General features: G+C 38.1%; 1 protein-coding gene across 1 annotated transcript; it reads right to left on the reverse strand.

Moving 5' to 3' along the window:
• Positions 1 to 2,096: 2,096 nt before the first annotated feature.
• LOC133062919 (solute carrier organic anion transporter family member 6A1-like) lies at positions 2,097 to 119,521 on the reverse strand. The gene is given in 20 exon segments (XM_061152256.1): positions 2,097 to 2,137; positions 2,140 to 2,562; positions 2,565 to 2,792; positions 2,795 to 3,149; positions 3,151 to 3,190; positions 3,192 to 3,324; positions 3,327 to 3,473; positions 5,223 to 5,360; positions 7,648 to 7,712; positions 24,611 to 24,798; positions 32,181 to 32,334; positions 49,661 to 49,856; positions 56,874 to 57,018; positions 65,849 to 65,970; positions 70,673 to 70,794; positions 82,068 to 82,173; positions 83,779 to 83,964; positions 90,068 to 90,328; positions 104,224 to 104,787; positions 119,389 to 119,521. Coding segments are annotated over 20 exon segments (3,747 nt in total).
• Between the last annotated feature and the right edge of the window lie 24,658 nt (positions 119,522 to 144,179).

A 144,179-nucleotide genomic window follows, 5' to 3' on the forward strand; every position in this document is an offset into this window, starting at 1 on the left:
AAAAATATTTACCAAAGAAAAGGTGAACATATTTCATCTCTAAAGTTACCAATTTTCCAATTGTAGAATGTAAGTAATGTCATAAACTTCTATCAAGTTACTTAAAGGAAAAATTTTTTTTTAATGTTTGTAAAACCTTTTAGATTTCTTAAATTTATAGCCCAAGAAAAATGCAAAGCGTATTACTATTTCACAGCATGTATTAACTCTAAAACATAAAAATACATTTCTACTTTCAAAACTACTTTCAAAACTAATTATCAGTGGAAACTGGAACCTTTTAAAGTCACTTCAAGCAGCTTTACTCTTTTTGAAATATATATAATTTTCTAAATACCAACAGAAACATTTTAGAAAAACTAATTGACTATGTTTAAGTTTTTAAATTCCTTTTCATTTTTCAAGTTTCAGAAAATTACAGGCATTATATAAAAGTACTTGAAATTTGGATGCAAATAATCCTGTTAAAGTAAAAAATATTTTACAGCAACAATATCAATTATAATGGTTTCAAAGATAAAATAGGAAACATTAATGAGTCTGTATCATTTGTAATGATACATTTCAAACATTTATTTATAACAGCCAAACATGGCAAACAGCCCAAATATCCATTAATAAGAGCATGAATAAACTATAGCATATTAAAAAATGAAATGGTATTCAGAAATTTTTAAAAAGCACAAACTACTGCATAGAGTACCATGGATGAATCTCCCAAAAGTGTAAAATTAAGCAAGACAGGTGAAATCTGCCCCGCCTCCAGCATATATTCTATTCTATTTGCATAATTTCTAGAACAGGCTAAACCGACATATTGTAATAGAAATATGAAAAGGGTTTATCTGTGCAGAAGGAAAATTGACTAGAAAAAGGGCATAGTATAAATTTCCATAGTTTGTTTTGGAGGCAGCTTGCACAGGTGCACCCAATTATCAAAAGCCATCACACGGAACACCCAAGACATTACCATAGGAACACCTATGTTAATTGTAGGCTAACTGCATCTTATTTTTTAAAAAAGAATACCACCTGATACATTTTTCACAAACTAAATAGTGTGACCAGCATCTGGATGAAGAAAATTAAGCACTGCCAACACACCAGAAACCTTTCTCATATTTCCTTAAAGTCACTGATGACAAAAGTTTAATTTTATTTGCTTTTGAAGAATATTTATAGCAGTTTAAAATTCTGTAAGTGGAGTCATACAATGCGTATTCATTTGTGTCCAGTTTCTTTCTTGCAACATTATGTTTATGTGATTCATGTTTTATGAAGTTGTGTGCTTTTAAATTTCACTGTTTCATAATATTCCATTGTTGATGTTATCACAATTTATCCATTCCATTGTTTTATGACTATATATATATTTTTTAGCTTCCAGCATCTGTTTAAGCCTCACATTTTAGATTAACTACTTAATAATATTATAAATGTAAATGCACAGCCTGATAACTGGGAAACTAAATGACATAGATTTACTCATTATTTATGTAACCATACAAAATTTTATATGCAACAGGAGCTTTTATACTACAGAATCTGACCTTACAAACTAGCTTACATATAAAAGTTACTCTTTACTCATCTGTCCTAACCTAGAAAGTGTTGCACCAATGCTTTTTAAGATATTCTTAAAACAGATGAGTTCTCAAAACAAGCTTAACAAACCTGAAGAACCACCCTAGAAATACAAACCCATGAATAGAAAAACTGTTTCACCAGAAACAGTTTATGAACAACTGTTACCAAAGTAGTACTACAGGGAGTCACGGTGTTGATTGACCCAAAGAAGACACAGGTTTCTCACTAAGCTTTTTTTAATTGGGTCTCAAATTCTGTGACAGATTTTTGGTCAAGTTGTTTTCATTAAAAAGTACTGATTTTAAGAACTCATAACTTAAACTGTCACACACAAAACATATGGTCCACAAAATATTCTCCTTTCCTTCTGAAGGTTTTACGATGCACTATTATCATTAACCAGTCTTTTGCTATTAAACTTAAATGGCCCATTGAGACAAACAGTTCTGAGGCCGTTCTTCCACCACTGATTAAGGCTTGGGGTGGCAGGTATTGGGGATAATATTCATTCAGCCTTCCTTCTGAGCTTTCTGGGCAGACTTGGTGACCCAGCTGCCTTCTTGCCCACAGTTTTGATGACACCCACAGCGACCGTCCGTCTCATGTCACGCACTGCAAAACGGCCCAAGGGAGGACAGTCAGAGACACTCTCGACACACGTGGGCTCACCAGGAGCCATGTCAACAATGGCAGCATCGCCAGATTTCAAGGATGTAGGGCCATCTTCCAGCTTTTCCCCAGAATGACGATCAATCTTCTCCTTCAGCTCAGCAAACTTGCAAGCAATGTGAGCTGTGTGACAATCCAGCACAGGTGCATATCCAGCGCTGATCTGGCCTGGATGGTTCAAAACAATCAGCTGAGCCCTGAAGCCAGCGCCTTCCATTGGTGGGTCGTTTTTGCTGTCACCCGCCACGTTGCCATGACAAACACCTTTGACAGACACGTTCTTGCCATGGAAGCCCGCGTTGTCCCAGGAAGGGCTTCACTCAGGGCTTCACGGTGCATTTCTGCAGACTTCACTCCAGTTGTTACATTGACTGGAGCGAAGGTGACCACCATGCCAAGTTTGAGAGCACCAGTCTCCACGCGACCCACAGGGACAGTACCGATACCACCAACTTTATAGACACCCTGGAGGGGCAAGCACAAGTGTCTGTCTGTTGGGCGAGTTGGTGGCAGGATGTAATCCGGAGCTTCAGCCAGGTGGTTCCATGGGTACTGCCATCCTTACGGGGGACTTTCCACCCCTTGAACCATGATGGCCTGTTAGCACTTGGCTCCAGGATGTTGTCACTGTTCCAGCCAGAAACTAGTGCAAATGCTACCATGTCGGGGTTGTAGCCAATTTCCTCAATGTGGGCGCTGACTTCCTTAACAGTTTCCTCGTATCTCTTCTGGCTGTAGGGTGACTGCGTGGAATCCACTTTAACTCCAGCAATGAGTTGTTTCACACCCAGAGTGCAAGCCAGAAGGACACGCTCACGGGTCTGCCCGCTCTCGGGGATGCCAGCTTCAAATTCCCCGGCACCAGCAGCGACAGTCAGGACAGCACAGTCAGCCTTGGGAGGCGCCTGGAATCACGTGTTTGATGAAGTCTCTGTCCGGGGGCATCAACGATGGTAACACAGCGCTTGCTGGCCTCAGATTTCCGCAGGGAGATAGCGAGGGTGATACCACGCTCACGAGCAGCTTTCAGTTTGTGCAAGACCCAGGCATACCTGGGAGCCCTTCCCTCTCGGCAGCCTCCTTCTCCAACTTTTCCATTGTTCTCTTGTCGGTCCCGCCGCACTTGTAGACCAGATGGCCAGTCGTGGTAGACCTCCCTGAACCTATGTGCCTGATGACGACAATGCTGACGCGGGTCTTTTCCTTTCCCGTTTTTGCTTAGGTTTAGCGGTGGTTTTCAAGACACTTGTGTCCCGGCAGCAGACCCGTGGCAAAAAAGTGTTTTATGACTCTTTGGTTATTCACTTTTCTGAAGAGTTCTTTCCAGTGTTTTGTTCACTTTTCTATTGTTATATATCCTTTATTTATTGTTGTTCTGTGGGAGTTTTTTAAAAATATATCTTGGTTATTAGTTCTTTTCCACCTTTTTACTTTTTCCACTGTCTTCTAACATTGGGGTTTTCTCTTCTGTCTCTCAGTTGTGTCTTTGGGTGATCAAATTTTATTAATTTTAATTAATTTTAGAGCTTTTGTATCCTCCTTTATGCAGTCTTTTCCTACTTCAAGGTTGTGAATATATTCTACTGTTAATCCCTCACACTTAGATCTTCAGTGCATCTAGAAATGATTTTTGTGTATAACGTAAGGTAGGGATCAAGATACATTTTTTCAGATATGGAGATATAATCTATTACCCTTTATTTAAAAGACCACCTCCCCACCTCCCCCCGTAGTGTCTCCTTTGTCGTTATCAGATGAGTGTGCAAGTATGGGTTTGTTTCTGGATTCTCTACTCTGTTCTATTGGTTAATGGGCTGACACTCGCACTAATACCCTTTTGTATTGATTATTACAAGTTGATAGTAGGTTTTGATATCTGGTGGCATGTACCTGTCAATTTTATTTCTTCTTTAAGATTCTTTGGATAAATCTTAGCACTTTGGCTTCCCATATGAATTTCAATTCCCTGTCAATTAAAAAAATTCCTTCTGGGATTCTGTGACCACACCAAGGCTATAAATTAATTTAGGAGAGGTGGCATTTTTAAATCTTCCTATCTGTAATTGTGATGCATTTTTTTTCATTTATTTAGGTTTTGATTTCCCACAAATAAATTTTATATTTGTCCATGTAGAGGCTTTATACAACTTTCAACAAATTTTTTTCTGGGTACTTGATTCTTTAATATTACTGTATTTATCACCTTATTTCTGTATTTGGTTGTGCACATGATTTCTGTGTATTGATTGTATATTAAGCAACTTTACTAAATTCATGTATTAATTCTAATATACTGTTTCTTAATTTGAGTGCTATTAATACATATGCTCACTTTATAAATATGTGTTCAGCTATACATTTATAATATGTGCTCTTTCTTTATATTTTCTATAAAAAATTTACCAAAAAACTCAAACTTGACGAAGTTGCTTGATGAATTTCCTTGCTACCAAAGAGAATCAACAGACTGATAAAATACATTTTTCCTAACTTTTTTGAGTGACAAAACTTTTGAGGATCTGATGAATGCCACAGTCTTCCTCTATAGCAGATTTCCCACTGTACAAACAGAATTTTAGGATTTCAAAAATACACAAAGTTTAATGTGGGCTCCCAGGGTTCCTGGATTCCTTTTGAATAAGTTTTGCCCTCAATAGTGGTGTGCATAGAACTTTCTGTGACAATGGCAGTGTTCTACATCTGCACTGTCCTACAGAGGGACTGGATGTTTAATTGCATTAGATTAACAGAAAACAACTTTAAATGTGATGAAGCCTTTCAAATACTTACATAAATTTCATAGTAATTTAGTGTCTAAAATATTTTGTATATAATAACATAAGGTTTCTTTAATAATTAAAGTATCCACTTGGTCTTAGTTTATTATGACTACACCTTACTCCAAACAGCCATAAGTTTTAAAAAACAATTTAACTTCTTGACATTCTTCAATAGATATCACTTACATACTCCTACCAATAGGTAGGCCATTTTTGTCTTGTAATAGATCCAACAATTTCCAGTGCTTCCACAGCGCTCAGTATCCCGAAAGATGCAAGAAGTTTCTCTTATTATTTTAAAAATTATTGGTCCAGGTATAGTCCCTATCAAAAATGCAATGATGATAAATTCTCCATGAAAACACTGTAGGCTGGAATCAGAATGATTTTTATCCCAAACTTAAACTTACATACTTAGTCATCATCACTCTAAACATACCATTTTAAGTTATCTAAGAATTTATTTTTAATAGGATTGTTAAAAACTGGAAACACAGTTGTGTGTTTTTGAAAATCCTTATTCTTATAGATATTTAAAAAAAAACTAGCAGATTTTCTTCTTCTTAGAATGGTATGCATGCTCTTATTGAGTTCAGTGGTCCTCAACCTTTTTGTCATCAGGGACCAGTTTCCTGGAAGACAGTCCTCCCACAGATGGCGGCAGGGGATGGGGGTATGACTCAAGCACATTACATTTATTATGCCACCACTGATCTCACAGGAGGTAGAGGTCAGGTGGTCATGCGAGCAATGGGGTATGACTGCAAATACAAAAGAAACTTCGCTTGCTCGGCCCAGTTCCTAACAGGCCACCAAACAGTACTGGTCCGTGACCTAAGAGTTGAGGACCCCTGATCTAGTTGACATCTCAACATTTTTGTTAATTTCTGAATTAAAAGTTAAGGAGAAAGTATTTAAAACAGAGATTCTAAATACTGATTTTGTGAATCCAATGTATCTCCCAAAGATTTAAAATTCTGAAATTTTCAATGACTGAAAAATTAGTTTTGAAATGCAACATGTTATCTGTTATGTATCAAGATAGTGAGAGAAATAACTGAAAAAGTAAATGCTTCGGTATGTTTGTAGCAGCCCTAGCTACAGAAGACCCCAAATCTAGAGGCATACTTGTGTGCTGCCTGAGAGAAATCTCTGTATATCCACAAAGAAAACATCTTCCCAGCAACAGTATCACTTTCAGATAAAAGTGAATGAAGTCTTTTAAAAAATGAATAAGTAAGTAAATAAATACCACTCCAAAGACATTAGAGCTAGGTTCTCAGAACTAACATATCTAGGTTCTCAGAACTAATGTATCTAATGACTGACCTTCTTCCTTAAGAAACTGTGAGTTCTCATGCATCGTGACTGTTTTGATGCCTGTCAAAGAAAGCTACCCATCACCAGATTTCCCAATCCCAGGGAGTGCTGGCACTCTGTCTACAATTGCTCAAAGTGAAATGAGGCCTATTAACCCTTTTTTTTTTTTTTTAATTTCCCACCATGTTTTTTCCAATCCATGATAAATCTTTATGACACTAACTCCAAGTATATCTTGGATAAGTTGATTTCTCTTTTTCATTACAACCCCCAGAATCCAATTTAATATAACTCAGACTAAGACTTCAGCAAACACATTTATCTTTTATAAATACTTCTCTCCAGCAGCAAAGTTATCTTTTCAATGTAAATCAGGTAACATCTACCATCTGCTTAAATTTTCTGATAGCTAGAGACAGTCATATCTAAAAGATCATCACCTTGTTCCACCCTCTCTCATTAAAAAATGCACCAGGCTCACTGGCTTCGTTTCTGAGGTAGAAAACTATGCACTTGCTCTTTCTCATGCTTCATCTATGATTCAGAATCTATCTTTATCCACTGGATTTTTCTCAATTAAAATAGCTATTTTGAACCCTGAATACTGATCTAAGAATTTCTCTGATTCCCCATTAGAGCCACACTTAAATTTTTCTACATTCTTGATTCTAATTACTATTGTCTCTGTCCTAAACCCAGTCTAATCATGTTTCCTTACCCCACCAATATTTTAAGTCAACTTCTTGAATCAGAGCTCCTAATATAGTCTTAATATGGACTTGAGAGTTAGTTTTTGCACTTTAAGAAAGCCTGAAGTACAGAGTGCATCACCATCAGAAAAATCAATTTGTTCTTTGTATGTAAATCTTTTAAAACATCAGATACAGTATCTTTGGCAATGAAAAAAATCTAAAGCACTAATCTAGGTTAATGACTTCTCAAACACCCAAGAATGTAGAATATAGTTTCTGTGCTTATATGTGCTTTGTTTCAGCTTACCAAACCATTTGTATAAGCTTGAAAAACATATTTCTGATCAAAAAGATTTTCTTCTAGTTGAGTAAAAAATTAATACACATTTTATATGACAAGATGAATTTACATTAAGTATTATCTTTTTATACTGTCTCCTAAATTCTGTAAAGCATCTCCCCTATTCACTTGTTTTGTGTCAGTTTATCACTGTTATCATTATTATTTGTTTGAAATTCTATATATACATGTTGACACATATAAATCAAAAGAGAAACAATTCAATTCAATTCAATAATAGATTGCCAAAAATCCATACCACATATTCTCAAAATCACAAAGGTCATACCCATGGCCAGATGACGCTGTTTGTCAGACACAATCCTGCAAGCAGATAGCAATGATATCATCAAAACAGCATCATTATTAGCTGTAGAGAATGCTTGCTAGGTTCAGGGCTAATTTTTTTTCCCCCTGTGCATCCATTAGACCAAGAATCTTTAGCCAGTTGACAGATTTCAATCTGGTTGAATTAATTACCATTTCCCCATATTCTGCCCTTTGCCAACCAACTTTAAAACTTTCTGCACTTCTCAAGGAGGAAGCATTTATGGCCCAAACTCTCTGCTCCAGTCTTTGCTGGAAAAAATGTAGCACTGCCTTTCCTACCTTCTCATTTTTCACTCTGTGGGGCAGTTGTCTCAGATGTCTTCGTTTTGTCCCCATGAGATTCGTCCTCTACCTTTCTCTCCCTTGCTCTCTGCCTTGGGAAGCTGACTCGAATGGACTACATCAGGAAGTTCTCTCACCCCTGGCTACCGATTGGGTTCTGCCAATGCCGTGCTCCAGAGTGAGAAAGGAAAGAGGCGTGAAGGTCTTCAGACCCAGGTTTCCTCCCTGAAGAGTCTCCCACATTGACTGGGTCCCACGGCAAAGCAGTCCCCTCTACAGGTCTCTCCTCTTCCTGCCCTTGTTTCCCTTGGGTGTGGGGCAGTAAGAGACCCGAAGCTCTATACTGTGGGATGCCTTATACCCTGCCCACATTTTAAATAGCCACTTTATTCAACCTTACTTGTTCTAGTTGGAGAGTGCCATCTCTTTTCTGTTGGAAATCTAAATTTTACCCTCACTATTCAAAAGTTGAAATAAATGAAAAAATTACTTTCTAAAAAAATATATAAAGAATGAAGGTCTCTGTACTTTGTTTGGGTCAAACCAAGTATTTGTTTTAAAAAGAAATCGTAATGCATAATGTCATATAGTAGTAGTTTGGAAAATAAACTAAACTAAAATAAAAATAATTAACCTCTGAACATTTTCGAAAGTAAAAAAATCAAAGCTACATTTAAATGGATATTTGTAACAAATCCTATGCTTATCCTTTATTTCCTTGTTCTGGAACTTGAATAATAAACAAACATGACCACTATTGTCACCTAGAAATGACTCAGTGTATTAAAATGCAGCATTTGTACAGTATTTTATGACTCTTTTGTAAAAAGTCGGATAACTCCACCTGTATCAACCTGGTAAAAATACATACTCTTCTCTCAAATGTTTACTACTAGGAAAATGAAAACAAATTTACCAATTCTTAAAGGATAATGATGTTTTTAAATAAAAAATAATTCAACTGTTATTATGAGCAGATTCATTAAAAACATATAAAGGAAGTAAAGTGAATTTTTTTGGTATTTTGTCTAAGGTGTAAGGCTGTGATAAGATGGTTTAAGAATTTCATGGAATAAACAAAACATTTATTACTAATCTTCCAAAATGGAACAGGCAGTTTCCAATATCTCAGATGACTTCTAAATTTATATTTTCAGCCCATATCTTTCTTAAGTTCTAGACTTCAGTTCCTATCTTACACAAAAGTTGCACCCCCCTGGTGTCCCCTATCCCAAGAAGTAGAATCATCATCCATGCAGCTTTCAAGCCCAAAATCTAGAATGAGGCATGCTTGAAAGAGTATCCTTTCCCTCATTCATCAAATCAATAATAAAATACTGTGATTTTTAAAAATAACTTTTTTGATAACTTTATCTGACCTTCTTAATCTCTAATTCCACTGATCTATTCCAAGCATGTATTTTTTTTGCCTGAAGAAAATGAAACAATTTCCTAACTTATCTTCCCAAATGATTTTTAATCCCTTCAGCCCACTCTCTACATAGAGCCACAGTGATTTTTTTAAGGTAAAATTTTGATTATTTAATTGCCCCACTAGGATCCTTCAATGGCTCATCAGTCTCATTGCACACCACCTCACAACTTTTGCCTTTGTCATCCTCTTTAAACATTCTATCACACGACACTCTTATAAAGCTGTTTCTTGCATTCAGCTCAGAGTCTTTGCATATACTGTTCCCACTGTGTGAAATTCTCATCTCCCACCTTGTAGGACTTAGTTAAAATGTGATTTCTTTAAGGATACCCTCTCTGAATCCCCAGACTAATTAAGATTGTCCTGTAATTTTCTCTTGGCATTCTTCTACAATCAGAGAAGCAGGGACCTGGTCACTTCTATTCCTCTTTCAGTTCACCTTTTTCCCTGAAAGTGCTCATCCACCTTCTAGCTTAAATCCATGGTACCTATCACAGGTAAGGAGAATACCTAGACATGTTAAAATAATGAGGAATGGAAGGGAAAGACATGATGAACTAACTTTTCTTCATGAGCACCCTGATGGAGAGAGAACTGACAAATCATACTTCTCTGTTTAGACTGAAGCCTCACAGCTTCAGACGGGTCAAATTTGTCCGGAGGAAAAGGAATGTTGTCCTTCTTTGTTGCTGTTCTGTCACCAAGTTGTGTCCAACCCTTTTGCAACCCCTTGGGCTGTAGCCCACCAGGCTCCTCTTTCCACAGGATTCTCCAGGCAAGAATACTGGAGTGGGTTACCATTTCCTTCTCCAAGGGATCTTCCTGACCTAGAGATCGAACCTGCATCTCCTGCATTGGCAGGCAGATTCTTTACCGCTGAGCCACCAGAGAAATGCTACCCCTCATCAAGAACTGGTAAGAACATCAGGGTCAGTTCTAGATCCCTATTACATCTCTAAAAGCCCTGCTCTCTCTGGAATTTTAATCCCTCTAGTCCTCTGCCACCTTATGCCCTTAATATATTTAATTCAGCTTTTCTAGTGATTTTCTGAAAGAGCACTGGCCTGCTGCAAAGTATTTCATCTTACATCACTTCCATGACATGAATTATTACTTGATCATGACTTCACAATTTAGGTATTTGACTCTATTATTGTATTTTAAAAAATAAATTTTGTGGAATTTGTATTATAACTATATGCTTTGGAAAGCTATAAAAAGAGCACATACTGGAGAGACATGCTTGTTTATACCCCTGCTCTCATCTACTCCCTTGATGCACTTAATTAGGATTTTACTTTTGTTGTATTAAATTCCTACAGGGGTTGAGATCTATTTCTAAACCTAATGTCATTCTATTCATGAATCAACACTACACTGTGTCAGTGTCGAGTCTTTAAAATGTTGCATTTAGCTTATGAGGATAAGCCTGTTATTTGTGCCTCTTTGTTTCAGATTCCCAAACCACTCTTGTTTATTATTTTTCCAAAAAAACTTTAAAATCAGGTTTTACACTTCAATAATTCTATTGGTATTTTCAGTATCACACTAAAATTACACATTAACTTAAAGAGAATTGATATATTGGTGGTGGTAGGTCTTCCTACTCAATAATTGGAGATATACCCTTCCAAATTGTTCAAGTCAGTTTTTGTGACACTCAAGTGTGTTTTGTTTTATTTTGAAATTATTATTTATCTTTGAATAACTTGAAAGTCACAGGTGGTTGTAAAAATATTAATAGTACAAAGCATCCTGTGTACCCTCACCTAGCATCAGTAGATGGTGGAATCTTATATAACTGTAATTATAATATTAAAGATAGGAAACTGACATTGACTCATTGCTGTTAACCAGACTATAGACCTTAATTTATTTTCATTTTTCAGTTAATAAAGGTTAAATTTTTTAACTGAATTCGTGTGTGTGTGTGTGTGTGTGTGTGTGTGTGTGTGTACCTCAATGTATCTGTTATTTTTTATATTCTGTTACCTTACTAAATACTTAGTTAAATGTACTGGCTATTATTTCTAATACAGTGTAAAAAAAAAACTGGTAATATTGCTCTTAGAAGTTCTATTGTGGCTGGGTAGATAAGTACTGGAGTTCAAATCTCACCAAAAGTGAAGGATCCTATATTTAACATACTTTTCTTTCAATTAAATCCTCCTTAAAGACTATACCCTAGTATCAATCTTAAAATTGATAAGGTCTTTAAAAAACTTACGGGGAGAAGGGAATGGCAACACACCGCAGCATTCTTGCCTAGAGAATCCCATGGACAGAGGAGACTGGTGGGCTACAGGCCATGGGGTCACAAAGAGTCAGACATGACTGAGCAACTGATACTACTACTTAAAAAACTTAACCCTATCGTCAGCTCAGCTAAGTTTTTCCTTGGCTTACAGGAAACTGTTCCTATCTAACCTTTCTTTAAAAAGCTATTGTAAAATAGTTTTGGAGTTATTAACATTCAGAGTCTCTATTAATTTTGGTGCACAAAATCTCACATATGATTAAAAATAAGTACAGGAGTTTTAAGAGACAGAGTCAAGAGAAAAACTGAAATTTAATAATTCTACAGAATATTCAGATACTAGATACCTGACAGATATTTTAAATTTAGGGGACTAATAAGTCCAAGGAAACAGACGACAAGGTAGAGAATATTATCAGAGAACTAGTCTATTAAAAAGAAATAAAATTCTATAACATAAAAGTACACTAATTATAATGAACTCATGGATGAATTTAAAAGCTAATTAGATACAGAGACAGCTAGAATTAGTAACCTAGGGTACGTAACTGAAAAAGCAGGTGGAAATATGATTAATACATTGGAGATCAGTGAAAAAACTTAGGCTGAAGCACAGAGCATAAAAACAATTGAAACAGAAAGTAAAAGTGAGAAGATGCATGGATATGGTGAAAGGTTTACAATTTGTGTAACTGATATCCAAAAGGTAAGCAGACTAAAAATGGAGCAGAAGCAGTATGTGAAGAGGTAATAGTTAGGTATTTTCCAAAACCAGTGAAAGATGCTGTGGTAGATAATTACTTGAGATGGCTATCATTGATTCATTTTTCCCCTAAGACATGCACGTTGCTCCTGACCTCAAGAAGTGGAATCTATTCACCCTCCTTTTGAAACATGACTTTTTGGACAAACAATGCAGAAGAGCGCATTCTTGGACTTTCAACCTGGATCAAATGAAGCCTTGCAGTTTATGCTTGTAGCTTATGCCTGCGTCTCTTAGAACGCTAAAACTTGGGATGTTCCCTTTCGGAATGCTTGCACTTTAGCAGACGTTTAAGTTACAGAGCAAAGCCACTTGGCAACAGCCCCACCTATGCTCCTAGCAAAATTCAGCCTAAATTATAAGCCATCTGGGAAATCTAGCCCAGTCATGCTATCAGACAACTCAAATGTTAGGTGTCATCTGACCCCAAACTCAAGAGAAACCTCAAGCAAGAACCATTCTGTTGAGACCAGTCAACTCACAGAACCATGAAACATGAAGAAAAAATGTTAAGTGATTAAATTTGGGATGGTTTGTTACTGCTCTGGACTGACTTCCCTTCAAAATTTATATGCTGAAATTCTACCCTAGTACTTTAGAATGTAGTCAAATTAGAGACAGGGTTTTACAGAGACAGTTAAGTTAAAATGAGGTCAGTTGGGTAGGCCCTAATCCAATAGAACGGGCATTCTTATAAGAAGAGGGAATCTGGACACAGACATTCACAGAGTGAAGATAATATGAAGACTCAGGGAAAGACAGCATTGAAAGGCATACTTAAAAGTATGAGAAAAAATATATATATCAAGACTTCTGGGATACATCTAAATTTATACTTGGGTAGAAAAGGCGTACATACCAATACACAGAAGACATAGGGTGAATAAGCAGAAGCAAAATGATAGAAATTATAAAGATAAAAGAAGAACGATTCATTAGCCACATACACACACATTCAAATTTTAATTTAAGATATTCTCACAAATAAATTCTAGGCCCAGGTACATCACAAATAATTTCTTCCAAAGATTTGATTAAAACATAATATTTACCATACATGCATAAAAATAGTCCAGATATTTAGAGGAAATACTTCTCAAATTATTTTATGAAACCAGATTCAGATTAATAATGATGCCCAAACCTAACAATCACATTGATAAGAAGGAAAATTCTAAGACAAATTTTAAAAAAAAGACAACCTTATTCTTGAAAATGGGGCTTCGCAGGTGGTGCAGTGATAAAGAATCCACCTGACTGAAGGAGACATAAAAGACGTGGGTTCGATCCCTAGGTCAGGAAAATCCCCTGGAGGAGGAAATGGCAACCCACTCCAGTATTCTTGGGGCTTCCCTTGTGGCTCAGCTGGTAAGTATCCGTTTGCATTGCAGGAGATCCGGGTTGATCGCTGGGTTGGGAAGATCCCTAGAGAAGGGAAAGGCTACCCACTCCAGTATTCTGGTCTGGAGAATTCCATGGACTGTATAGTTCATGGGGTCACAAAAAGTCAGACAGGACTGAACGACTTTCACTTTCCAAGGACTCTACAAAAAAACCTGCAACCTGTCACAGTAATGAACTTTTATCTCCCTCTAGTGATAGCCTTTAGCAATCAATCATGTAAAGATAAAAATAGCTTCAGCTTGCCAGCAGGGAGCATAATTCTTTTGAAGCAACTTTGCAGCCTTGTGGGTTTTGCCTTTACAAACACCTGCATTTTATCTCCTTCTTGGATCACATTTCAACTCTTGCTCAAAGCAATGTCTTCAGAACTGGAATTCTCAGACCCCAAATAAAGCCTTTATTTCTTCCCAGTTCTACTGTGGTGAATTTTCTTCTACATTGTATACAAAATCTGAAGTAATCTACCAACTAACTATTAGAAATTAACATGAATGCAGTCACAGGATACAAGATAAAAGCACAAGAAAAAATTCATTTTCCTTCAAACCAGTAATAAACAAGTATATTATACTATACTATGCTATACTAAATATGAAAAACAGTTACCTCGGAATGAATCTATTGAAGGAGGTTTAAGACCTCCACTTTGGAAAAGAAAATTATGAAGCATTATTGGAGAAATACATGAAAATTTAAACAAATGAAGGAATCATACTTCACTGATTTATCAAGCCACTCAGTGTGGTAAGTAGAGCAATGCTCCCAAATTGAATCAAAGGTATTCCAAACCAAATCTCAGCATTTTTTTTTTAATGGACATTGAATAGGTGATTTTAATCACCTAGAAATACAAAGTAATGTGCAAAATTCTCCAAGCCAGGCTTCAACAGTACATGACCTGTGAACTTCCAGATGTTCAAGCTGAATATGGAAAAGGCAGAGGAACCAGAGATCAAATTGCCAACATTTGCTGGATCATAGAAAAAGCAAAGCATTACAGAAAAATATCTACTTCTGCTTTATTGACTATGCCAAAGCTTTTGACTGTGTGGATCATTAAAAACTGTTGAAAATTCTGAAAGAGATGGGAACACCAGACCACTTGACCTGCCTCTTGAGAAACCTGTATGCAGATCAAGAATCAACAGTTAGAACTGGACATGGAACAACAGACTGGTTCCAAATAGAGAAAGGAGTACGTCAAGGCCGTATATTGTCACCCTGCTTATTTAACTTATATGCAGAGTACATCATGAGAAATGCTGGGCTGGAGGAAGCACAAGCTGGAATCAAGATTGCCGAGAGAAATATCAATAACCTCAGATATGCAGATGATACCACCCTTATGGCAGAAAGCGAAGAAGAACTAAAGAGCCTCTTGATGAACGTGAAAGAGGAGAGAGAAAAAGTTGGCTTAAAGCTCAACATTCAGAAAACTAAGATCCATAGCATCCAATCCCATCACTTCACGGCAAATAGATGGGGAAACTATGGAAACAGTGACAGACTTTATTTTTGGGGCTCCAAAATCAGCAGATGGTGACTGCAGTCATGAAATAAAAGATGACTGCTCCTTGGAAGAAAAGTTATGACCAATCTAAACAGCATAGTAAAGAGCAGAGACATTACTTTGCCAACAAAGGTCCGTCTAGTCAAGGCTGTGGTTTTTCCAGTGGTCATGTATGGGTGTGAGAGTTGGACTGTGAAGAAAGTTGAGTGCCGAAGAATTGATGCTTTTGAACTGTGGTGTTGGAGAAGACACTTGAGTCCCGTGGACTGCAAGGAGATCCAACCAGTCCATCCTGAAGGAGATCAGTCCTGGGTGTTCATTGGAAGGACTGATGCTGAAGTTGAAACTCCAATACTTTGGCCACCTGATGAGAAGAACTGACTCATTGGAAAAACCTTGATGCTGGGAGGGATTGGGGGCAGGAGGAGAAGGGGATGACAGAGGATGAGATGGTTGGATGGCATCACCCACTTAATGGACATGAGTTTGGGTGGACTCCCGGAGTTGGTGATGGACAGGGAAGCCTGGCGTGCTGCAGTCCATGGGGTCACAAAGAGTCGGACACGACTGAATGACTGAACTGAACTGAATCTCACAGATGGGCTTATGATGAATACTGATATAAATATTCACAAAAAATATAGAAGAATTAAGACAGCGTAATGTTGATACAAGGATGCTCAAATAAACCAATGGAACAGAACACAGTGTAAAAATAGATCACATATATAAAGTCTGCTGGTGTGTGGCTGTGGGGAAAAGACAGCCTTTAAATCAATGCTGTTGAGTCAATTAGTATCCATACAAAAAAAGATGAACTTGGATCCCAACTGTATACAAAAAGTATCTTCCCAGTTGAATTGTTGAGTTTATAATCTTTTATTAAAATAACACAAGAAATACCCTCATGACTTTGATTAGGCAAAGATTTCTTTAAAAGAACATTAAAAATTTATTTCACTCAAAGGATGCCATTATCAGAGTCAAAAGGAAAGTTATAGAGTTGAAGATACTTGTCATGACCAATGGCTTCCCACATTTGGAGTATATAAAGAATATATAAAAAGCTCCTTCAAGTCAACAATAAAAAAGATAGACAACCTAGTGTAAAAACAGATAAAAGAACTGAAAACAGATTTGACAAAATTGCAAAGTCATGCAAGAATACACAGAAGAACTGTACAAAAAAGATCTTCATGAAGATTATCTTCAGATAATCATGATGGTGTGATCACTCACCTAGAGCCAGACATCCTGGAATGTGAAGTCAAGTGGGCCTTAGAAAGCATCACTACGAACAAAGCTAGTGGAGACGATGGAATTCCAGTTAAGCTATTTCAAATCCTGAAAGATGATGCTGTGAAAGTGCTGCATTCAATATGTCAGCAAATTTGGAAAACTCAGCAGTGGCCACAGGACTGGAAAAGGTCAGTTTTCATTCCAATCCCAAAGAAAGGCAATGCCAAAGAATGTTCACACTGCCGCACAACTGCACTCATCTCACATGCTAGTAAAGTAATGCTCAAAATTCTCCAAGCCAGGCTTCAGCAATACGTGAACCATGAACTTCCAGATGTTCAAGCTGGTTTTAGAAAAGGCAGAGGAACCAGAGATCAAATTGCCAGCATCTGCTGGATCATTGAAAAAGCAAGAAAGTTCCAGAAAAACATCTATTTCTGCATTATTGACTATGCCAAAGCCTTTGACAGTGTGGATCACAATAAACTGTGGAAAATTCTTAAAGAGACGGGAATACCAGACCACCTGACCTGCCTCTGGAGTGCTGCAGTCCGTGGGGTCGCAAAGAGTCGGACTCAAATGAGTGACTGAACTGAACTGAACTGAATGGCTAATGAATAAACGAAAATGTGTTCAACAATATTAGTCATATGAATAAGGAAATTAAGATTATGCAGGTCAGGAAGCAACAGTTAGAACTGGACATGGAACAACAAACTGGTTCCAAATAGGGAAAGGAGTACATCAGGGCTGTATATTGTCACCCTGCTTATTTAACTTATATGCAGAGTACATCATGAGAAATGCTGGGCTGGAGGAAGCATAAGCTGGAATCAAGATTTCCAGGAGAAATATCAATAACCTCAAATATGCAGATGACACCACCCTTATGGCAGAAAGTGAAGAGGAACTAAAAAGCCTCTTGATGAACGTGAAAGAGAAGAGTGAAAAAGTTGGCTTAAAGCTCAACATTCAGAAAATTAAGATCATGGCATCTGGTCTCATCACTTCATGGGAAATAGATGGGGAAACAGTGGAAACAGTGTCAGGCTTTATTTTGGGGGGCTCCAAAATCACTGCAGATGGTGATTGCAGCCATGAAATTAAAAGACGCTTACTCCTTGGTAGGAAAGTTATGACCAACCTAGATAGCATATTAAAAAGCAGAGATATTACTTTGCCAACAAAGTTCTGTCTAGTCAAGGCTATGGTTTTTCCAGTGGTCATTATGGATATGAGAGTTGGACTGTGAAGAAAGCTGAGCGCCGAAAAATTGATGCTTTTGAACTGTGGTGTTGGAGAAGACTCTTGAGAGTCCCTTGGACAGCAACAAGATCCAACCAGTCCATCCTAAAGGCGATCAGTCCTGGGTGTTCATTGGAAGGACTGATGCTGAAGTTGAAACTCCAATACTTTGGCCACTTCATGTGAAGAGTTGACTCATTGGAAAAGACCCTGATGCTGGGAGGGATTGGGGCAGGAGGAGAAGAGAATGAGATGGTTGAATGCCATCACCGACTCGATGGACATGGGTTTGAGTAAGCTCCGGGAGTTGGTGATGGACAGGGAGGCCTGGAGTGCTGCAGTCCGTGGGGTCGCAAAGAGTCGGACTCAAATGAGTGACTGAACTGAACTGAACTGAATGGCTAATGAATAAACGAAAATGTGTTCAACAATATTAGTCATATGAATAAGGAAATTAAGATTACAATGAAATATCAACAGTTACACAACAGTAGACTGCTAGAAGAACTTATGCACTTCTGTAAATACTTTAAAAATTTATTAGAATGCTTAACATACTATGATTCATCATTTCTCTTTATACATGTACTCTACAGAAATGTATTCATTTTTTCCAAAAGACAGGTAAAAGCGTGTTCATAGAAATAGTAATCATATTAGCCTAAAGTGGAAACAACATTAACTATAGAAAGAATAAATTTTAGTATATTCACACAATGGACTACTATATAACCATACTGTACAATATAGTAATTATTACCCACACGTGCCTAGTTAAATTTAAGTCAGTTAAAACTAAGTAAATTTAGAGCTCAGTGCTTCATTCACACTGACTGCATTTCAAATGCACAATAGCACATGTGGCCAGAGGCTATAGTGGACATCAGAGATACAGAACATTTCCATCATTTTAGAAAATCAGATTGGATAGCACTGCAATAGAGCAAGAAAAGTGAGTTTCTGCTATATGCAAACTATATGAATGACTCGTAAGCACGTCGTTGAGTAACGAAATGCAGACACAAATAACTATGTGCTGTATCTTCCTGTTTCTGCATAACGTTCAAAAACAGGACAAATGAACCTATTCATTGCAGAAGTCAAGAGAGTGGTAATCTTAGGGATTAAGGATTTAGATAAGAAAGGAGGCAGAGGCAAAGTTTTTGAAATAGTTGAATTATCTGTTTCTTGAGCTGGACTCTGGTTACATAGATGTCTTCACTTTGTAAAAATCTATCAATCTATACTGGCAATTTAGCACAGTCTTCTGAAAATGTATTATGCGTCAATAAAATGTCTGTACAAATAATAGCAATATTTCCTGCATATATCCATATACAAATTGTTTATAACTGTAGGATAGTTTTTTGATGATGAAATAATGAGCTCATGTTTTCTTTCCTTGAGGATCTTTTGTTTGCCTAGTTTTCAGGAGATGAAAGCTACCAATGAGAAATTTGATTCAAAACATTTTTGAGTTCTCTTTTTTAGATGACAAAAGGACTTTTTCTTCATTTTTTTTTCCTTTATTTTTATTAGTTGGAGGCAATTACTTCACAACATTGCAGTGGGTTTTGTCATACATTGACATGAATCAGCCATGGAGTTACTTTTCTTCATTTTTAAATCCAATAATTTTACCACAGTATATCTCAATGTTGAGATATTAGATACTCCTTAAGAACTGACAGCAAGGCAAATTATAACCAGCCAAGATATAACTGGATAAATTTTGATAAAAGATCTCGTTACTACCATCAAGTACCTTAAACTTCTTATGTTAAACTACTTAAATTTAAAGTAATTAGCCTCCAACTAATAAAAATAAATGGAAAAAAAAAAAGAAACTACTTAGATTAAACCACATATATTAGCTGGTATACTTAATTAACTAATTTATACTAGACCTAAGACTAATACTGAGCTGAGCATAAGGGTGGAGAAACAAAATGAAATAATAATATCGCTTGTCTCCCCATCTATTAGCTATTGGGCAGCCATCAGGTTTTCCTTCTTTTGATCTTTACCCTGTTTACTTCTCCAATTTCTGTTAGTTGTATGTGTACACTGGATCTCCTTTTCCTATCTTCTAAATCTGTCTCTTTTCACTAATACATTTCTTACTCTTATTTTATATTCTCCATCCTTCCCCTTCTATGCCACATTTTTATTGTTGTTCAGTAGCTAAGTTGTGTCCAACTCTCTGCAACCCTATGGACTACAGCACGCCAGGCCCTATCCTTCACCGTCTCCTGGAGCTTGCACAAACTCATGTCCATTGAGATGGTGATGCCATCCAACCATCTCATCCTCTGTTGTCCCCTTCTCCTCCCGCCTTCAATGTTTCCCAGCATCAGGGTCTTTTCCAACGAGTCAGTTCTTTCCATCAGGTGGTCAAAGTATTGGAGCTTCAGCATCAGTCCTTCCAGTGAATAGTCAGGATTGATTTCTTTTGACTGGTTTGATCTCCTTGCTGTCCAAGGGACTCAAGAGTCTTCTTCAACCACAGTTCAAAAGCATCAATTCTTTGGCGCTCAGCTTTCTTTATAGTCCAACTCTCACATCCATACATGATTACTGGAAAAACCATAGCTCTGACTAAACAGACCTTTGTCAGCAAAGTGATGTCTCTGCTTTTTAATACACTGTCTAGGTTGGTCATAGTTTTTCTTCCAAAGGGCAAACATCTTTTAATTTCATAGCTGTGGTCACTGTCCACAGTGATTTTGGAGCCCAAGAAAATAAAATCTATCACTGCCTCCATATTTCCCCCTTCTGTTTGCCATGAAGTGATGGACTGGGTAATGTGATTTTAGTTTTTTGAATTTAAGCCAGCTTTTGCACTCTCCTCTTTTACCCTCATCAAGAGGCTTTTTAGTTCCTCTTCACTTTCTGTCCTTAGAGTGGTATCATGTGCATATCTGAGACTGTTGATATTTTTCCCGATAATCCTGATTCCAGCTTGTGAGTCATACAGCCAAGCATGTCACACAATGTACTCTGCAAGGAAGTTAAATTAGCAGGGTAACAGTATACAGCCTTGACATACTCCTTTCCCAATTTTGAACTGATCCATTGTTCCACATCCCATTCTAACTGTTGCTTCTTGTCCTGCATACAGGTTTCTCAGGAGACACGTAAGGTGGTATGGCATTCCCATCTTTCTAAGAATTTTCCACAGTTTGTGGTGATCCACACAGTCAAAGGCTTTAGCACAGTAAATGGAGCAGATTTTTTTTTTAATTCCCCTGCTTTTTCTATGATCCAAAGGATATTGGTAATTAGATTTCTGGTTCCTCAGTTCAGTTCAGACACTCAGTCATGTATGACTCTTTGCAACCCCATGGACTGCAGCACACTAGGCCTCCCTGTCCATCACCAACTCCCAGAGCTAACTCAAACTCCTGTCCATCGAGTCGGTGATGCCATCCAACCATCTCATCCTCTGTCGTCCCCTTCTCCTCCTGGCTTCAATCTTTCCCAGTATCAGGGTCTTTTCCAGTGAGTCAGCTCTCGGCATCCTCTGCCTTTTCTAAATCCAGCTTGTATATCTGGAAGTTCTTGGTTCATGTACTATTGAAATCTAGTTTGAAGGATTTTGAGAATTGCCTTGCTTCATGAGCACAACTGTATCATAGCTGGACTGTTTTTTGGCATTGCTTTTCTTTTGGGATTGGAATGAAAACTGACCTTTTCCAGTCCTGTGACCACTGCTCAGTTTTCCAAATTTGTTGATATATTGACTGCAGAACTTCTACAGCATCATCTTTTAAGATTTGAAATAGCTGGAATTCTATCACCTCCACTAGCTTTGTTTGCAGTAATGCTTCCTAAGGCCCACTTGACTTCACATTCCAAGATGTCTGGCTCTGGGTGAGTGGCCACACCATCGTGGTTATTTGGGTCATTAAGAACTTTTTTTTTTTTTTTTTTACTGTTCTTCTGTGTATTCTTGCCACCTCTTCTTAATATCTTTTGCTTCTAATAGGTCCATATTGTTTCTGTCCTTTATTGTGCCCATCTTTGCATGAAATGTTCCCTTGGTATTTCCAATTTTCTTGAAGAGATCTCTAGTCTTTCCCATTCAATTGTTTTCTTCTATTTCTCTGCACTGTTCACGTAAGAAGGCTTTTTTATCTCTCCCTGCTTTTCTCTGGAACTCTGCATTCAGTTAACATATAGTTATGCTTATATTTTTATTGGATTTATGGTAACGCTGTTCTCAAGCATTTTCACTGTCTATAGTAAAGTAATGCTTAATAACTTTCATTTATTTCACTATAATTATTTCGTATGTAGGAAGGAACTCTACCTTTTTTTTCCATTTTTACCTAACTATATTTGAATGAAATGCATTTTCTTAAACTAGAGGCAGATAGTTATGGGAATGGAACATGCAATAGGTTTCCAAGCTTCAAAACTGAAGAGATCTTCTCTGATCTCTTTAATATAGTCCCTATATTTTAATATAGGGTTTTAAAATAGGTTTTAATATAGTCCCTATGTGTGTTTACACCTTCTCCACCCCTGCAAACCTGGCCTGCTTGAAAAGAAATTCTATTGCCAGCTCTGAGTTTCTGAGATCTCTTCATGTTTCTTGCTTTCCAAGGTTATGTATTCATTTATAGAAGGTACATTTTGCTGGCACTTTTTGAGATCTGCTGTCTAGACCTCCTAGCCATTTTGCAAAGCTTTTCTCCCATTCTTTCTGAAAATAATCTGCCCTAACTTATCTACCTAGGTCTTACTCCCAGAACTTTCATCTTAAGGTGGAACTCTCACCTTCTAAGAAAACAGTAATATATACTGGAGATATTTGAGATCTGTCAATTCTGAGACCCTCTCAACATTTGCTATATCTTTTTGTGATATCTTTGTGATAACATTTGTGATTTCTTTGTGAATCTACAATCTGGTTCCTTGTTCTACTTCAATTATGGTAATATTTAAATGCAATTACAGCTCTTTTTTTGGTCTCATAACTGTACTAAAACAACATTATAAGTGTGCTCATGTGTGTCTGTGTGTGCATATTTATGTGCTTTATTCTTCTCATTGCTTTGTATAGTTACCAGGAGAAGTGAGAAGATTCAGAACCAGACTTCGAGAAAATTACAATCATCTTTCTCATCTCACTGCTGAGAATATTTGCTCAGAAGTTTCACATGAACTTTAAATAAGGCATGATCAATACTTTAATCATTATCTTCAACCTGAGCTTTCTCTTCTTGAATTTCTTATCTCAGTTAATAGATTATCATTCACTTAGTTCCCAGACTAGATATCTGGACATAGTACTACATTTTTCCACATTTTATACCAGGAACATCAAATTAATAACCTTGCCCTTTATCCAAACTAAATATTTCTCAATTATGATCTATTCTTTCTCTCTTTAAATAGAGATAAATTCTGAAATGGTTTCCTAAGTTCTTTTCTTTGTTTCCAGTTTTGTCCCATCAGCTCCAGCACCCAGATCTTCAAAGTAATCTATCTAAAACACATATTTGATAACTTTTACTTCTCTAGTCTGCTCTCTCCAATGGCTTTCCGGTGTACACAGAATAACATCATTCATGTTAACATGGCAAAGAAAGCCTTCCATGACCAGGCCCTTATCAAGCTCAAATCTCCCTGTCCAATTCACAATCATGGTACTCTTGTAACAAACTCCTTGCCAATTTGGTTAACACACTTTTACCACGACATTCCCTACTCATTTTTCCTGTTAAGAACTGTCCCCTGTTTGCTTGCATTGTGAGAAATCACTTATCTTTATGACTCAGTTCAAGTGCCACATTGTCTACAAGCATTTCCAAATCATCCTAGATAAAAATGACCATTTTTTCCTCCTTTGTTCCCAGGTCAACCCGTACAAGCTTTAATCAAGGCCTTCTAAGTACTCACTGCACTCCTTTTTATGTGTTTTTCTCCCCCTATTAAACTCTAAGCAATTTGAAGACAGGTCCATACAAGGTCTTTGTAGTTGCAGTACCAGATACAGGTGAATAAACTAAAGCCCACCTCATTGTATAGATATGTTCAAGTTTTGTCACCCATCTAAACTGCAAGTTCATCGAAGACAGAGACCATATATGCCCAATTTAGATTTTTCATTGGTATATATTTATTCATGTTTTCTAGTCTATTTTTCTAGCAGACAACAAATTGCTTCTCATGACCTAAGGATTTATGCTAGCCTTTTGAAAAAAATAATTTGAAAATAATGACCAATTATTCTGTTACTATGATAAAAATATCAAATATACTTCATATATTCAGGAAGAACAAATGAATAACAAATGTTAGTTTAATTTAGAATAATAATCAACATATGTATTAAAACTCCAAAATTCTAGAAGCTATTATTATGTTCCTTTATTGATGACACTGATGATTTCTCATAGTCAAACTGGCTAATATAGAAGTAAATAGCCAATAAATATCTATAACCAATGAATGAACATTGAAATAATGTGTTAAAATTAAGATTTTTCTTATATCTATGAATTTTCCAGGTGTGTTAAATTAACGTTTAGTTTTAAATTAAACTAAATGTGTTTTCTACATACCTTCTGCAAACAAATTAGAGGATTAAGCACATAACAAGAATTTTGAAAATATAACAATTTTCCTCTTGAGCAGTTGCTACCTTGAAACAAAAGCTAAAATTATTTACTGCAATATTCTAAAAGCTTCCTAAAATTGTCTTTCACATGTATTAAATGAATAATGATTATGAATAGCATATACACACCGAAGGATGGTCAGGATGCCTGGTACATCAGCAAAAGCAGAAAATACAATTGTAGAAAAGATAAAAGCAACGAACAAAGGTAATTTATAACACTTTGAATCACATGTCCCACTTGTAGCATCAATAAAATCACCTTGATCATCTGCGGTTGTTAATCCCTCTTTAATGCAAGAACAATTGTAGTATGTCTATGAAAATGAAGATAGGAAACAATATTTAGAAATATAATCATAAGGCAAAAGTTCTTATAGTCATAAAATAAAAATTAAATCATTAACTGTAGGGAGACTAGGCAGTTTTATTAGTAAATATTTTTTGCTATGTTGCTGATATTTGTTGTTTTAGTCACTAACATGTCCAATTCTTTTGTGACCCCATGGTCTTTAGCCTACCAGGCTCTTCTGTCCATGGGATTTCCCAGGCAAGAATACTGGAGTGGCTTGCCATTTCCTTAATAAAGGAATATATTATAATGTATCAAGCCTAGATCATATTTGTCTTTACACCATTGCAGTTGAACATTAAATCAAACTCTCTCTCTCTTTCTCTTTCTTTTGTTTTAAGTGAAGGAAGAGGTTTACAAATGCAAAAGTGCCTAAAGTCAATGTAAATCATAATGTAGTCCCTAACGAGAACCAATACAAACTTCGGGTTGTTATTTTAGTACTGGTAATTCAAGGAAGATGAATAGGTGACATTTTCTAAGAAGAGCTAAACAGAGCCAGAGATACAAAAACTAGTAAGCAATTTGCTAATATATTGAAAAGATTCTAAATTAAATAATCTTGTTGTTCTGTCACTAAGTCACATCCAATTTTTGTGACTCTGTACTGCAGCACACCAGGCTTCCCTGTCCTTCACTGTCTCCCTGAGTTTGCTCATATTAATAGTAATAATTTTTAAAAATTCAGTAGAAATATTAAGCTAAGTTACTAGTGAAAGAATAAGGGGAAATAAAGATGACTTGAACCTCAGTGATTCAGAAAATGATGGTACAAAAGTCATATCAGTTGTTTAGGGAAGCTGCTTAGTGGTTGCTGGATATGTTAAACAAAAATAGAAATATCCAAATAGCAAATCATTCTTTCCACTGAATTTTTTTTATAATGCCCTTGTACCAAACATCATTCTAGGTGTTATGAAAACAGAGTAAACATACAACAGAAATCCCTGCCCTCATGTAGAAAATGTACTTGCATAAGTGATTTTTTTTTAATAAAAAGAACCTTTAATGGAGCACATGGTGATGAGTACTATGGATAAAAAAAATAAAGTAAGGAAAAATCAGAGAGATAATAGGGGTGAGTTTTGTATGGTCAGGTAATGCCACAATGATACAGTGATATTTAAGCAGAGATTTGAAGAAGGTAAGGAAGTGAGTCATTGTAGCTATCTGAAAGAAGTATATTCCAGGTAGGAAAAACAAAATAGAAATTAAAAAGGCTTGAGACTTGAGCTTGCTTGACAAGTTCAAAGAAAAGCAAGGTGAAAGATTTGGTTGAATCAGAGTGGACATAAAGAAAACTAAGAGAAAACAAGATCAGAGTAATGAGGCAAGGATTTATACAGAAACTGGTAGGTAATTAGAAGAGCAATTAAGAACTTTGGTTTATATTCCTATTAGAGGGGTATATGTATAAATGATACATTTTAAAAGACCACTTTAGCAGCTATATTGATACTACTGAATTGTGAAAGCAGAGAAAAGTTAAAAGGCTATTCAAATAAGATGCAAGTCAGTGATGATTGGGGCTCGGGTATCAAAGAAAATGATGAAGATAATCAGATCCAGCGTGTATTTTAAAAGTAGATTTGAAGGGTTCTAGGGTAGGAATGGTTACCGGAAGGAGAAAGTCATATGGAGAAGGTCTCCCTGAAAGAAACTAAGATTTGCAGTCAAGGCAGGTCAGTCCAAGGCACAGAGAGAGAACCGAGAAAATAAACACAATGACTTTACTTTCTCCTACCCCATCTTTCTGATTTTCTACGAGGACTTCTTACTAGCATATAATCCAGTCAGAAGCTAGAGGGCAAAGGAATGCTCATCCTATAGTCTGGTCTTCTGGAACAATGAGTAGGGTAGAGAAGGCAGAAAGTAGATATCTAGCACAACAAATAATTGCAGGCCATAGAACCTAAGCTGACTGACAGGAAAAGTGAAAATATGAAGAAAGTTCAGTGAACAGATGATAGAACTACAAGATATTAGGCTCTGTGGGGTTATATCCAAAGAGATATAACCAAAATGGCAAAAGTTAAATTAAAAATGAAACATTAAGAAATATTCAATCCAAATAATAAAAGAGGAAGACAGATCTAACTCTACAATATCAATGGTTACAATAAATGTCAGTTGTCTAAAAATGCCAATTGAAAGACAGACATTAACAGAAATGAGGGAAAAAGCAAAAGCATATTATCCACGGGCTACAGGAGACACTTTAAACAGAAAGACATAACCATTGGAAAATAAAATGATGGAAGTAAGATGCACCATGAAAGCAGCAAGAAAATCTACAGCGACTGTTTAATATACAAAATATACTTCAAGAAAAAGAGTATTATCAGAGTTGAAAAGGAACATTTTGTAAAGATAAAAGAAACAGTTCATCAAGAAGCTGTGACAATTATTAATGTTATGCACACAATGAGAGAGTTTGAAAATGCATGAAGCCAAAATAAAGAGAGAAATAGATGACTGTGTAATTATGTTGATATATTTTATACATAATGTTTAAGATTTCATATATCATTACAAAATATGCAAAACAACAAGAATAATTGGCTTAAAACTAGAAGAACAAACATAAGTAGACTACTACAAATAGTAGACTTGAAAACAAGAACTTTAAAACAGTAATTATTAATATTTTTCAGAAAATAGAAGGTAAATGGATAAAATATCTCAAAGAATGTACAATTTCCCCAGGGGTTTGGATTCTACAAAAACACAGTGTTAGAACTGAAAAATACAATGAGTAAACTTACCACCTCAGTTAATGGGTTTAACAGCAAAGCAGGCATAGCAGAAAACAGAAATAGCACCTGGAAGACAGGCCAATAGAAAATACCTAAACAGATGAAAGGAGATGGAAAATAGAGAAAAAAGGCAAAACAAAGGATGGGACACAGTAGAAAAGTCTATTTGCAGTCTATTAGGCAGAATTCTAAAATGGCACCTAAGAATCCCACCCCTCTAATTTATAAACCTGCATAACCCCTAGGTTGATAGAAACTGGTGAATTTTAATCCTCTTACTATGTTACACAGCATTGCTAAAAGGTGGTAAATCTCACCCAATCAGGTAGTATATATAAGAAACTGGGCCTTTCCTGAACTCAGAGATTCAGAGCATGTGTCATAAGGGAGATTCCCTTGCTGGCTTTGAAGATGGAAGGAGTCAGGTAGCAAAGAAGGGGGGTGGCCTCTGAGACCTAAAATCGGCCCTTAGCAGACAGCTAACAAGCAAAAGGAGGCTTCATTTTTTACAGTCCAAAGGAACTAAATTTGGCCCATAATCTGAATGAGCTTGGAAGTAGATTTTTTCCCCAGAGCCTCCAGAAAGGAATATATTTCAGCCAATACCCTAATTTCAATCTGTGAGACTCTGAGCAGAGGACTGAGTGATGCCATATCTGGACTTCTGACCTGTCAGCTAACAAATGAGTATTATTTAAACACACTAACACTGTAATAATGGGTTATGCAGCAATATTAAGCTAACATATAGCGCTTCCCCTCCAATAGAAGAGGAGAAAGTGAGGGAGAAACAATTACCAAGAATTTTCCAACTGATAGACATAAATCCAAAAACTAAAGATGCTCTGTGAAACTCTAGCACAATAAATATAATGAAAACCACACCCAGGCACATCAAAGTAAAATTCTTGAAAATCAAAAACAAAGAGAAAATTCTAAAAGCAGCTAAGCAGCCAGAGACATAAGATGATATAATGGCATCTTTCAAATGCAGGGGTGGGGCAGAGAGCGGCGACAGATCATTGCCAATATAGAATTCCATGCCAAATGAAAACAGTTTTTCTTTTCAGAAATGGAAGGTAAAATATGGTTCTTCAGGAAGAAAGAAAACAATCTCATATGAAAACATGAAAATGCAAGGAAATGGGTAAATATAAATGCATATGACTGTACAAAACAACAACAGAAAGGGTGTGGTGTGTGCTGCGTCTGACTCTTTGTGACCCCATGGACTGTAGCACGCCAGGCTCCTCTGTCCATGGGGATTCTCCAGGCAAGAATACTGGAGTGGGTTGCCATTTCCTCCCCCAGGGGATCTTCCCAACCCAGGGATCAAACCCAGGTCTCCTGCATTGCAGGTGGATTCTTAACCATCTGAGTCACCAGGAAAGCCCAGAATTTACATAGTTTATCAAAATTACATACATCTGCAAGAATACTGGAATATGTCACCCAAGAATACTGGAGTGGGTAGCCTATCCCTTCTCCAGGGGATTTTCCTGACCCTTCAAACTGGGGTTTCCTGCATTGCAGGTGAATTCTTCACCAGCTGAGCCACCAGGGAAGCCCAAAAAAAGGATATGTGTCCTTAAAAATATATGGGGAAATAAAATATATATGACAAAAATAACACAAAGGAGGCAAATCAGTAAATGAAATTAAAATATTCTAGGGTTGTTTCAACTGGAAGAGACCCTAAGCCTGGCTTCTTGTAATCCTTAACACTTTGGACAATACTGACTTTCCTTTTCTATAGATAATTAGAACAAGGCTCCTGTTGAACAAAAGCAGTCTCTAGAAGAAGCCCCCTGAAACTCCTATTTTATGATGAAAGCCATATCAGCTGCTGAAAAGAACTAATCTTAGTGAAAAGATCATGAAGAAAACTAGAGATTTCATTCATATCTATGTAAGGATATTTGAAGACTGGTTTTTCCAGTGGTCATGTATGAATGTGAGAATTGGACTGTGAAGAAAGCTGAGTGCCAAAGAATTGATGCTTTTGAACAGTAGTGTTGAAGACTCTTGAGAGTCCCTTGGACTGCAAGGAGATCCAACCAGTCCCTCCTAAAGGCGATCAGTCCTGGGTGTTCATTGGAAGGACTGATGCTGAAGCTGAAACTCCAATACTTTGGCCACCTCATGCGAAGAGTTGACTCATTGGAAAAGACCCTGATGCTGGGAAAGATTGAAGGCAGGAGGAGAAGGGGACAACAGAGGATGAGATGGTTGGATGGCATCACCAACTCGATGGACATGAGTTTGGGTAAACTCCAGGAGTTGTTGATGGACAGGGAGGCCTGGCGTGCTGCGATTCATGGGGTCGCAAAGAGCCAGACACGACTGAGCGACTGAACTGAACTGATAGCATGGATAATAGCAATACATCTGGGTCTCAAAGAGGCAAAACACTTGGAATATTATCAACATGAATAGCAGATATCTGTTTTCAGTTTTGGTAAAGCTGTAATTTTTTATAGAAAATTCTAAATCTGCAGAGGTGTAGTATCTCCTACCACTCCTCTTGTAAATTTTTGCATAAGTCTAACTGAAGACCACTTAATTCTAACACATTTGACCCTGATCATACTTTGAATATGAACATTAAATCAGAATTATTTCAAAGTTGACATATTTTCATTGAAAAAAAATTTTCCAGAAGAAACTCCATTAGCACAATTTAGATACATTAATTTTTTATATATGGTATTTCTCTTATTTAATTTTAATTTTGTTAAAATTATGTTTATTGGTATAAATTCTTTCCCACTTGAAGTTAATGTATATTTTATCCATTAATTGGCTTCATCTGTATCAAATTGTACTAATCATAACTTCTGCTACGGTCAGTTTTCCTTCAGAGACTTTATTGCTTTTCAAAACTAATTGTCTTGGGTAATTTGTAACATCTAATTTTTGGTCAAAAATATTTCATTCTTTTAATTTTTATTCAGCATCAAATGTTATCACAGAGCACCAGGCTGGGCTCCCTGTGTTATGTGGCAGCTTCCCACCAGCTATCTATCTTACAGATGATAGTGTATATATGTCAATACCAATGATATAAAAAAAAAATGTTATCACACAGTTTGAGTCACGATTTTGTGAATTACTTCATTATTCCTCAAGAATTAATTATTCCTTACACAAGTTAAATTATAAAGACTTTTATGAAATAGAAACAAATCCCTCAAAGGGATTCCCCAGAAAAATAAAGAGGGGTTAGAGCATTTCAGTGAGTGGACTTTTTGGCTCTTGAATATCCCATGGGATCAAAACATCAAAGTCAAACAGTTAAGCTTTATACTGTGGTTACAATGTGAACACTTAAAATCATTTATTTAAAATAAGATTTTCCATAAGTTAATAAATTGTTGAAAATGGGTAACATATAGGAGTTCATTATGCTTTTCTACTACATTTAAAGTTTTCCATAGTAACCTATTTTGAATGATTTAAAATATTTTAAATATATTTTAAAATATATAAATCATTTAAAATATGTAACAGTTTTTAGAAAATATAATACATATAAATAACCATCTTAAATTTTAAAAATTTAAAGAATCATTTTAAACATTTAAGAAAAAAAATTTTAAGGGTACATAATCTTTTCAATATAAATATTCAATAAAAACTGAAGATATATTGTTAAATCATAGGCCAGAGAATATACAACAATGAGGAACTAAAGTTGGTCATGTATGTTATTATCTTATAATAAAATTACCTGTTTGTAACAGCAAAAAAGAATATTGTGGTGTAGATACTAATAAATAAAGTACTAATAAAATACTTTATTGCCTACTTGGGAAGATGGCATAATGTCCATTTGCTGCTGTCACTTGGAAGTCCCTCCAGTCGTGTCCGACTCTGTGCGACCCCATAGACGGCAGCCCACCAGGCTCCCTTGTCCCTGGGATTCTCCAGGCAAGAACACTGGAGTGGGTTGCCATTTCCTTCTCCAATGCATGAAAGTGAAAAGTGAAAGTGAAGTTGCTCAGTCCTGTCCGACTCTTAACGACCCCATAGACTGCAGCCCATCAGGCTCCTCCATCCATGGGATTTTCCAGGCAAGAATCCTGGAGTGGGGTGCCATTGCCTTCTCTGATAATGTCCATATATGAGGACAAATGCTCTTTTTCTCTTCCCCTCACAAAGACTAGACAAAAAAAGAGGAGAGAAACACTGGAAAAAAAAATGGATCTCAAAGTCATTCCCAGGCTTCCCTGGTGGCTCAGATGATAAAGAATCTGTCTACAATGCAGGAGACCCAGGTCCCATCCCTGGGTTGGGAAGATCCCCTGGAGAAGGGAATCTTGCGTATTCTTGTCTGGAGAATCCCATGGACAGAGGAGCCTGGCAGGCTACAGTCCATGGTGTCACAGAGTTGGACTCCATTGAGTGACTAACACTTTCACTTCACTTACAGTTCTCCGAAAGTCCTATAAATTGTGACCAATTAATCCACAATTTAAGAAAAGGAAAAATAAGGAGAAAAAAGGATTCTATAGAGAGCAAGAGTAAAATGTAAACATCTATAAGATGCACTTCTTAATGGAGAGAAAGAAGCATAATAGAAGATAATGACCTTGCTAGCCTTGAATGATTTAGACTGTGTACAACCTGCAAAGCAAGGAGAAAAATATGCAATATCATTTCTTCCACATGTAGCAGAATAAAATGCAGATGAGCATTTACAATGAGAATTGCACGGAGCTGTCAGGTTTCCCAACTGCCCTGCTCTGTAAAAAAAAAGAGAGATTGAATGTAATTATAATACTACTGTATTATACACATTAACACATCAAGATACATGAAGATACCAAAGAGATCAATAAAATATGATCATTAATTTTAACAGATTTAGGTATAACTGATATACAATAAACTGTACATATACAAGGTGTACAATTCGCATACACTTGTGAAATCATCACTGCAATCATGTTAACGAACATGATCATCACCCACCATGGTTCCCCATGCTCCTTTGTATTAATGCTTAATTAATTAATTAATGGAGGCACCCCATGGCATCTGCTGATCTACTTTCTGACACTATTCATTAGTTTCAATTTTAAAGCATTTTATGAAGTGGAATCATACAGTATGTGCCCTTTCGTTGTCTGACTTCTCTCCTGAAGTTGGTCTTTACATGGTCTTTGTGTGGTCATATGCTTCCATGTCTTCTGAGTAACATCAAGGAGTAGAATTTTTGGATCATATGGTAGGTGTTCATTTAACTTTTTAAGAAACTGTCAGTTTTCCAAAGTGATTGTGTTCTTTCATATTCTCAGAAACAGTGTATAAGATTTCAACTGTTTCCTATATTTCTTGCCAACACTTGGAGTAGTCTTTTTAATTTTAGACATTCTAACAAAGATATAGTTTGAGAGTCCCTTGGACTGCAAGGAGATCCAACCAGTTCATCCTAAAGGAAATCAGTACTGAATATTCATTTGAAGGACTGATGGTGAAGCTGAAATGCCATACTTTGGCCACCTGATGCGAAGAACTGACTCATTTGAAAAGACCCTGATGCTGGAAAAGATTGAGGGCAGGAGGAGAAGGGAACGACAGAGGATGAGGTGGTTGGATGGCATCACTGACTCAATGGACATGAGTTTGAGTAAACTCTGGGAGTTGGTGATGGACAGGGAGGCCTGGCGTGCTGCGGTTCATGGGGTCGCAAAGAGTCAGACATGAATGAGTAACTGAACTGAACTGAATATGAGTTTCCCTAATGACTGAGGCTAGACATCTTTCCATGCACTTATTTTCCATCTACATTTATTATTTGGTTAAATATCTGTTCAAATCTTCTCCCCATTTTTGTGGTTTTCTTATTATTAAGCATTGAGTGTTGTTAATATTATCAAGAAATCAAGTCCTTTGCTAAACATGATTTTCAAATATCTTCTCATAGTCTATGGTCTGTCTCTGCATTACTTTAATAGACTCTTTCAAAGAGCATTTTTTTATTTTAATTAAGTCCAATTTATCAATATATTTCTTTATGGATCACATATTTGGTGTCATACATAAGAAATCTTTGCTGAACACAGTTCAGTTCAGTTCAGTCGCTCAGTCATGTCCGACTCTTTGCGACCCCATGAACAGCAGCATGCCAGGCCTCCCTGTCCATCACCAACTCCCGGAGTCCACCTAAATACATGTCCACTGAGACGGTGATGCCATCCAGCCATCCCATCCTATGTCGTCCCCTTCTCCTCCTGCCCTCAATCTCTCCCAGCATTGGGGTCTTTTCCAATGAGTCAACTCTTCACATGAGGTGGCCAAAGTATTGGAGTTTCAGCTTCAACATCAGTCCTTCCAATGAACACCCAGGACTGATCTTTAGGATGGACTGGTTGGATCTCCTTGCAGTCCAAGGGACTCTCAAGAGTCTTCTCCAACACCACAGCTCAAAAGCATCAATTTTTTGGCTCTCAGCTTTCTTCACAGTCCAACTCTCACATCCATACATGACTACTGGAAAAACCATAGCCTTGACTAGACGGACCTTTGTTAGCAAAGTAATGTCACTGCTTTTAAATATGCTATCTAGGTTGGTCATAACTTTCCTTCCAAGGAGTAAGCATCTTTTTTTTTTCCATTTATTTTTATTAGTTGGAGGCTAATTACTTTAATTTCATGGCTGCAATCACCATCTGCAGTGATTTTTGGAGCCCCCAAAAATAAAGTCTGACACTGTTTCCCCAACTATTTGCCATGAAGTGATGGGACCAGATGCCATGATCTTAGTTTTCTGAATGTTGACCTTTAAGCCAACTTTTTCACTCTCCTCTTTCACTTTCATCAAGAGGCTTTTTAGTTCCTCTTCACTTTCTGCCATAAGTGTGGTATCATCTGCATATCTGAGGTTATTGATATTTCTCCCAGCAATCTTGCTGAACACGAGTTCACATAAATTTTTTCTCATATCCCTGGAATTTTACATTTTACATCTACCACCCATGTTAAATTAATTATTAGCGTTGTATAATATGTGGGCTTCCCTGATGGCTCAGACAGTAAAGCGTCCCCCTGCAGTGCGGGAGACCCAGGTTCGATCCCTGGGTCAGGAAGATCCCCTGGAGAAGGAAATGGCAACCCACTCCAGTACTCCTGCCTGGAAAATCCCATGGACGGAGGAGCCTAGTGGGCTATGGTCCATGGGGTTGCAAAAAGTCGGACACGACTGAGCAACTTCACTTTCTTTCTTTATTGTATAATATACAGATCAAAGTTCAGTTGTTTAAATATAGATATCTAAGTGTTCCATAAACTGCACATTCACTCTCTCATAAATCAATTATCTATATATGTATTTGTGTACTTTTGGACTTTATTCTGTTCCACTGGCTTATTTGTCTATATTACACCAATACCACTTTCATGATTATTGTGGCTTTATAATAAGTCTTGAAATCAAATAGTGTTATCCCTCCATCTTTGTTCTTTAGAATTGTTTGTTTGTGGTTTTTCTAGGTCCTTTGCATAACTATACGAATTTAAATGTCATTTTTCCAATATGTAAAGAAGGAAGCTCACTAGGATTTTGGTTGTGATTACATCAAATACACACATTAATTTTGTATTAACATCTGAAGATTAACATCTTAAAGATATTGAGTCTTTTAATCCACCAACATTGGATGGATATCTCTTCATTTTAAAATTTAGGTCTTTAATTTCTCTCAGCAAGTTTTACTGTAATCATTATATAGAGTTTTTACATCTTCTATCGTATTTATCTTTAAAATTTTCTTTTTTTTGATACTATTGCTAATGGTATTGTTGTTTAATATCAATTTTAAGTTGTTTGTAGGTAGTATATAAAATGTCAAAGATCTTTTCTTCTACAGAATTTTTTCTTGCTTAATAGTATTGTTAACATTATTTTTGAAGCTTTTCTAGTTTTATTGAAAGATAATTTACACTTTATAAGCTTAAGATGTACAGCATAATTATTAGACTTACATATGTCATGAAATGATTACCACAATAAGTTTAGTGAGCATATATCATCAATATAAAATTAAAAAGAAAAAAATTTCCTTGTAATGAGAACTCCTAGAATTTACTCTAACAACTTTTATCTATAATATGTAGTAGTGTTAATTACATTTGTCTAGTGTCCATTACATCCCTGGTACTTATATATAACTGGTCGTTTGTACATTTCCACTGCCTTCATTCAGTTTTTGCTCCCTTAAGCCCCTGCCTTAGTAACCCACAAATCTGATCTATTTTTCTATGAGTTAGTTAGTTGATTGGTTGGTTGGTTTTTGAAGTATAATTGGTCTACAACACTGTTAGTTCCTGTTACACAGCATGGTGATGTGGTTTTCTATATATTTCAAACTTACCATCACACTAAGTCTAGTTTCAATACATCACCACACAAAGATATTACACAGTTACTGACTATAATGCCCAGACTGCACATTTCATATCCATAACTCACTTATTTTGCAACTAAAAGTTTGTACCTCCTAAACTCCCTCACCTCTTTAATTCCTCCCCTCAACTCCCTTCCTTCTGGCAAGCACTTGTTTGTTCTCTGCATCTATACAACTTTGTTTCTGGTATGTGATGTTTGTTCACTCGTTTTTTAAATAGATTCCACACATAAGTAAAATCACACAGTATTTGTCTTTGACATATTTAACTTATATTTAAAGACCCTCTATTTCCATCTTTGTTGTTACAAATGGCACGATTTCATTATTATTTATGACTAACACTCCACTGCATGTGTATTACATCTTTTTTATACATGCCTCTATTCATGGGCACTCGGGTTGTTTCTATGCCTTTGGCTATCGTAAATAATACTGTAATAATTACAGAGGTGCATATATCTTTTCTAGTTAGTGCTTTTCTTCTCTTCAGCCAAATATTGAGGAGCAGAAAATAAACTTGTATGTATGCTTTGTACATTTTGGATATAAATCCCTTGTTAGATACATCCTTTGCAAATATCTTCTCCCATTCAGTAGGCAGCCTTTATGTTTTGACGCTTTCTTTTACTGAACAAAAGATTTTTAGTTTGATGTAGTCCCATTTGTTTATGTTTTATTTGTTTTCTTTGCCTGAGGAGACATCCAAACCTATCACTAAGACTGAAGTCAAAGAGTGTACTGCCCATTTTCTTCCAGTACTTTCGTGATCTCAGGTCTAATATTTAAGTCTTTAATCCATCTTGAATTTATTTTTGTTTATGGTCTGAGAGACTAGACCAGTTTGATTCTTTTGCATGTAGCTGTCCAGTTTTCCCAATACCATTTGTTGAAGAAGCTGTCTTTTCCCCATTGTATATATCTTCATTGTTGTAGCTTAACTGTCCATGTAAGATTGGTTTTATTTCCACTGATTTATGTGTCTGTGTTTTGCCTCTGCTATACGTTTTGATGACTGTAGCTCTGTAGTATAGTTTGAAATCAGGGGAGCATGATTTCTTCTTTCATGAGATTATTTTGGCTGCTTAGGGTCTTTTGTTTCCTTACAAATTTTAGCATTAGTTTTTCTAGTTCTCTGAAAAATGTCATTGATATTTTTAGGACTTGCACTGAATCTGAAGTTTTCCTTGGGTAGTATGGTCATTTTAACAATATTAATTATTCCACCGATCAACATGGTCTATCTTTCTGTCTGTGAGTGTCATCTTCTATTTCATGCATCATTGTCCATTATAGTCTTCTGAGTACAAGTCCTTTACCTTCTTAGATTTACTTCTAGGTATTCTCTTCTTGTAATGCATTTAAAATGGGACTTTTTTCTTTTCTTTTTAATTTTTAAACATGTATTTGTTTTTGGCTGTGCTGGGTCTTCATTGCTGTGTGCAGGCTTTCTCTAGTTGCAGTGAGTGTGGGTTACTCTTCACGGCAATGTGCTGGCTTCTCATTTCACTGGCTTCTCTGGTTGCAGAGCACGGCCTCTGAGGCACACAGGCTTCAGCAGTTGTGGCGTGTGGACCCTCAGCGCACAGGCTCAGTAGTTGTGGGCACAGCTCAATTGCCTCACAGCATGTGGGATTTTCCCAGACCAGGGATCAAACCACTGTGCCCTGTATTGCAAGGTGGATTCTTAATTACTGGACCACCTGGGAAGCTGGACATTGTTTTCTAAACTTCTCATGGTATGATGTTAGTGTACAGAAATGCAACCGATTTCTGTGTATTAAATTTATATCCTGCAACATTACCGAATTCACTGATAAGCTCTAATAGTTTTTATATCCTGTTTTGAATCCTTTCCTGTCACTCTATATACTTTCATTAGAGTATTTAGAACTTTTACGTTTAGAGAAATTATTAATAGGTATGTACTTACTGTTATTTTGTTCACCTTGGGGGGTTTGTTTCTGTGGGTCTTTTTTGTTCCTTTCTCTTCTTTTGCTCTCGTCCCTTGTGATTTGATGACTATTTCTAGTGTTATGTTTGGATCCCTTTCTTGTGTGTGTGTCTGTGTAACTAACAGATTTTTGATTTGCAGTTACCATTAGGTAGGTACACACACAGAGAGACACACGCATCATTATTTGGTTATTTATCTCAAGTTCAAACACATTTTAATAACCCTGCATTTTTGCTCCACCCATGTTTCCTGTTTTTTACATAGTTTACATCTTTTTGTGTATCCCTTAACTATTTATTGCAGATATAATTTTATTAGTTTTGCCTTTTAGGCTTTCTACCAACTTTACATGTGGTTGATTTACTATCTTCCCTTCATATTGCTGTCGCCAATGAGTTTTTTTCCTTTTGTAATTTTCATGTTTCTAGTAATGGCCTTTTCTTTTTCAGTTAGAGAAGTCCTTTTAATATTTCTTATAAAGCTAGATTGGTGGTGCTGAACTTTTAGCTTTTGCTTATCTAACTTTTTATCTCTCCATCGCATCTGAATAAAAGCCCTGTTTGGTATAGTATTAGGTTTTTTCCCTTTCATCACTTTAAATACATCAAGCCACTCCCTTCTGGCCTACAGAGTTTCTGTTGAAAAGTCAATTGATAGCCTATGGGAGTTAATAATACTATTTTTAATACTGATTTCTACAGTTGTAGGTAGCATATATAAATGACATAGATTCTTATAGGTTGATTTGTATCTTACAAACTTGCTAAGCTCATTTTATTATAGTGTTTTTTTGCATTTTCTACATAGGCAATGGTATCGACAACAGAGTTTTGTTTCTGATGCTTTTTGTTTGTTTTTTTTCTTACATTATTGCAGTGGTTAGAACCTTTATTTGGACTTTTAAATTGTCTTCTACTTGAATTTTTATCATATGGATTACTGGTATAATGGTGTTAATATTCTTCTCTGATAATCTTAACATATACATCAGTTATGGGTCTGTAATTCTGCTCATCATTATGGGTTGTATTTTTCTGCTGATTTGAATTTAATTTTTCAAGGATTATTAGGTCTTGTAAATGTCACCATCTTGGAAACTAGATATTTCTGTACTTGTATAAATAAGCTTTGTTCTGGAATGCAGCTAATTTATAGGTAAATGCTTTGCCTTTTTGAGCTCTTGCTCCCAAGATTTGTTAGAGCCAAAGTAGTGCTCAGTTTAGAGCTAATTATCACCCATTACTGAGGCAAGATCCTTCTGTATACTATATGCTCTGTGATTCTGGAGGCTTCCCAGTCCAACCGGTCAGAACAGGTACTAAGCCCAACAGTGTGTGTGTGTGACGGGCTCTGCTTGCTTTAATTTTTTTTTCCTTTGTAGCCTTGGACCCAGCTACCTTACTCACATGTATGCTAGTCAGCACTCTCCTTCATGCTTCACCCTCTGTAGATACGCTGTGTCTTCTGGTATACTATCCTCTGAACTCTAGCTGCACTGGTTTTTTTCTGGGCTCCCAGATTAATTGCTTCAACTCAGGGAGTTTGATGGAATCTGTATGGTTCTCCCTTCCTGTACCATGACCTCAAAACTCTCTTAAGGCAGTAAGCTGGAGGAATTATAAGGCTCACCTTAAAGGTTTCCTACCTCTCATGTATCACTGTCTTTCACTGACCGATTCCTCTGTCATGTAAACCACTGTCTCAATTTTGTCAAATTTTTGGTTGGCTTTTGTAGTAGGGGAAATGTGTTATTCCATCTTGGCTGAAAGTGGAAATCTAGAACAATTTCTAAATATAAATTTATAAGGAAATCAAAGGATCTTAATTTACATTATTAGTAATTTGAAAAAGTAGCTATATTTAAAAATCATTTTTAAGACTATCACTTTTTATTTATAAACTATGTATTTGAACCAATATAGGCAGCATTAACTAATTCTGGGTAAAGTGCATGAATTTATTGAGAGAATGTCAAAGAGCTCATAGAAATAAATAAGAAGCCTCAAAAAGTAGATTCTAAAAACCATCGAGAACCCAAAAAAGGCAAGCAAAAGAACATTATAGGACTAATCTTCTTAGCGAGATGTCCCCCGTGCCTCCACCCCCGGGATCTGATGCAATGCAGTATTCAGTTTTACACTGGCTGCTGCAGGTAATCTCTGACTAACCATGGGCCTTTTTCTTACTTTCTCAAAAATCAAAATCTTGAGGGAGCAGTCCAATCAGATGAGCCTAACTCATACACCTGCTGATGAGAAGACTAGTATGTATCTCCTTTTGGTTAATTTAGGGGGCTTCCCTGATCATTCAGTTGGTAAAGAATCTGCCCGCAATGCAGGAGACTCCGGTTTGATTCCTGGGTTGGGAAGACCCACTGGACAAGGGACACATGAGGCAAGACCCTGACTGACATGTACACTGAATGAGCCCCAAACAGGAGAAATGATGAATATTAGGCAACAAGAAGGTATAGTTTCTGTATAAATTTGTAATATATATTGTTGCATAAGTTTTTGTTGATGCTATTTCATCTAAGTTTATGAGAGATATTGTTCTGTGTGATTCATTTTTTTTTTTTTTTTTTACTGTCTTTGGCTTTGCTATCAGAATAATACCAGCCTCATCAATCAAGTTAGGAAGTACTCCTTCCATTTATACTTTCTAGAAGATACTGTGTAGAATCACTATTAATTCTTTAAATATTTGGTAGAATTCTTCAGTGAAATCATCTGGGCCAGAATATGTTTTAGGGGTACTTTGTAAATGGTGGATTCAGTTTGTTTAATAGTTCCTTCTATAACTATTCACATTATCTATTTCATTTTGGGTGAGTTCTTTTTCTGTTTTCAAGAATTAGTCCATATTACCTGTCAAATTTATACGTGTGGAGTTACTTTTGGTGGGCCCTTATTATTCTTTAAATATCTATGCAGATAGTTATTGCCTATTTTATTCCTCATAATGGTAAATTGTATGTTTTCTGCTTTTTTCTTTGTTAATCTTGCTAGTGATGTTTCAATTTTATTGATCTTTAAAAGAATAAGGTGTGGTTTTTTTTGTTTGATTGATTTCTACTTGTATTATTATTTGCTTCCTTCTGCTGCTTTTGAGTGTATTTTGCCCTTAAGTTCTTGGGTGGGAGCTTAGATTATTGAGATATTTCCTATTTTCTATTATATGCATTTAGTACTATAAATTTCCCTCTCAGTACTGTTTTAGTTTGGTCCCACAACTGCAATATGTGGTATTTTCATTTTCATTCAGGTAAATGTATTTTCTATTAATTTCTCTTCAGCCTTCTTTTATCTGTGGGTTCTTTAGAAGTGTGTTATGCGGTTTCCAAGTGTTTAGAGATTGTCTCATTATTGTCGTTTGATGATAGTTTGATTCTGCTGTGGTACAATGTGCTGTTTAGTTTCAGTTCTTTTATATTTTAAAGGTCTGTTTTATAGCCCAAAATATGGCCTATTTTGGTATATATTCCATTTGTATTCAAAAAGAATAGGTATTCTGCTGCTGTTGACTGGAGTGTTCCATAAATATAAATTAGTTTAAGCTGACTCACTGTGCTATTAGTACTTTTCTATCTCCCTTGAGAGACTTGCAATAAAGTTTTCAAGTATATTTTTGGATTTATCTTTTTTCTTTCAGTTTTACTAGCTTTTTCCTCTTAGATCTTGAGTATCTGTTGTTAGCTGCACACTTAAGTAGAATTGTTTGCTCTTTGTAGATTGACCATTTTATAATTTTGCGATGTTTCTTTATCCCCCTGATTTTCTTGATTCTGAAGCCTGATATTAATATATTTATTTTAGATTTCTTTTGTTTAGTGTTTGTATGTTATGATTTTTTTCATCTTTTGACTTTCAATATATATGTCATTATTTATTGTAGATTTCATGTAGACTGAGTTTAGCTTAGGTTTGCTTTTTTAAACAATAGGTAGGTTTAGATTAGGGATCAATGAATACATTCAGTAAGGAGCCAGACAGCAAACATTTAGGCTTCACAAGACTTGTGCTGTCTGTTGTATATTCTCAGGTATCTGGGAGCCGACTGTGGTCTTCCTAGAGACTGGGGAAGACATCAGACACCACCTTGACTTCTAGCCCACTACAAATGGCCAGTCCCCCTGGAAGGAGCAAGTACACTTATCTGCCATCCCAGCTTTTCTGACTGCTGCCCAAGGAAGGAACAGGTCCCAGGATCACTTGGCTGTGATAGCCAATGGGCCTTGTATTCACAGTCCCACAGGACTGTAAACAAAAAAGCAGTTATTAATAGGCATAAATAAGAACACCCCTCCTGCAGCAATAAACTCAGCTAAGCACAGGGGGAACAGGCAGAAAAAGCCTATCTCCCAGTTTCTCTCTAAAAGAGACCTAACTACATATTTTCTCCTCCACTGCCTAAGGATCCAGCTTCCCATCTGCCTGCATCTGTGCCAGCTGCCATCCTCTCCCTTGGGCCACTAACACATCTCGGCCATCCTCAACTACTGGGGTGACTACAGATGGAGAAGGATACCTGGGCAATCACAGAGATTTGATGAATGACCAAGAACTAAGGACTGGTTAAGCCATAAGGCTATTTAGTCAGTAGAATTATAGATAAGGTTACTGTTATAGAGCCATGGGCTTCCCTCATAGCTCAGTCAGTAAAGAATCTGCCTGCAGTGCAGGAGACCTGGGTTTGGTTCCTGGGTTGGGAAGATCCCCTGGAGAAGAAAATGGCAATCCACTCCAGTATTCTTGCCTGGAAAATCCCATGGACAGAGGAGCCTGGCAGGCTACAGTCCATGGGGTATCGCAAGAGTCAGATAGTCACTTAGTGACTAAACCACCACTGTTATAGATGAGGCTCATCTAGTTATTACAGTCATTAAAATATAACTACAATAATTTGTTTATAGATATGTAAGGTAAAAGGTACAAATTTTGACATCAAAAGCATACATAAAATGCAGGGGGAAAGTAAAAATGTAGAGTTTTATTATGCATTCAAGGTTAAGTTGTTATCAGCTTAAAAAGGCTGTTATAAATATGCTTTCTATAAGCCTCATGGTAACCACAAAACAAAAACCTATAGAAAATGCACAAAATAAAGAGAGAAAAGAGTCTAAGCACTAAATAAAATCACCAAATTACAAAGGAAGAGCAAGAAACAAGAAGAAACACAGGAACTACAAAACATCCAGAAAACTGCAACAAAATTGCAGTAAGTACATACCTATCAACAAACACTTTAAATGTAAATAGACTAATTCCCCAATTAAAAGACATGGAGTATCTAAATGGATTAAAAAAAACAAGCCCCATCCATATATATGCTACATACAAGAGACTCACCAGATATAAGGACACACACAGACTGAAAGTGAAGTGATGGAAAATTATATTACATACAAATGGAAACCAAAACAAAACTGGGATAGCTATACTTTTATCAGACAAAAAAGGCTTTAAGACAAAGACTGCAAGAAGAGACAAAAAGGTCATTTAACAATAAAAAGGGATCAATCCAACAAGGAAATATAACACTTGCAAATATTTATACACCCAACACAGGAACACCTAAACACATAAAGCAAATATTAATAGACCTAAAGGGAGGAATAGATGGCAATACAATAATACTAGAGGACTTTGAGGTTCCACTTTCAGCAATGGATAAAACATTCAGACAGAAAATCAATAAGGAAACACTGAAATTAAACCACAGGTTTGAGACAACACTCACCAGACATTTACAGGACATTCCATACAACAGTAGCAGAATACATATTTTTCTCAAATGCACATAAAAATTCTCCATATGTTATGCCACAAGTCTTCATAAATTTAAGAAGATTGAGATTATATCAAGCATCTTTTCCAACCACAATAGTATGAAACTAGAAATCATTTACAAGAAGAGGACTGGAAAATTCACAAATATGTGAAGATTAAACAACATACCACTAAACAACCAATTGGTCATAGAATAAATCAAAAGAGAAATTTTAAAATACCCTGAAATAAAATTGAAAGCATACCAAAACCAATGGGACACAGCAAAAGTATGAAGGTTCTTTAAAAAACTAAAAGCAAAACTACCATTAAGATCCAGCAATTACATCCTAACTATACATCCAAAGAAAATGAAAACACTAATTCAAAAAGATATTAATACATACACCCCAATAAATGTTGATAGCATTATTTACAGTTGCCAAGTATGGAACCAACCTAAGTGTCCATCCACAGATGAATGGATAAAGAAGATGTGGTATTTATATACAATGAATATTACTACTCAGTTATAAAAAAGAATGAAGTTCTGCCATTTGCAACAACATGGATGGACCTAGAAGGTATTACGCTTCATGAAATAAGTCAAACAGAGAACAGGTAAATCTATGTTATCACTTATATGTGAACTCTGAAAAATAAAGAAAGCTGAGTGCAGAAGAAATGATGCTTTTGAACTATGGTGTTGGAGAAGACTCTTGAGAGTCCCTTGGACTGCAAGGAGATCCAACCAGTCCATCCTAAAGGAGATCAGTCCTGGGTGTTCATTGGAAGGACTGATGTTGAAGCTGAAACTCCAGTACTTTGGCCACCTGATGCGGAAAGCTGACTCATTTGAAAAGATCCTGATGCTAGGAAAGATTGAGGGCAGGAGGAGAAGGGGATGACAGAGGATGAGATGGTTGGATGGTATCACTGACTCGATGGACATGAGTTTGGGTGAACTCCAGGAGTTGGTGATGGACAGGGAGGCCTGGCGTGCTGCAGTTCATGGGGTCGCAAAGAGTCGGACATGACTGAGCGACTGAACTGAACTGAAAAACTAAAATGAATAAATGTACGTAACAAAACAGAGAGACTCAAAGATACAGAGAACAAACTACTGGTTATCAGCAAGGATAAAGAAGGAGGGAGGGGCCAGATAGGGTATAACATTGAGAGATACAAACTACCATGCATAAAAAAGCAATAAGGATATATTGTACAGCATGGGGAAATAAGCTATTATTTTATAATAACCTTAAAAGGATTATAATCTATAAAAATACTGAATCACTATTTTGTACACCTGAAACTAACATAATATTGCAAATCAACTAGTTTTCAGTAAAAAAAAAAAGCAATTCTAAGAAATTCATATCAATAAAACCTTAGAAGAAGAAAAAAAATGATCTCAAATGAACAATCTAATTTTATAGTTCAAGAAACTAGAAAAAGAATAAATTAATAAGTCCAAAACTAGTACAATAAAGAAAATAAATATCAGAACAGAAATAAATGAAAAAGACCAAAAGAAAAGATTAATAAAACTTAGTTTTTTAAAAAGATAAATAAAATAGAATAACTTTTAGCTAGACTTGCAAGAGAAAAAAAAGGAGTTAAATAGATGTAATTATAAATGAAAGTAGAGACATTACAGCTGATGCATGACAAATATAAAGGTCATAAGAGACTATTGTGAAGAATTATACAACAAAAATTTGTTCTTGTTGGCTTTCCTGTTTTTTTGCTTTCTCTGGTTTTGGGTATGAGATTTCATTTTCTCTCATCTGTTAGCATAGCATTTATACTTGTTTTTTTTTTTTTTTTAATGTTTTAATGGTTTTTCCTAGAATTCCCAATATACATTTACAAGTTATTTAAGTTTACTTTCAAATAACATTATAATACGTCACTGGTATTACAAGTACTTTATAAAAATGTATTCCCAATTCCTCCCTCCCCTTTTATAAGACTACTGCCATTTATTTCACTATCCATAAGTTATAATCACTGAATACCCTAATGCCATGATTATTCTGAAGAATTACCTATCATAACAATTAAAATAGTAAAAATAAAAACATAGTCTACCATCATTTATTCCCCTCTAGTGCTCTTCATTTTATATGGATCTATTAATGGCAACCCACTCCAGTGTTCTTGCCTGGAGAATCCCAGGGATGGGAGCCTGGTGGGCTGCCGTCTACAGGGTCGCACAGAGTCGGACACGACTGAGGTGACTTAGCAGCAGCAGCAGCATTAATACATCTAATAAATCATATCATTTTTTCTGAAGAAATTCTTTAAACATTTCTTACAAAGCAGGTTTACTGGTGACAATTCCCTTATATTTTGTTTAAGAGTATCTGAGAATATTTCTCCTTCACTTTTGAAAGATAGTTTCATTGCATATACCATTCAAGGTTCACTTTTTTTTCAATCCTTTACACTCCATTCTTGCTTACACGGTTATAAGTAAAGTTTTATTTCCTCTGGCTTTTTTTCAAAATTGTTTTTGATTCTGCAGGTTGAATGTGATATGCCTACCTGTAGATTTTTTTGGAATATTAATCAATTTTGGTGTTCCTGAGCTTCCCAAATGTATGGTTTGGTGTCTGTCATTAACTATGGAAAATTCTCAGCCATTATTACTTCACCTATTTCTTTGGTTCTTTTGTCTCCTCTTTCTGGTATTTCCATTATACTTGCACTACATCTTTGTAATTGCTTCATTGTTCTTGGATATTCCGTTTCAGTTTTTTTCATTCTTTTGTCTCTTTGCTTTTCAGTTTGAAAAGTTTCCACAGATGTGTCTTCAAAGTCGTTAATACTTTCTTCAGTTCTGTCCAGTTTACTGATGAATCAATGAAAGGAACTCTTTATTTTATTTTAGAGCTGTTTTGGCTTTCTAGAATTTACTTTTGATATTTTTCTTAGAGTTTCCATCTCTCTGCTTGCATTATCTAGATTTTCTTTCATGTTGTCCACTTTTCCCATTAGAACCCTTAGAATATTAATCATAGTTACTTTATGTTCTCAGTCTGATAATTCCAAAATCTCATTTCTTTTAAAGCCAACAACAAATGTTATTAATTATCCTTAACATGAGACTATCTTTCATCTTCTTTCTTGAAGAATATTTTCACTGGATAATAAAAAATTATGTGTTTAAAGTTCTTTTCTGTCAGGACTCTTAAGACATTGTTCTACTATCTTTTGAACCTGTGGCTTCTGATGAGAAATTCACAGTCATTGTCTCACTGTACCTATAATTTCTATTTTAACATTCTCACTTGATAATGTCAATATCTGGATCCCCTATGGGTCTATTCTACAATCTGTTTTGTCTCATGGCTTTGTGCCTGTCTGGTATTTTCTTTAATGCAAGACCCTTGTCTGCAACACTTTACAGCTTTGTATGATACTATCTTTCTTTCAGAGTGTCAGGTCTTTCTGCTGCTACAGTGCTGGCTGACCGAATTAATCCAATTAGAGAAGAATTAACTCCTGGCTGGTTACAGCACTATAGGGAGGCCCTCACTCTTAGATCTTAAACTTACAGAGGTATCAGTTAAGAACAGGGTGGTTACCATGGCTTCTTCCCAACAGCACATCCTAAAATTGAACTCTTATCTATAGAGCATCACAAGACCAGTGAAAATTTTCTTTGCTTTTTATATTATTTTTACTTTATTTTAGCCTCTTAGCTTCACTGTCTGGTAAATGTGCTAAGTGAAACTCCAAAAGAGTGTTATCTTATTTGTTTCCATCTCTTCTTCCTAATGTCATGTCCCGCTCCATGGCATAATTTTTATCTCTTTAGGCTCCAAGTTCTGTCAAAAATTTGTGCCAGATTTTGGTCATCTTACTATTAGGTTGGTGCAAAAACAATTGTGGTTTAGCATTGTTGAACTTCGCCCTTTGATACTGGAATACATTCCTAACTGCATGTGGTTATGTTATACATCATTTTAATATGCATCTCTTGTTTTACATTTTTGCTAATGAACTACTACTTGCTATTTATTTTATATGTACTTTAGACTGTGGAAATAATGTTAGACAAAAAATAAATTCAAGCAATTTTCTTATTCGAGTTCAAAACGGGTCATAAAGCAGCAGAGACAACTCACAACATCAACAATGCATGTGACCGAGCAGCTGCTAATGAATGTACAGTGCAGTGGTGGTAAAGGAAGTTTTGCAAATGAGGCAAGAGCCTTAAAGATGAGGAGCGCAGTGGCTGGCCATTGGAAGCTGACAATGACCAACCGAGAGGACCATCGAAGCTGATCCTCTTACAACTACATAAGAAGTTGCCGAAGAACCCAACGTCGGTCAGTCTATGGTCGTTTGGCATTTGAAGCAAACTGGAAAGGTAGATAAGCTCAATAAATGGGTGCTCACGAGCAGACAGCATATCAAAAATATCGTCATTCTGAAGTGTCATCTTCTCTTACTTCATGTAACAACAAACCATTTCTCAATCAGATTTGATGTGCAATGGAAAGTGCATTTTATATGACAACCAGAGATGACCAGCTTAGTGGTTGGACCGAGCTAAAGCTCCAAAACACTTCCCAAATCCAAACTTGCACCAAAAAAAAAAAAAAAAAAAAAAGATCATGGTCACTGTCTGGTATCTGCTGCTGGTCTGATCCACTACAGCTTTCTGAATCCCAGCGAAACCGTTACACCTGAGAAGTATGTTCAGCAAATCGATGCGATGCACTGAAAACTGCACCGCCTGCAGATGGTACCGGTCAGCAGAAAGGACCCAGTTCTTCCCCATGACCATGCCTGGCAGTACTTTGCACAACCAGTGCTTCAAATCTGAATGAATTGGGCTATGAAGTTTTGCCTCATCTGCCACATTTCACTTGTCCTCTTGCCAACCGACTACTATTTCTTTAAGCATCTCAACAACTTTTTCATGCTTCCACAACCAGCAGGACTCAGGAAATGCTTTCCAAGAGTTTGTCAAGTCCCAAAGCATGGATTTTTATGTTACAGGGATAAACAGACTTATTCCTTGTTGGCAAAAATGTGTTGACTAATGGTTCCTATTTTGATTAATAAAGACATACTTGAGTCTAGTTATGATGATTTGAAATTTAGGGTCCAAACCGTAATTACTGTTGCACCAACCTAATAGATGCTTTTCACCAAGACCCTTTGCCAGAATTCCCAGTTTCTTGCCAATGTCCAGAAATAGTAAATGTACTCAGGGAAAACAGTAATTGCAGAAGGTTGCTTCTCCTTACAAGGTTTGCCTTTCCCCAGGATTTTGGTGCTTTAGCTGCTACTTGCCTAAGCAACAGTCTGATATCTTTAAACAAATCGTTTACATTAATTCAGCTTTTCTAGGTATACTCAGTGGAAGCACTGGTCTGCCACGTAGTTGAAGTCTAAGTCTAATTTTCTTTACTTATTTTACTTGCTTAGACTTTCAGTCTCTAATTCCAGTTCTGTTTCTCTTCCTTAACATTAGGTAACATTAAAATAATCTGTGCCCAGTTCTTTGAATTTTTGCAGGTTTAACTAAAAGGAGACCTTACTCATGCATACTTTCAGATGCCTTCAGTTCCATTCCTTGACAAGAAGCCTGACATAACAATTCAGACAAAGGTAAGCCTGGCTTCATATAGTTAGTATGGTCTCCTAGTTGCTACTCACTTTAATACAGGTTTCTACTTCTGGGTTCTGATTCATTTCAACATCTTTTTTCTTTATATCAATGCACAAGCAGTTACAGCACAAGCCATCATTATGATATTTCTGCCTTTACAATGAAAGATGAAACTATGCTTTATGTTTCTTTTACATGTTCAATAATGCCAAGAATGTTATGAACCTATTAGGGTTACTGGGTAAATAATTATTGACTAAGAAATATGTGATTGGTTTGGATATAAAAATACAAAATTATACTTACCCACCATAATCTTCAGTGATCCCAGCAAATGGTATTGGATCACAGTATACAAAAACTACAAACGCAAGCAGTACAAGGGATATAGCAGATGTAACTATTACAAATTTCATAAGGCCTTTAGAAGATATGTGTAACTTGGAAATAATGATACCTCCCAGAATCTGGCCAAGTGCACCTCCTGGAAGTAAAACAAGTCCTAAAAGAAAGGAGGAAGAGAAAGCACAGTTAAAAATAGTAGATGTATGGCAGACACCAATACAATATTGTACAGCAATTATCCTCCAACAACAACAACAAAATAGTCAGCTAAAGACAGTACAGAAAATTCACACATCGATGCAATCTTCTCTGCTCTAAACATATAGCAAATACAAATTTAACTAAGAAGCCAAGAGAAAACTTAAAGACACAACAAATAACAAACCTTAACCTTAAGAGAAATACAAATTTGTGCATGGGGCTGATGCTACAGGCCTAAAGGACCTAGAATAAGAGGTCCCACAAAATGTTTTACAGCAGTTGTGAGCAATGCAATAAAATCAATGCCAGAGAAGCAACATCTGAAAGTCTGTAGCCAACTATGATAAATTTAAATAATTAAAGTGATATTAGTCCTGGGAATAAACGTGTACTGTAATTATGGAGAAAATGTAAAAATAAAAAATATTAAATCATATAAAGTAATAAGGTAAGAAAACTTTATATCATCAGGACTAAAATGAAAACTGTAAAAGCTGCCAGAGAGTCTGGTACTTGCCAAAGAATTATAATTATAGTTTATTTTTTAAAAAGACAAAATAAAAAAAAATTAAAAGATAAAATTAATAACCTAGACCAAACACACAGACATGCACACAATCCTGAGGAGTGGAGTTGGTGAACTGCAAGTGAGCAGCTAAACTTTCCTAAAACAACTGATGGGGATAAAATGAATAAAACACGAATCCATTGAAAGAAGACAGAATAATGGGGGGAGGGGTAAGAAGCAAAAGAGAAGTGCAAAAAAAACAAAATATATAATTAAAAAATGAAAAAATTAAATGTCAGAATTCACAATAATGATGTATGAATAAAACAACTATTAGAAAGACAGATAATGAAATTTGATATTTTTTAGAATGGAAAGTTTGAAAATAAATAGTAAAAGATATGTACCATGAAATGTAGATCATGAACATGTTTATACCTAATGACATCTCATTAAATAAATTATATAAACACTGCCTAGATTTCAAGAAAATTAAAAACCTATAAACAAAATGTTTTAAATCAGCTGTCTCAGAGATGAAGATTTACTTTACAACACTATTAAAGATATGTAAAATATTAACTGATTTGTACAGGAGTTATTTAAAAAGAGAAATAAAAGCCTATGTCTACAAACAAAAAAACTCTCTTTTCAGCAAAGCATGGCTTAAGTAAAAATATGCTAATGAGAATTTAGAATGCTTAGAACCAAACAATAACACAAATTACATCTAAATGTATTGAGGTGCTATCAAATAAAATCTATAAATAATGATACCTCCATCATAACTTGTTAGGAGAACTAAATGAGTTAATACTTAAATGCTCAGAACAGAGTACAGCCACGCACCAAACATTATATGAGTATTTGTTTAAAGGTAGAGTTTACAGACAAATTCATTTATTAGAAAAGCAAAAAGTACAAATAGTGTAGAGGCAATACTTATTAAGAAATTTGTGGGAACTTGAAGTGAATCAGAGAGTGAGCAATAAAGCTATCGGTAAAGAAGTCAAGAAGAAGTAAACCACATTGTAACTCATAATCTCAGAAATTAAGGGTAGGTATTAATGTGACTGAAAGCAAGAGTGAGGTAGACTTAAGAAAACAAGAGGTTTGGATGGCAGTCTACATGAAATGTTTGATCCCGAATTCCTATCCCTAACCACAATGCCAGAGGACCCAAGGTTTATTCATTTTGAACCCAACAACCATAGAGTTGAGAAAACCAAGTACATCTGTGAGCATAAAACTGAAAACACAACTCAACTGAGAAAGTATTGGCTGCCAGGCTCATTGCCCTAGGCAATAAGAAAATACTGAACACTGGAAGTTCAACAATTAAACAACCGGGTCCTTCAAGACTACCCTAAAAAGACACAAAATGGTTGAAAATTGAATTGCAAAGCACAGAACTTCCAAGCAACTTTTTATGTAAATATTATATTGATTTACAGAAAAATACACAAATCAAAATTATACATTTGATGAATTTCCAAAGTGGACTTAACTCTGTAAGCACACCCAGGTCAAAAATATTAATCAAACATTTACTAGAAGACCAGAGGCTTTTTTTGTGCACTTAAAAGATTTTATAAAATGTGAATCGTAAAGTATGCATACATTATAGTTTCTTTTATAGGACATGATATTTGAAAAATCCACCCATGCTTTTGTATATAATAATAGTTCATGCCTTATCACTGCTGAGTAGTATTCTAGTATGTGCATACAGCACAACTTATTTATTCACTGTGTTGTTAACAAATTGTGCCGCTACTTTAAAAATTCATGTATATGTTCTTTTTGTAAACATTTGCATTTCTGTTTAATATATTCTTTTTTTTTTTTTTTTTTTTTTTTTAGTTGGAGGCTAATTACTTCACAACATTTCAGTGGGTTTTGTCATACATTGATAAGAATCAGCCATAGATTTACACGTATTCCCCATCCCGATCCCCACTCCCAGTGTTTAATATATTCTTAAGAAAGGAACTTCTGTATATAACTAGGAGTTGAATTCTTGGGTCAGAGGATATGTACAGGTTCAGATTTTTATGACACTGCCAAACAGATTTATAAAATGATAAACCAATTTACACTCTTACCAGGAGTGGATAAAACGGCAATTTCTCCACATCCATGCCAACATATCTTTCTCTTACATTTCAGCAATTCTGGTGAATGGCTACTAGTATTGCCTTGTGATTTTAATATGTGTTTCCCTAATAAACTACTGAAGGTGAGCACATTTTCACATGAATATTGACCAACTGGTATCATCTTTTATATAATGCCTGTTCAAATCTTTTGTCCATTCTTATTGGATTATCTACCTTTTTATTATTGTCAGATTTAATATATTCTGGACCCAAATACTTTGTGGAATATTTCTATTGAAAAGATTGTTTTATATGTATTTTCTCTCATCATGCTGACATTTGATGAAAATAAGTTCTTAATTTTAATGTAATACCACACTTTTTCCCTCATTTATGTAAATTTTTGTCTTGTTTAATAAATCTTTGTCTTCTCTAAGGCATGAAGATATTTTTCTATGTCTTTCTAAAAAGCTTTATTGTTTTACCATACACACCGAGACCGGCAATCTACCTAGAATTGGTATCTATGTATGTAGTTACATAAAGGTCAAGATTTGTCTTTATTTAAATTTGTCTTTATTTAAATACAGATTTAAACAATAACTGTATTCAAATAATTTTAAATTTAAAGAATATTTAAATTTAAATTTTTGTATTTAAAAAATTACTACTTTATTTACTGGGCAACAGTTCTCTACTACCCTCTAATGCTGTATATCCTACAAGTAGATGTGCTGACTGCTTTTTGTTCTACATTTTCACAGATATTTCTATAGTGAACATGCTTGGATAAGTGAGAGAAGAGCACTTTTAGAGCACTTTTGTTGTGGCTTCACTATATTAATGCTGTGATTCCGATTTCAAAGTATAGAATCGGTAACTGTGTTTTGCACACTTGTACTGCATATGCTTCTAAATTCTAAGAGCGACAGTGGAACACATAAATTGCTATCCTTTCCCTCATGTATGGTCCAACAGGAACAACACAGAATCCCAGGAGGAGAAAGGAAAGTCCCAACTTCGATTAGGGACTTAAATGAAGCAGTGTCTCAATGCAACAGACCTCTTGTCCCACGGGAAAAAGTTACCAGGGGATTGAGGTTTACAGTAGATTAGCCACCAACTGAATTCCATTGTCCCTACAGCCCTGACTGTCCCATACATGGTGATGTCACTGACTGAGGGCACTGGATACACTGTCTTGGACATTGCCAAAGTCTTCTTTGCATCCCACTAGCACCCAAAGAAGACTGATTTTCATTCGTGCTACAAGGCTGCAAACATACATTTGCAGTACTCCCTCTGCTGCTGCTGCTGCTAAGTCGCTCCAGTCGTGTCCGACTCTGTGCGACCCCATAGACGGCAGCCCACCAGGCTCCCCCGTCCCTGGGATTCTCCAGGCAAGAACACTGGAGTGGGTTGCCATTTCCTTCTCCAATGCGTGAAAGTGAAAAGTGAAAGTGAAGTCACTCAGTCATGTCTGACTCTTAGAGACCCATGGACTGCAGCCCACCAGGCTCCTCCATCCATGGGATTTTTCCAGGCAAAAGTACTGGAGTGGGGTGCCATTGGCTTCTCCACAGTACTCCCTCAGGAGTACCTAAATTCCTCTTCCATTTACTACAAGGGGGAGATGTATTTTGATGACCACTACCTACGATACCCAAAGCTTTCAATGATAGAAGATATTCAGTTGGTTGTAGGGTCAGAGGCCTGACTGACTGATCAAACCTAACAAAATCTAGAGACCGCTCATCAAGTTTTGGGGCACTCTGCAGACAGAATCACAGCGCTCTATCACTCTGGAAGTTAAGGAAAACTGTCTCCCTTTCCCCCAACCAAGGCCAGCCTAGCATTGGATTTTGGATTTTTGAGTATTGAACACAGTAGACAACTCACTTAGAGTTTCTCTTTGGTCTTTTCCATTAGCTGATCCACAGACCTACACGGAATGCTAACCAGCAAGCTGTGGTATACTCCATACTTTGAGGTGAAAGTGAAAGTGAAGTCACTCAGCCTTGTCCGACTCTTTGCGACCCTGTGGATTGTAGCCCACCAGGCTCCTCTCTCCATGGGATTCTCCAGGCAAGAATACTTGGAGTGGATTGCCAGTTCCTTCTCCAGAGGATCTTCCTGACCCAGGGATCGAACTGGGGTCTCCTGCATTGCAGGCAGACACTTTAACCTCTGAGCCACCTTACCACAAACCTAATACACCAATTTCAGCTACAAGGCTCTGTGACTGATGGTTTTGTGTGCTGGAGCCTCTGGAAAAAGAGAGGAAGCCCCCATTCAGAAGCATTGTTGCTTGTATAGGAGTCATGGACTCCCTGAAACAGCTACATTTAAAAGCAGCTCTTAGCTTATTCTGGGGAAGAAAATAGAAATCGATTCCAGTATTCTTGCCTAGAGAATTCGGTGGAGAGAGGAGCCTGGTGGGCTGCAGTCCATGGCGTCGCAGGGAGTCAAACACGACCGAGTAACTAACACCAACACTTAGCTTATTACTGGTCTCTTGGCATAACCAAAGTCCTGACTCACAGAAAACTTGGGTTTGTGGACTGATATTCTCGTTTGGAGATGAACCAAAACAGACTCATCTCTAACCATTTGACAAGCCTTGCTTGTCAGCTGGAACTGGTCTGTTCAAGCCATGGAGGTGATCTTAAAAGAGCCACAGATGTTTAAAGAAACACCACCACTAGACCACATAGCCCTCAGAATACTGTGGAAATTTCTTTCAAATGAAGTTACTTTCTTTACTCTGGGAAGATTTTCAGAGGGACTACTGATACACTATCTGTATATACCCTGAAGGCAGTTGTCTCTACTACTCTACAAGTAATCTGACTAGAAAATGTGGTACAAAAAAACTTGTCCCTAATTTTAGTTGAAATAATCAATGACACCTCATCCCTGGAAAGCACTCTGGTCAGTCTCAGTCACCGAGCAGCATTGTTATAGATGACTGAATTGCCCAAAACTTCATCCTTGCAGGCCTGGGTAGAATATATGCAATTACTAACCCATTCTGTTATGCCTGAATGAATACCTCAGGCTAAGTGAAAAAGTCAATACAGAAACTTAAGCAGAAAGTTATCTTGATAAGGTAGATCCTGAGGACCAAGAAATTTGGTCAGCTGGCTGCGTCCAAACTTTGCTAGCATGATTGAGGCCAATACTGCAGGTGGCCTTATCCTGTTCTTTGGAGTCTTCTTTAATTAAATACTGTATGAAAAAAAAAAAAACCACTGAATGATTTAGTCCCTATCTCTGCTAATTATATTAATCATTGTCAAACAAAATGGTATACCTGTGGAAAAATCTGTCATATGGCCCCTGAAACTGTGTCATGTTTGGCCTTTGGACTATTTGCAATCCAAAAATGGTGTGCCCCTTACCACAAAATCTACTCACCAATGGGCTGAAAGTCAAAGCTTTTGCACATATTAACATTTGTTTTTATTTGGCCCACATGTTTTATGTTCCTTCTTTTTTCCCCTTTCTTATTTTTTTAAATTGTTAATAAAATATTTCAAGATAATGTACTCTTTACTATTCTCTTACTGGTTATCTGCAAACTACAGTATGTATCCCTGATTTTTTACAGCATAAAATAAATGATCACATTCACCATCTTCCCATTAATGCCAGAACCTTAAAACATTTAATTCCACTTGCAACCTCTTTTGGAGAACCAATTCTCAATATCTAATAAAACTGATGTACTTAATAGCAACGCCTCTTTGATGTCTAAACATAGGTCAACTTTTACAAATGTGCACAAGGAACATGTATACAAGTCTATTTGTCACTTCATTGTTTGGAAAAGTGAAATAGTTGGAGGCAACTTCATGTCGATGTATATGATACAGAAAAAGAAACAGTATGCACAAAATAGAATCCCACAGCAATGTTAAAATGCCCTAAATAGAGATCAGTATGAATCTGATAAACATAATTCCAGATAAAAGTAACAGAAGAGTACATACAAAATGATATATAGATTTTAGAAATAGACTGTATGTAGACAGGTACGTAAGAGGTAACAATATATAAATGTGTGAGAAGGAAAAACTCCAACTTTAAAAGAGGTGTAAGTTACCTCTGAAGAGGGAGGAAAAGAAATGTGATAGAAGAGAAATGCAGAAGTCCTACAAAATTTCTATGTGTTAAAAACTAGTGATGCAATGATGGAAAAATGCTCATATTTTAAAAATTTGAACAAGCAGTATTCATATATTTAAAATTTAAGCAAACGCTACTGTTCGTTCTACTTCCCACTTAGTTGAAATATGTCATAAATACATACAAGAAAAATTTACATAAAAATTTCATGATGAGTACAATGAGTGGAAATGTCTACCTGCAAGTGTAGTTGCCTCACTGGGTGTTAATATAAACTGATTTTCTATATATACAGGCAAAAATTCAGATGCTCCCATCATAACTAAAGATTCTGAAGCTCTGGACAGAGATAGGCACACAAATATTGGATTCTTGATCAGAGTCTGAAATAGAAATAAGTTACATATGAATTTTTTTATTTTATTAGGTAAAGAAAAATAGATATACCCACCTGTATATTAGTGACCAATCCACAAAAAGTTTACCTTTGTCAATAACTGACAATACTATATGTATATAAAAATTGAAACAGAAATTTAAAATTCACCAATATACCATAAAAGACATGCAGTGTTTGAACCATTTTTATTTGCTATTTGCTCTCCATACCACCTATAATTTTTATCTGTGACTCTGGCAGTGTGCTAGAATTGCTAGAACTAGAATATTAATTTTCAAACTGATTTCTATATTTCTTAGATATGTATATATCTTTGAGAATGTTCAATGATGTTTTATACTAGTATATTTTTAAATAAAATTAAAGTTTCTTTCTCTATCCCTAACCACTATTTCTGAAAACTATCATTTTCTGCATATTTATCAAATTCATCTTCTGAGTTATATTTAACACATTACATAGTGTAATACCACTCCCAAAGGGATAAATGCTTAAGCCGACTTGAGCTTCCTACTGGCGCAAACAAGGCGACGTTAAACATCCCTGTGCAGCCCTTAAGGAAATAGGATAGAGTGTCTTTGGAGGTATATCTCCTAGACAGGGATTGCTAGGGCTCCAGGATTTGGTATACCTCATGCCATTATTTCTCCAAATTTTTCTCCAAAATTGTCAGTTTATACTCCCACCGTAATATAAGAGAATTCCACTTTCTTCATGTAGCAACTGATACTTTCTGAAATTCATCACAGCAATATTTCTGATTTCATATCCCTTTCCAGAACTTCGCCATTCTCCAAGAAAGAGGCGTTGAACTTCAAAAGGCCTGACTGACTGCCTCACAAAGCAAGTAATGCTGCACAACTTCTGAGGCCAGGTCATAAAATGACAGTATGACTCCTGCTGGGAACTCTCTCGCTCAGGAGTCTGGCTGTGGAACTTGGGTTAGCCATGTTCTGAGAAAGCCCAGGCCAGAGGGGAGGTCATGTGTGGGCATTTCAGCAAACAGCCAGAATCAAAAGCTAATATCTGGAACAAGCCTTCAGATGACTTCATCACCCAGACTTACTTCATTACAATTGATCAAAACAGATGCTCTATTATTTTAAGCCACTAAGTTTGGGGGTGGTTTGTCACGTAGCAACAGATAACTGGCACACCCCACATAATCACAAACACTTTAATATTAGTTGGCTTTCAAAATTTTGCCATGCTGATGAATGTATATTATTACAGTGCTACATTTTATAATTCTCTGACTTCAAATATAACTGAACATTTCTTCACACAATTTCTTATCTATTTAGTATTCACTTGGGAGTACGAACTGGCTATTTGTATGTTTCCTGAAATTCTTCTGCAGATTTTACAAGAACTCTCATTTATTCTAAACGCTAATCTTGTGTTGGATTTAGATATCTGTCACCCACCTTTTAACACTGTCTACAGCTTCCTTTATTGAACAGAAATCTTAATGTAATGTATTTAAGAAATCTTAATTACATTAATGTCTTAACGTAATCTAATCCATAAATAAGTTCATATTTGACACTATTACAAATCTTGTCTATTCTTTTCATATCCTTATATTGCAAGATGTTTCTTTCATTTTAAACCTTGACTTTGTCATTTTTTATAGTCACATTCTATTAACCTAGAAATCATCTTTTTGCATAATATGAAGTAGACAGCCAACTTCACTTTACCACACAAAGAACCGAGTTAGTCATCATACCTACTGAACAATTACCTTCGGAGTGCCTCCTCTATCATATGACAAATTCTTATATACACTAATCTGTAGCTGGGTTTTCTGTTGCACCGGCCTGTTTATTTGTACTGAGGAAATACTACCTTTTCTTTTTTTAACCACTATGGCTTTATATCGGGTCTTATTGTGTACTAGAATAAACATTCTTTATTCCACTTATTCATGTCCTTGCATGCTCACTCACTCAGTGACTTCCCTGCCAGGCCCCTCTCTCCATGGAATTTTCCAGGCAAGGATACTGGAGTGGGTTGCCACTTCCTTCTGCAGGGGATTTTCCCAACCCAGGGAGCAGCATGACCTTGCACACCAGAGTAACACGCACTTTTCCCCACAGCCAGTCCTTCCCATCAGAAGCTTGCACAAGCCTCTTACCTTCATCCATCAGAGGGCAGATAGAATCAAAACTACAATCACAGAAAACTAACCAAAATGATCACATAGATCACAGCTTTGTGTAACTTAATGAACCTATGAGCCATGTCCTGTAGGGTCACCCAAGACGGATGGGTCATGGGTGAGAGTTATGACAAACTGTGGTCCACTGGAGAAAGAAATGGCAGACCATTTTATCAGTCTTGCCTTGAGAATCCCATGAACAGTGTGAAAAGGCAAAAAGATATGATATTACTGAAGAAGAGCAGAGAAATAGCTCCAGAAGGAATGAAGAGGCTGAGCCAAAGCAGAAACAATGTCCAGTTGTGGGTACATTTGGTGGTGAATGTAAAGTCTGATGCTGTAAAGAGCAATACTGCACAGGAACCTGTTAGATTCTTGAATCAAGGTAACTTGGAAGTGGTCAAACAGGAGATGGCAAGAGTGAACACTGACATTTTAGAAATCAGCAAACTAAAGTGGATTACTCAGAATGGGTGACTTTAATTCAGATGACCATTACATCTACTACTGTGGGCAAGAATCCCTTACAAGAAATGGAGTAGCTGTCATAGCCAACAAAAGAGTCCAAAATGCAGTACTTGGGTGCAATCTCAGAAATGACAGAATGGTCTCAGTTCATGTCAAAGGCAAACCATTCAATACCACAGTAACCCAAGTCTATGCCCCAACCACTAATACCAAAGAGCTGAAACTGAATGGCTCTGTGAAGATCTACAAGACCTCTAGAACTAACGCCAAAAAAAAAGATGTCCTTTTCATCGTAGGGGACTGGAACGCAAAAGTAGGAAATCAAGAGATACCTGGAGTAACAGGCAAGTTTGGCCCTGGGACACAAAATGAAACAGAGCAAAGGCTAACAGTTTTGCCAAGAGAACACCCTGGTCATAGCAAACACCCTCTTCCAACAACACAAGAGATGACTCAACACATGGACATCACCAGATGGTCAATACTGAAATCAGATTGATTATATCCTTTGCAGTCAAAGATGGATATGCTCTATACAGTTGGCAAAAGCAAGACTGGGATCATGAACTCCTTATTGCAAAATTCCAACTTAAATGGAAGTTAAGTGAGTGAAAGTCGCTCAGTCATGCCCGACTCTTTGACCCCATGCAATTCTCCAGGCCAGAATACTGGAGTGTGAAGCCTTTCCCTTCCCCAGGGGATCTTCCCAACCCAGGGTCGGAACCCAGGTCTACTGCATTGCAGGCAGATTCCTTACCAACTAGCTATGAAGAAAGTAGAGTAAACCACTAGGCTACTCAAGTATGACCTAAATCAAATACTTTATGATAATACAGTGGAAGTGAGAAATAGATTTAAGGGATTAGATCTGATAGACAGAGTGCCTATCTATGGACGGAGGTTTGTGACATTGTACAGGAGGCAGTGAGCAAAACCATCCCCAAGAAAAAGAAATGCAAACAAGGCAAAATGGTTGTCTGATGAGGCCTGGCAAATAAATGAGAAAAGAAGTGAACGGCAAAGGAGAAAAGGAAAGATACATCCATCTGAATGCAGAATTCACAGAATAGTAAGGAGAGGTAAGAAAGCCTCCCTCTGTGGTCAGTGCAAAGAAAAAGAGGAAAATAACAGAATGGGAAAGACTAGAGATCTCTTCAAGAAAATTAGAGATACCAAGGGAACATTTATGCAAAGATGGGCTTAATAAAGGACAGAAATGGTACGGACCTAACAGAAGCAGAAGATATTCAGAAGAGATGGCAAGAATACACAGAAGAACTGTAGAAAAAATATACCAATGACCCAGATAACCATGATGCTGTGATCACTCACCTAGAGCCAGGTATCCTGGAGTGTGAAGTCAAGTGGGCCTTAGGAAGCATTACTATGAGCAAAGCTAGTGGGGATGATAGGATACCCGTTGAGTTATTTCAGTTCCTAAAACATGATGCTGTGAAAGTGGTGCACTCAATATGCCAGCAAATTTGGAAAACTCAGCTAAGGCCAAAAATTTGAAAAAGTCAGTTTTCATTCCAATCACCAAGAAGGGCAAGGCCAAAAAATGTTCAAACTACCATACAATTGAACTCATTTCACATGCTAGTAAGGTAATGCTCAAACAGTATTGAACTGAGGACTTCCAGATGTACAATCTGGATTTAGAAAAGGAAGAGGAACCAGAGATCAAATTGCCAACATACACTGGATCACAGAAAAAGCAAGAGAATTCCAGAATAATATCTACTTCTGCTTCACTGGCTATGGTAAAGCCTTTGACTGTGTGGTTCACAACAAACTGTGGAAAATTCTTTAAAAGATGGGAATAACAGACTACCTTACCTGCCCTTTGAAATATCTGTATGCATGTCAAGAAGCAACAGAACTGGACATGGAACAACAAACTGGTTTGAAATTGGGAAAGGAGCACGTCAAAGCTGTATATTGGCACCCTGCTTATTTAACTTACATACAAATTACATCCTGTGAAAAGCCAGGCTGGATAAAGTTTAAGCTGGAATCAAGATTACTGGGAGAAATGTCAATAAATTCAGATATGCAGATGACACCACCCTTATGGCTGAAAGCAAAGAGGAACAGCCTCTTGATGAAAGTGAAAGAGTTGAGAATGGAAAAGCTGGCTTAAAACTCAACATTCAGAAAAATCAGATCATGGCACCCGGTCCCATCTTTCATGGCAAATAGATGGTGAAACAACGGAAACAGTGACAGACTTTATTTTGGGGGGGCTCCAAAATCACTGGGGATGGTGACTACAGCCGTGAAAATAAAAGATGCTTGCTCCTTGGAAGAAAAGCTATGACAAACTTACACAGCTTATTAAAAAGCTGAGACATCATTTTGTCGACAAAGATCGGTATAGTTAAAGCTATGGTTTTTCCAGTAGTCATGTATGGGTATGAGAGGTGGATTTTAAAGAAGGTTGAGAGCAGAAGATTTAATGCTTTCTAACTGTGGTGTTGGAGAAGACTCTTGAGAGTCCTTTGGACTGCAAGGAGATCAAACCAGTGAGTCCTAAAGGAAATCAATCCTGAATATTCATTGGCAGGACTGATGCTGAAGCTGAAGCACCAATGATTTGGCCACCTGAGTTCACCGGAAAATACCCTAATGCTGGGAAAGACTGAGGACAGGAGGAGAATGGGGCAACAGAGGTTGAGATGGTTGGATGGCATCATCGACTCAATGGACATAAGTTTGAGCAAACTCTGGGAGATAGTGAAGGACAAGGAAGCCTGGCATGTTGCAGTCCATAGGGCTGCAAAGAGTCAACACAACTGAGTGACTAAACAACAACAACAACAACAACAAATATTGTGTATCTTTCAACTTATCCTAGTCTCTAATACCATTACATAGAGTTTTAGATTTTTTTCATGAAGTTCTTGAGCAGCTTTGTTAACATAGTTCCTGAATTGTTTATAGTTTTGTGATTACTTTTTACTTTATTAATTTTAAAAGTAAGTACTATTTCATGAAAGTCTTATTTATTTGAATATTTTATTTTTTTTCCAATTATTTTTATTAGTTGGAGGCTAATTAGTTTACAATATTGTAGTGGTTTTTGCCATACATTGACATGAATCAGCCATGGATTTCCGTGTGTTCCCTATCCTGATCCCCCCTCCCGCCTTCCTCTCCACCCAGTCCCTCTGGGTCTTCCCAGTGCACCAGGCCCGAGCACTTGTCTCATGCATCCAACCTGGGCTGGTGATCTGTTTCACCCTTGATAGTATACTTGTTTCAATGCTGTTCTCTCTGAACATCCCACCCTTGCCTTCTCCCACAGACTCCCAAAGTCTGTTCTGTACATCTGTGTCTCTTTTTCTGTTTTGCATATAAGGTTATCATTACCATCTTTTTAAATTCCATATATAGGCATTAGTATACTGTATCGGTCTTTATCTTTCTGGCTTACTTCACTCTGTATAATGGAATCCAGTTTCATCCATCTCATTAGAACTGATTCAAATGAATTATTTTTAATGGCTGAGTAATATTCCATTGTATATATGTACCATAGCTTCCTTATCCATTCGACTGCCCAATGTTCATCGCAGCACTGTTTATAATAGCCAGGACATGGAAGCAACCTAGATGCCCATCAGCAGACAAATGGATAAGGAAGCTATGTTTTATTTTTTAATTTTATATTTCTCATGTTGCATATTCAGACACTGCTCAATTACTGGGTTACATCTTTTTTATAGATCCTTCTAGTTCACAATGTAATTTATTCATAATAAGTATTGAGAATTGAACACTAAGAATAGTCCTTATTCTAATGAAAGTTAAAGCAATATTTCATGATTGTGGATAAAATGGAAGACTGTATTACATATAACCAGCAGAACAAGAAGCAGAGAAATCTAGTTTTTGTCTTGGGTCTGCAACTGATTTTTGAAGCAACAGTGAGCAAATCACAATCTCTATATATCTCATTTCTAGCAAGTATTATGTAATAGCAGACAGAGCAATGGCCTCAGAGTCAAATACACGAGGTATTCTTATGGTTTTAACCTCAATTCAGTCACCTATATATGTGTGTGTGTGTGTAAGTGTGTGTCTAAAATTATACAGGTCTTAGAAAAGTTACTCATCCTTTTTTCTCTTTTATTTTGCTCATCCTCTTCAAATTACTGGTAAAGTAGAAATTATAATATGTAATTTATGGTGATTATGAGAATTGAGTATGTAATAATTTAAATAATATCTGATACACATTAATAGTAGGTGCCCAGTAAAGAATACCTATCAATTTCATAATTTATAAAGTAAGAATAATCACATCAGATTACTAGACTTGTTATTTATAAACTTTAGTGTGCCTTAAATCATTTGGAAGATGGTTATAAAACATTATATTGCTAGGTTCTACTTCCAAAGTTTCTGGTTCAGTAGATGTGGAATGGGGCCTAAGAATTTATGTTTCTAGCAAATTCCCAAATGATGATGATGACGTTAATCTGGGAACAAGGACATGAGACAATTTTTGTGCTTAGGCTGACATGAACCGACTCATTGGCTAACTCATAATGCAACTTATCACAATGTTACTCAGGAAAGTGAAGTCCAAGCAGACTGTCGGTAGCTCAACAATTCAGTGCTTATAAAAAAATAGATCATTCAGAATAAGGTGGCAACCCATCATGACTGCACAACAGTGGGAGTTGCATTGCTTTGTCCCGATTGCTTCAAAGGCTGGAATACTCAGCTTCTTTCTGTCAGTTTATTGTGTCTATGTCTACTTCTGTTTTGGCTACTGACTATTCTCTCTCCATTTGCTTCTTCACCTCAATGGCCTTTGATAACTCGTCTTCTCTATGTCCATTTACCAGAGCTGTGTTGCTTAAGTCTCCCTCTTTCTCCTCTGTACACACCCCGAGACAGACATTGACTAGATAAGTTACTTTATAGCAAGGTGCCCCTACCAGTTATTGTTCTCAAGATATGATACTCAGTAAGTTTTGGGGAAGTCTAAAGATTACTGACTTGGGCTCAAATGCTGACCCAGATCTACTTTTGGCTAGAACAGTTAGAATATATCATACAGAGCACAGCAACTGATGCACAAGCAAACACTCCTGGGCACTTCATTCAGAGAAGGACTATGAGCCGAGCAACATCAGTACAGCAAGGGTTCTCTCACAGGTTTTCCTATCTAAAAACAAAACAAAACAAAAAAACCAGCCTATTTCTTTTCTTAGATATAACATATGGGAGGCGAGAAAGAAGGCCAGATATATAAATTGGTATCTAAATGGTTTCATGTAGCAAAATGAGGCTTAATTCCGGTACTTGTTGACACACAAAGGGAGAACCTGAATTAGTTCCACAAAATAGAAGACAGTTCTGTGCAATGAGCCATGCCTTGCAGTACTGAGGGCCTTAGTCCTAGTCCTTCGCAGAGTTTGTCAAAAACCCAGGGTCTTTACTATATAGGAAGCCCATGCTGGTCTGGAATTTCAAACTAGGTTCGGTAGTCCTATATGTGCTTACTTAGCTGGAGTTGAAACAAGAGCAGGACTAGCGAAATGTAAAGTATAAGTACAGAGGCCTGAGAAAAGTAGACTGAGATTCAGGACAGGGCTCAAGCAGCAGTGGGATACAAATGTTAATGAAGAAACCAAACGCAGAGGAACGCTGCAGGGAGGAAACGGTTCCTAAAGATGGGTCGTATAGTGCCCCAATTAATTCTGGAATTTTCCCTATCATGTGGTGGAAGCATTAATCCACTGCCTACCCCAATCCAGGTTGCATGATGGGAGACACTGGTCCTGCCAGTAAAAAGGTCTTGGTGTCTATGGACAAATAGAAGGAAAACCAGGACACCAATAAATGTTTAACTTCTCAAGAGTTTTACTTGTAATTTAACTTCTCATGGAAGTCATGGATCGGGAGATGTCTGGAACAGACTAATGTGCAGTGACCACCTTAGCAAGGCTCACACTGGGCAGCTACTCTGGCTCCTCTTGCTTCAGGACTGCTACCTCCTCAGGTGAAGGTGCCATTGCAGGGAAGGGGGTGGGGGGACCCACACCTGTAGCGAGTGGAACCAGCTCAGACCCGATTCTCAGGGCTTCTCCTCCAGCACCTCGGGACCCAACCTTACCCAGATAGGGCAAGGCTGGCCACGGAGCCTAGGACAAGCCCTCGCTCATACCTGACTGGCTCTATCCACGCTGTCTCCAGCCCCACCTCCCACCAAGGTGATAGCTGGCCGGTGTACCCTGGGGGAACACATGACCCTTGCACATTTCAGATCCAGCTCTCCCATCAGAGGCACTAGGAGCACACACACTGCACAGGGATGCTGTCACACAGGGACACCCTTTCGAGTCTGGGACAGTTAACTGCTTTACCTGATTTCATAGAGATATTCACGAGAAAGTTAAACACCATGAGAAGACAGAGGAATTTGTTTCAAATGAAACAACAAGAAAAAAACTCTAAACAAAGAATTAATGAAATTACAAATAAATAATTTATCAGATAATGAGTTCAAAGCAATAGGAATAAGAATGCCAACTGAACTTGAGAAAAGAATAGATGAATACAGTGAGAAATGTAACAAGGAAATTGAAAATATAAAAAGAACCAGTCAGAGCTAAAGAATACAAGAATTGAAATGAAAAACACACTAAAAGGAATTAACAGCAGACTAAAGGACATGAAAGAAGGCTTAACTGATCTAGAAGGTAGAATGATGGAAATCACCCACTCAGAACAGCAAAAAGAAAAACAAGTTTAAAAAATGAGGGCAGTTTAAGGGACATGTGAAATTTCATCAAGTGTAATATCATGTGCATTATAAGAAAAGAGAAAAATAACAGGGTTAAAAATATATTTGATGAAATTATGGCTGAAAAATCCTGAACTTCAAGAAAGAAACAGATAACTATGTACAAGAAACAAACAGAGTCTCGAAAGAGATGAATCCAAAGATATCTACACCAAGACTTATCATAATTAAAATGGCAAAAGTTAGAGATAAAGAGAATTCTAAAGAGGAGGAAGAGAAAAATAAAGAGTAACTTGTAAGGGAACCCCCCACATAGCTATTAGTGATCTTTCTGCAGAAGCTTTGCAGGTCATGAGAGAGTAGCATAATATATTTTACTGTTAAAAGGGAAAAAATCTACAACCTAGGATATTCTACCCAGCAGAGTTATTGCCCAGATTTGAGGGAGAGAGAATGAACTTTTCAGACACAAAAAGACAAAAAGAAATCATGAACACTAAACTGACCTTAAATAAAGTGTTAAAGGGTCTTCTCTAAGTTGAAATGATAATAACAATAAGTAAGAATTTATGAGAAAAGAAAAATCCCACTAGGAAAGGCAAATATATAGTAAAGGCTATGGACCAACCACTTTAAGCTAGTATGAAGATTAAAGACAACGATTGTAAAATCATCTATAGCTACAATATTTAAGGGATAAATATGGAAATATAAATATGACATCAACAGCACAAAAAAATGGATGAGGGAAGTAAAAAACATAGATCTTTTAGGATGTGTTTGAGTTTAAACAGAGAACAGTTTCAAACAAGTAGAGTTACAGGTCAACATATATGAAGCCACATATATGTAATCACAAATCGAAGACCTATAATAGATACACAAAATTAGAAAGAAAAATACAAGTATACCACTAAAGAAAATCATAAAAACACATGGGAAAAAACAAAAAAAGAGAAACAGAGAAGAACTATAAAAACAATCAGAAAAAGTAATGAAGTGAAAATGAGTACATACCTATCAATAACCACTTTACATGTCATTGGGAAAATGCTCCAATCAAAAGACTGATTGGCTGATTAGGTAGAAAAAAACAAGATCTATCCATGTACTGCTTAGAAGAAACACTTCGGAGCTAAAGACACACACACAAACTGAAAGTGAGGGGAATGTAAAAAGAGAGTTCATGGAAATGAAAAGAAAGCTGGGGTTACAATACTCATATCATACAAAACAGACACTAAAATAAAGTCTATAAGAACAAACAAAAGCATTATATAATGACAAAGAGATCAATGTAAGAAGATGGCATAACATTCATTAACATGTGCACCTAATATATAAGCACCTAAATATACAAAGCAAACACTAACAGACATAAAAGGAGACATTAACAAGAATACAAAAATAGTAGGGGACATTAATACCCCATTTGTATCAATTAACACACCATCCAGACATAAAATCAATATGGAAATGGTGGTCTAACATGACACATAAGACTACTTAGCTTAACAGACATCCATAGAACATTCCATCCCCAAACAGCAGACATACATTCTTTCAAGTGCACATAGAGTGTTCTCCAGGTCAGATCATATGTAGGCCACAAAGTAAATCTTAACAAATTTAAGAGGACAGAAACTATATTGAGCACTTTTTCTAACCACAGTGGTATGTAACTAGAAATCAGTTATAGCAAAAAAAAAAAAAAAAAATGGATAAAGCACAAAGGTGGAGACAGAATAACATGCTACTAGAAAATCAATGGGCCAGTGAAGAAATCAAAGAGGAAAACAGAAAAGATATAGAGAAAAATGAAAATTAAAAAGACAAATTCCAAAATCTATGGGATGCAACAAAAGCAGTTCAAAGAGGGAGGTTCATAGCAATACAGTCCTACCTGAAGAAACAAATCTCAAAAACAAACAACTTAACTTACCATCTAAATAGAAAATATCAACAAAATCAAGAGCTGTTTTTTTTTTAAAGATAAGCCTTAAGCTAGGTTCATTAAGAAAAAAAGAGGATACAAATAAACAAAATAAGAAATTAAAGAGGAAAAATTACAACTGATATCACAGAGATACAAAAATTATAAGAGAATACAGCAAATAGTTAAAGGCCAACAAATGGACAATCTAGAACAAATGGATAAATTTCTAGAAACATACAATCTTCCAAAACTGAATCTAAAGAAGAAATAAACAATCTGAACAGATCCATCACTAGTAGTGAAATTGAATTTGTAAGAAAAAATTCCCAGCAAACAAGTCCAGGACTGGGCAACTTCATAAGGGAATTCTACCAAGCATATAGATAAGTGCTAATACTTATCCTTCTCAAGTAATCTCAAAAAATTTTAATAGGAGGGAACACTCTCTAATTCATTCTATAAGGTCACCATTACCCTCATACCAAAATCAGATAAAGACAAGCACATAAAAATAAAACTACAGGTCAAAATTCCTGATGAATATAGATGCATAAATCCTCAAAAAATATTAGCAAATTGAATGCATGTTTGTTAGTTTTGTTGCTTTGACTTGTAGGTTCATAAAAGCAAAATTTAGTCATGACCCATGAGAAGGGCTGACAGGAAATTTGCCTGGGTAAGGTCCTATAGGCCATTCTGAAATAAACATTTCTAAATGAAAAAAAAAAGTTGTTTGTGAGAGTATTTGTGAGAGTATTTGTTAACTTCTAAAGTTCTTTTCTAAGTTATTTAAATATAATAAAAAGATAATGCTAATACCTCTGTCATCTTATTAAATGGCTTATTTATTTATATAGGGAAAAAATAAATTCATTATAATATAAAAGTTAAAAGCAATAGAAGAAGGAAAAATACTTGGTATCAGTCTTTGACACTAACCAAGTTCGTAGTGATGCCACATAGGTGAAATGGGTCCTATTTTCCATTACCTATAAAATAAGTAGGCTAATTAAGACTTCAAAAGTTCCATTCAGATTCAAGTTGAACACTTTACAGTTTTCTTAAATCCACAACAAAAATATTGTACATGTCAATTTAATTTGCTTGTTCATGTAAAATACTTTACCCCAAAAGTAGCAAATAAGTCCTTGATACTAGGTCCAAATTCCTGATCTTTTGTTTGATCTCTGTCCAAAATAGGTGACTGTTTATGTTTCCCAGCTTTTATCCTTGCTGTGCCTATACGTTAACAAGGAGAAGAATCTTGTAACATGTTCAAATAACTAACACACATATAATAAGCATTCATACACATCCCAACATATACCAAATTTGTCCTGAAATGGTAAGTGAATTATTTTTGAACAAGCTAAAGTCAAGCTGGTGGCCCCTGGTGGCTCAGACGGTAAAGCGTCTGCCTGCAATGTGGGAGACCCAGGTTCAATCCCTGGTTTGGGAAGATCCCCTGGAGAAGGAAATGGCAACCCACTCCAGTACTCTTGCCTGGAAAATTCCATGGACTGAGGAGCCTGGTGGGCTACAGTCCATGGGGTCCCAAAGAGTAGGACACAACTGAGCGACTTCACTTTCACTTTCAAAGTCAATCTAATAAACTAAAAGACATGCTCTTCTAAAACAGTACTGTCCTAAAGAACTTTGCGATAAGGAAAATTTCCCATATCTGTACTCTCCAATATCTCTAATACCGTAGCCATTAGCTATGATGTGGCTATTAAATATTTTAAAATGCAGCTCCTATGATTGAGTAAATGGATTTTTAATTTAAATTAAAATTTAAATAGCTACATATAGTGACTACAGTATTTGACAGCATAGCCCTAAAATATAAAAGCACAAATTTGGTATTACTAAAAATATTTTGTACCAATTAAATGCACTACCATTAGGAAACTATTTGATTTCTCTAATGTTACATGTATATTCCAGTGTTTCCCAAAGACTTTTAATAATTATTATTTTACCTTATAACATAAATCATGGCAGGTAAATAGGATTAAATATGCTTCTTTCACTGAGAGAATTTTAGATAGTATGAAGCATTTTTAGACAGGAATGACAAAAAAACAAAAATATGTACTAATGATAGTCTGGTACATAAGTAAAATAATTACTTTAGTGGCATGCTTTATTTGTTCAAATAATACTAGCACATGTCACTGTTTGTCCATCACAGAAAGAAATGTACACAGAAAGAAATGAAATTCAGTCATATTCTGAGAATTGGGGATCAGGGTAGGGGTGAAGAATATACTCTCTTTTAATTTAATGAATTATATTTTTATAGTCACCTCGTAAACTCTGTGGAAAGCATGAAAATGGTATTAATGTAGACCATGCAATAACTGCAATAATAACAAAATAACTCCACCAAGTCTGCCGCCAACGTTCTTTATCACCACTGTCTCCAACACTTTAATAGAGAAAATGAAAATTTTCAACTTTGCATAGTTTATTACAAAGTCATAATTAAACAGAGAGAGAAAGAGCATTTTCTGTTAGTCTTTGTTATTGCTTTTTTTTGCTGAGATTGAGTGGTTGTGAGTTCTCCAATTATGTGGTTCTCTTCTGTCATGTAGGATGCTAAATTTTTTCCTTTCCCCACTTTTCCCCTGTCTGCTCAGGTGGTGAACAGTAATTCTTTGCCCCTTTTAAACTTCTTTCTCCGACAGAAGTTACACATTTAGAAGACTATCACTCTAAATCTCATCTATTTTTTTAAATCATTCTTACTCCCCTTTAAATCATGTGCCAAATTCTTTAGAACAAGTTTGGCCCTTTAAATTGCACAACTAACACTTTATCTGGGTATCTGACTGATTACCATTCCTTGGTAATCTTTTTCTTATTGTCCCTTCTCTGAACTCTCAGATTGAGCATGTTTTAGCCTTCTAGTGATCCTAACTCATCACGCTTTGATAGCCTTTGTCTTCTATCTCCCTTGTGGTTTTTCTTGGTCTATCTGCAAATCACAAAGCTTTGCAGTGGGCCAAGTAAGATGGAAATGTGAAGGGTCCTCTGCTGGGATTTTGTTGATTTTTTTCCCCTTTTCAGTCACAGTTGCTTTGTAGTTTCAACATTCTTTGTTTCCAATAATGCTCAGGCCATGATTTTTGTGGGGGATTTTCATGTTGTGACATTATTTTATATCATTTAGGGAGGAGACTTGGGGAAGCTGATTAAACACATCGCTGCCATTATCTTCAGTTCCACACACATTTAAGATGCTGTCCAACCAGCTGTTGTGGGAAAAAGTCCACACCCACAGGAACAAGTTTTGGTGGTACTCTGATGCCAGCAAGATCTGCTGCCAACAGAACCTGGTGAGTAGCCTGCATATGGGCCTCGACTTTCACAGAGTATGGAGAATATTCCCAATTTATTCATCGATGGAACAACTTCCTATCCGTTGCTACATTATTCAGGGATACAAACACCAACTTGCAAGGACACAGGGTTACAAATTTGATATCCATAATTCAGTAAGGATATATACATGTGGATATGTTATGCCCAGGGAGTTTCAACTCCAGATTATCACTGGACTCTGTTTCCTTGTTGATTATAATATTCATAAAATTTCTATTTTTCTCTCTTTTAAAGTATTTATAAAATCACAGCTTTTTATCTTTTGGAAATCTTTCTTTTTACATTTGAACCCACCTATGTATTCTAACTATATTTATGCATTGGTTCCAATTATTACCATGCAACTACTCTCATTTGACACACAAATCCAACTGTTACAAGTCAAAATATTTTATTATAACCTATAATTATCAAATGTATCTGGAAGAGCAATATTGTAAAAACAGCCCCTTATTTGATGAATGAGGACTTATTTAACAATATAGAAAATAATACAATAAAGCTTTAGTTATTGAAACTCTTTAGTATTGGCATGAAATAAAAAAGTATATCAGGGAACATACTAGAGATACAGAGACAGGAAGAAAATCTATATATACAGGAAAATTTTATTTATCATAAAGATGGTATTTAATGTCATTAAAAATTAAATTAATTTTTAAAAAATCATGGAATGACTAAAAAATGTTATCAGTATAAATAAACATTCCTCTCAGTAAAAATAAAAATGTGTCCCATTTCTCATATTATATGTAAAAATAAACTGAAATTGATGTTAAATTTAAATGTACAACCAAATCCAGACAAGGACACCACAAGTAAAGAAAATTACAGGTCAATATCCGTGATCAACATCAGTGCAAAAATACTCAACCAAATACTAGAAAACTGAACTAAACAGTACATTAAAAGGATCACAACCATGATCAAGTGGGATTTGTTCAAGGATGCAAGGATGATTCAACATCTGCAAATCAATCAATGTGATTCACCACATTAACAGAATGAAGGATTAAAATCATATGATCATGCCAATTAAAGCAGAAAAAGCATTTGAGAAAATCCAACATCCATTTATGATGAAAGATACTCAATGGATTGGGTATACAGGGAACATTTTGTTGTTTAGCCTCTAAATTGTGTCCGACTCTATTGCAACCCCATGGACTGTAGCCTGCCAGACTGCTCTGTCCATGGGATTTCCCAAGCAAGAATACTGGAGTGGTTTACCATTTCCTTCTCCAGGAGATCGTCCCGACCCACAGATCAAACTGCATTGGCATGTGAATTCTTTACCAATGAGCCACCAAGGAAGTCCATAGAGGGAACATGCCTCAACATTAAAAAGGCCATACATGACAAACACACAACTAACATCACACTGAACAGTGAAAAGCTAAAAACATTTCTTCTGAGATCAGATAAAGGCAAGGATGCTTAACTTTCTCCCTTTTATTAACATAGCATGGGAAGTACTAGCCACAGCAATTAGGCAAGAGAAAGAAAGAAAAGGCAACCAGATCAGAAAGAAATAAGTAAAACTGTTTCTGTGTGAAAATGGCATGATATTACATATTGAAAACTCCAAAAACTCCACCTAAAAACCTGGTGAGGGCCCCAAGCTATGACACCATTCTATTAAGCCAGATATTTCTGGATAATGGTGTGCAGATTAAGACCAGGAAATTCTGCAACTACCATACTGTCATATTGCCTTTGTCTTATCATGTATCCCTAGTCAAAGATTAGAGAGATAATCACAGGAATGAGATACCACAGGGATGAATAGGGCATCTATATGAACGGTAGTGATAGCGTAAGCACTGCTGGGAAAATGAACATTGTTATGAATGAATATTTGTGTCCCCTGCAAATTCTTTTGTTAAGATTCCTTTTAATGGTTTTAAGAAGTGGAGCTCTGGGGAGGTGATTAGGTTGTGACGGTAGAGTCTGCATGAATGTGATTAAAAACCCCAGACAGACTTCTTGCCCCTTCACCAGTGAAAGGACACAGGGAGAAAATAGCTGTGTCTATGAACCAGGAAGCAACATCTCACCAGACACTGAATTTGCCAGCACCTTGATCATGGACTTGTCAGCATACAGAACTATAAGAAGTAAATTTCTGTTTTTGTAAGCTCAGAGTATGAAATTTCTATTCAGTTCAGTTAGGTTCAGTCGCTCAGTCATGTCTGACTATTTGCAACCCCATGAACCGTAGCACGCCAGGCCTCCCTGTCCATCACCAACTCCCAGAGTTCACCCAAACCCATGTCCATTGAGTCGGTGATGCCATCCAACCATCTCATCCTCTGTCGTCCCCTTCTCCTCCTGCCCTCAATCTTTCCCAGCATCAGGGTCTTTTCAAATGAGCCAGGTCTTCGCATCAGCTGGCCAAAGTATTGGAGTTTCATCTGTCCAAATGGACAAAGACAGTAGAGAAGAAAATTCTTGCCTAGGATATGTGCTGCATTGTGTCCCACTCTTTGTGACCCATGGACTGTAGCACAACAGACTCTTCTGTCCTCCACTATCTCCTGGAGCTTGCTCAAATTCACCTTCATTGAGTAGGTGATGCTATCTAAGCATCTCATCCTCTGATGCTCCATTCTCCTCTGCCTTCAGTCTTTCCCAGCATCAGGGTCTTTTCCAATGAGTCAGTTCCTCACATCAGGTGGCCAAAATATTGGAGCTTAAGTTTTGTCATCAGTCTACCAGTGAATATTCAGGGTTGATTTCCTTTAGGGTGATTGGTTTGATCTCCTTGCTGTCCAAGGGATTCTCAAGAGTTTTCTCCACCATCATACAATTCAGAAGAATCAATTGTTTGGTACTCAGCCTGCTCTACAATCCAACTCTCACATATGCATATAACTACTGGAAAAACCATAGCCTGGACTATATGGACATTTATCAGCAAAGTGATCCTTCCATTTTAAATACAATATCTAGATTAATCATACCTTTCCTGTCAAGAAGTTCAGTTCAGTCGCTCAGTGGTGTCCAACTTTTTGCAACCCCATGGACTGCAGCATGCCAGGCCTCCCTGTCCATCACCAACTCCGGGAGGTTACTCAAACTCATGCCCATTGTGTTGGTGATACCATCCAACCATCTCATCCTCTGTGGTCCCCTTCTCCTGCTGCCTTCAATCTTTCCCAGCATCAGGGTCTTTTCAAACGAGTCAGTTCTTCCCATCAGGTGGTCAAAGTATTGGAGTTTCAGTTTCAACGTCAGTCCTTCCAATGAATATTAAGGACTGATTTCCTTTAGGATGGACTGGTTGGATCTCCTTGCAGTCCAAGGGACTCTCAAGAGTCTTCTCCAACACCACAGTTCAAAAGTATCATTTCTTCAGCACTCAGCTTTCTTTATAGTCCAACTTTCACATCCATACATGATTACTGGGAAAACCATAGATTTGACTAGATGGACCATTGTTGGCTAAGTAATGTCTCTGTTTTTTAATAAGTTGTCTAGGTTGGTCATAACTTTTCTTCTAAGGAGCAAGCATCTTTTAATTTCACAGCTGCATTCACCACTTGCAGTGATTTTGGAGCCCCCCAAAATAAAGTCAGCCACTGTTTCCACTGTTTCCCCATCTATTTGCCATGAAGTTATGGGACCAGATGCCATGATCTTAGTTTTCTGAGTGTTGAGCTTTAAGCCAACTTTTTCACTCTCCTCTTTCACTTTCATCAAGAGACTCTTTAGTTCTTCTTCACTTTCTGCCATAAGGGTGGTGTCATCTGCATATCTGAGGTTATTGATATTTCAAGGAGTAAGCATGTTTTAATTTCATGGCTATAGTCAACATCCACAGTAATTTTGGGGGCCAAATAAATAAATAAATAAAATCTGTACTGCTCCAGTGTTTCCCCTTCTATTTGCCATTAAGTGATGGAACTGGTTATTTCTGCTTTATTGACTATGCCAAAGCCTTTGACTGTGTGGATCACCACAAACTGTGGAAAATTCTGAAAGAGATGGGAATACCATAACACCTGACCTGCCTCTTCATAAATCTGTATGCAGGTCAGGAAGCAACAGCGAGAACTGGACATGGAACAACAGACTGGTTCCAAATAGGAAAAAGGAGTACGTCAAGGTTGTATATTGTCACCCTGCTTATTTAACTTATATGCAGAGTACATCATGAGAATCACTGGGCTGGAGGAAGCACAATCTGGAATCAAGATTGCTGGGAGAAATATCAATAACCTCAGATATGCAGATGATACCACCCTTATGGCAGAAAGTGAAGAACCAAAGAGCCTCTTGATGAAAGTGAAAGAGGAGAGTGAAAAAGTTGACTTAAAGCTCAACATTCAGAAAACTAAGATCATGGTATCTGCCTCCATCACTTCATGGTACATATACGGGGAAATCATGGAAACAGTGGCTGACTTTATTTTTGGGGCTCCAAAATCACTGCAGATGGTGACTGCAGCCATGAAATTAAAAGATGCCTGCTCTTTGGAAGGAAAGTTATAACCAACCTAGACAGCATATTAAAAAGCAGAGACATTACTTTGCCAACAAAGATCCATCTAGTCAAGGCTATGGTTTTTCCAGTGGTCATGTATGAATGTGAGAGTTGGACTATAAAGAAAGCTGAGTGCCAAAGAATTGATGCTTTTGAACTGTGGTGTTGGAGAAGACTCTTGAGAGTCCCTTGGACTACAAGGAGATCCAACCAGTCCATCCTAAAGGAGATCAGTCCTGGGTGTTCACTGGAAGGACTGATGTTGAAGCTGAAGCTCCAATAATTTGGTCACCTGATGTGAAGAGGTGACTTTTGAAAAGACCCCAATTATGGGAAAGATTGAGGGCAGGAGGAGAAGGGGATGACAGGATGAGATGGCTGGATGGCATCACTGACTCAATGGACATGAGTTGGGTAAACTCCGGGAGTCGGTGATGGACAGGGAGGTCTGGCGTGCTGCAGTTCATGAGGTTGCCAAGAGTCAGACATGACTGAGCGACTGAACTGATCTGAACTGATGGAACTGGATGCCATGATCTTAGCTTTTTTCACTTTGAGTTTCAAGCCAACTTTTTCCACTCTTCTCTTCCACCTTCATCAAGACACTTTTTAGTTCCTCTTCACTTTCTGCCATTAGAATGGTATCATTTGTATGCCTGATATTGTTGATATTTTTCCCGTGCAATCTTGATTCCAGCTTGTGATTCATCCAGCCTGGCATTTCACATGATGTACTCTGCATAGAAGTTAAATAAGCATGGTGACAATAATTCAGTAGTTCCATGGTCAGTTCTAACTGCTGCTTCTTGACCTGTAAACAGTTTTATCAGGAGGCAGGTAAGGTGGTCTGGTACTTCCATCTTTTTAAGAATTTTCCATAGTTTGTTGTGATATGCATAGTCAAAGGTTTCAGTGTAGTCAAGGAAGCAGAAGTAGATGTTTCTCTGGAAGTTTCTTGCCTTCTCCATCATCCAACAAACGTTGACAATTTAATCTGGTTCCTCTGCCTCTTTGACATCCAGCTTTTACATCTGGAAGTTCTCAGTTCATATACTGCTGAAGGCTAGCTTGAAGGATTTTGAGCATAACCTTGCCAGCACATGAAATGACTACAACTGAACTGTAGTTTGAATATTCTTTGACATTGCCCTTCTTTGGGATTGGAATGCAAACTGACCTTTTCCAGTCCTGTGACCACTGCTGAGTTTTCCAAATCTGCTGATGTACTGAGTGCAGCACTTTAACAGCATCATGTTTTAAGATTTTAAATAGTTCAGCTGAAATTCCATCACTTCCACTAGCTTTACTTGACTTTACACTGCAGGATGTCTGGCTCTAGGTGAGTGACCATATCAAGGTGGATATCCAGGACATTAAGACCTTTTTTGTACAGTTCTTTTATGTGCTCTTGCCACCTCTTCTTAATCTCTTCTGCTGCTGTTAGGGCCTTACCATTTCTGTCCTTTACCACGCCCATCCTTGCATGAAATGTTCCCTTGATATCTCCAATTTTCTTGAAGAGATCTCTAGTCCTTTCAATTCTGTTGTTTTCCTCTATTTCTTTGTTCACTTAAGAACGCCTTCTTATCTCTCCTTGCTATTCTCTGTAACTGCATTCAGTTGGGTATATCTTTCTCTTTTGCCCTTGCCTTTCACTTCTCTTCTTTCCTCACCTATTTGCGAAGCACCCTCAGACAACAACTTTGCCTTCTTGCATTTCTTTTTCTTTGGGATGATTTTGGTACTACCTCCTATACAATGTATGAACCTCCATCCATAGTTCTCAGGCACTCTCTCTACCAGATCTAATCCTTAGAATCTATTCATCATCTCCAGTGTATAATCATAAAGGATTTGATTTAGCTCATACCTGAATAGCCTAGATATTTTCCCCACTTTCCTCAATGTAAGCCTGAATTTTGCAATAAAGAGTTCGTGATCTGAGCCACAGTCATTCCAGGTCTTGGTTTTACTGTCTGTAGAGTTTCTACGTCTTTGGCAGCCAAGAACATAACCAGGATATGTATCTTTCCCTATAAAGACAAATCTCTAGGTTAATGGAGGGCCAACCTGATGACAAAGTTATCAACCTGATAAAAGCTTGTCTCCTGATGAAAGCATCATATCGGGAACTCATGGTTTACTGCTACTATTGATGAACTGCACAATCAGCAGTATTAATAATTATATCCTGGTAAATATTCTTGTTGACAGATTGTCCTTAGTGTGAAGAAGTCCAAGTAGTGCATTTATGCAAAGTCATCATTACTCTCACCAGCTCTTTTTACATGAACTTACTGAGGAAGAATTTCGAGTGGTTAGGAAAAAATGAGAGAGGCTAGTTAACATTGACAGGATGGGTCACCTTGTCCAATTGCTAAAGAGCCTCTTACAAAATGCATGCCATTTTCATGTGCTAGTTGCAAGAGGTTCATCTGCATATTCTCCTGGTTACATAATTCTTATATTGCTCTAAGTCCCAACGATACATTAGTGTAGATTTATACCTCAGCATAAGTTTAGTATCAGAGGATGAGATGGTTGGATGGCATCACAGACTCAATGGACATGAGTTTGGGTGAACTCCCGGGGTCGGTGATTGTCAGGGAGGCCTGGTGTGCTCCAGTCATGGGGTCGCAAAGAGTTGGACACAACTGAGCGACTGAAGTGAACTGAACGGAATACCTATAAAGATTAGTATAAATTTATACCTCCCGGGTGGCTCAGCTGGTGAAGAATCCTCTCGCAGTGCAGGAGACCCCATTTGATTCCTGGGTCAGGAAGTTCCCCTGAAGAAGGCTACCCACTCCAGTATTCTTGGGCTTCCCTGGTGGCTCAAAATGTAAAGTATCCTCCTAAAATACAGGAGACCTGGGTTCAATCCCTGGGATGGGAAAACCCCCTGGAGGAGGGTATGGCAACCCACTCCAGTATTCTTGCCTGGAGAATCCCATGGACAGAGGAGCCTGGTGGGCTACAGTCCATGGGGTTGCAAAGTGTTAGACATGACTGAGCAACTAAGCATAGCATACCTCAGGGCATCCCTTCTATGCTAAGTGGTCAACAGCCCGACGTTCACTGGAGTGATTTCCTGTATTTCAAGGCCACTGTTGAGTGGAGCTGTAATATAGTGGCTATCCTTTTTCTCATTTCAATAAGAGAACTTTATAGTCACACATTTAAATGTTTCCTTTTCCCTGGGAATATTTTCTAGTATTGTTAAAAGAAGCTATACGTATTACAGAATGCAAGAAAAACTCAACATATAATTATCAGTTAATGTGATATACCACATTAACAGAATAAAGGACAAAAGCACATTATCATCTTAAAGGATTCAGGAAAAGCATTCAACAAAGTTTAACACCATTTCATTATAAAAAACACTCAAAAAACTAGGAACAGAAGGAAATTACCCCAACATAATAGAAGCTATATATGAAAAGCCCACTTCTAATATTGTATTCAGTGTGAAAAACTGAAAGTTCTCCCTCTAATATCTGCAGCAAGGTAAAGATACCTACCTACTTTTACCACTTCTATGCAACAGAATACTCAAATTCTAGCCAAAACAAATAGGCAAGAAAAGAAATAAAAGGCATCCATATTGGAAGGAAGAGGTAAAATTATCTCTGTCTGCAGATGATATGAACTTCTGAGAAAATGCTAAACACTCCAAAGGAAAAAAAAACTGTTAAAACTAATAAATGAATTCAGCAAAGTTGCAGGATACAAAGTTAATACAACTCAAGTGTGGTTCCATACACTAACAATGAGCAACATGCAAGGCAAAGACTTGTACACTGGAAACTCCAAAACATTGCTGAAAGAATTAAAGAAGATACAAATAAATGGAAGAAAGACATGTTCATAGATCTGAAACTCAGTATTGCTAAAATGCCCTTAATACCCAAAGTGATCTACAGATTCAATGCAATCCCTATCAAAACCCCAAGTAGCATTTTTCACAGAATTAGAAAAAAATCCTAAAATTTCATATGGAATCTCAAAAGACCCCAAATAGTCAAAACAACCCTGAGAAAGAAAAAACAAAGTCAGAGGCTTCATATGTCCTCGTTTCAAAATATATTACAAAGCTACAGTAATCAAAACAATATGGTACTGGTATAAAGCCAGAATCTAGAACAATGGAAGAGAATAAAGATCCAAGTAATATATTCTCATAAATATGAGACAAATCATATTTTATATGAAGAATAAGAACACACAACAGGGAAAGGATAACCTCTTGAATAAATGGTGCTGGAAAAACTGAATATCCATGTGCCAAAGAATGAAGTGGGATCCTTTCCTTACAATATATATGAAAATAACTCAAAATGGATTAAATATCTAAACATAAAACTTCCAACAATAAAGCTCCCAGAAGATAATATATGAGAAAAACTTCATGGTGTTGGTTTGGGGAATTAATTTTTGATATGACACCAAAAGCACAGGCAACAAAAATAAGATTAGAGCAGCGGGACTACATTGAACTTAAACTGGACAGCAAAGGAAACAACACAGTGAACAGAGAAACGACAGAATGGGGGAAAATATAGGCAAATCATTTATCTGGAGTAAGGCTAATATCCAGAATATAGAAAGAATTGTGTCAACTCAATAAGAACAAAAATCTGATTTTAAAAATGTGCAAAGGACTTGAATAGATATTCCTCCAAAGAAGATATACAAATGACCAACAAGTATGTGAACATCACTAATCATTAGGAAAATGAAAATCAAAACCACAACAAAATATCACCTTGTACACACCTATTAGGACGGCCATTTAAAAAAAGAGGAAGTAATAAGTGTTGGCAAAGATACTGAGAAACTGGAAGCATTATGCACTATTAGTGGGAATGTAAAATGATACAGCCACTGTGGAAAACAATATGGAAGTTCCTCAAAAAGTTAAAAATAGAAATACTATACAAATCTAATAATCTGGGTATATATCTCCCCAGAATATTGAAGATAGAATCTCAAAGAGATATTCACACATCCATGTTGAAGTAACCTAAAGGTCAACTGACAAATAGATAAAGAAAATGTGGTTTATACATACAATGAAATATTATTTATCCTTAAAACAGAAGGAAATACTGTTATATGCCACAACATGGAAGAGTCTTGAGGACATTATCTTAAGTAAAATAAGCCAGTCATAAAAAGACAATATTATGTAAGGTATCTAAAGTAGTCAAACTCTTAGAAAGAGAAAGTAAACAGGGGCTGAGGGGAAGAGGGAAGTGGCAAGTTGTTGTATAATGAACATCATTTCTTACTTACTTTTTTTTAGATTTTTTTTTTTGGCTGTGCTGCACAGCATGTGGAATCTTAATACTCTGACCAGGGATTGAACCTGCACTCCCTGAAGTGAAAGCTCAGAGTCTTAACCACTGGATTGTCAGGGAAGTCCCAATTGTATAATGGATATAGAGTTTCAGCTTTGCAAGACAAAAAAATTTTAGAGATATGCTGCACAATATTATGCATATAGCTAACATTATTGTATTATACACTTAAAAATGGTTAGAATGGTAAATTTTATACTATGTGTTTCTTGCCACAATTAGAAAAAACTATATGCAGAATTAGTAGTAAGGCTGTCATCATAAGTCACTTTTTAAATTATATTTCAAACAGCAAAGTGTATTTTAGATGTATTTATATGTACATATATGTGCATACTAGTCACATTTATATACTTTTAAAAATATAATTATTATAAATTAAATATACATTTATAAGTTACAGTATCTATTCAATAAATATTTTATACAATGTAAACCAGAAAGAAAGGAAAAAAAAAAACAGCTTACCTTTTCTCAGAAGTACTATTCACAGATACCACAAAGACCTTAATTAGGGGTGCTCCTATAGTATAACCCAAAGAATATCCGAGTATTCCTACAGCTTCCACAATGCCTATAAAATGAATACTGAACATCAAATAACTACATAACCCAGCTTTGTTGCAAAATGATAAAAATTATCTAATTGAAATGGGTTACTTCTGAAAGCTTCATTGCATACTTTGTTAGTCTCCAAAGAAACAGAACAAATAGAATATTGAGAAAGAAAACAGACAGGGATTTCAAGGAAGTGGCTCATGAAATCATAGGGCTGGCAAGTCCAAATTTGTAGGGCAGGCTCTCAGGCTGGAAATTCAGGTAAGAGTTAATGTTACAGTCTTGAGCTCATAAGGTTAAATCCACAGGGCAGGCCAGTAGGATGGGAAAACTCAGACAGAGTTTGTACATTGCAGTCTGGAGACAGAATTGTTTCTTCCTTGGGAAACCTGTCTGTTCTGCAAGGCTTTGACTGATTGGGTAAGGCTCACCCATACTATTGAGGGTAATCTTGACTCAAAGCCTCAAAGCCTACTGACTGTAAATACTAGTCACATCTAAAACATATCACAGAAATATCTAGACTGGTGTTTGACAAAAGAACTAGTTGTCATAACCTAGCCAAGCTGACACATAAAATTAATCATGCATATTACTCAATGCACATAGAGAAATTCAGATAATTTTATAATTCACTGTAACATTTAATCTCTATGTTAATATAATGTAAACAAATATACATATATTCAATATAATTCAAAAGTATTTCACTTTAATTTGTGGTACTAAAGCAAGACGATATTTCAATATAAACATCATTTTTGCATCCTTCACTTTAGCTGCCAGGGAGGCAGGAGGTAATGATACAGTAATCTATTCTCTGTAATATATGTGTGTGTATGCTTTTAATTGTTATTCTGTAAAACTAAAAGCAAAACAAACAGATCTGTTGCTACCATCAGCCAACACTAATAAATTGGTGCAATTTTGTTCTAAAAGCAAGCATAAATATGAATGTCATCTATTTTAGTTTATTGACATGACTTTCCTTATCTCTGGTGGAAAAATTATTATTTTGGTGTAAAATGTTATTTTCTGTTAAGTCACCTTCACAATATGTATGTAAAAACAACTTATTTTTTCAAAAAAGAAAGTTAGATAACCCTGCACAAATCTATGATCTACCGGGACGAGAAACTATTACAATATAAAGGAGTACAGATTATTGTGAGATATACTCAGGGTTACTTTTTGTATGACACACTAGCATGAAATATTATAAAAGTGGATTCTACACTGTAGCTAATTAAGTAGCATGTCACTCTTCTCCTTGATAGGATGAACAAGATTATAACAAGAACTGTTACAAATTCATTAACTTCAAAATGTCAAAGCCCTCCAAAAAGACTGAGTTGGTATATGTAGAGTGCTTAGTACAGTAATAATTATTTCAGCACTGCACTGAGTCTAGTTCTGAGGAAGCATAAAGCAATGTTTTCATTCCGTTAAGGACATGATGGCAGTAAATCCCACTATATCTTCAAAGTTCAAGCATACAAATATTCAAGCAATTTAATCTAGTAATTTGAGTTCTTTATTTCCCAGAGAAATGAACTACAGCCTAAATAGTTTGATAGGATGAAAATATATAAAAATCATATTACAAGGGAAAAAAACTTGCCTAGATAAATACCAGCTGAGTGTGTGGCGACGCTGTTATAAATAAAGGTTACTCCAAGGACATAAAGAGGTATGGCTGCTATTCCCTGCACACTCTGCCCAAGGATGAAGAAAGTCATGTAGTTTGATCGGAATGATAATGGAGCTTTCGAGCAAGGCTTGACAGTCTTCACTGCTTGGCAAATATCTTTTGAAAAGATAATTACATTTTTGTTAAATCGGTCAAAAGTTAAACATACAACAAATATTCAGTGTCTTCTATGAAACATTTTACCTTTTATAAGCTATTTCTACCATAATGTTTTAATTTTAGTTAATATCTCATTTATATTGAATGTAGTAGTTCTACAGTAAATCGTCATGTTCTCAGAAAAAAGCAATGATAAAAGAAAATTTGTGGGAATACTGGAAAAGATGCACATATTACAAACCAAATATAAATCTTTATTGCATGATTATATATGTATACATTTATGTGTGCATAAGTATATATACACAGCCACACATACACACATACTCCTCTTAAATCTGGCATCTGGTACCCCTGAGTTTCGACCACAGAACAAAAGTATTTCTGATATCCTAAATTATCTGAATTACTAAAGATTACTTTCTGAGATTAATTATAGATCAACTTCTTCAGCAATCTTCATGTTAACTTCATGTCACTAAATAGTTTTCCATTTTAAACCCACTAACTTCTAGAACACAGGTGCATAAGGACAAGGCATTATATGATAAAATTTCTCTCTCTTAGAGTTACTCATTATATAGCAATGTATTATATTTTAAATTATTTGAAGTGACATTCCATTTCTTATGCTTTCTCAAATTCACATGACTGTAGATCAATAGTCAACAAATATTTGTTGGAATTACATTTATTGTTAGATTAGCAGATCCAGGCAATGCTATTAGATCATTCTGATTGTGTCTATTTTTTATTCAAATGTGTCTATTTAACAAAATGTTCTTAAAATATTAGTTCAGTTCAGTTCTGTTCAGTCGCTCAGTCATGTCTGACTCTTTGTGACCCCATGAATCGCAGCACGCCAGGCCTCCCTGTCCATCACCAACTCCCGGAGTCTACCCAAACCCATGTCCACTGAGTCAGTGATGCCATCCAGCCATCTCATTCTCTGTCGTCCCCTTCTCCTCCTGCCCTCAATCTTTCCCAGCATCAGGGTCTTTTCAAATGAGGCAGCACTTCGCATCAGGTGGCCAAAGTATTGGAGTTTCAGCTTCAACATCAGTCCTTCCAATGAACACCCAGGACTGATCTCCTTTAGGATGGACTGGTTGGATCTCCTTGCTGTCCAAGGGACTCTCAAGATTATTCTCCAACACCACAGTTCAAAAGCATCAATTCTTTGGCACTCAGCTTTCTTTATAGTCCAGCTCTCACATCCATACATGATCACTGGAAAAACCATAGCTGTGACCAGATGGACCTTTGTTGGCAAAGTAATGTCTCTGCATTTTCATATGCTGTCTAGGTTGGTCATAACTTTCCTTCCAAGGAATAAGCATCTTTTAGTTTCGTGGCTGCAATCACCATCTGCAGTGATTTTGGAGCCCAGAAAAATAAAGTCAGCCACTGTTTCCATGATTTCCCCATCTATTTGCCATGAAGTGATGGGACCGGATGCCATGATCTTAGTTTTCTGAATGTTGAGCTTTAAGTCAACTTTTTCACTCTCCTCTTTCACTTTCATCAAGAGGCTCTTTAGTTCTTCTTCACTTTCTGCCATAAGGGTGGTGTCATCTGCATATCTGAGGTTATTGATATTTCTCCCGGAAATCTTGACTCCAGCTTATGCTTCCTCCAGCCCAGCATTTCTCATGATGTACTCTGCATATAAGTTAAATAAGCAGAGTAACAATATATAGCCTTGACGTACTCCTTTTCCTATTTGGAATCAGTCTGTTACATGTCCCGTTCTAACTATTGCTTCCTGACCTGCATACAGATTTCTGAAGAGGCAGGTCAGATGGTCTGGTATTCCCATCTCTTTCAGAATTTTCCACAGTTTATTGTAATCCACACAGTCAAAGGCTTTGGCATAGTCAATAAGGCAGAAATAGATGTTTTTCTGGAACTCTCTTGCTTTTTTGAAACTGGTAAAAGCATAGATTGCAAAACTGTACACATGTGGAATTTTTCAGCTGGTCCAGGATCCACATGTCAAATTGGAGGAGGTCTCTGGAACTGTGATCCAAACTACTAATGATTCAGTTTTACATAAACGTATTAACTAGTGGTGATGTTACAATCAATCTGACATTTTCAACACCCTAGCCTCTTAGTTTCTTGAATTTCACTCTGTCCATGTACTTGTACTCCATTTACCTTAGCTCTTCATTTTAAACTTTCGGAAACAATAACTACAAACCTTCTTAATTGCAATTCCAAGCATCCTACACTCAAACTATTTCCACCTTTTCAGATCACTCCTTCTAGCAACCAAGTTGCTACACTCCTTAAAACCCACGAGACCTATAATCAACCCACTGAGCCCACTTCATTTTACTATCTCAATGTCACTTCCACCGCCTTTCTTTTTTCATAGTCATCTTAGCACTTTTAAAACCTTTGTTCTCTTTTATATCATGCAATCCCTTAGTAAAATTTCAGCCTTTCAGTCAAATTAAACTCTGGTCCGTACTCTATACCTACACATTTAAAGCTGAATGTGGCTGGAGGGAAACACACAACAAGGCAAATCTCACTTTGAATGCATGATTGTTAAACTCAACTAGGCCCTTCACCCTCCTGATAATCAAATGTGTGCCTAATTGACCACTCTTGGCTTTTCCTAGGAAATTCAACTTGTTTTCCTTCTCCTAAGGATTGTGGGCCTGAGATTCAAATGTCCAACATTTGAAAGCAAATGTTTTTCCACCAGTAGGATAAATCTAACCTTTTGGTGCCCTTCTTCATCTTAAAAAATATCCTTTGATTGGACTATAATTTCAAGAACAAGGGTGGCAGGCAAGAAATGTAATAAATAGAACTTTTAATTATATTAAATAACAAATTATGATTATAGTTTGGTGAAAACATATCTGTTGCAGTGTTTATGGTGAGGGCCATGTTAAAGTGGGTTGAGTGAAGAATATGAGATAAAGCCAGAAAGCATTCTGAAATTCTTTCCAAAAATTTCAATGAAAATGAGGAAGTTGTGCTAAAGGATACTGTTGGTTATGTCTATTGTTGTTTCAGTTAAGAATATGAAAAAAACAAACAAACCTGAGCACGTTTAAATGCCAATACATGAGAAGCAAAAGAGAAGGAGAAGTTGCAGAAAGAGGGGCAAGGAGACCACCCATGGAATAAAGTCCCCGTGGAGTTAAAAGAGCACAAGATGTTTAGTGGGAGGACAGCTCTTCCATTTTAACAGGATGGAATAAAAGTGCCAATATGAAGTTACAGGTGAAATTATAGTTTCTATGGGAAAAAATTTAAGGGAAATTTCTATTATGGCAGTGTTTTCCATCCAACACAAAAGGTAAGAGTTAAGTGAGATGTTATAGGCTGAATGTTTAGAGTTTCATATGTTGAAACCCTAATCCCCAATGTGATGACATTTGGATATGGGGGCTTTTGAATAGTAAATAGCTCATGAAGGTAGGACCCTTATGAGTGGGACTGGTACCCTTATAAGAAGAGAGGACACACGAGGGCTTGCTCTCTCTCTCTCTGTTATATGAGAACATACCCTGGAAATGAATCAGCTGGCACCTGGATCTTGAACTCTCAGCCTTCAGAGCTGTGAGAAATGTTTTTGCTATAGCAGTCTATGATGTTTTTGCTATGGCAGCCCAAACTAAGACATGAGGAAAATCAAAAATCTTTGTTGTTAATTACAGAAGGGAGTTTAAAAAAAAGTCAGTGGAATAGATCCATTTGAGAATATAACTGAGGTTGAAAGTAGCAAATTCATTGTGGGACTAAGCAGTCCTCTTGTGTGATTTTTTTTCTCTAAAATACTCATCAGCAGGCCAGGTATAGATATAAAAGAGAGGTATATGGTTGGATCAAAACTTTTCCAGACCAGGAACAAGAAAGGACAATGAGACAGAGAGCTTAGTATAATCATTAGAGTGTGTCTGAAATACACATGTCATATTAAGGGACACAAAACAAGCTACAAATGAAGGACGTAACAACAAGGAGAGCCTGATAAAGGGAGAAAGTAGGTGTCAATATACTAAAAGTTTCAATGAAGGGAGAGAACTGAAGTCTCGGTTACATGAGTGAGCTAGGAGAACTAGTGGATATAATCAGGGAGCAAGACAAGAGATATTTAGGAAGTTCTTAGTAAACTGACAATGCACTGAAACCATTGATATGGTAGGTATTCAATTATATGTAGAGATTTAGAAACTAAAGGCCAGAGTGTGATACAACTGTTTTCATGAACTAGCAGGGAAAATTAGTTTTACCTTCTCAAGGATTTGACGGAGTATGATTTCTACATGTTAGTTAGGACATAGGGGATGAAGACCAACTTATTATGAGTACTGAAACCTGAGACAGGGCAGAGAAAGGGAGTGTGAGGTGGTGGTAAATGGACTGCTTCAGACCAGTCATACAAGAAGAAGAGTATGGCAGGTAACTGGGGAATACAGACCAAATAGAATAGGAGAGATATTCAGAAAAGAGGAAGCGATGGACTGTCCCCAAAAAAGGATGAAAGAACATAATTAAAAATATATACATATGTAAACTGAATTGTGGGCATAGTGCAGAAAGTTAGTTATGTAAAAACTAAACTTCTAAACAAAATGAGCAAAACAGCCACATAGATAGATGGATGAAATGAGCACTTCTACTTGCAAAGATCATTCATTTACTTTATTTCTGTTTTTCTAATACCAAGCAAAGGGTTACCCAGTCAACACATTGAATGAGTGTTGTTAGATAAGTTTCATGCTCCTACTCACAAGCAGAAAATAAAATACGTAGAATCTAGATAATACAAAGAAGACAAAGGAAGGACAACTACTCTATTTCTGCTCTCATTACTCCTGAGGATTCATCAAGCAGCACTTTTAATATCTCAAGCACTGCTTCCTAACAGTCCGTCCTTTCTGACCAGAACAGGGTTAAAGGAAAACTAGGAGCAAAATGTTCTCCATTCCCTTCTTTCCATGTCATCTTCTAATTCAACCAGCTGTCTATCATATAAATATAATAAAGATATTAGCCTATATATAATATAGGCAAGATACTAGCCTATAAATATATATAGCCTAAATATAGTCTATAAATTAAGTGTATTTATTCTATATACATTCTGTAAATATAAAGATTATAAATATATGTGAACATTATGTACTTCATAAATTAGTGATATATGATACATATTATTATTTATAATATGAATTATAGTATAATATCTTAATACATAAATTATTGCATTTAATATGAACTACTCTTATTTATGTTATAAACACACAGCATAAACACACATCATAAACATACTTTTAAACATCATAAACATGTATGTACACATATATACACATACACATGCATAAAGATATCCTCATGCCTTTTCCATCATTTCTTGCTTAAGCCCAGTCTAAAGTTTACAAATGGGTAAATGCATTTCAACACTTTACACGCCTATACACAACAAGAAAGTACCTGACATAAAAGTGTCAAAAATAGTGCTTTAAAACCTCAAATAGTTTTTTTTTTAATCTACTGGGGGTCGATAAAAAAAATGTGGAATAAATCAGAAAAAATTAAGAAAGCAGAGATGCCACCTATCTTTTCAAAGTCCTATGCCAAAGGGCAGCACCCATTTTTGAAATGGTAGGAATAGCTAGAAAAGTTCTGACTTTTTGAGTTTGCCTGTGTAAGTGTTTTTATCTTTGCCTTTGTATTTATATACATGTGTTGAGGTCAAAATAAAGGGGTCAGTTAAAATATATTGTAGAAGACATAAGAAATTACTGAAGTTCTCAAAAGAGTTATAATATATATGAAAATTGGCAGGAGAAAAACAACTTCACGAAATAATTATCCCAAATATTGTCCTAAATATTCTTTCACCTTCCTGGGCCCTTCTCTTAGATGAAAGGATATATGTTCATGAGAAGATGGAAGAATGGCATATATGTGATTAGGGAGCCACCATTAATTAGCTTAGTAAACTTGATCACATAAATAGATACAGATGAATGAACATACAGACAAGTATCACTGTTTATATTAAGTTCCTAGAGCCAATGGTTTAAATGAATAATACTTTGATGGGTGACATTATCTTTTAAAATCTTACCTTCAATTTCTACATTCCTTTGAGAATCTTCCACACGAAAGTATGGAAAAGCAAATAAGAGTGATGCAGACCCTACTAAAAAGGAGGAGACTGTAATCCACCTTGGTATGTTTCCTTTCCCTCCATAGTATGCGATAAACACTACCACCAGGCAGGATGAAATATCGTAAGTCAATGACAAGAATACATTCTCAACGATGTTCAAGTAATTTTCCTGCTTAAAGCTCTCGGTGCTCAGATCTACAAGACCAAACACAACACCTAAAATGTAAAAAGAAAAGAAGCAATAATATGCATTAAACAATCTTTATAAAGACAAAATAGATCATTATAATCATTAAAAAAACAATTCACAATGATTTAAGTTTATTTTAAATTACTCTGAATGCTTAAAATCTATAAAAGCCTAATAACTTCTTTTCCAAAATACTAATAAGACTTCAGTTCAGTTCAGTTTATGTCTGACTCTTTTGTGACACCATGGACTGCAGCACGCCAGGGCTCCCTGTCCATCACCAACTCCTGGAGCTTGCTTAAACTCACGTCCATCAAGTCAGTGATGCCATCCAACCATCTCATCCTCTGTTGTCCCCTTCTCCTGCCTCCAATCTTTCCCAGTATCAGGGTCTTTTCCAATGAGTTAGTTCTTCACATCAGGTGGCCAAAGTACTGTAACTCCAGCTTCAGTATCAGTCCTTCCATTGAATATCCAGGACTGATTGCCTTTAGGATGGACTGGTTGGATCTCCTTGCAGTCCAAGAGACACTCAAGAGTCTTCTCCTAACCTCTATGATTTGCTACTGAACTTTCTTGGTAACTATTTTTAAACAGTATTTATGAGTAATTTACTAAAGAATGCGCTCTTTTTAATCATTTCACTTAGTATTTATCTTTATTTCAATGTATTATGCTTCAATTATTTAAAAAATAATAAATAACAATCTAATGAATATATTTTTATCTCCCATCCAGAATAGGAAATGAAACTTTCCCAAAATAGTTGAAACTCCACATGTACTCCCTAAACACATTCTTCACTCTCATGCCACAACCCATATCCTATATTTGAAGTTTACCATTTCTAAGCCATTTAACACTTTTTTTTGACAATGCATATATACGTCCTTAGACAACATAGAGTATCATTTGTCATGTCTTTGAACATTAAGTAAATGGTATCATATAGGGGCATTTCTATAACTCAGCATCCAACTGGGAAAAATAAACATACTAAATATTTGAAACAGAAAGAAATTGATCTAGGGGTTGGTTACAAAAGTAACACATTTGTTGGAATGAAAAGAAGAAAGTCACTAATCAAAACTCATGAAATATATGCCACTAACTGGAGCAGTGACTGGAGTGGCAACAGCTGCTGCTGCTGTCGGAGCTGCAGTCACTGCCTCTTGCAGGAAGCCACGCCCCACGCACCTAATAACACTATGAAAGTCCTAGTCCCGCGCTGTTTCCATGGCCCTTGCAGTTGCTTGAGACAGCGCCCATAAGTTCTGTCCCGCTGCAGCCTCCACTACTGTTGGTGTTGAAACTCGATTCACTGCTGACTATAAATCCAGGAGTCTCACTTACCCAGTACTGCTGCTGTTGCCAAAATTATCACCAGAATAGAGACAGAAAAAAGAGAAAGGCTTCCCCTGCCCCTTTTGCAAATGTTCTGCCACAGCCTCTTACTGGCAGCACCTAAGTGGAGGCCAACTGTCAAGGAAGTCTGGTAAATGTAGTTTTACAGGCTGCCAGTCCCCTTGGAAACAGGAGAGAGTTCAGAAGGGCAACAATGGAGTTTATGGGCAACAGACAACTTGAAGAGCTCACCCTCTGGACTACTCAGGACACATTTTCACCCTTCTTTCCATGTTTAAACTTCCATACCAAATTAACAGCAACATAATCATGCTTCTGCCAAATATGCCGCAATAATAATTCTTACAAAAAAAATGTTCTCGCTCTTTCCCCAGAAAGGTCATTCTCACCCTTCTTCAATCCAATCACAAAACTGAATGCATTTCTTCAATATAAAAATGAGTTGCAAGGTATAAATGGTATAAGTAAATAAATAAGTAAGCAAAGATGTAGGCCTAACTAAAACTGTGAGGGAACTATACTGAGAAAGAAATCATAATCAGACTTAGAACCACGGTTTAACAGACCTAAATTAGCAAGAAATAAGATATAAACATTTTTCTGTACCTAAAAGAATTTTTTTCAACTCTCATTTTAGATGTGGCCAAGGAGGATAATGGTCAAGGCAAAGAATGTCCTGTTAGTAACTGTGTCTGTCTCTGGGGTTGGGGTATTGGTTCCTCCTCTAATTCATGAATATTTTGCAACCTAGAGACAAATTTGTAAAGTTCTCTTCTACAATACTATTCTGTTAAATAGTAAGGAAAAGAGGAAGAGAAAAAATTAAAAACTGAAATACATACAAATGTGTATATGTTTGTGTGTGTGTGTGTACACATAAAACAAGAGAAAAATGCACAGTTGCTACATATTTTATTTAAATCTGAATATACCATAGTTGATATTCATAACTTCCTTTTTCCATTATTCACCCTTTCTTCTTCCTCTAGGTCTCAGATAACACATATGTAGGTTACTATCATAAAGTATATGCCTCCCTCTTTAGGATAGTACCAAAACTTTTGATTGCTGTCTCCCAGCTGAAGCCTCATCTGAGTCTTTAATAGGACAATATATCAATCTATAAGGCTAAGGGTTTCTAGTTCATGAGCTGTGTAGTAAGACCAGTGAATTCCATGAACATGAACGTCTTGATGTACTTCTTTGGCTGTAAGATGAGTTCCTTCATTAAAAGCAATGTGATAATACATAAGATGATTATGATGGTGCATGAGGCACTCATCAAGGCCAATTATAGTTGTTCTGGCAGAACTGTGGTGCTAAAAGAACCCAGATCTAAACATCTATTTCAGTCGGGAGAAATTAAACAAACAACATAATCAACCTGCCTCTAGGTAGCTGGTTGGTTTCTCTAGGGAATGAAGTTATTTCCTGGATTGTATTGAATTTTCCTGGTGGCAATTCAGGCACTCAAAAATGCAATAGTCAGATCAGCTCTGGTGAAGATAAATCCTTGCATTCAGCTCTCATATAAACTTTATCTCTAATGCAATTATCATTATAAATATGAGCCCATTGAGAACACATACAATGGCAGGGAAGAGGCTGATTAATATTTACAGGATAGTTTATCTACCTACTTCATTATTGATAGCTTCCTCTGCAATGGATTTCTTTTGGTGAACCATTCAAATAGGATAACTTTGCCCATTCAGAGACACATACTACTTACCCAACCTTTCCTAGTCACCAAATGGTCTAAACCATTAAGGAGGGCAGCATGGTATCTAAGCAATACAATCAGACATACTCTCCAATGTTTTGCCCACTGGAAGGATTTCCTTTTTCCTCTGTTTTTCAGGGCTATGCTGCTGCATATAACATCATACTGTAGCATACTTTGGCCTTCAAAAAACCACAGGTTCACCAAAGATCATGCTCTTTCTTAGTAGTAGATGGTAGAAATGAAGAGACTTTTCCTTCCTTTTAGAAGAGGTAGCCTGCAGCCTATCAGTTATATGCTGATATGCCAGCGTATCCCTAGAGGCATCGCTGAAGTGCCAGGCAAATTTTGGGTATATAAGATGTTATCTCCCATGACAGGTTTTATGTTAGTCATTCTAAGAGGGCTGGAATCTGATTCTAAATATGAGTCTAGTAGCAATGAGAGGTAGGATGGGTCAAGAGAGCAATCAGTGTTCCCTTAACTCAGGTGAAGTAAATTCAGTGTCTGCAAGCAAGCAATTGCTTTTTTGAGACATAGAAGAATGGTTGCCCCTACTGGGAAAGGAGGTTCAGGATTCAGGGTTTATAGTTGTTGGATTCATGGAAATCCATACTAATGCTTTTGACCCAGTTCTCAGGGTTCCACACTCCTACAATCAATGTCCCAACTCTCACACATGAGATCACATGAATTTATGAATTCAACTTATGCTGCAATTCTGCAAGTGTGGGTAAGGGTTACTATTGTTCCAAATACACAGTATGAGGCTAAAAGGGAAAATTCTCACAGGACCATCAGAGAACCTCACACATTTTCTAATCATGCCCTAAAATTCTCATTTTCCTTCTGTAACTTCTTCAGTGAAGTGAGAAACAGTCAATCCCAAAAACTTTGTAGTCAATAATACCACCATGGGAGTTAACTGCAGAAGCTATTGGTCTCCCAAAATCTTGACTCTAATAATAACTTTACCTCTGCAACATTTTAAATAACTCTTAAGTCACTTCATGTGTTGACTTCCAGTGTACCATTTTCCACAGGCATAAATACTGGTTTTTTTTTTCATTACTTTCAAGCCCAGTCAGGTCAGATAACCAATTTTGGATTCCTATCTTTAAAGGTTGATTTGTTTCTATTTTTCCTGGCTCAATGCCTGGTATGGAGTACTACATTAAAAAATCATATAATTTTTGCAATTTATAGACAAACTAGTTTTATTACATTAATGAAGCCAAAAATTTAGAAAACCATTTTCAAATATCTTTATATTATATATCATGACATTTACAAGATAAAGGAGTATTATTCCTGCTACACATCAGATACCTTAACCGATTTCTTAGCCACTTCAATTCACAATTTTTTCAAAGAATATGTTTTTAATATGATCTTATTTCTAACTGAATGAAAATGGACAGGAATGGGTGAATTTAACTCAGATGACCATCATATCTACTACTGTGGGCAGGAATCACTTACAGGAAATGGAGTAGCCATCATAGTCAACAAGAGTCAGAAATGCAGTACTTAGATGCAATCTCAAAAATGACAGAATGATCTCTGTTCATTTCCAAGGCAAACCATTCAGTATTACAGTAATCCAAGTCTATGCCCAACCAGTAACACTGAAGAAGCTGAACAGTTCTATGAAGACCTACAAGACCTTTTAGAACTAACACCAAAAACAGATGTCCTTTTCATTATAGGGGACTGGAATGCAAAAGTAGGAAGTCAAGAAACACCTGGAGTAACGGGCAAATTTGACCTTGGAATGCAGAGTGAAGCAGGGCAAAGGCTAAGAGAGTTTTGCCAAGAGAACACACTGGTCATAGCAAACACCCTCTTCCAACAACACAAAAGAAGACTCTACACATGGACACCACCAGATGGCCAACACTGAAATCATACTGATTATATTCTTTGCAGCCAAAAATGGAGACACTCTATAAAGTCAGCAAAAAAGAGACCAGGAGTTGACTGTGGCTCAGATCATGAACTTCTTGTTGCCAAATTCAGACTTAAATTGAAGAAAGTGGGGAGAACCACTAGACCATTCAGGTATGACCTAAATCAAATCCCTTATGATTATACAGTGGAAGTGAGAAATAGATTTAAGGGACTAGATCTGATAAGAGTGCCTGATAAACTATGGATGAAGGTTCGTGACACTGCACAGGAGACAGGGATCAAGACCATCCCCAAGAAAAAGAAATGTAAAAAAGCAAAATGGCTGTCTGAGGAGGCCTTACAAATAACTGTGAAAAGAAGAGAAGTGAAAGGCAAAGGAGAAAAGGAAAGATATTCCCATTTGAATGCAGAGTTCCAAATAATAACAAGGAGAGATAAGAAAGCCTTCCTCAGTGATCAGTGCAAAAAATAGAGGAAAACAATAGAATGGGAAAGACTAGAGATGTCTTCAAGAAAATTAGAGATACCAAGGAAACATTTCATGCAAGTATGGGCTCAATAAAGGACAGAAATGGTATGGACCTAACAGAAGCAGAAGATATTAAGAAGAGGTAGCAAAAATACACAGAACTGTACAAAAAAAGATCTTCACGACCCAGAAAATCACAATGGTGTGATCACTCACCTAGAGCCAGACATCCTGGAATGTGAAGTCAAGTGAGTGTTAGGAAGCATCACTACGAACAAAGCTAGTGGAGGTGATGGAATTCCAGTTGAACTCCTTCAAATCGTGAAAGTGCTGCACTCAATATGCCAGCAAATTTGGAAAACTCAGCAGATGCCACAGGACTGGAAAAGGTCAGTTTTCATTCCAATCCCAAAGAAAGGCAATACCAAAGAATGCTCAAACTACCACACAATTGCACTCATCTCACATGCTAGTAAAGTAATGCTCAAAATTCTCCAAGACAGGCTTCAACAATACATGAACCGTGAACCCCAGATGTTCAAGCTGGTTTTAGAAAAGGCAGAGGAACCAGAGATCAAATTGGCAACATCCGCTGGATCATCGAAAAAGCAAGAGAGCTCCAGAAAAACATCTATTTCTGCATTATTGACTATGTCAAAGCCTTTGACTGTGTGGATAACAGTAAACTGTGGAAAATTCTTAAAGAGATGGGAATACCACCTGATCAGACCACCTGATCTTCCTCTTGAGAAACCTGTATGCAGTTCAGGAAGCAACAGTTAGAAGTGGACATGGAACAACAGACTGGTTCCAAATCGGAAAAGGAGTACGTCAAAGCTGTATACTGTCACCCTGCTTATTTAACTTATATGCAGAGTACATCATGAGAAATGCTAGGCTGGAGGAAGCACAAGCTGTAATCAAGATTGCCGGGAGAAATATCAATAATCTCTGATATGCAGATAACATCACCCTTATGGCAGAAAGTGAAGAAAAACTAAAGAGCCTTTTCATGAAAGTGAAATAGGAGAGTGAAAAAGTTGGCTCAACATTCAGAAAACCAAGATCATGGCATCCGGTCCCATCACTTCATGGCAAATAGATGGGGAAACAGTGGAAACATTAGCTGACTTTATTTTGGGGGGCTCCAAAATCACTGCAGATGGTGATTGCAGCCATGAAATTAAAAGATGCTTACTCCTTGGAAGGAAAGTTCTGACCAAACTAGATAGCATATTAAAAAGCAGAGACATTACTTTGTCAACAAACATCCACCTAGTCAAGGCTATGGTTTTTCCAATAGTCATGTATGGATGTAAAAGTTGGACTATAAAGAAATCTGAGCGCCAAAGAATTGATGCTTTTGAACTGTGGTGTTGGAGAAGACTCTTGAGAGTCCCTTGGACTACAAGGAGATCCAACCAGTCCATCCTAAAGGAGATCAGTCCTGGGTGTTCATTGGAGGGACTGATGTTGAAGCTGAAGCTCCAATACTTTGGTCACCTGATGTGAAGAGCTGACTCTTTTGACAAAAGACCCTGATGCTGGGAAAGATTGAAGGCAGGAGGAGAAGGGGACGACAGAGGATGAGATGGTTGGATGGCATCATCCACTCAATGGACATGAGTTTGGGTAAACTCCGGGAGTTGGTGATGGACAGGGAGGCCTGGTGTGCTGCAGTCCATGGGGTCGCAAAGAGTCGGACACGACTGAGCAACTAAACTGAACTATTTCTAATTGTTCTTATAAGATTAACTAATTCAACAAAGTTGCTTTTATAGCTTTGCAATAAGAGTTAACTCAGAAGGCCAGGGTTACTCAAAAAAGGTCTGGCTTCAGAACTTGTCTTTGGTGGGCTCCTGGGAGAGGACTCTGAGCCCTTGGAATATTCTACCATATAAGAGTACTTTTTATATGCTGGAGGCTTTGGGCCACAAAGTACCATTTTGGTCGGATAGTTTGTGTTAGCAACATGATTTGCAGTGAATGCCTTTTCTGTTGTGTGTGATGGGTGGGATAATAGAGCCTGAGTAGCTGAGGTCAGTCACACAGATGTTGCATGTTTACATGACTGAGACACCCCCTCAAAAAAAAAAACCAAAAAAACCTGAATACCCAAGCTCACATGGTTGAGCTTCTTTGGTTGGCAACTCTTTGCAAGTGTTGTCATACATTGTTGCTGAAAGTATTAAGCAGTCCCTGTGACTCCACTGGAAATGGACAATGGAAGCTTGCTTGGCCTAGTTTCTTCTGGACATAGTCTCATGTGCCTTTTCCCTTTGTTAATTTCAACCTGTATACTTTCACTATAATAAGTGATATTCATGAGTATAACATCTTTCTCTGAGTCCTTCTAGTGAATCACTTAGCCTGAGTGAGGTTTTAGAGATGTCCAAAGTAATAGTTAATAAATTTTGAAGTGGTTAAGGCCTCCAAATGACTCTTTATTGCAAAGCATAATATTTTCATTGAGAAAACACTCTTTATAAGTATGTAAGTATCTAACAAGCTAAAGAAAACACTAATAAATAAAATATCTTCAGTTATATCTTTGCACTGAAATATTTCAGCCTAACACTCAGTTCAGAAAATCTTTCTTTGACAAATACTTTACAAGACAAAGCTCTTCAAATAAGTTGCCTCTGTTTGTGATTACTTTGAATATTTCACCAAGTTTAAGTGTCCAAAGTTATAGGTCTCCTTAATTTCAATTCAATATATGAAAATGAATCATTGTAACTTACTAAATTTTAAAAACAAAAGCCACATGAATAAATGCATAAAAAGCATTTGACAAATCTAACACCTTTTCATAATAAAAACACTTGATGAAACATGATTCAAAAACACATGAAACACTCCTTTGAGAGAAGGAGAAGGAGAACTTCATAAATTGATGAACTACATATATGCAAAACCTACAGCATACTGAAAAATTTAACTACAGAGGTAGCATATGATCCAGCAATTTCACTGCTAGGTATAAATTCCAGAGAAATGAAAATATGTGTCCACGGAAATACTTACACACAGTTCCAGTTCCACATTTAAGGAGCTTAGAGGTCACCACTATGTCCTAAGTAACAAACCAAATAGACTGAAAAAATAACACTCTTCTTGGATACATAAAAGATGGGAAAACACAGGGAAAACTTAACAAAATTTTGAATTCAACTGTCATCACAATTCATTAATCCATACATTTAATTTTGTGTTTGATTTCCAGAAATATGTGGTTAAAAAAAGTGATAGCTTATTTCAGGGCTTTCATGGGAGCCCTTGAATTTTCAGATGAAAACTTGAGCTGAGAATTAACAAACCCAAGTCTGTCATTTTTCCTTCACAAGTGTTTCAGTTCAGTTCAGTTCAGTTGCTCAGCCGTGTCCGACTCTTTGCGACCCCATGGCCATGGACTGCAGCACACCAGGCCTCCCTGTCCATCACCAACTCCCGGAGTTTACCCAAACTCATGTCCATTGAGTCAGTGATGCCATCCAACCATCTCATCCTCTGTCGTCCCCTTTTCCTCCTGCCTTCAATCTTTCCCAGCATCAGGGTCTTTTGTCAAAAGAGTCAGCTCTTCACATCAGGTGACCAAAGTATTGGAGCTTCAGCTTCAACATCAGTCCCTCCAATGAACACCCAGGACTGATCTCCTTTAGGATGGACTGGTTGGATCTCCTTGTAGTCCAAGGGACTCTCAAGAGTCTTCTCCAACACCACAGTTTAAAAGCATCAATTCTTTGGCACTCAGCTTTCTTTATAGTCCAACTCTCACATCCATACATGACTACTGGAAAAACCATAGCCTTGACTAGGTGGATGTTTGTTGACAAAGTAATGTCTCTGCTTTTTAATATGCTATCTAGGTTGGTCAGAACTTTCCTTCCAAGGAGTAAGCATCTTTTAATTTCATGACTGCAATCACCATCTGCAGTGATTTTGGAGCCCCCCAAAATAAAGTCAGCTAATGTTTCCACTGTTTCCCCATCTATTTGCCATGAAGTGATGGGACCGGATGCCATGATCTTGGTTTTCTGAATGTTGAGCCAACATTTTCACTCTCCTATTTCACTTTCATGAAAAGGCTCTTTAGTTTTTCTTCACTTTCTGCCATAAGGGTGGTGTCATTTGCATATCTGGGATTATTGATATTCCTCCCGGCAATCTTGATTCCAGCTTGTGCTTCCTCTAGCCTAGCATTTCTCATGATGTACTTTGCATATAAATTAAATAAGCAGGATGACAATATACAGCCTTGACATACTTCTTTTCCTATTTGGAACCAGTCCGTTGTTCCATGTCCAGTTCTCACTGTTGCTTCCTGACCTACATACAGGTTTCTCAAGAGGCAGGTCAGGTGGTCTGGTATTCCCAAAGGGCACTCAAAACATTTCATCTAACACCAGGGTCCTTATAGTCATCATTACTATCATAAGGTAAACTATAGCATCCACTCAGCTTTCAAGGTACATGCTTCACCTGGCATTTCATCCCCGTCAAGCACAGGTGACACCTTGATTAATTATGATACCACCACATGCCAAGAACTACCACCCATTTTCCACTGGCAAAGAGCTCAGAATTTCACTCAAGATTAAAGGCCCAACAAAACCAACCCTAAAATTCCAGCTTTATGAGTATATATCTTCTGGCACTACTCCTGATACCAATTCCATACTATTCTGAATTCATTCGGAAGAAAGAAACCACACAGTAATTTGAACAAGAAAATTTTAACATAAAGAATCATTAGCTATAATGAGGAATTTGCAAAACAAGGCATTAGGTAGTACAAGTAAAGAGAATGCTAAAGACTATAGAAACAGCCAGTACGAGGAATAGTCACTTCCCTTAGGACTGAGAGAGAGCATTCAAGGGCTAAAAGCGAGACCTTGTGAATAGGGCACAGCCATGGCTTACTGAATGACCAAGAAGTCACTGTGATGCCAGGCTAACAAAACTAGCAGGAAATCTATACTCTAAAACTTTGTGGTAGGTCTCCTTCTATGTACAGGGAGATCTCTTCATGAGAGATGCCAGAGTTAGCTTCCAGCCACTAGGGCTCTGGCCACCATGTACTGCAGGAGAGGGATACCAGAGAAGATGCACACACGCAGGAGCCTGATGATAGAGAAAGCTGTACACACTGCAGAGGCTCGCCAAGCAAACACCCTGTAACCAAGAAGCAATATTTCCTGTGCAGTGGCTCTCCAGTACCTCCTACTGCCAAAGTTGAACACTGTTACAGCTGGGAAAAAAAAAAAAAAATTTAGAGGGCCCAGGTCCATTTCCACAGAGTAGGCAAAATGGATGTTTGGAACTGAGAGGCAATAAATTGACAAATTGATTCTGAAAGAGTTCATGTAGGCACCCAATCTTACATAAACTCAGAAAAAAGAAGAGAAAGGAATGCGTCCAAATTTAATGAAGCCAGTATAACCTGATACTAAAGACAGGCAAAAACATTCCAAGAAAACTACAAACCAATATCCTCATTTAAAAAAATCCTTAGCAAAATTTTCACAAACTGAATCCAGCAATCTATAAAAACAAGAAAATAATATAGCAATAAGGGTTTATCCCAGGAATACAAGGTTGATTAAACATCCAAAAATCAAAAAACAGAATATATAATGTTAGTAGAATAAATAAATAAATATGATTGTCTCAATTGATACAGGAAAAAAACAATTGATAAAATTCAATACCATTGATGATAAAAAATTCCCAACTAACTAAAAATAAAAGGGAACATCTGTGAACTGGTAAAGAGTATCCACAAAAATTCTACAGTAAATATATTTAATTGTGAAAGGCTAAATGGTTTCTACCTAAAATCAGGAAAAATAAATTAATATATCTTTCAAAACTTCTATTCAACACTGCACTGGAGGTCTTAGTCACTGCAAGAAAGCAAGAAAAACAAATAAAAAGCATATAGACTGGGAAGAAAGAAGTAAAATTGTCCTGATTCACAGATGACATGATCATGTAGTTAAAAATTATAAGGAATCTGCCAAACAGCTCCTAAAAGTAATAAATTACTATAGCAAACCTGCAGAAGCGAAGACCTAAGTAAATAGATATACAACAGTAGGTATCAGAACACTCGATATTGTTAAGATCTCAATTTTGTCACTCACCATTCTGAAGCAAGGCTTTCCTGTATCTGTTTGTTTACCAAAACACTCATTCATTCATTTCCTTATTCAAAAAGTATTCTACATCCCCAACTATTACTGTACCTATTTGTCAAGGCATAATTCAAATCCTTCTTTCCCAAAGAAACTTCTTTGATGATTTCTCAAGACAAACAAATTGATGACTATTTATCAATATTTGTTCCTCTCATATGGTTCTTATCACATACAGCCTTTTTACTGAAGTTATTTAGATACAGCATTTTAGAGCAAAAAGAGACCATGTTTGGCAGCCTCCACTATCATCAGTGTAAAAACGCTTGTGAAGAATATACATGTAATGGGAGTGGTGAGGGTTGCGGCCAAGTAGAAAATATATGCCCCCTCTATTGTTCAGTCGCTAAGTCGTGCTCAACCCTTTGCAACCCCAAAGGCTGTAGCCTGCCAGGTGCCTCTGTACACGGGATTTCTTCCCAGGCTAGGATACTAGAGTGGGTTGCCATTTCCTTCTCCAACATGCCCCCTCTAAAGGCATTCAGATTCACATTTTTCGTCAAACTGTGCGAACAAACATAAACACCTTAGAGTTTGGGTTCTCTGATATCGTCTGAGGTCCCACACCACCTCTTTAATTCACACATGAGGAAACAAGATCCCGGAGGGAAGTGGCTCGGTCAGGGTGTCTCAAAATTGTGGGTAGAAGCAGAAACCACCTGGTGGTCACATTCTTTCCGACCTTTTAATCCTCTAAATGACTCAGCCTTGAGTGAAGGCTCTGGGTTGGTGACCAAACACATCTCGCGAAATGACTCAATGACACCCTCATCCCGTCAAGCCACCTGGAGGCCAGGCCCCACTGTGAGGGAGAATTACGTCAAACGGGGGCCTGAGGAGCTGAAGGAAACCAGGGCTGGGTCCTGGGAACCTGCGCTGATTCCAGACGCGCCTGGAGAACACTGGCGAGCACACCCACAGGCAGCCGGGCCTCCCCACCGCCCAGGGGCCTCCCCACCTCCCCAGGGTAGGGGGCCATCTGCCCTCTGGCGCCCCCCTCAGCCCTCCCCGGGTGCCTCGCCTCGTCCGCCTCCTCAGTGTAGGGGGCCCTCTGGCGCCCCCCTCAGCCCTCCCCGGGTGCCTCGCCCCTTGTCCGCCTCCTCAGTGTAGGGGGCCCTCTGGCGCCCCCCTCAGCCCTCCTCTGGCGCCCCGCCCCCCCCAGCCCTCCCCGGGCGCCTCGCCTCGTCCGCCTCCTCAGTGTAGGGGGCCCTCTGGCGCCCCCCTCAGCCCTCCCCGGGCGCCTCGCCTCGTCCGCCTCCTCAGTGTAGGGGGCCCTCTGGCGCCCCCCTCAGCCCTCCCCGGGCACCTCGCCTCGTCCGCCTCCTCAGTGTAGGGGGCCCTCTGGCGCCCCCCTCAGCCCTCCTCTGGCGCCCCGCCCCCCCCCAGCCCTCCCCGGGCGCCTCGCCTCGTCCGCCTCCTCAGTGTAGGGGGCCCTCTGGCGCCCCCCTCAGCCCTCCCCGGGTGCCTCGCCTCGTCCGCCTCCTCAGTGTAGGGGGCCCTCTGGCGCCCCCCTCAGCCCTCCTCTGGCGCCCCGCCCCCCCCAGCCCTCCCCGGGCGCCTCGCCTCGTCCGCCTCCTCAGTGTAGGGGGCCCTCTGGCGCCCCCCTCAGCCCTCCCCGGGTGCCTCGCCTCGTCCGCCTCCTCAGTGTAGGGGGCCCTCTGGCGCCCCCCTCAGCCCTCCCCGGGCGCCTCGCCTCGTCCGCCTCCTCAGTGTAGGGGGCCCTCTGGCGCCCCCCTCAGCCCTCCTCTGGCACCGCCCTCAGCCCTCCCCGGGCGCCTCGCCTCGTCCGCCTCCTCAGTGTAGGGGGCCCTCTGGCGCCCCCCTCAGCCCTCCCCGGGCGCCTCGCCTCGTCCGCCTCCTCAGTGTAGGGGGCCCTCTGGCGCCCCCCTCAGCCCTCCTCTGGCGCCCCGCGCCCCCCCAGCCCTCCCCGGGCGCCTCGCCCCTCGTCCGCCTCCTCAGTGCTGGGAGCCCTCTGGCGCCCCCCTCAGCCCTCCCCGGGCGCCTCGCCTCGTCCGCCTCCTCAGTGTAGGGGGCCCTCTGGCGCCCCCCTCAGCCCTCCTCTGGCACCGCCCTCAGCCCTCCCCGGCGCCTCGCCCCCCGTCCGCCTCCTCAGTGTAGGGGGCCCTCTGGCGCCCCCCTCAGCCCTCCCCGGGCGCCTCGCCTCGTCCGCCTCCTCAGTGTAGGGGTCCCTCTGGCGCCCCCTTCAGCCCGCACCAGAACGCGCTCTCCTCGACGCAGCCCCCTCGGCGGGCTTACATTGAGCCGTGACCAGAATGCAGAAGAAAATCAGGAAGCAACGGACGTTGTTAAAACGCTGACACCAGGGGAAAACCAGACAGCCCCAGCCGCAGGGCCCCTCCACACTCCCTTTCCGGTGTCCGACTTCCGTCTTGGAGCCGTGCTGCGTGGCCCCGGCCTGGCCGCCTCCCTGTTGGCTGAAAGCGCCGAGCTTCAGGAGGCTAACCGGGAAGATCCTGAGGTGCGGGCGCCTGGGCCCGGCCTTCTCGGCCTCGGCCGCCAGAGGCCCGGTGCTCTCGGAGGGCGCGGCTTGCTCGGCCTGTGACTGCAGCTGCCCCGGGGCCTGCACCACCTCCGGCTGCACCTGCACCAGGCCCCGCTGCATCGCGCTGAGCCGGGGCGGGGGCTGGACGCAGCCAGAAACAAGCCTGCCGGGCCTGTAAGTCAGGGACCTGTTGGCCACCAGGGCCGCCCGCAACCTCAGCCTCCAGGGGGAACGTTTCTCCTTGGGCAGGAGGCAAACGTCCCGCGGGGAGGTTGGCAGTTGCTCCAGGAGAACGTCCGGGGCAGCTTCCTGCTTTGCTTCCACGTGGGGCAGGGGGTGGGGTGGAGGGAACGCTCGTCCTACTGTGCGTGTGTGTGTGTGTGTGTGTGTGTGTGTGTGTGTAACAGTCGCGTCCGACTCTGCGACCCCATGGACTGTAGCCAACCAGGCTCCTCTGTTCATGGGATTCTCCAGGAAAGAATACTGGAGTGGGTAGCCATGTCCTTCTCTAGGGGATCCTCCCAACCCAGGGATCGAACCCACAGTTATCTGCTTTGCAGGCGGATTCTTTCCTGTCTGAGCCATCAGGGAAGTCCCCTCAGTTTTGCTAGATTCTTATAACTGTTCACATTGACAGAGGCCCCCAGAGGAACGCGGATGGAAGAGATCCATTAGTGCCTTCAATCCACCAGGATCGAAGGATGCTACTCCTTATTTAATACTTACTCGTTAGGAGGCAAGGGAAGGGAAGTTCTGTTTAGTGATGAGACAGTGAAACCATCATCTCCTGGTTTCCTCACATTTATTTTATTCTGGTGTTTTGTGAACTGGGTGACCTCACTAGAAACAACCTGCTGCTGCTGCTGCTACTGCTAAATCACTTCAGTCGTGTCCGACTCTGTGCGACCCCACAGACGGCAGCCCACCAGGCTCCCCGTCCCTGGGATTCTCCAGGCGAGAACACTGGAGTGGGTTGCCATTTCCTTCTCCAATACGTGAAAGTGAAAAGTGAAAGTGAAGTCGCTCAGTCGTGTCCAACTCTTCACGACCCCATGGACTGCAGCCTTCCAGGCACCTCCGTCCATGGGATTTTCCAGGCAAGAGTACTGGAGTGGGGTGCCATTGCCTTCTCTGAGAAACAACCTGAACGTTGTTAAATAACTGGGGAAATCAGAAGACATGGGGGGAAAAAATTTCTTTTCCATTAGAGCGGGTTGTTTTTGTACCTGGGAAATAAATCACATGCTAGGTCCCATGCCCCTATGTAGGGAAGAAAATAATAACCCTTTCTGTTCTTAACGAGGGATACAGATTCTGAGACAATAATTTCTATGGTAAAAACACCTAGCAAATGGATGAAAACCAGCAAAGATAAGAAGACAATGTACTTCCCCAGGTATAAAATTTTTTTCTGAAAACAAAGAAGGTAAGAGAATACCAGGATTTGAAATGTATTTTTATGTGAAAATGCAATTTCTTACTGTTTGTTTCCCATAGGCAAAAATACAAATTATTTGGGACATAGATATGGGGAGGATGACTTTCCAAGAGAAAATTAAACTTTCTTTCCTCCCATGGATTAAATGTTGTATTATCAAAAACAGCCCACCTGGACAAAAAGTTTTTGTGCTGCTAGCATGGTACTGGGGCTGCTATAATGGTACAGGGCTCTGAGAAGAGCTGGGAAGGAAGGCAGCCCAGACACCACCGCTGACCTGAGGCCTGGCTTTCCTCAACCGATCTATATGCACATGGGTGAACGGAAATGTTATTTTGCCTATACTAAGAAACTTAACTTGTCAAATATGTGTACCTTCACACAGAGGAGCAATGTCCTAGTTTTCCCATCTTCATCTCAAAGATAAATATTCATTGGAAGGATTGATGCTGAAGCTGAAGTTCCAATACTTTGGCCACCTGGTGTGAAGAGCTAACATTGGAAAAGACCCTGATGCTGGGAAAGATTGAAGGCAGGAGGAGAAGGGGACGACAGAGGATGAGATGGTTGGATGGCATCACCAACTCAATGGACATGAGTTTGAGCAAACTCTGGGAGACAGTGAAGGACAGGGAAGCCTGGCGTGCTTCAGTCCATGAGGTTGCAAAGAGTCAGACACAACTTAGCAACTGAACAACAGCAATCATACTCAAATAGGATTCTCCCTTCATGTTGCTTCATGACATTAACAAGTATAAAGGAAACAGGAGGTAGGAAAGGGGTACTCTTTTTCTTGTGCTTTGGTACCAGACTGGGCACTGCCTCAAAGTAGGAAAAAGTCAACACTCATCAAAATAAATGATTCTAGTACTTTTGCTTCTACTCAAAATACAAAGAGCCAAACTAAATGTTCCCCCCACTCTACCAATGACAATAACCAAAAGAAAAAAGCAAAAAGAAAACTAGAAATATTATTTTAAAAATTATCACTTTTTTGTGCCTATCAGAGAACTATATTTGCAAAGCAATCAGGTGAAATGACTCCAAGGATAACATACCTGGGAAGAAGGATGAGACTCACAAACTGTTTCACCTTTGTCAGAGTTAGAACCACTGATGCAAGAATGTGGCCACCTCTATAGATCCCTTTGAAATGTGGTATCAGTCCAGTTCAGTCACTCAGTCGTGTCCAGCTCTTTGCGACCCCATGGACTGCAGCACGCCAGGCCTCCCTGTCCATCACCAACTCCCGGAGTTTACTCAAACTCGTGTCCATTGAGTCGGTGATGCCATCCAACCATCTCCCCCTCTGTCTGTTAAGAAAAAGAGGGTGAAGAGCCTCAAGGATAATGTTTACTTATGACACATGCCATCCTGTAAACTTTCTTCCCTCTCCTGTGGTCTTGATTCCTGTGCTTTGAGTGGTAAATGTGAACCATAAACCCTGAAATATCAAAGTCCTAAGAGAACCCAATAAGAACTACACAATGGAAACTTTCTCCATACTTCTTACTGATTTGATGTTTTGGTCACAGGTTAGTTGAGAGAGTGAAAATGAAGTGGAAAGGGTTGGATAAAGTAATGAAATGTAGGTAAAGACAGCTCCTGAATGGCAATATCAGCTTTCAGATTTATGTGAAGTATCAGCTTTCAGAATGTTACTTGTCCTTACATTTAATACTAAAAATGAAGTTGATGCTTACACTATCGCATAAAAACATACCATCAACACTCTGAGTGTTGAAAGCAGTGAATATATCCTTTAGAACTCAATTGATTAACTGCCTTCACCCAGTCGCTTTATTTCTTTTTCCCTCCTTCTTTCCCTTTCTCCCTCTCGACTTGTTCTGGATCATTTTTCATTTGACATCAGTCATCTTTAGAGACAGTTCTAGACATCTAGCTCCAGAAACTTCAAGAGACTCACAGTTTCACCTTTGATATGGTAATCTCCACACAAATTACCATAAGAGTTGTCAAATTTACCTTTATTTGATTAAAATTCCCAGGTAGTGTTGGTTAAGGAGCTTTCTACTTTCCCTCTCTAATAAAAGGAGTAGAATAGATCCCAAGCTAGTCACAAGGGGAATTCTAAAACTCTTCAGTGAAACTAAAATTAAAGCATAATAATCTTTTCCTTGTGTCAATGAGCTTTGAGGTTAACTATTAGACCTTTCTCATCAGTCTTTATTTTGAGAATAAATACCATTTTATTTTCCATCCTTCATAACTTTTCAAAGTTGTACAATTTTGACTTAAGGTATTTTTTTGAACTTCTACTTTTTTCACATAATATCTTGGTGTTCTGTCTCCTAATATTTCTCATTTGATTCCAAAAACCACCTATATGACTTTCAAGTGTGTTGTAATGGTAAATTATAAAAATAACAGCACAAGTTAGAGCTATTCAAATAGAACATTAAAAGTTGTTACTGTGCAAGTGACAGACGGGTTTCTTCTTAGATAGGAACATTTTAAACTAGTGATTTGAAAGTTCTTTTCCAACAATGAAGAACATGTTTTCATTATAGGCTTTTGGTTTACGAACAGATTTCAAAAAAAGGAAACCTGTCCATGAGTTTGTACAGAGAATTGTACATTTCGACACAGTCCATTTCACATTTCTGTGTGATTTTTTTTCATAACTTTTATTACATGGCAAATTAAGTACAACCTGTATAAATTTAAAAATAATCAAAAATATTTAAAAAAAAAAACCCAAACCATTCTGCTCTTCATAACCCTCAAATTTTGAACTAGGTTACATGATAAGTAAATATAAAAATCTTTAAATTAAGATAACAATGTGATGGAACTAAATATGCAGCACAGTATTCAAATAAAATATATTTAAGCTAATATATTTTAACAGAAAATAGTTATTATAATAAATGGAAAACATGCATCTAAAATCAGAGACCTAGGTCAGTATCTATCTCCTTACTTATAAACATTGACAAGTCATTTAAATTCTCTTAACCCAAGAATCTTTATTTATAAAATGAGATTCTTTCTATACTACTTGTTTCATATGGTTGTTGTGAAAGTCAGAGGTGACAATACAAATTAAAATGAATTATAGCTATAAAATATATAAATTGTATATGGTGTTAGAAAGTGTTCTAGTTTCATTCTTTTACAAGTGGTTGACCAGCTTTCCCAGCACCACTTGTTAAAGAGGTTGTCTTTTTTCCATTGTATATCCTTGCCTCCTTTGTCAAAGATAAGGTGTCCATAGGTTTGTGGATTTATCTCTGGGCTTTCTATTCTGTTCCATTGATCTATATTTCTGTCTTTGTGCCAGTACCATACTGTCTTGATGACTGTGGCTTTGTAGTAGAGTCTGAAGTCAGGCAGGTTGATTCCTCCAGTTCCATTCTTCTTTCTCAAGATTACTTTGGCTATTCGAGGTTTTTTGTATTTCCATACAAATTGTGAAATTCTTTGGTCTAGTTCTGTGAAAAATACTGTTGGTAGCTTGATAGGGATTGCATTGAATCTATAGACTGCTTTGGGTAGAATAGCCATTTTGACAATATTGATTCTTCCAATCCATGAACACGGTATGTTTCTCCATCTGTTTGTGTCCTCTTTGATTTCTTTCATCAGTGTTTTATAGTTTTCTATGTATAGGTCTTTTGTTTCTTTAGGTAGATATACTCCTAAGTATTTTATTCTTTTTGTTGCAATGGTGAATGGTATTGTTTCCTTAATTTCTTTTTCTGTTTTTTCATTGTTAGTATATAGGAATGCAAGGGATTTCTGTGTGTTAATTTTATATCCTGTAACTTTACTATATTCATTGATTAGCTCTAGTAATTTTCTGGAAGAGTCTTTAGGGTTTTCTATGTAGAGGATCATGTCATCTGCAAACAGTGAATAAACTCAAAATGGATTAAAGATCTAAATGTAAGACCAGAAACTATAAAATTCCTAGAGGAGAACATAGGCAAAACACTCTCCAACATAAATCACAGCAAGATCCTCTATGACCCACCTCCCAGAATATTGGAAATAAAAGCAAAACTAAACAAATGGGACCTAATGAAACTTAAAAGCTTTTGCACTACAAAGGAAACTATAAGTAAGGTGAAAAGACAGCCCTCAGAATGGGAGAAAATAATAGCAAATGAAGAAACAGACAAAGGATTAATCTCAAAAATATACAAGCAACTCCTGAAGCTCAATTCCAGAAAAATAAATTACCCAATCAAAAAATGGGCCAAAGAACTACACAGACATTTCTCCAAAGAAGACATACAGATGGCTAACAAACACATGAAAAGATGCTCAACATCACTCATTATTAGAGAAATGCAAATCAAAACCACAATGAGGTACCATTACACGCCAGTCAGGATGGCTGCTATCCAAAAGTCTACAAGCAATAAATGCTGGAGAGGGTGTGGAGAAAAGGGAACCCTCTTACACTGTTGGTGGGAATGCAAACTAGTACAGCCGCTATGGAAAACAGTGTGGAGATTTCTTAAAAAACTGGAAATAGAACTGCCATATGACCCAGCAATCCCACTCCTGGGCATACACACTGAGGAAACCAGATCTGAAAGAGACACGTGCACCCCAATGTTCATCGCAGCACTGTTTATAATAGCCAGGACATGGAAGCAACCTAGATGCCCATCAGCAGATGAATGGATAAGGAAGCTGTGGTACATATACACCATGGAATATTACTCAGCCATTAAAAAGAATTCATTTGAACCAGTCCTAATGAGATGGATGAAGCTGGAGCCCCTTATACAGAGTGAAGTAAGCCAGAAAGATAAAGAACATTACAGCATACTAACACATATATATGGAATTTAGAAAGATGGTAACGATAACCCTATATGCAAAACAGAAAAAGAGACACAGAAATACAGAACAGACTTTTGAACTCTGTGGGAGAAGGTGAGGGTGGGATATTTCAAAAGAACAGCAGGTATACTATCTATGGTGAAACAGATCACCAGCCCAGGTGGGATGCATGAGACAAGTGCTCCAGCCTGGTGCACTGGGAAGACCCAGAGGAATCGGGTGGAGAGGGAGGTGGGAGCGGGGATCAGGATGGGGAATACATGTAAATCCATGGCTGATTCATATCAATGTTTGACAAAACCCACTGAAATGTTGTGAAGTGATTGGCCTCCAACTAATAAAAAAAATAAATATATATATATATAAATTGTAAATTTAAAAATAAATATTAAAATACAATGTTTAAGTAATTTAAATTTAAAAATATAAAAAGAAAATGTTAAAAAGATTACCACAATTCTTTCTTCAATGTCTGCTACCAGGATTTACTTCTAGTTTAAAATAAAGCCTCATTATTTACCACACTAAGATCTTAAAGGGTAAACTGCTTTGTTAGGTTATGTTTCCATTTCTAGAGTCTAGGATAACTTGTTGGATTTTCAAAACTGAATAAGAAGGAGGGAGCCAAAAAAACCTGTCATTTGTTGCCTGCCTACTCTCTATCAATCACTGTGCTAGGTATTTAGCATTTCACTCAGTTTTTCAGATATACTGGCTCAGGAAAGTTAAGCCTTTTGCTTAAAATATCACATGAACCAGGAGGAAGTATTTCTGTATTTGATCTAATTTCAAGGGTTCTTGACAAGGGGCTCTTTTGCCCCTGGGGTTCACTTGACAATGTCTAGAGACATTTTTGTCTGTCACAACTCAAGGTGAGGAGCAGGATTCTGCTGAATATCCCACCATGCCCAGGAATAGCTTCCACAACAAAGAAGTATCAAGCTCTAAATGTCAATAGTGCCGAGATTAAAATGTCTTGGTCAGATTTCAAAGCTCATGCTCACTCTACCATGTAATGTTGAAAATAAAAGCTATTTCCATGTTTATTCCACAACAGTGAGCTGTCACAGATGTACCAGGTTCAATCTTAGATGTATTCTTTCTATGTTTTGAGTCTGTTTGGGAAGCTCCATTTTAAGATCCCACTAAATTATCTTTTTATCCAAGCAGCAAAGAAGGTTTCTGGAAATTGTTCCTGCTAATCAGTCCAAAGAAAATGACTCGAGGTCAGAGAGCAAGGATGATTTTGAGAAAGGCTGGAGGCCTGTTACTCAAATCACATCCTGGCTTTTTCTCCCTCACCCCTACCAAACAGCACTGTGTCCTAGTGAGAGAGGAACACAAGCAAACACTAAAGGAGCTTTCCATGAACCTTTAGGGCACTGACTGACTTTATATGACTTTGATCATCAGGTTCCAGCTCTACTCCATTCATTGTCACTTCCCAAAGAGTTCATGCTACCATTTCAGTTTGACCACATAAAACTCCATTAAAACAAGCATCTCGGGGACTTCCCTATAGGTCCAGTGGTTAAGATTTTGCCTTCCATGCACAGGGTATGGGTTTGATCCCTGTTCGGAGAGCTAAGATCCCATGTGCCTCATAGCCAAAAAACTGAAACATAAAACCGAAGCAATATTGTAACAAATTCAATAAAGTCTTTAAAAATGGACCACATCAAAAAAATTACTTAGCACAGAGATCCTGGTACATAAGAAGCATGTAGAAAATATTAGTTAACATTATAAAAAAAAAAAATCAAAACCAAACATCTCATTGTTTTGTATATATGTTTCTCCACTAAACCAAAAGGATCTTGAGGACACAGTACTTAGCACTTTGGAGAATTAAATTAATGTTTGATTAGCAATTAATTAATTAACTAATTAAAAGTGAATGCTGCATGAAGCAAATGACTAAACCAGTGGAAACTATTAGTAATAGTTAAGAAAATCTTTAAAGGAGCATGGAGCATATTACTGGGGTGAAGATAAAACCAGAGAAATATTGTCCTTGGATTGATTTACCCTGGGAAAGCTGTGAAGAAAACAAAAGAACATTGATTCCATGAACAGAAAATTTTATAAGAACCATTTTTAGCTAGAAATATTAGACCAGCTATGATTCTACAAATAACATGTTAGCCTTTAATATCTGCATATATCTAGATTTTCAATTGCATTACTGACTTGGATAGCACTGCCTTATCAAGGAGACTGACAGAGATGATCTCCTTTCTGCTGATACTGTTTTATTGATCTTTGACTTGTCTTCAAGGTCATTTGAGTCATCCTTTATGCAAAGATACAACTGTATGATCATGCAGTCATATTTTAAATAGCCAGTGATGTTTAAAGTATCTATGGAGGAAAAAAAATGATTTGCCCCCTTAAGGATGTAAATCTGGACATCACTACTGAAAGCAGTAGGTGACAGACTTAAAGGATATGTCCTTTTCACTGTGCAAGACGTGGTAGAAGGTCATTGCAACAACACCAGCGTTATTCATTAGCACAACTGCGCTCTAAAGGAAAGAGGAAGTCCAAGAGGGAAGTTCTGCCCATGGCTTAACTTTTGTGGTGGGTGTTCTGATTACAAAATTTTTTAAGTATAAAGGAGTGTCAAAAAGAAATAATAAATGATTCCTTACAAATTCTTTTTTAACTTTAGCCAGAAATGAGACCTTTTAAGTTTCTAAGTCTCTAAGAAACAAAAGTTATAAAGCAGTGCTGTCCAATAGAAACAAAATCTCAGCACATGTGTAATTAAAAATTTTCTAGTCAAGAGGGAGGGGACATATGTGTACCTATGGCTGGTTCATGCTGATGTTTAGCAGAAACGAAGAAAATTCTGTAAAGCAACTATCCTTTAATTAAAAATAAAATTTTTAAAAAGACTTAGAAAAGTACAAAAAAGAATTTTCTAGTACCACCATAAAAAATAAAAGAGTGAAATTCATTTGAATTATATATTTCCTTTAACCAAATATAGTCTTCCCTGTTGGCTCAGAGGTTAAAGCATCTGCCTGCAATGCGGGAGACTAGGGTTCGATCCCTGGGTCGGGAAGATCCCCTGGAGAAGGAAATGGCAATCCACTCCAGTATTCTTGCCTGGAGAATCCCATGGATGGAGGAGCTTGGTAGGCTACAGTCCACAGGGTCACAAAGAGTCGGACACGACTGAGCGACTTCACTTTCACTTTAATCAAATATGCTCAAAATACTGTCATTTCAGCATGTAATCAATCTTCTTAAAACATTAACTATAATAAGATAATTTACATTCTTTTATTCCTACTAAGTCTTCAGTATTTAGCGTATATTTTACACTTGGAGCACATCTAGGCTTGTACTGGTCACATTTCAAGCACGTAGTAGCCACATGTGGCTGGTGGCTACTATAGGGGGGAGTGCAGTTATAGAGGTTCATTCTTAGTTTGAAAAAGTTAAGTCTGTAAGTTATTTTAGGGCTAGAATTTAAATCACAGAATTAACAATAATGGTTTTTTTTTAGTTATTCATCATTTAACTGCTGCTTTTGTGTTCTTTTATAATTTAACATAAAATGAGGCTTTTTCCATTTTTATAAACAAATTTGTTTTTTTAAAGTCAAGCTAAATTACTTAGTTGTGTCTTTTTTAAATCTCAGTCTGTATTTTTTTAATGTAGTTTATTTTTTTTTTAATCTCAGACTGACTATAGCTGTCAGTCTCCAGGCAAGAATACTGGACTGGGTTCAAGTCTAGAAGTGTCTAATTACAAGGTTTATTACCTAATAGAGGGCACTGCCATCCAGTTGCAAGAACTGTAGCCAAGTGTTTAAGAAGACATAGTGGCTCCTTCCAGCCTTATACATTTAACCTCAGTAAATATCATACTCAGAAATCCATGCTGATTCTGATATTATAGTGGCACAATAGCTACAAAGAATTTCATTGTATGAATTTAATATAATTTATTTAGCCACTCTTATATTAATGAAATTGGCTTGTTTCCAATTTTTGCTCTGACAGTACTGAAATGATTATCTTCATACACAGGATATTTTCTCAAAAGACAGATTGCTGACTTAGTAACTTTTCATAGAGAATGTAAATAAGAATTATAAAAACATATCCCAATTGTAGTAATATTAAATATGAATAAACTAGCTTTGAATCCATAAAAGTATGGATATTAAAATTATTTTGCATGTTTTCTAGAAGTTAACAAGTTACTATTGCATAAAATTTCAATATAGGTATTAAAATATAGCTGCCAAATAAAGCAACTCCTGATAAATTTAGCAAACCAAGAGCTTGAGATATTTCAAGAGATCAGCTTGAATAAAACAATGAATGTTTATAATGTGCTGATAAATATCCCCCATATAAGATTTATTTTGGCTAAAATCTCTAAACTTGTATATAGGAAAAACTACTCACTAAAGTAACCTGTTAAGAGTAATTCATATAACTCTTTTTGCCAAATGAATCATAAATCAGATACATGATGGTATAGATTACTGCAACATAGTCTAATATAGGAATGACCTCAACTATTAAGGGATATGGAACTGTGTTCAATTCAGTCACTCAGTCATTCTTTGCGACCCCCATGAACCGTAGCACGCCAGGCCTCCCTGTCCATCACCAACTCCCGGAGTTTACTCAAAATGATGTGCATCACGTCGGTGATGCCATCCAACCATCTCACCATCTGTTGTCCCCTTCTTCTCCTGCCCTCAATCTTTCCCAGAATCAGGGTCTTTTCCAATGAGTCAGTCCTTCACATCAGGTGGCCAAAGTATTGGAGTTTCAGCTTCAGCATAAGTCCTTCCAATGAACACCCAGGACTGATCTCCTTCAGGATGAACTGGTTGGATCTCCTTGCAGTCCAAGGGACTCTCAAGAGTCTTCTCCAACACCACAGTTCAAAAGCATCAGTTCTTCGGTGCTCAGCTTTTTTTGCAGTCTAACTCTCACATCCATACATGACCACTGGAAAAACCATAGCTTTGACTAGATGGAGCTTTGTTGGCAAAGTAATGTCTCTGCTTTTTAATATGCTGTCTAAGTTGGTCATAGCTTTTCTTCCAAGGAGCAAGCCTCTTTTAATTTCATGGCTGCAATCGCCATCTGCAGTGATTTTGGAGCCCAAAAATGATTCTTGCTTCCTCTCTGGTTAAGAGTAGTGAATTTTCACTACTTTTTGTTTCCAATATATTGCCTTTCATAGTTTATATAATCAAATTTATTACATATTCTGCACAAAATATACATCCTCAGGTTCTACACTGAAAAATGCAATATACTGTTAAAAATTTCTTTAATGTGGGTTCTATACTTTTCTCAACCATTGAAGATATATTGTCAAAGATATAAGGTTAATAAGCAAGGAAGATAGATTTTTGACCTAGTTTTCTGATTCCAAATATAGTACGTTTTTCATTTACAACTATCTTCTACTGCACTGTGCTAAGTTGCTTCAACAATGTCCAACTCTTGGTGACCCTATGGACTGTAGCCCACCAGGCTCCTCTGTCCATGGGATCCTCAGGCAAGAATACTGGAGTGGGTTGCCATGCCCCTCTCCAGGGGATCTTCCCAGCCCAGGGATTGAACCCATGTCTCTTGTATCTCCTGCATTGGCAGGTGGGTTCTTTACCCCTAGAGCCACCTGGGAAGCCCCATCTTCTACTAGATGAAATATATTATTTGAATACAGTGCTGCATATTTAGTCGCAACACATATTATCTTTATTTAAAGATTTTTGTATTTACTTATCATGATGTAATCCAGCTCAAAATTTGAGGGTAATGAAGAGCAGACCGATTTTTTTTTAAATGTTTCTTTTTGGTTGTTTATATGTTTATACAGGTTGTATTTAATTTGCTATGTAATAAATATATATTTCAGTATATAGGAACTTTGAAAATAATTTCTTAATAAGTTTGATAATCTCATGTCTCACTGATATATTGAAGCTCATCAACCAGTACCAATAGAAACACCTCCATAAGTCTAACTGAAGAGAGAATGAATGGAGAGAGTCTAAATGAAGAGAATGCATACCTAAAGGGGGGAAGTTGGGAAGGATCCCAAAAGGGTTTGGAGTGCTAGAGTTAGTCACAGCAAACCTTGGCAAGGATTACTCAGAATCTGCAAAGTGGGCCAGCCTCTGTCACAGTCAATGACTGTATTTTCAGAACTCAGAAGACTGTGGCGGGTTGGATCACTTTGTCTGTGGTACTTTCTTATAACATATGTTATAAGGAATTGGTATTAAAAAGAGTTTAACCTTGGCAGACCAATATAGATAGCCTGTAATCTCAGTTTGACAGTGTTAGTCAATCAGTCATGCCTGACTTTTTCCAACCCCATGGACTGTAGTCCATCAGGCTCCTCTGTCCGTGGGATTCTCCAGGCAAGAATCCTGGAGTGGGTTGCCATTTCCTTCTCCAACAATTTGATAGAGTTAATCTGATTTACCAGTGCGTTTTGCAAGTCAAAGCTTCTGTCTAAATGCCTGCTTCTCCCCTGACAACCTCACTGCCAGCAGGGGCTCCCTTTGCCCTCTACCTCAGGCTTCCATGCTGAGTCACTCAGTCGTGTCCAACTCTTTGGGACCCTTTGGACTGGAGGTCACCACGCTCCTCTGTCCATGGGATTTTTCAGGCAAGAATACTCGAGTGGGTTGCCATTTCCTCCTCCAGGGTATCTTCCCAACCCAGGGATCGAATCTGTGGCTCCTATGTCTCCTGAATTGCAGACAGATTCTTTACCTGCTGAGCCGTAGGGAAGCCTAACTTCATCAGATGTACTGCACTCCAGGGTTCTTGCCTGGAGAATCCCATGGACAGAGGAGCCTGGCAGGCTATGGTCCATGGGGTCGCAAAGAGTGGGACCCAACTGAAACGAATTCGCATGTCTGCACACGTTTTTAAAAGGTTTGGTTTGCTGCCATCTAGTGGTCATACACTTTCATTTTTATATTAAATGTAAAAGAAAGGGTTTAGATGTTTAAAACAGACCACATGCTGTCACATTTTTAACTTACCTTTCTTTGGGGAAAATATCTTCAATTACTTTCACAAAATGATTTAATGTTCCTAATCATGCCCCCAGGATTCCATGAGAGCTGAACTGGAGTTATTGAATATATTCAGGGTAAAACAGTATATTTTTGTTTACACCATGCCAACTTTTTAAACAGCGCACAGTGTATTTAAAACTTGAGTTTTAAAGCAAAGCATTTTTAAAGAAAAAGTTTTAACTCTTTGAATCAGGATTTTAAAATTCTTTTAATGGCTGAGTAATATTCCATAATCACCACAATATTGTAAAGTCATTAGCCCCCAACTAATAAAAATAAATGAAAAAAAAAAGGAAAATATATATATATATAAAAATAAATAAAATAAAATAAATTAAAATTCTTTTAATCAGGAATACCTGGTTTGCACAACTTTAAGGCAGGGATTGATTACATACATACTGATAAGCAATGGGGCTAAACTGGCCCATAATTAGGTTTTAGCTCATTGATTGACATTTTATGAAACTGATAATTTGACGGAGGGGTGGGGAATAGCTATCACTATCACCCTTCTCTCATTTCTACAGAAAGAGAGGTCTCCTATATTCCTCGGGATAAAAACCCCGAGATTACCTCTGCTCACTCCTGTCACCTCATTACTTGACTATCCCCCAAGAAGGACTGACTTGTCAAACTGGTGAAACTAGGGAAGGACGCCGAGCCTACAGAGCCCGGACCCGCTGTGTCCGTTCTGTCTCCCTGTGGCAACTCAGTGAGCCCAGCTCAGCGGGAAAAACAGGCAGTGTATTTCACTTTCCAGTTCCAGTCCTGCTCTTCAAATGGCTTTTCCAATAGTACAGCTAATATTTCGTTCCTTACTGTGTTTCTGTATCTTCTTTAATGTATTCAGAACTCAAAGGCAGAAGGGGGTGGAATTAGTACTACCACAAAACCCAGTATTTGCATTTATATGTGTGAAAAACTGAAAGTTAGTCTCACAGTCATGTCCAACTCTTTGCAATCCCATGGACTGTAAGTAACCCACCCAACTCCTCTGTCCATGGGATTCTCCAGGCAACAATACTGGACTGGGTTGCCATTCCCTTCTCCAGGGGATCTTCCCGACCCAGGAATCGAACCCAGGTCACCTGCATTGCAGGCAGATTCTTTACCAACTGAGCCACCAAGGAAGCCCCTTATATGTATGAAATAGGACAGCAATTGAATTAGAGGAAGAGAAATCTATGGTAAAAGGTCTCTTTCTGTAGGATTTAGGGATGAGTCATAAATAGAGAAAGATCTTCTTTGGGAGGCCAACCAAGAAAGAATTACTGTAAAAGTACTGAAGTCCATGTAACATCTGAGAGAGTGACTATTTATTTAGCTTGGCAGAGCTGACCATCCTCAAATACAGATATTTTCAAGAAATTCAAAGCAAAAGAGAGCTTTGTATTCCTAGAAAGTTTTTTTACCTGACCCACTGTCCCAGAACATATTATAAAAGCACAAAATTGGAAGGAATGAAAACACAGCATTGTTGGCCTAATATGTGTTCTGGGGAAACAGACTCTTGGAGGAGACAAACAGAACCTTGTGCACATCAGGACCCAGGAGAAAGGAGCAGTGACCCCACAAGAGACTGACCAAGACTTGCCCGTGAGTGCCCAGGAGTCTTGGCGGAGGCGTGGGTCGGCGGTGACCTGCTGCAAGGGTTGTGGGCTCTGAGTGCAGCAGTGTGTGCATGGGACCTTTTGAAGAAGGTCACCATAATCTTCATTACCTCCGCAATAGTTTGGCACCAGGTAAATAACAGGGAGGGAACACAGTCTCATCCATCAACAGAAAATTGGACGACCCATTTTCGCCTTCAGTCAGTCCCTCGCATCAGGAAGCTTCCATAAGCCTCTTATCCTTTTCCATCAGAAGGAAACAGAATAAAAACCACAATCACGGAAAACTAACCAATCTGATCACATGGATGGCAGCCTTCTCTAACTCAAGGAAACTATGAGCTAGGCTGTGTAGGACTACCCAAGATGGATAGGTCATGGTGGAGAGTTCTGACAGAATGTGGTCCACTGGAGAAGGGAATGGCAAACCTATTCTTGCCTTGAGAACCCCATGAATGAAAAGGCAAAAACATATGACACTGAAAGAGAAACTCCCCAGGTCAGTAGGTGCCGAATATGCTACTGGAGATCAGTTGAGAAATAACTCCAGAAAGAATGAAGAGACGGAGCCAAAGCAAAAACAACACCCAGTTGTGGATGTAACTGGTGATGAAAGTAAAGTCCTATGCTGTAAAGAACAATATTGCATAGGAACCTGGAACGTTAGGTCCATGAATCAAGGCAAATTGGAAGTGATCAAACAGGAGATGGCAAGAGTGAACATCAACATTTTAGGAATCAGTGAACTAAAATGGACTGGAATGGGTGAATTTAACTCAAAGGACCATTATATCTACTACTGTGGCCAAGAATCCCTTAGAAGAAATGGAATAGCCCACATAGTCAACAAAAGAGTCCGAAATGCAGTACTTGGATGCAATCTCAAAAACAACAGCATGATCTCTGTTTGTTTCCAAGGCAAACCGTTCAATAACATGGTAATCCAAGTCTATGCCCCAAACAGTAATGCTGAAGAAGCTGAAGTTGAACGGTTATATGAAGACCTACAAGACCTTCTAGAAATAACACCCCCAAAAGATGTCCTTTCCATTATAGGGGACTGGAATGCAAAAGTAGGTAGTCAAGAGACACCTGGAGTAACAGGCACATTTGGCCTTGGAGTACAAAATGAAGCAGGGCAAAGGCTAACAGAGTTTTGCCAAGAGAACACACTTGTCATAGCAAACACCCTCTTCCAACAACACAAGAGAAGACTCTACACATGGACACCACCAGATGGCCAACACTGAAATCAGATTCATTATATTCTTTGCAGCCAAAGATGGAGAAGCTCTATACATTCAGCAAAAACAAGACTGGGAGCTGACTGTGGCTCAGATCATGAACTCCTTGTTGCCAAATTCAGACTTAAATTGAAAAAAGTAGGAAAAACCACTAGACCATTCAGGTATGACCTAAATCAAATCCTTTACGATTATGCAGTGGAAGTGACAAATAGATTCAAGGGATTAGATCTGATAGAGTGCCTGAAGAACTATGGATGGAGGTTCAGACATTGTACAGGAGTCAGGGATCAAGACCATACCCAAGAAAAAGAAAGGAAAAAAGGCAAAATGGTTATCTGAGGAGGCCTTACAAATAGCTGTGAAAAGAAGAGAAGTAAAAGGCAAAGGAGAAAAGGAAAGATATACCCATTTGAATGCAGAGTTCCAAAGAATAGCAAGGAGAGATAAGAAAGCCTTCCTCAGTGATCAGTGCAAAGAAATAGAGGAAAACAGTAGAATGGGAAAGACTAGAGATCTCTTCAAGAAAATTAGAGATATCAAGGGAATATTTCATGCAAACATTGGCTCCATAAAGGACAGAAATGGTATGGACCTAACAGAAGCAGAAGATGTTAAGAAAAGGTGGCAAGAATACACAGAAGAACTACACAAAAAAGATCTTAATAGCCAGATAACCATGATGGTGTGATCCCTCACCTAGAGCCAGAGAGCCTGGAATGTGAAATCAAGTGGGCCTTAGGAAGCATCACTACAAACAAAGCTAGTGGAGGTGATAGAATTCCAGTTGAGCTTTTTCAAATCCTAAAAAATGGTGCTGTGAAAGTGCTGCACTCAATATGCCAGCAAATTTGGAAAACTCAGCAGTGGCCACAGGACTGGAAAAGGTCAGTTTTCATTCCAATCCCAAAGAATGCTCAAACTACCACACAATTGCACTCATCTCACCCGCTAGCAAAGTAATGCTCAAAATTCTCCAAGCCAGACTTCAACAGTACATGAACTGGGAGCTTCCATATGACCATTGGATTCAAAAAAGACAGAGGAGCTAGAGATCAAATTGCCAACATCTGTTGGATCATTGAAAAAGCAAGAAAGTTCCAGAAAAACATCTATTTCTGCTTTATTGACTATGCCAAAACCTTTGACTGTGTGGATTACAACAAACTGTGGAAAATTCTTAAAGAGATTAGAATACCAGACCACCTGACCTGCCTCCTGAGAAATCTGTATGCAGGTCAGGAAGCAATAGTTAGAACCAGACATGGATCAATGGACTGGTTCCAAATTGTGAAAGGAGTACGTCAAGGCTGTATATTGTCACCCTGCTTATTTAACTTATATGCAGAGTGCATCATGAGAAATGCTGGGCTGGAGGAAGCACAAGCTGGAATCAAGATTGCTGGGAGAAATATTAATAACCTCAGATATGCAGATTATACCACCCTTATGGCAAAAGCAAAGAACTAAAGAGCCTCTTGATGAAAGTGAAAGAGGAGACTGTAAAAGCTGGCTTAAAACTCAACACTCAGAAAACTAAGATCGTGGCATCTGGTCCCATCACTTCATGGCAAATACATGGGGAAACAGTGGAAACGAGAGACTTTATTTTGGGGGCTCCAAAATCACTGCAGATGGTGACTGCAGCCATGAAATTAAAAGACGCTTACTCCTTGAAAGGAAAGTTATGACCAGCTTAGAGAGCATATTCAAAAGCAGAGACATTACTTTGCCAGAAAATGTCCATCTAGTCAAGGCTATGGTTTTTCCAGTAGTCATGTATGGACGTGAGAGTTGGACTATAAAGAAAGCTAAGCGCTGAATAATTGATGCTTTTGAACTGTGGTGTTAAAGAAGACTCTTGAGAGTCCCTTGGACTGTAAGGAGATCCAACCAGTCCATCCTAGAAGAAATCGGTCCTAAATATTCATTGGAAGTACTGATGTTGAAGCTGAAACTCCAGTACTTTGGTCACCTGATGCAAAGAGCTGCCTCATTTGAAAAGACTCTGATGCTGGAAGAGATTGAGGGCAGGAGGAAAAGGGGAGGACAGAGGGTGAGATGGTGTGATGGCATCAGTGACTCAATGGACATGAATTTGAGCAAGCTCGGGGAGTTGGTGATGGACAGGGAGGCCTGGCGTGCTGCAGCCCATGGGGTTGCAAAGAGTCGGACACGACTGATCGACTGGACTGAACTGAGCTGATCCACGCATTTCCTGTCACTCTCTCTTCTCCTCCCAAGGGTGCTGGCCCTGCAGGCTGCAGTTCCCAGGCTTTATAATCCACTGCTCTCTGTTCAGTTAGGCCAGCGGGAAGGTGGGAGGAAAGAAGAAACCACAACATTTCTCCCCTTCTCTCTCTGCCTTGGCAGTTGCTCTGCCAACAGCTGCCTCTTCACCATGGATCCAGCGTCTGCTGTTTAAGCCCAGCCCCTGGGTTTCAGGAATGCTGCCTCCTTGTCTCTCTCCAGGGCTGAAGCAGCCTCCTGCTGGTGCTAATCTCTGAACTGCCTTATGTCTGCTATTTAGTTTCTCAGTCTTTCCATCACCTATTTAACCAACTCCTGGTATTAACTTCTTTAAAAAGAAACTGTAGAGTGGTCTCTAGTTTCTTTTTTTCTCCCCTTGGGACTCTTAAAACATATAAAATATGTACATATGCATATTTGTGTGTATTTGTAGTCTGATTTTGATTCTATATCCAACTTCCTCCTGGGAATGCATCTTTGGTGAGACTGAGGAAAGTAATAGAAACTCTTGGGGATCATTCAGTTCAATTCAGTTGCTCAGTCATGTCTGACTCTTTGCAACCCCATGGACTGCAGCACACCAGGCCTTCCTGTCCATCACCAACTCCTGGAGTTTACCCAAACTCATGTTTGATGAGTCGATGATGCCATCCAGCCATCTCATCCTCTGTCGTCCCCTCCTCCTCCTTCTGCCCTCAATCTTTCCCAACATCAGGGTCTTTTCAAATGAGGCAGCTCTTTGCTTCAGGTGGCCAAAGTATTGGAGTTTTCAGCTTCAACATCAGTCCTTCCAATGAACACCCAGGACTGATCTCCTTAAGGATGGACTGGTTGGATCTACTTACAGTCCAAGGGACTCTCGAGAGTCTTCTCCAACACCACAGTTCAAAAGCATCAATTTTTGGCGCTCATCTTTCTTTATAGTCCAACTCTCACGTCCATACATGACTACTGGAAAAGCCATAGCCTTGACTAGACGGACCTTTGTTGGCAAAATAATGTCTCTGCTTTTGAATATGCTGTCTAGGTTGGTCATAACTTTCCTTCCAAGGAGTAAGCGTCTTTTAATTTCATGGCTGCAGTCACCATCTGCAGTGATTTTGGAGCCCAAGTAAAATAAAGTCTGACATTGTTTCCACTGTTTCCCCATGTATTTGCCATGAAGTGATGGGACTAGATGCCATGATCTTAGTTTTCTGAATGTTGAGCTTTAAGCCAACTTTTTCACTCTCCTATTTCACTTTCATCAAAAGGCTCTTTAGTTCTTCACTTTATGCCATAAGGGTGATGTCATCTGCATATCTGAGGTTATTGATATTTCTCCCAGCAATCTTGATTCCATCTTTGCTTCCTCCAGCCCAGCATTTCTCATGATGTACTCTGCATGTAAGTTAAATAAGCAGAGTGACAATAAACAGCCTTGACGTACTCCTTTTCCTATTTGGAACCAGTCTGCTGTTCCATGACCAATTCTGACTATTGCTTCCTGACCTGCATACAGGTTTCTCAAGAGGCAGGTCAGGTGGTCTGGTATTCCCATCTCTTTCAGAATTTTCCACAGTTATGGGGATCATAATGTGGTATAATTCAGCTAAGAAGAAGTCCATCTCGGTGAGAGAAAAGATATGACTTACAGATATTTTGGTTAGAATGCTCTTAAGAAACTACCAGCCCACACCCCACCACATTTATAGAATCCACGGACTGAAAGGGAGAGCCCTGCACAAAGGGGAGAAGGAAGAAGGCCCGGGGGGACTGACAGTGAAGATGGATGGACAGAGAGGCTCCATCACTGTTGGCACACCCGGTCTCTTCTTCATTTTCATTGTCTGCTTAACCCTGGGAGAGAGAGAGGATGTAGGAAAACCAGACTTTCACCAGGTTCAATCCCTTCATGAATTTCTAAGACATTTTTAAGTAATATTAACACTTTCTACAAATCTTCAATGTCAAAATATAATTTTCAAAAAACTAAAAGCTTTCACTTACCCAAACAAAGTCCCATATTTATTTTACCTCATTAATGAGGAAACCAGAAAGATGGTGAAGCTAGTGCAAAAAGAATTGGGAAAAAAATCCCAGTATTAATAGTGGTTCATAGAGAAGACAGTACAAATAATGGGGCCTATTTAAATACAAAACTAGTTAATATCCCACATGGCGACAAACCTGAAACTTCTGAGGTTCATCTTTTTTACAAGGTAAAAGTCATTCCATCTCTTGAACAAAATTCACTTGTATTGCTGTCATAAAAGAAAATCATGTGTGTCAGCTTCTACAAGTCAGCAACAATTTCTACAGGGATATAAAATGTCCTAATCACTATTAAAATAACAATGAAAATAGTTATTCACTCTTAGAGAGTTAGATAATTCCTCCATGGGCCAGCTAGACAATTCCTAACATGACTCCAAAGAAATAGTAATCCCTTTTATGTAGTTCTAAGATTTGGATATTTTTCTTAACATTTTGCTAGTTAACCTAAGTTGCTGCCCCATTCATGCAAAGAAGATATGGCATACTTTTTCTGAAAGTTGCCACTAACTGACCTTTAAGAAGCTTTCTCCAAGCTGTTACCCTTCACTCTCAACAAATAATTTCAAGTATAGACTCCAGTTAGAGAGACCACCAACCATTCCTGTTTGCCTGAATCTGAGGAGATTCCTGGGACATGGGACTTTGTAATTAAACCTGAGTGAAGCAGACAAGTTGTTTATCCTAACACAAACTCATCCCCTTAATTCCACAAGGGAAAAAGATATATATATCATGTAACATAAACCAAAATGGCACTGAAGTCTGGATGTCAGAAGACAGAATTATCAAAGAAGATCTCAAAACCATACATTACCTATTACTACTGCCTAGAGTCCCCTGGTCAAACCATCCCAGGGCAAGTAGATGCAGATACCTCTCCTTCAGTCCGTAATCTCCTACAACATTCGATTCAGCTCCTGACATATGAATGTCCTTCAGCATCGACACTCCTGCCTGAAATTCAGAACCAGGACCCCCCCCCCCCCGCCCCCGCCCCCGACCCAAGTCTCCAAAAAGGGAGAAAATAGGGATTTTTTTCTTTCTGAGAAGGAAACAAACTTCAGAGATATGGTTCCAATCCTAAGCAGAAAAAAGCTTTTATTGATAATGCAGAGTAATTTCACTGCTTACTATATTAATAATACATCCCTTCACTTCAAACTGGGATATTGGCTTACCATAGGAAAAGCCCGATTACACTGCTTAGATTTCTTCCCTAAAACAAAGATTGCTGACCTCAAAGGTAAATTCAAGCTTCTCCATTTATAGGGGAAGAAAAACTGCCTGCAACTTTAAAGTTGTAGAATTTTTTCCTTCCTAATATGAGATAGTTTATATTTTTCAGTGATAACTGCAAAAATACATGCTACCCAGCAAGCTCCATCACAATGTGATACTGACAGTTCTCCAGCAAGAGTTGGGATCTGTGTGTCTTCCCCTTGGATGGGCTATGACCACCACAGTGACACCTTCTGCCTTCTGAGGTTAGGTCATGAAGCCTTTTGATACCTACCATCCCCAATGCAATAGATTATATTCAGGTGTGTGTGTATACATGTGCATGCAAATAATATATACTTATTTATTTAAAAGTTTGTTAAAATTGTGACCCAGGACACATAACAAGCTAAGAAATTTGTTCAGAGGTAGAGCGGAAGAGAAGACTCCTTTGTTCTTGTCATCCTTAATTATTTCTAATGATCTGTCAGCTAAAAACTCTATTAGGTCTTCCTTCAATTTTATTGAAAGCAAAGAACTGGAACTCACCAGACTTTCAAAAAAAAAACATAGTTTTGCCCATTAGCGTCACTCACCATCTGAACAATAACAACACTATTTCATGCAGTCACTTTATTAGGCGCTGGAGGATTTCGACATTCTTTGAAAACAGCCCCATAGCATTCTGGATGGCTAAGAAGTGTACGTACTTTGGAATGTGATAAAGAAGGGTTGTGGGGAAAGACAGGAAAATGGGCATGACACTCTAACATCATCACTTTTCCAGCCACAAGTTCTCAGGCACAGCACTGCTGCCTTCAGGATCAGGAAAGTGATGCCTTTGAGACCGTCCACACTCTTTGAAGGGTGCATGCACCTGGTTCAGGATGACATTTTATCTTATTTTATCCTTAGAACAACACCATGAAGTAAGTGCTATTAGAAGTCCATTTTGCTCATTAGAAAAAGATGTAATATCACTTGTCCAAGGTCATAAAACTTAGCAGCTAGCATAGCTGGGATTTACATTCAAGTTGTCTCTAAAGCCCACATTCTTAGGCGCTCTCTTGAATATCTCTTATACACACTGTAAATACATGTATACAACATCTTGCTTTAAAGACACATATCAGAAAAAAAATAGGAAGGAAAAATTAATGTTAGCTGAGAGTAAAGGAAATTTTTAATGAACTCAAAGACTATTTCTTCTAAATGCCTAATACTGTGTACTTAATTTACTATTACTATTTATTTAATTCATAGAAATTTATAAGCAGGAATATTGCATCATTTGGTTGAATTTTCTCTCTGTATCTCGGACTACCCTTTGGTAATAATTTTTGGAGCTTACAGCTTTTCTACTTGCTAAAATCTTTATTTTACTCTTCCTTCCTGCTGGCACAAGAAAAAGCTGCCAGGAAGGAAAACATGAATACAAACCAGTATCTCTCTTGCCCAGTTCTTGATTCACATTTGTCCCATTGTCTCAAGAGCAAAAATAAAGAAAATGTGCAATTAGTGTCTTTGGGAGATATGAATTCCTGAAACTATGTTATTGCATTTCTTGGAAGAATTTTTTTGTTTGTTTCTCTTTTGCTCACAAGAAAAGGAATAGATCAGCTCCTTATTATTTTTTTTTCTCAAGTAGGGAGTGAGTGACCATCTTATTTTGTGTCATATCTGATTTATCCATTTTTCTTAGCAATTTCCCAACAAATTTTTATGAACTACTTTTGAAAGAATCCATTTAAAGTAGACTTAATGCTTACGACTGAATATTTGAGCAGTAAATTAAACTAAATTCCCATTGAGAGTAATTTATTTTTTTCTGCATGACAATAAAAGACAAGCTGACTTTTGGAATTGTTATCTTCAAATTCATGCTTCCATTAATTTCTAAATTTGTGTTTTGATTCATAAATTTATAAGAGGGTATCTGTAGAAAGAATCCAAAACCTAGATTGGAACTGTGCCATAAATCTAGGGTATTCCATATTGAAGCACAATCTCTGGGGAAATCATCTTACTGCGAGTAATGTTAACCTTATGAGCTTTAGGAAACTCCATTTCCCACAGACACAAAGACAGTAGATTTAGCCACAGTCTGTTGCATTTCAATAGTAACTCAACAGGCTACTGCAAATTTTTTGGTAGAAATCAGCTCTTATTTTGAGTTCCAGTAAAGAGTCACTTGTCAGAGATAATGGAAACAAGAAAAAAGATAATAATGGTATGAGCCACATACTGGTAAGTACTGCCTATATTGTACATTCTGTCTGCTCTTGTCATGATAGTTCAGGCCATGACCGTACCCATGCCTGGGGATGGAGAGAGGGACTAAACACAACAATTTGACCCTGAAGTGGGGGAAACTGTCATTGAGAGTTTAGCATGTTAAATATAGAGAGAACCAGGCTCATTATTCTATTACTTTCAGATGTGAGGTACTATTGATCACTAGTGCGTCCAGCAGGGTAATAAATTTCTTTGACTATAAACGATGTAGTAGAGACTTCTAGGGCCCATTAAATTTCCTTTTTGAGGGTGAGGAGTTAGTCTTTTCATGTTTACGACTTCGTCCTAGATTGTCAGGGCATGAATCTTGTCAGTCAGAAGTCCCACTTTGGCACTGTAAATATTGGACATCTCTGAACCTCAATTTCCTTACCTGTAAAATGTGGAGAGCAATACCTGGCTGACTTCATGCTGGGTATGAATGAAAACTAAGTGCATTAAAAATTACTATGTTGTAAACGAACTGTGTGTACTGAGTGAACCAGGACAATGGTGGACGTTATTAGAATCAACTAGAAAGCTTTAGCCAAATACCTGGTGCAGAACATAACAGTTCTGTTATGTTATGTGGAACACAACTATTCCACAAACAGTTGGAACTCAATGTACGCAAGGTACTGTTATTATTCTAGAGGCATGGGACTTCTTGTTCAATGCTATTTAAGTTGAAAACATAGGGCATGTCACACATGAAATCCAAGTATTAATAATCATTGATCTTTTTGTCAAGGAAAAAAAATGTAACATTCTTTCACCTTGTCAGTTCTGTACATGCACTTTCTTGTTCATGTGTAAATGGCTAGAACCAAGGCTACATATCTCACTCTAAAGATAATAATGATGGCATGACTAAGGCAAGGTTTGGGAACAGTCCAGTAGATCAAACACAAGAAAGTAAGGCAGTGGGCAGAACTATGACAGGCTGAGTTTTACAAGGGCTGAGAGCAAAGGAAGCTTGGTCAGGAGTCCCGGAGAGGCACATCAATAATATTAACAGTATAGGTCTGAAGGGTTGCTTCAGCACTGAAATCCTAACATTAAAGATGCCACTGGAGATTACTGACATCCTTTCTGGCTGTTAGGTCATAAGTATAGGCTCTGCTGAGTTTGAGGGATGGGGCCAGTTGGTAACAGAGTTGGGGGTGGGGCCAGTTGGAGAACCACTTTAAGATTTCCATCAACTGTCCATTCTAAGTAGTCTGTATAGGCCTGTCTGTATTAGTTTTCATAAGTATAGGCTCTGCTGAGTTTGAGGGATGGGGCCAGTTGGTAACAGAGTTGGGGGTGGGGCCAGTTGGAGAACCACTTTAAGATTTCCATCAACTGTCCATTCTAAGTAGTCTGTATAGGCCTGTCTGTATTAGTTTTCTAGGCTTTCTTTAACAAAAGACCACAAACTAGGAGATGTAAGCAACAGAAACGTTCTGTCTCAGCGTTCTGCAGACTAGAAATCTGAGATCAAAGTGTCGGTAGAGTTGGTTTCTTCTGAGGCTGTGAGAGAATCTATTGCATGTCTCTTTTTAGCTTCTAATTGTTTGCTCATAATCTTTGGCTTGTTCCTTGGCTTGTAAAAGCCTCACCTCCATCTTTGCCTTTATTTTCACAGGGTGTTCTCCCTTTGTGCACATATGTGTCCAAGTTTCCCATGTTTATAAGGGCTCCAGTCACACAGGATTAGAGGCTGACTCTGCTACAGTCTGACCCCATCTTATTTAATCACATCTGCAATGACTCTAGGGCTTCCCAGGTGGCTGAGTGATAAAGAATCCACCTGCCAATGCAGGAGATGTAGGTTCAATCCCTGGGTCAGGAAAATCTCCTGGAGAAGGGAATGGCAACCCACTCCAGTATTCTTGCCTGGAGAATTCCATGGACAGAGGAGCCTGGCGGGCTACAGTCCATGGGGTCACAAAGGGTCTACTTTCAAATAAGGTAATATCCTGAGGTACCAGGGGCCAGAATTTCAACGTATGAATTTCGTGCTGGGGGGATAAAATTCAGGATCCTTGGAATTATCACCCACTGCTAGGTTTCCCTGGGCAAATCCTTGATGTATGGGAAAAGAAGTATGAATGTACTGAAATAGGAATATATGTGTGAGTATAGTGCAGACAGCCAGTACTAGTATATCTTCACAGTGGGACAAATTAGCCAAAGAATGAAGGAGTCACTGGAGAACTTGGTGGGAAAACAACCCTGAATGTTGGGAGACGATTTTCCATGGGTCTGTCTCATGTCTGCTTATTTTATGTGAGGTGAACAGACTACGTAAACCTTAAATGTTGAGTTTTAACAAGCAAAGGATTTAGAGACATGATTCTAAAGACTCGGTATTTGATGAAGATCATTTTTTTAAAAAAAGCACCTAAGTAAAATTATTCTTCTTTGACCACCTACTTGCCATTTATCTCAAAATATATAACATGAAGAGTCAAAATTAGAGTGACTTATTTAAAGAATAATGAAAAGGCAATGAAGTTCTTGGTAGGGAATAATATATTTGAATCAACAGTGAGAGATTCATCAGGTAACTGGCAGAGTGAAGATACAAATAGGAATATCCAGCATTATCTGTGGAGAAGCCAGCAGATGAGAATGAATGATGATCTTTTAAATGAGGAGAGCAGATTTGGTGGTGAAGATGATTTATTTTTAAAAGCACTTACACCTAAGTAAAATTATTCTTCTCTGACCACTTATTTGCAATTTATCTCAAAATATATAATATGAAGAGTCAAAAATAGAGAATGACTTATTTAAAGAATAAAGAAAAGGCAATGAAGTTCTTGGTAGGGAATAATATATTTGAATTGACAGTGAAAGATTCTTCAGGTAACTGGCAGAGTTAAGATAAAAATAGAAATATTCAGCATCATCTGTAGAGAAGCCAGCAAATGAGACTGAATGATGATCTTTTAAATGAGGAAATTGGATTTGGAATTCCATAAAGATAATTGTTAAATGAACACAGGAAAAGTTCTCCTGGATGTGGTGTATGCTAGTGAAAGTCACTCAGTCACGTCTGACTCTTTGAGACACCATGTACTATACAATCTATGTAATTCTCCAGGCTAGAATATTGGAGTGGGTAGCCTTTCCCTTCTCAAGGGGAATCTTCCCAACCCAGGGATCGAACCCAGGTCTCTCACATTGCAGGCGGATTCTTTACCAGCTGAGCCACAAGAGAAGGCCAAGAATACTGGAGTGGGTAGCCTATCCCTTCTCCAGGGGATCTTCCGGACGCAGGAATTGAACCAGAGTCTCCTGCATTGTAGTCAGACTCTTTACCAACTGAGCTATCAGGGAAGCCCATGGTATTTGCTAAGAATGTTGCCATTTGGAGTCTAAAGCTTATAAACTTTCATACAAAAATTCTGCTCCTGCAGAGATTATTGGAAAAGGCAATTGTACCCCATTCCAGTACTCTTGCCTGGAAAATCCCATGGACAGAGGAGCCTAAAGGGACCTGAAGATTTTGTAGTATCAAGTAACCATGACTTACCAGTGACACAGGTTGCTTTCCTTTTGTGATAGCTGAAAATTGCCAGAATTTAATGGGATTTATTGTGATTTTTGGACTTCTCTGGTGGCTCAGACGGTAAAGTGTCTGCCTACAATGCGGGAGACCCAGGTTCAATCCCTGGGTCAGGAAGATCTCCTGGAGAAGGGAATGGCAACCCACTCCAGTACTCTTGCCTGGAGAATCCCATGGACAGAGGAGCCTGGTAGGCTACAGTCCATGGGGTCGCAAGAGTCAGACACGACGGAGCAACTTCAGTTTTACTTTATTGTGATTTTTAATCACAATAAAATGTGATTTATTGTGATATAGCATGATTCAAACAACATATCAATCCTAACCAGCCCAGGTTGGCCAATAAAGCACCACATGCCTCTGGAATTAATGACTGTAGCAGACACTTCACCCAAGCAAAGCCAATCAGGATTTTTCTGACAATAAATATAAACTCTAGATGAAAGGAGGAGTGTTCCTTCTGAGAGCACTAAAGGTTATGTGCCTCTGGTGTTTCCAGGGTCAATATTGATGCCACATATACAGAAACCTGACTGAAGTTATTATAGAAGAGCTCAGAGCCAGGAGTTGGAAAGAGAAAAAGAAGTCCTGGATAGTCAGTCCTAAACCAGCACAACCCATTAGGATTACTAGTTATATTTGCCAGCAAATTGCATTTTCTTGGTAAGCCAATTTAGTTGAACTTTTGCCTCTAGCAACCAAGATACAACACAGATGACCTGGAGTATGAAAATTCTGGTCAAGACCACTGAATAGACAACACAAACTAAGCACTGGCGTATCTGCACATTTTATCTGTAGCAGTCCATTTCACACATCTTGTTAAACATTTCAATAGGAAGTTCTACTATATATGTTTGCTTAATAGGCTCTTGGGAGAACCCAACAAGCAAAAATTCCTATCCCTAATTAGCATTACCATACTCAGTAAAATCACTACAGATTCTAATTTTTTCTTTCAGGAATCATGTGAAGAAGTAGGCAAAGTGATTAAGGGATGCATTTCAGAGCTGTATCACAAGGGCTTGAACAAGGTTTTGCAACTTACCAGCTGTGTGATGTTGAGCAGGCCACCTACCTCTTTGTGCCTCAGTTTCCTATTCCATAAAATGGATAGAATAACTGCTCCTATCTCAAGGCTATTATGAAGATTAAATGTCTTAGTTCATGTAAGAAGCTTAGAGCAGTGCTAGGAGTATAATAAACGCTATACAAATATTTAAAAGAGAATATGCTGCTATTTTTAAGCTATGGTATAGAACTTCAAAATCACTACAAACAGTGACTGCAGCCATGGAATTAAAAGACGCTTGATCCTTGAAGGAAAGCTATGACAAACCTAGACAGCATATTAAAAAGCAGAGGCATCACTTTACCGACAAAGGTCCCCTTATGGTCAAAGCTGTGGTTTTTCCAGGAGTCATGTACAGATGTGAGAGTTGCTCCATAAAGGAGGTTGAGCACCGAAGAACTGATGCTTTCAAATTATGGTACTGAAGAAAAGTCTTGAGAGTCTCTTGGACTGCAGGGAGATCAAACCAGTCCATCCTAAAGGAAATCGGTCCTGAATAGTCATTGGAAGGACTGATGCTGAAGCTGAATCCCCAATACTGATGTGAAGAGCTGTTAGAAAAGATCCTGATGCTGGGCAAGATTGAGGACAGGAGGAGAAGGGGACGACAGAGGATGAGATGGTTGGATGGCATCACCGACTCAATGGAAATGAGTTTGAGCAAACTCCAGGAGATGGTGAAGGACAGGGAGGCCTGGCGTGCTGCAGTCCATGGGGTCACAGAGTCGGACACGACTGAGCGACTGAACAATAACAACAGCGATAGAGCAGCAGTATGCTTTTCATTAAATAAATGAATGCAGGAACAATCCCATAAAATCACTGTGGTCCCTAACATTTCTACTAAATGGCGAACTGCAGATTAATGAACTTTATATAACTCAGTCTCTGACTTCCAATTGTAAGCTATTTTGTATACTTTTTTCACTTATATAGGTATTTTAAAAATTAGCATCTAAAGGTGAATGCTTAATCTTTTGACAACTAAATTGCTTCCTAAGAACTTTAAGGAAGACTGTAGGAATCAGTAATTTAATTAAGAGCTAGAAGTCAGGGGAGATCATTAAACTGGCCCTTTCGTGGTGCACTCTGACACGGGAAAACGACTTGGCAAGGCCTTGTCCAATATTCAACAGTGAAATCAATGAGCAGGAATGAGCTACTCACCAAGTCCAGTAAGTAAACATATATTAGTCCACTGCAATTAAACCCTGACCCATAAATGGCATTTGTAAGTAAATTATAATTTGCAAATGGAAGACCAACTTAGTTGTTTCAATATTTGCTAAAAATTAATGAAAGAAATTAAACACTTAGAAGTAGAGGCAGAAAACTAGCCTTATCCCTTACCAGGTAAGAGATTTTAGTTAAATTATATAATCTCTCTATGTCTATGGTCTTTGCTCAAGGAAATAAATACAACACTCACTCTATTTAAGGTAAAGATTGCTATATGGTTCAACAGAAATAATTTTGATTGGTCTCTTTAAAGATATGTGATGTGATTGCCAAACACCTCTTCTACATGCCGTAGTATTTTCCAGGCAACTTGGACCACTTTTCCTCCAGTAGTGCTAGTTATCAGATCCTTGCTATGAAGCACACACTTTTTTTTTTTTCACTTTGTGTTGAGTATACTGAAACATAGTAATGACAAATAACTGATTCAGAGCAAGTGATGAAGTCCAGATTCGATTCCAGGTTGGTCTGTCACAAAGAGGGGCTTCCCGGGTGACTCAGCAGCAAAGAATCCACCTGCGACACAGAAGACACAGAAGACCTGGGTTATATCCCGAGGTCAAGAGGATCTCCTGGAGGAGGGCATAGCAACCTACTCCAGTATTCTTGCCAGAAAAACCCCATGGACAGAGGAGCCCAGCAGGCTATGGTCCATGGGGGTCACATAGAGTCAGACATGACTGAGCGATTGAATACACACGCTGTCACAAAGATGTTTCCGTTTGCCTTCAGCCAGATGCCCAGCCTCTCTCTCTCCTTCTGCCTTACCTCTGAGTCCAGTCTTGGCACTAGTGATCAGCAGAGGGCTTGCTTTGACTCACTTGGTACAGACAGTGTCTATTCTCAAGTGCCAACCCCAGGCCTTTCCCATTCTGTGACCTGAAAGTTCGGCAGGATCCCATTCCACACGCACACAAGCACACACATGACCACCTAGGGTGCAATAATGCTGGGAAAGCCTCACTCAATGGGGGATGAGAGCGAAAGGCAAGTGCTTCCTGCTGCACCCTCAGGAGGACAGCTCTGAGCTCTTTGCCACCTCCTCAGAAGGATGGAGCCCTGGGACCTCCAGCCGTGACCATCTCAGCAACCCACCCTCATCTCAGCTTCTCCCGCCTCCCTGAATGAACTCTGCCTCAAGTCTTCCCTCCAAATAACCACTGGTACACAAACCCCTTCTTTGGGGCTCTGCTTTCCAGCATGTCTCAGGTGGAGATACGGACTAACTGAAGAATGATATAAGATCACATTCCAACTAAGTTAAGAAATATCAAGCACCAGAACTACTAAGGGAAGAGTCTCATTATTCAGGTGTGGTGGATAAATCACAAAGAGAAATGGCAGAACATATTCACAGTTGTAAGTCACCGGAGAATGACTTTCACCATCTGGATACTCTTCCTCAGGATAGATGGGATAGTGATGAATATTATGTCTATGAGTCTCTGAAGCAAAATCCAGTCTACGCTGAGCTTCCATAGGAACGATTTATCTTGTTTTTACAGAGCATAATCTACTGGCATTCAAGTAGGGACTCAAAGCATAATTAGATCAAGTAAAAAATACTCTCCATACCCACCCAACCTTTAGACTCAGGCAGGGTTTCCCCTGTACAAAGTGTCTCCTGCTGCTGCTAAGTCACTTCAGTCGTCTCCGACTCTGTGCGGCCCCATAGACGGCAGCCCACCAGGCTCCCCCGTCCCTAGGATTCTCCAGGCAAGAACACTGGAGTGGGTTGCCATTTCCTTCTCCAGCACATGAAAGTGAAAAGTGAAAGTGAAGTCATTCTGTGGTGTCTGACTCTTAGAGACCTCATGGACTGCAGCCTACCAGGCTTCTCTGTCCATGGGATTTTCCAGGCAAGAGTACTGGAGTGGGGTACCATTGCCTTCTCTGAAAGTGTCTCCTAGCTCCTGTTAATTAGAATCAGCCTGCTTTTGATATATATTCTCTTCGAAGGCAGAAGTAGAGAGAGAAGGAGTGGGGTACAAAGGGACTGTGGTTGCTCTTAGCTCATGTAAGATCCAGTTAAAAGAGTGGGCAGGTCTAGTTACTCTTGGACCGTTTGGATTGCTTTTCATAGGAAAAAGGAATGCTAAGACTAGAAATCAGACTATTTCTCTGACTAGGCCATTCTGGCCAGTGCAGAGTTACCTGGATCTATTGTGTAGGGCCTTCTTCTGAATTCTGAACAGCTCCATATCTCTTTTTTTCTGTTTTCCAAAGGAGGGAAAAAATACCTAATGGACCCATAGAGATAGCCCCACACTTGCTGAACTTTTCTCACCCTGGGCTCCAAGGTTAAATAATCACAAACAGAACTTAAAAAAAAATCCACACTATACAATACATAATGACCATTTTCTACTACCTAAGTTAATATGAGAGCAAGAGGTGTGGGGGACCCATTATTAAGGTGGTTGCTAAATCAATGTGCATACTGAAATAAAATTAGGATGCCTTGTTAAACTCCTTTGCCATCAAGGTTCCCATTAGTAAAGCAAGGATAATAAGATCTACTTCATACGAAGAGGATGAAATAACAAATCTATATAAGCCTTCTATCCCAAAGCTGGATATATGCTAGTTACTCAAAATAAGTAGTGAATATTCATTACCTTCTTTGATATAGAGAAACGAGAAGCTTGCTTACTTTTGATTGTCCCTATGTGCATGATATTATTAAAATTAATAGCTATTACTTAGTGCTTATGATTTATCAGGCACTTTTCGAAGCACTTTACATTGCTTTGTCATCTAATCCTATAATCTATGGGTTAGGCACACATATTACCCTGATTTCACACACATATTATCCTGATTTCACACACATAAGGAAAGGAGGTGTTGACCTAAAACAAGTACGCTACCAGATATTTCTCCAGAAAAGATGGGTTTGGTATCAGCAGAGAATTGCTCCTAAGGGTCTGCAACCATGGCAGGCTGCATGCAAGCCTCTGCATGCACGAGATAAGGAGAAACCTTTTATAGAGGGAAAAAGGAAGTTGGGAGACTGTAGTAAACAAAAAAGCCATCCCTCTTCAGTAGTTGATGCCTTATCAAAAAAGAAGAGGAGTCTTTCTTCCTTCCGTTGGGCTCTGCTATCATCAGAGGGCGTGAGCATCCCCCTTCTGGTCTTCCAACTCTGCTTAGTTGAGATTTCTGTTTTTTAATTTTTATACACTGGCAAAAGAAGTACCTAAATTTACTAAAGACACACAACTAGATAGAATTCAAATGAGTCCAACATGAAAACCCAAGCTTAACTAAATGGATACTAGTTGAAGACAAAAAGGGTTCATGAAAAATAATTCAATGGTAATGATTACTACTGCATACTAATATTACAAGCTGTCTTGTCAAATTAATACAAAAAATTCTGTTCTTTAACAGATACTGATTATCCAATATGCATCACCCATGTAGATGTTTCATGTGTTAGAAATAGCACAAACTTTTAAGCTCAAAATTGCCCAAGTATTTCTGGCAGAAAACAAAAGTCAAAGTAGAACTGGCAAGGCTTTAAATGTAATATCCACTTCTAAGATGGTTCCAAATGTGTCAGTATAAACTTTAGCACCACCACACAGAAATAATCTCTTTACCAAAAATGTCTAAGAGATGCTATTTACCTCTCTCTGTTGGTGGTGGGGGGGGGGGGGCGTTGTTTGTTTTACACAACATAGTATTTCTGGAATACTATACTGTTCTTCTAAGTTATGTACTACTTCAGGCAACTCGGTTTATTCCTGAAGCAGTGGTTCTCATTACGATCAGGCACTGTAATCATCTAGAGAGCTTTAAAAAATACTGATGCATGGGTTCCATCCTCAGAGATTCTGATTTTTTTTTTCCATTTATTTTTCTTAGTTGCAGGCTAATTACTTTACAATATTGTAGTGGTTTTTGCCATACATTGACATGAGTCAGCCATGGGTTTACATGTGTTCCCCATCCCGATCCCCCCTCTCACCTCCCTCCCCACCCCATCCCTCTGGGTCTTCCCAATGCACCAGCCCCAAGCACTTGTCTCATGCATCCAACCTGTGATCTGTTGGTGATCTGTTTCACCCTTGATAATATACATGTTTTGATGCTGTTCTCTCAGAGATTCTGATTTAATTGGTGTGGAGGTGTAATCTGGGCACCAGGAATTTTAAAATCTCCCCAAATATTTCTAATGTGCAGCCAGATTTGAGAACCACTCTTCCAAAGCCTGAGCTATACATTTTACATAGCTTTGGATTGCTTCTCTATATGAAATAAAATTCTGTGTGAATCAGCAAGAGGCACATGAAAAGAGGCTCAACATTGCTAAAAGATGCATTGCTAATTATTAGAGAAATAAAGCAATTATTCTTCAATTAAAAATAATAAATTTAATTTTTAAAAAAACTATGGAGAGGTACCACCTCACACTGGTCAGAAAGGCCATCATTGAAACGTCTACAGAGAACAAAAAGGAAAGGGTGTGGAGAAGAGGATCCCTGCCTACTCTGTCGGTGGGAGTGTAAATTGGTGCAATCACTGTGGAAAAAAATATGGTGGTTCCTTAAAGAAATTAAGCTACCATATGATTCACAATCCCACTCCTGGGTACATATCCAGAGAAAACCATGGTTTGAAAGAATATGTGCACCCCAATGTTCACTGCGGTTCAACAGCCAAGGCACGGAAGCCACCTACATGTCTACTGACAGATGAATGGATTAAGAAGATGTGGTATCCATGGAATAATAATGCCATTTGCAGCAACATAGATGCAGCTAGAGATTATCATACTAAGTGAATTATCATACTAAGTGAATTTGTCAAAGACAAATATTGTATGACATCTCTTATATGCAGAATCTTTAAAAAATGATACAAACGAACTGATGTACAAAACAGAAAGCAGACTTAGGAAACAAATTTATGGTTACTAAAGGGGAAAGGGGAGGCAGAGTATGGGGGAAGAATAAACTGGGAGCTTGGTATCGACATATACACACTACTATATTTAAAGTAGATAACAAGAACCTACTGTGTAGCATGGGGAACTCTACTCCATATTCTGCAATAACCCAAATGGGAAAAGAATTTGAAAAAGAGTGGATCCATGCATAGGTATAACTGAATCGCTTTCCTGTATACCTGAATAACATAGCATCGTAAATCAACTATCCTCCAATATAAGATAAAAATTTTTAAATGACCAGTTGCTATCTTACCTTTGCTTTTGTTATGCTAAAACCTCTGCTACAATGTCTTCAACAGTAAGTTTTATCCACAGTTTTCCACCCAGACCTTCATGATATAGGACAAATACTAGATTTTTAAAAACTTCATTCCTCCACTTGGATCTTTTCAAGTATAATATACAGTGCTTTATCTTGGTCTTCTCATCACTATGGAATCCTTAAACAAACTTTTACAAATCCTACATCACACTAAGGAAAAAGGGGGACAGGAAATTATTGAGCATTGGCCATTGCTAGGGAAGGATTTAAACTCCCTAAGTTCCAATCCCCAGATGACACAGTGGTAAAGAATTCACCTGCCTATGCAGGAGACAGAGGAGACAAAGGTCTGATTCCTGGGTTGGGAAGATCCCCTGGAGGAGGAAACAAAATGGCAACCCACTCCAGTATTCATGCTGAGAGAATCCCGTGGAGAAAGGAACCTGGTGGGTTACAGTCTGTGGGGTCATAGAGAGTCAGACATGACTGAGCACACACATGAAAGCATGATCCGAGAGAGGATCCAAAGAGGGTTTCTAGTTTGTTGCCCCTCTTGGGCTCCCTGGGAGGAACAAATGTTTGCAACCAGAATGACACAGTGGAGCCTCCTGACCTGATCGTAGCTGGATGCCTTACACACCGCCTTGGTAAGCGCTGTGGAGAGATGTGGTGAGAATTATCCCCCAGAAGAAAGGACAAAGGACTGAGCAAATCTCCTGATGACCTGCCCTGGGTCTGCCAGGATATATATCTCCTGGGCCAGGAAAATAATAGGCCAACAGGGGCTGCACAGTCTCTATTTTCAAAACAAGCTCATTAAGAGTGTTTACTGAGTGGCCACTCTATGATATTTAAGATAGCCTACTTAGTATGCCCTAAACAAATACTATTGTGCCTTATAGCAAGTTTCCTCTTTAATCTGCCGTAAGGATACTGATGGAAGCAAAGTGAATTTATGGAATGGTTACTCTTCCTCATTAAGGCCTAGAAGAGCATTATATAAGATTTTACCAAGTCCTCTTGCATTTCATAATTTCTATTATGCTGCAAATTCTGCCTCCAGGGAGTAAATTTTGATATAGGCTATTTTTATTTATGTTTTTCTGTTTTGTTTTGTTTTTTGCAAAGCAAAAGTCCATAGCACAGGAGCTAAGAAGACACAGACTAAACTTTATGAATTTAATGACAGGTTCAATTTGGTCTGGCCTGACTTACTGGGATGAAAAGAAGAGATAAAGCTAAAATATGCATCATGGATCATGAGCTAGGAATAAAAAGAGAAACCCCTGCTCAGAATATCACATAAGAAAGCAAAAATGAAGCCACAAGTATATATTTTTAATTTCCCTTAATTGAAATGTACTTTGTGGAATTTCACCCAGAAGTTTCTGAAATTATAACATAAATTTCATATCTTCTGTTGGACACTGTCATTTTTTTTTTCAATTTGTTTCAATCATTTTTTAACTGGCCAGATTACAAATATAATCATGGTAGATACCTTGGTTCATCCTTCTAATAAGCCTATTGATCTGGTCTTCCCTGTTGCCAGCATCTCCACCTTCTACAAAATGGGTGGTCTTTTTCTTCATTCCATCTCATGAATAAGGCAATGTAAAGGGCCACAGGAAGTTGTTTGCTTCTTTGAAACGTTTTCCAATGGTATAGATCTCATGAATCAGATCCTCCAAGCAGGTAATGCTGTTATTTCCCAAGAGATCAAGCAAACAAGGCGTTATCTGTCAGGGCAATTCACTTCTTGTTGATTTTGCCATAACCACGCTCGTAGATCAATTCATTTATGGACTTCAGATTTGGGTACCCCCATGCAATGTGTGGCAAATAGATGGGGAAGCAATGGAAACAACGAGAGACTTTATTTTCTTGGGCTCCAAAATCACTGCAGATTTGGCGGTGATTGCAGCCCTGAAATTAAAAGACGCTTACTCCTTGGAAGAAAAGCTATGACCAACCTAGACAGCATATTAAAAAGCAGAGACATTACTTTGCCAACAAAGGTCCATCTAGTCAAAGCTTTGGTTTTTTCCAGTAGGCATGTGTGGATGGGAGAATTGGACTATAAAGAAAGCTGAAGAATTGATGCTTTTGAACTGTGGTGTTAGAGAAGACTCTTGAGAGTCCCTTGGACTGCAAGGAGATCCAACCAGTCCATCCTAAAGGAGATCAGTCCTGAATATTCATTGGAGGACTGATGTTGAAGCTGAAACTCCAATACTTTGGCCACCTGATGTGAAGAGCTGACTCATTGGAAAAGACCCTGATGCTGGGAAAGATTGAAGGCAGGAGGAGAAGGGGACGACAGAAGATGAGATGGTTGGATGGCATCACTGACTCGATGGACATGAATTTGAGTAAACTCTGGGAGTTGGTGATGGACAGGGAAGCTTGGCTGCTGCGGTCCGTGGGGTCGCAAAGAGTCAGACACGACTGAGCGACGCGACTGAACTGAACTGATGCAATGTATGGCTCCACTATTCTCAGCGTGTTAACTGATGCCCCGTTGAGCTTCACAAAGGTGCCACTGAAGATCCAACGGAGGCAAAGAAGCTGTAGCACCTTCTGAACCTTTGGGCTCACACGGTTGGTATCTCTGATCCTGATGACAAATGCCAATTTGGGTTCCACGGCTACGCAGAAGTTGCCGGCTCTTCATGCCATCCTAGCCATTCGCATTTCAGTTCTACATATCTGCTTAGCTTTTTCATTGATAAGCTTCCTCCTTGCCTTTCGGAAGCATCGTTTGGGCAAACTTCTTTCTCAGGTGCTTGATCTAAACTCGGTAAAATTCTTTTGCTTTTTCTTAAGGGTTTCTGGCACAGCAGGAACGTTTTTTTTCTTTTTTTCCTCTGCACCGTCCATGGTTCCAGCCGGGAAGGAGGGAGTTGGCACATGCACCTGTCACTGTATTTTAAGTATGGGATTTTACCTCCTAGAACACCTGAGTTCTCTGCACAGGTGCATGGTCTGTAAACTTAGACAGTAGTTGCTTAGCCATTCAGAACTAAAATCCCCAGTCCATGTAGGAATGAAAAGCAATAGCTCATCAAGAGAACATAAAGGAAAGGAGAAAACTTTCAAGGTCCCTATGTACCTGAATTCAATTGAGAATGAGTTCTGACAATTGAGGTTGTACTTACACATAAGGCCCAGTTTAGTCACTTTCCTAAAAATAAGCTGTCAAGTCAGTCAGCCAAATAATTCATTTTTTCAAAGAGAGAGATTTCCTAATCAGAAGGTTGAACTCATCAACTGTTTGCAGTGATTGACTGTTGTAGTTAAAAGTAATCACATCAAAAGCACCTGTACCTGGAGAAATTTATTCAAATGGCTTAATAATCTTAGCACTTCACCCCTGCTCTTAGGACAATAGCTTAAACGAGTTGGTGCCCCAAACGTTTTTGCTGAGTTTTGACACAAAGAGTTCATGTTTCATCGAACAGTACCTGGTCAAAAACCAAGATCCATTTTGAATAAGAACTAGGAAAAAAAAATCAAGTGTCTTAAGTTTTGGAGTATAAAAGGCAAAAATTAGTCCCAATATCACATTTCCAGTATTTAAATAGTTTTAAAGTAGTAACCATAGTAATCACTCAGTTGTCCATTATAATCAAATTTTTTAAATGAAAGAAAAATTAATAAAGAGCACTTTCAGTAACTAAGACAAGGGCCGCTGTAAAATGACGACCTATGTGTTAAGTCTAAAAGGAACTGCTCATGAAATGATTTCTTTTATGATGAGATTACTGCACAGCTGGTTCTTAGGAAAGTGCCTCAATGCCTAATCTACCTGGTTTAGACTAAGTCAAATTTTCTAGTACTTTCATGTGTGATTTTTGGAAACATCAACAAAGGACCGATTTTTATAACCAAAAAACCCTTAATATGACAAATTTCACAACACAATGCTTTAATAAACTTGAATTAAGTTATAGCGGGATAATTTACAGTTTGGTATTAATTTTCAGTACCCTCCTTCCTTGAAAAAAAAAGCCTCAGTCATGAAGGGCCAGAAAGTTGACTTTATCCCTATCTTGGTATAGATTTAGATTTTTTTATCCTTCGAATCTGGGAACTTTCCCAGTGGCTCAGCTGTAAAAGAATCCGCCTGCAACGCAGGAGACGTAGGAGACGTGGGTTTGATCCCTGGGTTGGGAAGATCCCCTGGAGTAAGAAATGGCAACTCACTTCAGTATTCCTACTGGGAAAATTCCATGGATGGAGGAGCCTGGAGGGCTACAGTCCATGGGGTCGCAGAGACTGAGCAGGAATGCAGGCCTCCTTTGATTCTATTCTTGGAAACTGGTGCCCTCTTCCGGAGAACCATAACTGGGTCGTTGTCGCTGAATCATTTTCTTTCTATCAACACAGAACTTCCAGTCTCTCTGTCAGCTACCAATCAGAATTTGAGTTACTCGTTTCAACAGCAAGGAGTTTACCAACTTTCATGAGCTTCTTTGTCTGTTCCTGTCACTACTGCACAAATCTTTGCAATTAAGAACTTTTCTTCAGATAAAAATTATCCTACTCAATCCATTTAGGATGTCGTCCTTCCTCCGTCACTGGCAGGAAAAAGCAGATGATGATTTTGATGACCAAGCAGACACAAATAAAAGTCATATTTAGCAAGACAAATTT

The sequence above is a fragment of the Dama dama genome, chromosome 9, assembly GCF_033118175.1.
Source record: "Dama dama isolate Ldn47 chromosome 9, ASM3311817v1, whole genome shotgun sequence".
NCBI classification, from domain to species: domain Eukaryota; kingdom Metazoa; phylum Chordata; class Mammalia; order Artiodactyla; family Cervidae; genus Dama; species Dama dama.